Source organism: Rattus norvegicus, chromosome 18 (genome assembly GCF_021556685.1).
Source record: "Rattus norvegicus strain SHRSP/BbbUtx chromosome 18, alternate assembly SHRSP_T2T, whole genome shotgun sequence".
Taxonomy (NCBI): Eukaryota; Metazoa; Chordata; class Mammalia; order Rodentia; family Muridae; genus Rattus; species Rattus norvegicus.
This window is the reverse complement of record NC_141551.1, coordinates 26,413,526-26,522,198: the sequence shown is the minus strand read 5'-3', so window position 1 is coordinate 26,522,198 and position 108,673 is coordinate 26,413,526. Positions and strand designations below refer to the sequence as shown.

The following is a 108,673-nucleotide window of genomic DNA, read 5'->3' as shown; positions in this document are numbered from 1 at the left end:
TCCCTAGTCCCAGTCTTTCTTCAAGTGGTCCTGTGTTGAGTTTAAGCTTGCTCTCCTCAGACATCACCAAAGATTTTTAAGAAGGTGGGGAGAGGATGCAAGGTACCTAGAAGATGGATGTGTTGAGCGAAAACTACTAACCCCAATAAAAGAGTGAACTACCCTAAAACGAGTTACCCACCCTGGATATTTTAGGAAATATCCACCCCATTGTTCCATATGAGACATTATCTTCCTTCTCCTTGGCCCATCAGTAATTCAGTACTGGATAGGTTCCTTTCCCATTGACCAATGCTTAACATCCATTGGATGAGATTATGGTGATTTCCATTGGCTAAAGACCAACAATGTGCTTTTAACATCATCTTAGTGTTTCTGCCTTGAACCTTCTTCCCTTTTCTAATGGGCCATCTTTACTGGGTTTTGAAGATTTATTTTAGCTATTGTGTGGCACATGTTCTTAACCCCAGCAGAGGCAGGAAGATCTCTTCGAGTTTGAAGCCAACCTGATCTAGGAAGATTTAGGCCAACCAGGGGTGACAGAGTGACAGCCTGTCTCAAAAAACAACACACACAAACAAAAACCCCTTTTACTTACATGCTGTCTCTTAAATATTTCCCCTGCCTGGTGTGTGTGTGTGTGTGTGTGTGTGTGTGTGTGTGTGTGTGTGTGTGTGTGTGTGTGTGTGTGTGTGTGTGTGTGTGTGTGTGTGCGCGCGCGCGCGCGCGCGCGCACGCGCCCCCGACTGTGGAGGCCACTAGAGGGTGCTAGATCCCTGGAACTGGAGTTTTAAAACAGTTGTCATGTGGTGCTGAGAGCTAAACCCAGATCCTCTGCAAGAACAATCCAGCAAGTTCGCTTAACATCTGTGCCGCCTCTCTAGCACATCTTTCAATGTTATTAAGCTCAGATGTTACTCAACTTGTAGGGAAATGGGAAGGACACCTGATTTGGTAGCATTTCATTTTGCCATGGAAATTACGGCATTGCAGGCAAAGAAAGCACAGTCCATGGATTAGAATTATTTCAGGTGTGAGATACTCTTCATTCCCATTAGAAAAGGAGGGGATATAGGGGGAAGTTGCTGACTTTTGGCTATGCTAATTCACAGTATGCAGTAGAGACCTTCCAGCATTTAATGTTGGTGATGCTAGCCTACCTTCTATCTAACAGTCTCTTGAATGCACAGACTAAGGCTATACAAGCCAGAGACAAGGTCTAGTAATAAACCAGGACTGTTGCTGTAAAAGGGGCTAGTTCTTCCATGAGCCCAAAGCTTCTGTGACTACCTAGTCATCTCCTTTTCCATAACCTTGTTTGTACCTTTGACCTTCTTTTCAAGTAAACACTGGGATGGGAGACACCAACCACCAACTTTATATCTAGAGAAGTCTTCCTAACACCAGCCTTGTGGAACTCTCCAAGGAAACAAAAGCTCCATCCCTATGCTTTGCAACTGTTAAAAGGGGAGATGGGGGAGTGGGGGGGAGGTGGGAGTGTCTCAGTCTATGCCTCAGACTGGCCTGGAATTCAGTACGTAAACCAGTCTGCTTCTGGGATTAAAAGCATGCCCCAGCCCCTTATTCCTTGTAACTTCTATCTCCCACAGCAAACCTAAATCCTTAGAACTCATGGTCCATAAATTATTCATAGAAGGAAACCGGTGAATCTATGTAGGACCTATCTGCCTTGCATCTTTTCTACCAAAATTAACTACTGAAGGTTTTTCCTCCCATATGGAGCTTTAATCACCCCCCGCCCCCCAGTATCTAAGGCTGGTTTTCCACAGCACCAGTGACAATTATATTTAAACTTAGGATGGGCTGAGCAATGGAGAAATTCATCCAACAAGCAAAATACGCCAGAAAATTTCCAAAGCATTGAGGCCACAACACTGAATAAAACAATCCCTGCCCTCATAAAATTTACTTCTTTCCTATAAGAGACTTGAGCAGTGAGCAATGAAAGTGATTAACACATTTAACCTCACAGAAAATTAACAGAAAACAGAACCATAGAGCTGGGGATATAGCTAAGTGAGAGAATATGTGTATTCCCTTTCTTGTTTTTGTACACACACACACACACACACACACACACACACACACACACACTCCCAAAGAAAAAAATTAAAAAACCAACTATAAAGCTAAAAGTAAAAAAGAACAGGGGCATGTCCATCTCGTTTTGTTCAGATTTTCCCCCTTGCTCAGGCGAAGATGAGATAGAACAGTCGTAAAGAATAAAAAGGCTGTAATCGATGCTTTTTTAACCCTGTAAGTTCATCTCCCAAACCCCTCCTCCTTTGTTTCCAGGGCAAGAGGCAACTCCCACTCTAGGGTATATTTTCATCCAAAGGTTCCTGCACCAGGTCGCAAGGTCAACTGTGCCCTGCACACTTCATTGGTATTGCAAGATGAGTACCGTAAATGTGAAGCAGGAAGGTAAGCTAAGCACCTTGTCTCCTCCTACAGCCTTAGTAAGAAAGGCAGAGGCCCTTGCTTGGCTGAGCTCTATTTCATCCATACACATTAGGAAACTGTTAAAATACGAAGGGTGGACTAGGAAAGGTGAGGCAAGGCTGCAGCAACTCTTTCAGGCAACAATACAAGCATGAAGAAGGGTGTCTTTTTCTAGGACCAAAGAGCTTTGCAAACAGGAGTAAGAGGGAGAAGTCACTCACCCAGGTCTTTGCAATCTGAATTCTATGACTAAATCCCCATTCTCTCCAGCATATAGCATGTGAAGAGACTTTCCCTTTCTCATCCAAAGCCTATGAATCAGCCCAGTCAGGTTTCCCACTGCTCCATGAGGCCTATCTCAGGGAATTGGAATGTATTAGTACTTGACTCTTAACTAGCTGGAAAAGGGAATGATGATGTCCAAAGAGACAATGTATGTGTGAGGAAAATAGGGACCAAGGCTTATTGACAGAATCCCAGGCAACAGGGGCTGATCAGTGACCAGTGGTCTAGTGACCAGACTACTGCCCTTTTGGAAAGGCCTGGCCTTTAAAGGGATTGGGAAGTTAAGTGACCTTCACTGTTTCTTCCTCTCCCTCTTGTGTGTGTGTTTGTATGTGTGTGAGCTTGTGCACGTACGTATGCACACATAAGGGAAAAAGACACTATAGTACACAAGGTTGCTTGGGAAAATGGATTATTCTAATAAAACTTTATTTTTTTCAAACACAGCCACAGAGGCAGAACCTCATGTTTTAACACACACAGACTTATGGATTTTTTAATATAAAACAAAGTTTACGAAAAAATTTTTCCACTTTTTGTTTCTGTAATCCCATGAGCACAGGGACTTTGGCAGCAGGTGGGAATGAAGGGCAGCGGGAGCTGCCACCGGGCACACCGGGCACAGGAGGAGAGCATCAGCCTGGGAGTGGCTTCACTCACACACGCAGTAATACTCACCTGCTGGCCAGCCACGCCACACACGCAGCACAGATGCAGACATCACAGAGCATCAGCCACAAGCCCAGGAGGTGTGCTCCACTCTGGGTGAGCCCACCATGGGAACCCAAATGATGAGACTGGCTAACGTAGAGGGAGGCTGCTTGCTTTACAAAAGAAGCAATCATAGGCTGCTTTTACATGGTCAGCAGTCCAAATGCATTAAAAAATAGCGTTTGGTTTACACAGAACTGTTGGAACAGATCTACTGTGTAAAACAAATGATTCACGTCTTGAAAAGGCTTGTTCCAGGGCCAAAGGCATTTAAACTGGGAAGCAAGATGATAGTTCTGCCGAGTTTAACATTCCAGACTTAAAGTAATGGAATTAAAATATGACAATTGTAGGCCTCCTTCCCTAAGGGTGGTGACCTAAGGGCTTTGGGAGAGCCAGGGTGGAGGCAGAATCACTGCCGTCACTTAAACTTAGGGCCTGCAGAGACCCCACTGGCACTGCCAGTGACCTACTGGAGGCTGACACTGTCATCTGCAGCAGAGAACCCAGGGATGAGGATGCCCCAGGTGGAAAGGAAGCTGGCACCAGGGAAATTATGGACCAAAGAGGGAGAACCAGGGAAAGATGAAACCTACAATAACTCCTGGGCTCAGTTTCCCTGGGTTCTCAGGAGTCTCTCTTAGGCCCTTAGAGACCGGTAGCCCAGTGGTAAGACGTGGTAACTAGCCAGGAGATAGGGAGGAGCCTTGGAAAGGTAGAACCTCTGAGGGCCACAGGTTTAAGAAGACATGGCTACCTCCCCTGAAGTGGAGGCAAAGAGTCTGAAGCCTCAACAGCATTCCTATTAACATGTGGGAGACATTACACATCAGGCTCAATTCCACAAAGAAGAAAGAACATGACCTTGGTTGTCTTCTGTAACATTAGAAACTGGGCCTTAAAACACCATTGAAATTGAACAGAAATATGCCCTTACTACAATAAATGGGAAGGGCAGGTCCAATTTCGTTATACAGGGCATTCTACACAAAGCCTCAAAGACTGCAGGAGTGGCAGCTTCTACATGCATGCCCACAGGTGCCAACCTTATGAATGTATCTGCAATCTTTAAGTCCATCACCCTAGCCACTGGGATCTGCTGCACTGGCTGAAGTTGTGGGTAAGAAACAAAAAAAGAAATTCAATCCAACAACAACAAACTCCCAGCTGCTTCCCATAGCCTTTGCTTTATACATCCCCAGCCAATCCCTCAGTGAGCCCCAGCCTCTCTGTGGTCTCTCAGGGCCAATTAGAGGCAAATAAACATTTCCTGGCAAGAGTGGAAGACAAGCAAACTATTAAATGCTGAACACCCTTCCTCTTTTTCAAGCAGATCAGAAAGAGACTGGGCCTAGATCTTGCAAGAATAAGTTTCCCCACAGCCAGATTCCAAAAGGCAGTGCCGGGGTGGCCTCTCCTGCTGCTGGTCTGCCTCAACATATTCTGGAGATCAACTTTTGTCTCTGACTTGTAAGATCAGAAAAGGAAAGGTCCACTTGGTGAAGGAAAGAGAGCTGGAGCTCCTCAGTCTGCCTCAGTTGTACATCTGTTGGCACCTTCTCAGAGAACAAGAGAGGCAGGCTGCATACAGCTTAGAAAAGCTGATGAAAACAGTAAGTGTGGTGGCTGCCTCACAAGTCCTCAATATGAGATTCATCTAGGGGAGGAGGGCGGGACTTAAGAAAAGACCATTAGCTGAAATCACAGTACTCAAAAGATTCTGCTAGCTAGACCCCAGAGCAGAGTCATGTGCAGAGCAGTGACACTATGAACTTCGAAGCCAGCCTCCAGAGCTATTAAGACCCAAAAGAAAAAAAAAAAAGCTCTCTCTTCATGACACCTTGAACAAGCCCCATGTTATAGTAAGAAAACAAGAAACCAAGATTCTTGGGGCATCCTGATGCTCTGCTGTTAAAGGAGCAACTGCCTTCCTCCCCTAAGGCTACACAAACACACCTTTCCTCAAGTACACAGCCATGCACACACACACACACTCACACAATTTCTCCAAGGAGGCTGACTGAACCCCCCACCCTGGCCAAATTCTAAGACACAAGTGCCCTTTGAAGCAAAGGGGCTAGTGAAATTCCCCGAGCTGGGGTCAGCAGACCCCTTCCTTCCCTGCCCATCGCTCTCAGTGGCAGGGATACTCACACTCAGGGCCGCCATGGGGAGGGTCTGCTCTGGGGCTGTCCCTCCCGCCACCAGCTCCGTTTATCTTGTCCCGGCCAGTCTCTTGGCATGGTCGAGTTTGCTGGAGCAGGAAGACTTGGGCTGCCCTGAGTCGGAGCCCTCCACTCATCCCCTTTCCCAGGCTGGGCCCTCAGCCTTGGGGCCTTCACATGTGTTAGTAGCCATTAGACAGTCTGCTCGGCCCAGGAAGCAGCCTCTCCCTTTTAGTTTTCTTCAATCAGATTCAGGTCCAGGTCCCCAAAGTCCTGCTGGCACACTGTCCGCTTGTCCTGCCGTCCCCACCGCACAGACCCTTCTTCCTCCTCTTCGCTTTCGCTCAGCACCTGGGATGAACCCTCAACGGGACTGCAGGAAGCAGAGAGAGGTGGGGGACTACAGGCCATGAACCACGGTGGAGAGACGCTGCTGCCTTCTCGGGCTGTTTCTTGGAGACAGAGACCTCCTGAGTATGGTTTCTGTCAACAAAGTTAAAACAAAGAGAGTAATTTCCCAAAGTAACTTAAATTTTAAAAAAACAAAAACCAACTTAGATTTTCTACTTCCTGTGTATCTGTGTTCTGCCTACATACGTGTGCTCCACACACTTGCAGCGAGCAGTGGAGGGCATGATCCTCTGGACCTGGACTTAGCCACTATGTAGGTGCTGGGAAGCAAATTCAGGTTCTCTGGAAGCGCAGCCTATGCTCTTACCACTGAGCCACCTCTCCTGGCCTTCCAAAACGTAAAGTCTCTCAGTTACACTTGAAATTCTAGGTTTTAGAGTAAGGTTCCAAATCATAAAATTTGGAACATTTAGTATACATGTACATTCTCTGGGGAAAGAACCCCAGTTCCACCTTTTTGTTTTGTTTTTAAAGATTTATTATATGTAAGTACACTGTAGCTGTCTTCAGACACACCGGAAGAGGGCATCAGATCCCATTACAGATGGTTGTGAGCCACCATGTGGTTGCTGGGATTTGAACTCAGGACCCAGGATTTGAAGAGCAGTCAGCGTTCTTAACCACTGAGCCACCTCTCCAGCCCTTACATTGTTTTTTTTTTTTGGAGCTGGGGACCGAACCCAGGGCCTTGCGCTTGCTAGGCAATCGCTCTACCACTGAGCTAAATCCCCAACCCCCTTACATCGGTTATTAAGGCAGGGTTTCTCTCTGTAGCCTCAGCTGTCCTGGGACTTGCTCTGTACGCCAGGCTGGTCTCAAACTTACAGATATCCGCCTGCCTCTGCCTCCCTGAGCAGAATTTAAAAGGCCTGTATCACCACCTCCTGGCCCAGTTTCCAGCACCTGTGAGGTAGAGGCAGGCAGATCTGCAAGTTTAAGGGCAGTCTGCCTACATAGTGCATTTTGGGTCAGCTAGGACTGTAACTATGAGACCCTGTCTCGAAAAAGCAAACCAAAGCAACAAAGTACAGTTCCAGAAACTTTACGCAGCGGAGCATGCGTAAAGACACAGGCTCACTTACAAGCGCCACAGAAAAAGAAAAGGGCTGAGAGTGACATCTCAACTGAAATATCTGAAATCTCATAGTTTAGGAGGCTGAAGCCAGCCTGGGCTAAATAGAAGGACCTTATCCAACAACACAACAAACAGCAGCAAACCCCTCCTTTATCAGCTCCAGCGTGGCAACACCACCATCGGCCACTCTGTCTGCCAGTGCCCAAGCAGACTCAGGTACATAGACTTTGCCGGGAATGATTCCTGAATGGATACTAACTGAACAAATTCCCAGAGCCCTATGACCAAGGGAGAAGTGGGCAAGTGCGTCCACAGCAACTGCTGTTCTCAGCTTCGGGCTTCAGGAAAGTGCCTGCGAACTCATTTAAGCTCCCAAAGGCTTACCTGAGGCAGGGACGCCAGGAAGGGAGCAAAACCAGCCCTGAGCACACAGGGTAGGCACTGAGGACGGGAATTCTGTGGCTTAGACTTCTTAGAGAGAAGGCAAAGAGCCTCTGGCAGGACAATTAGGGATCCCTGTGTGAAGGTTAATGCCTCAGCCTAGTTTTTTTAGAACACCAAGGACTAACCTGACAGGGCAGAGACATTAAAGGCTAAAATCCAATAGTTCAGGACGGTTTTCTTGTATAACTCTGGACAGAAGGGTTCCCAGGGAGGCCTTGCCAGAAGGTACGGAACTAGGAGATGTTTAAACCGTTTCTGGTCTACCAGTCCCACCTGATTCATCTTGTCAAAATCCAAGGAAGGCCGCAGGCGCCTAGAGTCCTCCTCATGACGCCGCTTGACACCAGTTTTGCGGGCATCCAGATCACAAGGCTGTGAGCGGCTTCGGGGAAGGTTGCGGAGACCTCGGGGTCTCCAGGGCAGCTCTGGGGAGGATGCAGGGGAGCTCCGGGCAGAGGGCAGGAAGCGGCTTGCCTGTGGGCCCAGGCTGGGTGACAGGGAGAAGCGGCGCTGGGGTGGGCAGGGTGACAGGGACTCGCCATCACTCTCCCAAGAACCACTCTGAGGGGAGGTGGCGCAGGGTTGAGAGGAATCTTGGGCCAGGGCCAGGCTGAAGAAAGGAGGGCTGTAGGGTCTGTGGGCGGGGGCACACTGAGAAGAGGCACTGGGAGCTTGTAGGAACCTGAGGCTGGAGACCCGCTTCGGAGGGCTCTGGTGAGGCACCTGCGGCCCACCCCCTCCAGCATTGCCCCGGTGCTTGATGGGAGTCCACAGCTTGGAGGGGGCGGGCCGCCACACTGGCTGCCAGCGAGACAGGTCCACAGGCACCGAGAGTGAGCGGCAGTGCCTCTTGGATGGAGGGGCAGGGGGCACAGGAAGCTTCTCTGGGTCTGGGGGTTCAGGGCTCAGTACTTGGGAGAGGGGCTGCTCCTGTGGGGAGTTTCCCCGACTGGGTGGTCTGAGGTGCAGGCTTAGGCCTGAGGGATGGTAGCTGAAGTTGAGGCTGTCCTGGAACTCAGCACAGGAACAGTGGGGCAGGCCCCTCCAGGAAGCACCTTCTGAAAGGCATTCATAATGAAAAGTGTTACCGGCTAACACGTTATAAGATCTTCTGTGCCACAGAATGTTTCACAAACGTCTCCATGAGGGACGTATTATGATTGTGCTTGTCCAAGGTTAAGAGGCACAGCTATTAAAGGAACAAAACAGGCTCTCAACTATGCTACCCTCATCCCAAGGAACCCAACTGGCACAAAGAACGTTTATACACTGTCTGTCAAAAATGCAATCAAGAAACCTGTATAATCCCAGCACTTGGGAGGCAGAGGCAGTGGAGCTCTTGAATTCTGGGCCAGCCTGGTCTACAGAGTGAGTTCCAGGACAGTTCAGATTATACTGAGAAACACTGACCCAAAACAAACCAACCAACCTGTTTGTCTGTGTCTATTCCCACTTACCCCCCTCCCTGCCCCCAATGTCCTAGTCAACCTACAACCTAACCTTCCCCCTCCCAGCCTGCATTCTGAAAAGCAGGCCCATGTTCTCCTCCTCTGGCCCTTTCCCCTCTCCTGTGTCTCTAGGGTAAGGCGGGCAGCGCTGTCTGGAGAGGTGATCGAGCGAGTAAGAAAGGCAAGGGGCTGTTTGTGGGTCTGATGGCAGAGTGTGTGCTTGAGAAACCCTGAGACTCTGGCTGTGCAGACTCGGGTTCCCATCTCCTTAGGACTTCATTATACATTTTTGAAAATTATTTTTTTGAGACTATATATTACTATATAACCCTTGTTGCCTTAAAACTTACTATTCAAACCAGGCTGGCCCTGAACTTAAGAGATCTACCTTACTTCTGCCTCCCAAGGGCTGGGATTAAAGGTGTGCACCACACTGCCTGGCTTGAGGCCTTCTTTTTTTTTTTTTGGTTCTTTTTTTCGGAGCTGGGGACCGAACCTAGGGCCTTGCGCTTCCTAGGTAAGTGCTCTACCACTGAGCTAAATCCCCAGCCCCTTGAGGCCTTCTTTTAGCCAAACTTGGAGGACAAAGCCAGGCAGGGCTGAGGCCTATGATCCAGGAATCCAGAGATGAAGGTAAAAAAATGAGTTCACAGGACTTGTAAACTACAGACTGAATTAAGGCCAACCTGGGCTACATAAATAACACGAGGCAAACTCCCTGTGCCTGCCAAAGGTAAGGAAAACAAAAGGAAAAGAAAAGGGCCTAAAGGGAGGGTTGGGCTTTACTGCACTCTGACCAGAACTGCAGCTTTTGGAGTATGTGTGAATATTTTTATTCACGTGTGTGTACATGTTCATGTGGGTATGGACAAGAGCCCACGCATGTTGAGCCAGAGGTCAACATCTGATGTCTCTCGCTCAATCACTGTCTACCTCGTTTTATTTTTCACATTACATTTATTTTTTGGTATATGCACACGTTACATGTACTAACGTCACAATAATGTATGTGAAGGTCAGACGGCAACTTGGGGAAATGCCTCCAGGTGGGTCCTATAGATGAAAGTGAGGTCACCAAGCGCTTTAGAACATCCTGCCTGCTCCTTTTTTCTTTTTGAGATAGAGACTCTCACTGGACCTGTTGCTCATCAATCTGGGTAGGCTGACTGGCCAACCTTAAGGTGCTAGAATTACAGACTCTGCCACCATATCTGGCTTTTATGTGGATGTTGGGGACCCACACAAATTCAAGTGCTTACAATACAAGCACTTTACCAACTGAGACACCTTCCCAGTCTCCCCATATGGTGACCTTCTTTGAGACAGGGTCACATACAATCCAAACCAACCTCAAATTTGCTTTATAGCCTCTACTCCCTCTACCTCTCAAGAGTGGCTTCAACCTCTTGCCTCCACATTCCCACACAAGACTGATTTAGGGAAAATAGTGAACTAGTTTCTAGGTTCTTTCAAGAATTCTCTAGAAAAAGCACAAATCAAAGTAATAAGTGAAACTTGATGGCTGAAGTACGTGGTCAACAGCTGCTCACCTTACTAACCTTCCTAAGGCAGGGATCATGGATCCTCATGACATAACACCTGGCTGTCAACAAGTGCTTCGGAGACAGAGCAACCGTGGTGGCATCTGCCCGCTCGCCTCCCTTGCCAGGTGCCCAGGAAAGGGTTGTGCAGAAGCCCCACAACAGAGGCTGAGATATGTCTTAGGTATGCTCACAACCACAGGCCTTGGATTAATTCATAATCAAGGACCTGACATTTCAGATATATTTTCACATATCAAAAATGACCCAGGGAAAGTTATTCTCTGCAGTTCTGAAGAAATGGCGAGGCAGATGACAACCCTCATGTGAAAGCATGAGGTGCAGAGTTTGGATTCACTAAAGGTCTCCGTAAAGAATAGAAAATGTGTCTGTAAGGTGGAGACAGGAGGCTCACAGCCCTGCTGACTGCTAGCCTCCCTCCAGGGTCAATCAAGACTGCCTCATAGGAATAAGGTGAGGGATGGAGCAGACCATCTGGAGTGCTGCTCTGGCTTCTGTGCTTGCTCTGTATCTATACATATACATGCATTAAGAGGGAGGTAAGTAAACAACGCAGAGCCACAGTGCACTAAACTTGAATGAAACACAGACTAGTAAAAAACTTTCTGCCAAAAAATAAATAATGAAGATAGACTCATATTCGCTTCTACTTGTATATAAATACCCAGGGGCTAGCGATGCTAAGTTTGATGACCCAAGTTCATCCCTGAGGCATACACAGTAGAAGGAAAGAACCAACCTGACCCCACAGGCCATGGTACACACATGCCTGGCCCCTCTATAACTTTAAAAACTAGAAAACTCTAAGCTAGGCCTGGTGGCATCGAGTTGTAATCCCACAGGCCAATGCAGGTGGTTACGAATTCAAAACCAGTCTGCAAAATTAAAAACAAAACCAAACCCTATTTCAAAATAAAAAAGTAAGCCAGGCACATGGGCTCACGCCTATAATCCCCGTCCTCAGGAGGCAGAGGCAGAAGATTGGGAATTCAATGCCAGCCTCAAGTACACAGCAAGTTCAAAACGAGGTAAGGCGAGCTGGAGATGCAGTCCTGTCATAGGGCCTTGCTCGGGATGTCTTAGTCCTAGGTTCAATCTCAAGTGCTACCAAAAAAGAAAAGAATTCTCCTTGGATCTGTTTAAGAGACCAGTTAACAGAGCCTAGGCAAGAAGTCTCAACAGGTAGATATCCTTGCTGTGAAGGCCAATCATTTCACTTAGATCCCCAATCCCTAGTAGCTACACAGTATTAAGAGAGAAAACCTGACTCCACAGGCTGTCCTCTCACCTCGGCATGCAGATTCCACATCTGAGCACATACACAGCTTGTCCACCCCACCCCACCAATGTAAAAATAAGAAAGAAATGTATAGGTCAACAAGATGGCCCGAGGGGAGAATTCTTCAGCCAAGTCTAATGACCTGAGTTCAATCATCCCTGGGACCCACATGGTGGGAGAGAACTGACTCCTACAAATTCTCCTCTGACCTCCACACACTGCAGCTCACCTGTGCATACGTTTTGTATAATAAATGTAAAAACAAAAAACTAGTAACAGGTGTTACCTCTCCATGCCACACACAGGTCTTAAGAGCCAAGGAAGGGCCTCATGGTGGCCAGATGTCCTTTCACCAAGCTACTGCTCTCAGAAGGCACTTTTAGGGAAGAGCTAGGAGCTAAGGGGACTGGAAACACAGGAGGGTGACCTTTGTCAACATGGTATTTTTGCTCTTTGTAAACTACATAAATGCATTACCTCCTCGAGCGAGTACATTAGGAAAGCTGAACTGTTCTGGTTCACACTGTAACCTAGCACTCAGTAGCAATACTGTCTAGAGTTCTAGGTTAGCCTGGGCTACAAGATCCTGTCTTAAATACAAAAGAACAAACTAACAAATGATTTTCCTACAGGACAATAGAAATAAATAGAACTCAGAAGTTGGCACTGACAAGAACAAAAGATTAAAAAAAAAAACAACAAAACAAAGCTGGTGGCCAGGCAGCGGTGATGTACCTTTAATCCCGGCACTTGAGAGGCAGAGCCAGCCTGCTCTACCATGCACGTTCTAAGACAGCCAAGGCTACACAGAGAAAATGCCATGAAAAACAAACAAAATAACCCAAGCTGCTGTGAAGGCTGGACACCTTCAATACTAACACACTGGAGGAGAGGCAGGGGATCTGTAGAACTCAAGGCCAACCTAGTCTACATAGTGAGAGCCTGTCTCTAAACGAAACAAAACAAAACAAAACAAAGACCACCAGAGAACTAGAGCTAGGCTCATCAGGTGTGGTCACTGAGAATCAACAGAAGACATGTGTGGACAGAAGCACAAACAAACATATAGTATATAGAAACCGCAGATTCCTTACCAGACACAAGCTGGAAAGGGTCCCCACAGTTGGGTATGTCTGCATGATCAGGCAAAGGCTGAGAGAGAGATCATCCATCATTATTTGGGTTCAAGACAAGGACATTTCTAGAGAGACCTCTTACATTCTTCCTATAAGTCATGGGCTACAAGGATTTAGACTTCTGTGTTGTTCTCTTCCTATAGTCTTCCCCAAGTTAGTGAGAAACAAGCCACACCTCAAACATCACAAAGCCCCTTTCACCCAAGTTTTAGTGTCCCTGCCCCCTTCCTTTTGGGCTGGGTTTTGAGCGGTTAGTAGGCTTTTCCACTACAAGCAGGTTTCATACAACACAGAACATGGGTAAAATTATAGCAACACACAGCCTCCAAAAAAGGGGGTTAGATGATGGAGCAGAAGAAATACTGGTCTTTACCAGACTGAGGCTGAAGCGTGTACATTTCAGCTCATCCAGCGTCTGCTTCTGTAGCTGCTCAGTGATCAGGGTTATCATGTTTCTGCCCAGGACTTGACTCGCACACTTGATGGATGTCTTCCCTGTGGTTCTTCTGGATCTCACTCATGAGCCACCTTCTGCCACTGCAGCACCATTGGGACCTCCCTCTCCAGTCATGCCTGCGGCGTCTGCCAATTACAGAGGGGTCAGCCCCCAAGTAACATTAGATGGAGAAGGCATGGCACACATACCACAGTGTTCCTATGCCAGGCCTCTGGCAGACATCGTTAATCGATCATAGTACTTTCCTGGTGAGCTTAAAGACAGCCTCAGAAACACTCTGAACTTGGCACTCTTGATATCCAGTAAAATAAACTGGAGTTGGCAAGCAAAGTGAAACCTACTTACCATTTCTAACCTGGCTTAAGTTCTGTTGTGTCTACCTAGAATATCAGCACCACCTAGAAAACGGCTCAAATGAGAGAGATGCCCAAATGGTTATTTCCACACTGAGTTAACACAATATTTTCTTTATCTTACAGCCAGAAGCCAAGAAAGAAACCCTTCTAAACCACATGGGTTTAGTACAGAGAGAGGAGCAAGGGCTGGGCTTTCAGTTTCAGATCAGGATAAAGAGGATTTTAAATGAACAGCTGATATATTGCTATTTCCCAGTAGATGCTGCTGGCTATTCTCTTATCCAATGAGAAAGAATGGTCAGGTAGTCAGATAGTTCCAATCACAATCACATTTCAACTCTACAGATATTAAAAACAACTCATGACTTCATCCAACCAAGTTTTTTTCTTTTCATGAACCCACTCGAAGACCATGGATATAATTAACAAAGATTCTTCCTTATGACTGAAGCAAACTGATTTTTTTTTTTTTGTTCTTTTTTTCAGAGCTGGGGACCGAACCCAGGGCCTTGCGCTTCCTAGGCAAACGCTCTACCACTGAGCTAAATCCCCAACCCGCAAACTGATTTTTAATCTGAGCAGCTTCTAAACCCCAATTACCTACCTAAGGGACTTTTGCTTTGTTCAAAGAGGGAAGCAGAGGGGAGGTTAACAATGTCTTTTCTACCTCTTCCCATAAATGACCAACAGGCAAGACCAGAGTATATGGAGCATTAACTGGTATAGAAAACAATCAACTAAGACAGCTAACTCTTGAGCAGACGCCTGTAATCCCAGCACCTGGGCAGTGAAAACAGGAACCTAACAGTTCTTGAAGGCCAGTCCGGAAAGAAAATGCTGCTACCTTCACCGAGTCTTAATCCACTCTGCTCAGGCAATTTTGACTAAGCACATAACGTTCCTGCTTGCCCATACATAAAATGGGTATAACGATCTTACTCTATCACAGGAATGAGGCCACATGAAATATCAAAATAGCTTACCAACTGGCCTATATAAAATAGTTCACACAGACTGTTGTTTCTTATCTCTCCCTTTGCTGTTCTTCAAAGCCTTGGTATGCCTAAAGAGGTGGTATCACTACAATGACGAAAGCTATGTGGCTCTCTCTGGCCAGATGCCAACCTCCTTCACTTGCTCACTGAGTTGGAGCCTAAGGGCTCTTCCTCCTGTGACCTTTTGGAGAAGCCCACCCCTTGCAAAAAAAAAAAAAAAAAGAAAGAAAAAGAAAAAGAAAAAGAAAAAAAAGAAAAAAGAGGGTATCAGAAGAACATGACAGAGAAGAGCTAAGTTCCTTATGATGCATATGGCGTTCTTTGGAAGAAAGGCGCAGACGTCAATCATCACTATAGTTAACTATCGTTTCCACACATAATTATTACTACCACTCCGAACAAAGTTCCAGCTTCCTGAGAACTCCCTTCAGCTGCTTCCCCTGTGCTGTGCTCTGGTGGGAGAAGCAAAGAAGCTTGAATCACTTCTACTCCTATTTTCTAACTCTGCCCTCAAAAAACCAACAAGAAGGGAACTAAGTGGAGAATTTACCCTAGAGAGACCCCAGGCTCTAAGCTGACCAGCCATGAGGAGCAGGGAGAGAAAAAACTTTCAATCTTTTCATGAGGCATTTGGACAAACAGCAAACTCCCAGCCCTCTCCAGGAGCAGCTGAAGAGGGTGATTTTCTATTTTTCTGCATTTTAATTGTTGGGATGTGGCCACACACAGCGGTAATTGGAACAATGCAACTACCACCACGCAACTGATACTCTCAGCCTGGGTTTCCTAAAACAGGCCAGGCTGAGAGGGGCAACAGAACGGAAGCCATAAGGAATCAAACCAGGACACAAAAGAAGGCAAACCAGCTCTGCAAGGGGCCTCCTCTTTCTCAAGCAGACATTTAGAAAAGTGTGAGAAACCCTCTCTGGCGGCCTTCCTTCCCCTTCCATTTTGTGTATCGGAGAGGTAGACAGCTCTCAACATTTCACTAAACAAGTTAAAACTTCTCAGCTGAATGTTACTGGCACAAGGCTCAACCCTTCACTGAGCAAGCAGGCCGCTCGGCCCTCCCAGTAACCCCACCAGGCCTAACTCTCAGCCCAGGATCTCCCTCCACCACAACCCCCTAAGATAACGACTAGACACCCCCCCCCAATCCTATTGGATGGAAGCAACCCCTGACACTTGCGTTTCAGATATTTAGGTTGTGTTGAAACCTGGACAACCTAAGATCCAGTCAGGCCAGGGGAAAAAGAAAGTCACAAATCCCCTGGGGGCATTCCCCCAGGTCTCCAGGTCCCACACCTCTGGGAGAAACTGAAGGAAAACATAAGCGAGGCAGGGAGATGCAAGAAACGGTAAGTGGGTATTAGAATGCTCTTCTTCCATATGGTTCTAGTGAAGATAGGGGTGACAAGTGGGGTGCACCCATCCCCCCACCACGACGAAAAAGCAAACGACTAGGCTCCCTCTAATCTTCAACCTCTCCCTCTGTTGCCCTGCCTGTCCCCGCGGGGTGGGGCATGGGGCATCTACTGGCCCCCGGGGGGGCACTCCAGGGTTTGCTCAGAGAGACTGTCGCTCTCCTGTATCCATTCTGGTTTCCTCATCTGACCGCGGGAAGCGAACTCAGGACGCAGGGGATGGGAAGGGTCTGGGACATGCACTCTGCCACCCCCTCCCCCACCGGGTCCCGTGCTCTCCCGCCGAGGCGGCCTGCAAGGCTCCGCCGCACTAGCGGCTGGACTGGGGGAGGGGAGAGAGGGAGGGACGGTCGCGGTGCCCGCCCCGAGGCCCCAGCACCACCTGCCCTCCGCTACCTACCGCGGCTCTTACAGCTCCCTGGGCCGCGGCCGGAGCAGCTCTGAGCGCTCCGTTCGCCCCACGGTGCCCTTAAAAGGCGCTGGCAAGAACCAACCGGTCTTTGAGGAGAGTCGAGGGGGTCGCGTCTAATCGCAGAATCCCCCGGAACCTCCCGAAGAGGCCCGAGCCCTACGTGGTGTCTCGCGCAACCTTTCTCAGTAGAGTGCTGTCGGAAAGAAGCCTAGAGCTGTGGTTTGGGAACCGGATGGTTTCCTCACTAACTATTCCCCCCCTCCAAAATATCGTAGAAAGTGGACGGGCCCAGTTGGAAGCACATCACGAAGCCCATAGGGGAAGCCATGTCGGATAAAGGTAAACAAAGCCATTGTCCACTTCTTCCATTACACCATCCTCCCAGCTGAACTGTCTGACTCAACTCAGGCCACAAAACAGTATTAGCCACAGTCTTCTCACCTGGGCTCCTGTCCCTTTCGATACAGCCACCTTTCTGTAAGCATCCCCCCACCTTCCCCCGGCAAGGACTGATCCTCGGCGTGAAGGCTGCTGGGAAATGTAGTCCAAGCGCCGGTCAGGGCCTGCTCTGAGTCCCCGAGCCCCTCTTCTAGCTGCCTGATCTGCTGGAGCTTTTATAAACCTGAGATTTATAACGGTTGCGGAGCTGTGTCCCCTTGCTCGATAATTTGTTCTCAAAACACTTTGTAAAGCTGAGGCGGGCCTGAAGCTGTTCACTCCCTCCCTTCCCTATCCTCCTTATGCCCCCCCCCCAAGCAGGATGAGGTAATGGGATTGTGATTATGACATCATAGGTGGTTCAGTTGCGGGGTGTATAGGGGGTGGAGCAGGATGATTATGGCTGGACCACTTAAAGACAGAGGGAGGGAGGAAGCTGACATATGAGGAACCGATGTCAACAGTACTGTATTTCCTCTCCAGGAACTGGAAACCACCTTTTTATTAAGTTTACACCACTATTACCACCTCCCACCTCAGCCAAAGTTTTAAGTCCTTTTTCAATAGCCTGAATGTTGATGTAAGTAGAGAAGAAAGCCCATAGAGGTTCCTGCTCTTCGGTAAATTGGAGGTCTCAGCTGAGAAAAAAAGTTTTCAATAAATGCTTTCATGCGCAGATGGAGTTTTAGATTTCTTTTTTAATCGGTTAAAGTGGTAATTAAAAAAAAAGTAATTCCAGTCATTTCATTATTATACAGTTGTAGCAGCAAATCCCTAAAAATAAAGTGTTCGCTGTGAATGCTTTGAATCCCCCCTTGTCTGGGATAGGTAAACAGCAGCAGACTTAGTGATGGAGAAGTTCATCTTTGAGCTGGGGAGGGCAGGAAGCAGGAACCTTCAAGTATGCAAACTGAAAAAGAAGAGTAAAAAAAAAATCATTAAAAAGTTGAGGTGGGAAGCCAGGGGCAGCGGTACACATCTAAAATTCCAGTACTTAAGAGGCAAAGGCAAGAAGGCTGCGTCTGCTTCCAGGCCAGCCAGTCAGCATTTCAACTGCAGAGGCCAGAAAAGGGTTACACAGTGAAACAAACAACAAACAGACATCTGTGGAGATTAATTTTGCTCTGCATATTTTCCTTTGACAAAGAGTAAAGGAGACATGGTTCCTGCAACTGCAAGGAGCTACATTCTTTGTTTGCTTATCTTTGAGACCGGATCTCATTTAACTCTGGCTGGTCTCAATCCTACTATGTAACTAGAGACGTCCCTAAACTCTGTTCTTCCTGCCTCAGCCTCCTAGGTCCTGGGATTATAGACAAGAATTACCATGTCTACTTGCACTATATGCTTTAAGTAAACATATATATTACCGTTCTCCTTTCAATTACCAGATGGAAACTGTCAATAACAAACCCTCTGAAAGGTTAAATAACTGCCCAAGTGGTAGGTAAAGATATATCAAAACTGAGGACTCTTAACCCCTTGGTTTGGTGGGGTTTTGTTTGTTTGTTTGTTTGTTATGAGACAGGCTCTCATGTGAACCCCGGCTGTCCTGAAACTTACTAACTATATAGATCAGGCTAGCTTTCTGGTCCCTGAGCTCCTGACTCTGTCTCCCCAGTGCTGAGATTATGGGCACAGGTCACATTGTTCCCTTCTTAGTACTAACCATGCTTACTAAAGTTAAATGGCTGTGTGAAAGTTAAGTTGGCATTGGCTTATTTGCCAAACACTGAAAGAAACTGAGTCAGGCTTTTTGGTTCAAAATTCTAATCCCAACACTTGAGACACTGAAGGAGGATTGCCAAGGCTCAAGGCCACCCTGGGTTGCACTGCACTCTAGGCCAGCCTGGACTACGGAGTAAGGTGCACTCTTACCCCCTCACTACCACCACCAAATAAAATAAAATAGAAAATAAATAAGGAAGGAAGGAAGGAAGGGAGGAAGGAAAGGAGGGAGACTAAAACAAGGGCAAGGATTGCTATAGCTCACTACTGCAAAAGAAAACCACTGCAAGTCATGTATGAGGACTCACTTGAAAGGCCCCAACTGTTTCCTGTGTGTACGATCTCAGACGGCCAACTGTACAGTACAACGCTGCCTGCCCATAGTTATGCCTCTCTTTATTTTCAAGGACGTTTTGGATTGCTTTGCTTTTTTTGTTGTTTGTTTGCTGGTCTTGTGTTTGTTTGGCAAACAGTTCTCATGTAGCTGAGGTTGTTGGCTTTAAACTCCTGATCCTGTTAACTTCTGTAATGAACTCTGGTTTTAATGGTTTATTAAAAATCAGCTTTAAATGACATAAATTAAACTCCTGCTCCTCTTGCTTTCACCGTCCGTCCCAGTATGGAACTTACAGGAGTGTACCACCACGCCCAGTTCCTTCATCTGTGGTGAAAAGAGATCAGACCCAGGGAGGCTATATAGCTCTGGCCCCATCTCCTTTGGACTATATCTTACTTGTGCCCTCACAGGCCAGACCCCATCTATTTTCCTGATCCAGTGGTTTTGTCAGAGGTCACTACCTGGGCCTCTTTCTCGCCTCTGTCCCAATTCTCTGAGGATTCTGGGTCCTGGGGCCAGTTATCCAGGAGATCATCTAAAGGAGCAGTATCCACTGGCCTTAGGAAGTTCCCTGCTGCCTTCCTAGAAGGGCAGCAGAAAGAGAATATACACTCATGCAGATACTGCCCCCTCCCTCCACCCAATAGTACAATCTAAATGTTTGCAGGGTGGACCACACCACTCATAGGAGCCGGATTAGTTAACACACCCTTCAGCCTGTCTGTCATGGAGAGGCTGGCTTGGGGGGTCCCAGGTATGCAGGGCTCTTCTCCACTGCCTGATCTGGGCATCCCAGGATCTGCGGCTGTACCTCCTGTTTTTGTTTGGTGTTTGAGGGTGAAAACCCGGCTGTCGCTGTGCCCTGACAAGGACAAATATAGGTCAGATTGAAGTCAAAGGAGAGGGAAGCTGCTCATTGCTTATCAGTGAGTCAGAAACCTAGACAGGATTAGCCAAGGACAGGACAACGCTTCACTCCAGCAAACACAATGAGCCAGGCCTGTTGGCACACAGCAAGGGCCCTGAGATGTTAGTCCTCAGAGAGAGAGTTTGAGGCCAGCTGAGGCTACAGGAGAGTAGGAGACATGAAGGAGAGGGTGGGCGGGGTCTTCTCCATTACACATTATCATTCACATGTAATGCCCACTTCAGCAGCAATTGTAATGACACGGAAGCTTATACTGGCCCTTGAGTAAAGATGATACCCAACTTTTGATACATTTCGTGTGTGTGTGTGTGTGTGTGTGTGTGTGTGTGTGTGTGTGTGTGTGTGTAGGGCATGAAAATAGAACAGGAACTACAGAGGAAGAAGGGGGGAGAGGTCTGAAGGGAGCAGAGGAGAGAATAAGAGATTATTGGAATGCATGGAAAATAGAAGAGGAGGGCTGAGATGCTCGGAGGACCTGGGTTTGATTCCCAGCACCCACACGGGAGTTCACAACTGTCTGTAGTTCCAGTTCCTGGGAATCTGACGTCCTCTTCTGGTCTCCTCAGGCACACACGTGGTGTATAGACGTACATGCCAGGGAAACCATAATGCATAAAAATGGAACATGGAGGCCAGCGAGATGGCTCAGGAGGTAAAAACATTTGCTAGGAAGACCTGACTGATGACCAAGTTTGATCCCCAGAAGAGCCTGTCCGGAAGTAAAGACCCCTTGACTTCCACGAGCATATCTGCACTCACACAACACACACACATTAAATGATTAAAAAGAGGGGCAAAGCAAAACAAAAACTTTAGGGGAAAAAAACATGGACAAGCTTTGAAAGTCTTCTGGGCTAAGACTTTCTACTTGAGAGAAATCTCAAATTTATTGGGGACCAGACTGCAGGAGAATCAGTCCCTCTGCACCCAGTTACCTTTCAGCACTTGACAATGTGCTACAGCCATTTGGTTGGCATCCTTGTTGTGACTGCCTCCAACTGCACTCACCTGGGGACCTGCTGCAGAAAGCTCTGGTACCCAGGTGTGCACTTGCCATAGTCTATCTGCTTCTGCCGCCGCCTCAGGACCACTTCATCTGTCTCAACTTCCCACCTACAGGGAGGTATACAGGGTGCCTCTCAAAGCACATGACTACGGCCGTCAAAGTGCAACGCCTCAGCTCACACTACCTCAGACCCCAGCCTTGCTTCCCAGCTTACCTGGCATGACAAGGCTCTGTGGTGACTCCCACACTTACCATCTCCATCCTAGAGGACAAAGACATTTCACACACCTTCTTTCTGGGGAAGCAGCTTCTGCAGCTAAAAGGGATATTAATAAAGCGACAGGCTGAAGATGCTAAATTTTCCAGTCATCGTAACTGCCAAAATCCTCAGAGTAGAGAAAGGTTATGGGTTTTTTTTTTCTTTATTAACTTGAGTATTTCTTATTTACATTTCGATTGTTTATTCCCTTTCCTGGTTTCCGGGCCAACATCCCCCTAATTACTTCCCCTCCCCTTCTCTATAGCTGTTCCCCTCCCCATCCACCCCCCATTACTGCCCTCCCCCTAACAATCACGTTCACTGGGGGTTCAGTCTTGGCAGGACCCAGGGCTTCCCCTTCCACTGGTGCTCTTACTAGGATATTCATTGCTACCTATGAGGTCAGAGTCCAGGGTCAGTCCATGTATAGTCTTTGGGTAGTGGCTTAGTCCTGGAAGCTCTGGTTGGTTGGCATTGTTATTCATATGGGGTCTCAAGGCCCTTCAAGCTCTTTCAGTCCTTTCTCTGATTCCTTCAATGGGGTCCTGTTCTCAGTTCAATGGTTTGCTGCTGGCATTCGCCTATGTATTTGCTATATTCTGACTGTGTCTCTCAGGAGAGATCTACATCCAGTAACTGTCGGCCTGCACTTTTTTGCTTCATCCATCTTGTCTAATTGGGTGGCTGTATATGTATGGGCCACATGTGGGGCAGGCTCTGAATGGGTGTTCCAAAATTATGGAATGCTTCACGAATTTGTGTGTCATCCTTGTGCAGGGGCCATGCTAATCTTCTCTGTATCATTCCAATTTTAGTATATGTGCTGCCGAAGTGAGCACAGGTTATGGGGTTTTGTTGGCTTTTTTTTTTTTTTTTTTGAGACAGAGTCTTCTCCATAGCCTTGATTGGTGGTTTGAAAGGAACTAGCCTCCAAATTGTAGTGATTTTACATCAGCCCCCCAAGCTCTTGGATTCCAGGAGTGAGCCAAGTCCAGGTTCTTCTCCTTTTCATATGTGTGCTGTGTAAGTCTGTTCACATGTATGGGTGCATGGGTGTGACCATGCATTAGATCAGGTGTCTTAATCTCTACCTTGTATATGGGCATAAGTTCTCTCACTTGATCCCAGAGCACAGTTAGGCTAGCCAACTTATTCCAGGTAGCCATTGTTTCTGCCTCCTGAAGGCTAAGATAACAGGCAGCCCATCATACTATCCAGCATTTATGTAGGTTCTAGGAATCCAAATCTGGTCCTTCTGCTTGCCTTTATCCACTGAGCCATTTCTCTACTCCCGAAGCCCACCTTTAAAGGTTGTATTTCTGGCTGTTTTCAAAAAGTGGTCTGCAAACTATTAGCATGAGCAGCACCTACAGCCTCAATCATTCCTGGGCCTCTATAGATCTATTAGCCGGCATTTTAAACAGTAAAGTTTTAAATTAAAACATTTCCTTTGTTTGTGAGGCAGGGTTTTGCTAGGTGGCCCAGGTGATATAGAATTTGTGATTCTCCTGCCTCAGCTGCACAAGGTTTTAGACTGCAAGCTCTCCCCACCAAGTTCCCACCACTTTCCTTGATACTGGGTCTTGCTATGTAGCTAAGACTGGTAATTATCCTTCCTTAGCCTCTGCAATGCTGAGATTATAAGTAGGCATTACCATACTCAGGTTAAACGTTTTTAGTTATGAAAAATTTCAAGGTTAGTGTGGTAACACATGCCTGCGATCCCAGATTTTAGGTGGTTAGGGCAGGAGAATCATGAGTTTGGGGCTAACCAGGGCTATATTACAAGACCCTGCCTCAACTCACCATGGAAGGAAGGAAGGAAAGAAGGAAGGATGTATGAAAGAGGGAAGGAGACTGGAGAGATGGCTGAATGGTTAAATGCACTGGTTGCTTTTCCCAAGGGCCTGGGATCAATTTCCAGCACTCACATACATAACAGCTCACAACTGCCTGTAGCTCCCACCCCCTCGCACGGACATTCATGCAGGTAAAACATGAATGCGTATGAAATACAAATAAAATATTAAAAAAGGAAAAAATTAAAATGTATTCTGAAGTAGAGTACAGGAAACTGGGTGGGTGTGGCATTACCCCTGTAATCCCAGACTTCAAGAGGCCAAGGGGGTTGGGGATTTAGCTCAGTGGTAGAGCGCTTGCCTAGGAAGCGCAAGGCCCTGGGTTCAGTCCCCAGCTTCGGGGAAGAAAGAAAAAAAAAAAAAAAAAAAAAAAGAAGAGGCCAAGGGATTTCAAGCTGAAGACAAGTTTAGGCTACATATCGAGACCATGTCTCAAAACACACAAGAAGCATATCTTTTTTTGGGGGGGGGTCTTTTTTTCGGAGCTGGGGACTGAACCCCAGGCCTTGCGCTTCCTAGGCAACGACTCTACCACTGAGCTAAATCCCCAACCAAGAAGCATATCATAATGCTTTGCTACTCATAATTACGGTCCTGGGACCAAAGACAGCATCAACGGAGAATTGCTTACAACTGTAGAATTTTAGGTCCAAACCCAGACCTACTGAATCAGAGTTCACATTTTTTTCAAGATCTCCAGCTGATTAGTATGTACATTAATTGAAAATTCGCACCCAACCACAGCCCCACACTCACAGCCAATTACTTCATCTATACTCACACCTACTCTCCAAAGTTTTGAAAAAAAATACCAACACTAAGAATTTCTTGGATTTGGGGGCTGAAAAGATTCAGTGGTTAAGAGCACAGACAGCTCTTGCAGAGAAATTGCCCATGGTGGGCAGCTCACAACTGGCAGTAACTCCAGCTCTAAGGGATTGCCTCTGGCCTTCTAACTGGCACAAATGTTCATACATCTAGACACATAATTAAAAATAAATCTTAAGGGCTGGAGAGATGGCTCAGTGGTTAAGAGATCTGACTGCTCTTCCAGAGTTCCTGAGTTCAAATCCCAGCAACCACATGGTGGCTCACAATCATCTGTAATGAGATCTGATGCCCTCTTCTAGTGTGTCTGAAGACAGCTACAGTGTGTTTATATATAATAAATAAATCTTTAAATAAACAATTCTTAAAATATTCTTGACTGGGAACTAACAGCTAAATGACAGTGCTTGTCTAGTGTGCTCTGGGTTCCATACCAATTACCACCACCACCACTACTAGTATACTCGCCGCCTTCTTCTTCAAGCAGGGTCTTACTCTAGCCCACGGCGATCTGGACTCACTGCGGGATGTCCTCAAACTCACGGCGACTCTTCGATTACAGTCTTCTAAGTGCTGGGATTATAGGCATGAAACCCTCCTGTCATAAAGAATACGTCAAAAAGGTTCCGTTCCTCTACTCTCTAAAAAGGAATTTCTATCCACTCCTCCCTCTTGGGAGGGACCAGTGACAGCTCAACATCAACGCACACCTGTCATGCCCCAACCACTGTCACACCGGTGGCAGGAGCTCCATTTCCAGCCGAAAGGTAACAAAACCCAAGAGAAAGAAGCAAGGAGAAGCGAACACTTGACTCCAAAACAGTTCCTCAAGATTGGCAATATTAAGGGGACTCAATTTAAATCTCCCGGGGTTGCTGGGGCGGAGACAATTGAGTGCAGGAAAAATGTAGTGATTGGCCAGAGGGAGAGCCAATGTGCACCGCAGGCTCTCTCCGTGGCGGAGCCAACTAGGTACAAGCCTAGCGATTGGTCAGGGGGAGGGGTCTGCTTCTGATGCGATGATTGGCTGACGCTGCTAACAGGAGGGCGATGATAGGTTATTGTGAGAGCGGAAGGTTTGAATGGTCAGGCCTATGGCTGTTGGTTTTACCTTCAGGCCATTTCCGGAGAGGAGCAGCAAAGCTGAACCTCAGGCTACGTGGATGCAGTTTTAACCCGAACAGCCGCGTCTGTTCCTCAGATTCCTTGTCATTCGGTGGAGTCTTCGCTTCCATCCAGTCCTGCAGGATTTTTTTTTTCTCACACAAAATTCAAGTCGGCCTTTAAACTTAAGGTAAAGCCGAGAGCTGTGTCAGTCCGGGAATCTCGGATACTGCAGGGTTCATTCGGGACCGGAAGTCCGAATAGCCTTGTTTTGTTAGATCCGTTTCTTCTGGTCAAGAACGTGAAGGTGGGTGGTCCGGATCAAGCCAGTCTTCTCTGCATTCCACCTTTGAAGTCCTGAGCTTGCCGGAAGTCTGTAAGTTTTCGCCCTGAGCAACTGCAATGTAATATAATATTCCAGGAGATTATACTTCATCCTACGGGGATGCTCCTCCACCCATGCTCAGCCGGGCACTGAAAAGGGTGGAGAGAGGAAGTGTTAACTATCTGGAGTGTTCTTCTCCTAGATAGCTCCACCTCGCTCGGTGAAGACGCTGAGGTCATGTCTACAGTACCTTTCCCAGCTGCAAGTGAAGAGGGGAGTTATGTCTCAGCACCCAGTTTTAGGTTCAAACAAAGGAAGATGTTACACCTACTTTTGGAGAGACACGCTTCTTTTACCGTTGGTTCAGATTTCCCCGAATCTCCGGGTGACAAACTCCATGACTCGGCAAACCTAAGCCTTCTGTCCGGGTAAATTAATTTTTAAAGAAGATTTACTGTTAATTTAGGGGTGTGTGTGTGTGTAGTCAGCATATGGGAACATGTTTGTGCTTGTAGGTGCCCTCAGAGGTCAGAGACATATCCCCGAAGTTACAGGTGGTTGTGAGTGGGGGAAGAACATCATGATCTTAATCACTGAACCATCTCTTCAGTGTGTAAATTAATTTCTATTTTTACACCTTATCTTTGATTTTATGAACAAGTTTGTTTGCTGAATTATCCTGTTTCAAGGCTCAGGGTCTGAGTCTCAACTATGATCTGGATGAACTATATGACTCTGAGTCTTGGGTTTCCTTTCTATGTAACAGACAACCAAAAAATTCTCTTTCTAAATGGGGCTTGGTTTGTGATCTCACCATTCTGCAGGCTGAGAAAGGGATAATCAGTAGGTTGGAGGCCAGCCTGGGCTACTAGTAGTGAATTCCAGGACAACTAGTGGGCTGTATATAGCGTGACACCCTATTGCAAACAAACAAATAACAAGAAGAAAAAAAATTAATTATCTTTCTTATCAGGAATAATCTTTCCCTGTAATGTGGGACTCGATGTGCTGTGTAGAAAAATTTTAAAAGCTCTATTAGTGTGTTGTAGGAGTTGTCACTTAAATTGTATCAGTGTTAGTATCATACTTTAAATTCTGGTCATGCTGTCTTTACACCTCATTAGCAAACAAGTATTTGAGTAGAAATTCCAGGGAGGAATTTGAGTTTATGTGTTCAGGGTGAACAGGCTAGACAATCGGGGGTAAGATTCTATTCGGCCAGGTAAGATGGCTGGCTCAGCATAAAGGCACCATCACCAAGCCTGATGGCCTGAGCTAGGGCCCCTGTCTATTGCAAGCAGTCTTCTAACCTTCACACACAAGTCCGTGTACATACAATAAATAAAATGTGGTAAAAATTCTTAAAAGTGATCCTTTTAGATTCTCATTAAATAAATCCTATCTCAGTATATTAGTGAAAAGGAAGCGAGGTTCACACTACTGAAATAGAGAAAAAGTGTGTGTGTGTGTTGGGGGGGGGTTTCTTCTCAATCCAGTCTGAGCTGATCTGTTTGGATACTGTTTAATTTTTTTGTGATAGTAATTGAGAGAGATTCAGATAAAGGCATGGTCTCTCTCTCTCTCTTTTTTTTTAAAGATTTATTTATTTATTTTATATGAATACAACTGCTAGGATTACAGGTATGTGGCACCACACCAGCTAGGAATTGTATTACTTACTGAGCCCGTCTTCAGACACACCAGAAGAGGGCATCAGATCTCATCACATATGAGTTGTGAGCCACCTTGTGGTTGCTGGGATTTGAACTCAGGACCTCTGGAAGAGCAGTCAATGCTCTTAACCACTGAGCCATCTCTCCAGCTGGTTTCTACCTTTTAAGGATAGTATACCCTAATGGGAATCTTGATATATTCTTATGTCTCAACAGAGGAACCCCAAAATGTTGCCTTGACCTTTCGAGTCTTAGCAATGGAGAGGTGTCTGCTTCTCACCTTTCTACTTCTGCTGACATTGAGGAAAACGGTAGGGGTATAGTCTTTAAAAAAAAAAAAAACCTAGCTTTTAACCTAAAAGTTATATTTATTAATTTCTTCTGTGTATGAATGTTTTGCACGCACATGTGTATGTGCCCTACATGTGTGCCTGGTGCTTGCAGAGGCCAGAAGAACTAGGTCTTCTGGAACAGGAGTCACAGACTGTTGTGAGCTCCACAGGATGCCGGGAAATGAGCAGCAGGCACCGTGTGGATGCCGGGCCCTTTAAGAGCAGCAAGTGCATGCACCTAACTGGGCATCTCTTGGGCTGCAGAGATGGCTCAACCTTTAAGGCTAAAGTTACAACTTAAGGAAAAATAACTTTTCAGAGAAAGAATATGGTGCCACGCTAGAAATGGAAGATGGAGAACGTGAACAATACTATATAGTATGTTCGCTTATGTAGATCCAGCCCTTGGCAGGCTGAGGCCAGCCAGGGCCACTGTGTACTAAAACCCTGAGAGAACACTGCCTAAAACTAGGAATTTTGAGGTAAGAATTTTTTTTAGTTAAATGATGACTGGAAGGAGAAAATATCAGTAATAGAAGAAGAAGGAATATGTTTTGTTGACTGAGTAATGTTGGGAATGAAAGTAAAGTTTTTATCGTTTATCATTATCATTATTGTTGTATCCCAATTTAATTAATCTCAGTAGAAGCAAAGAAACTGGCATAAAAATACAAGGCCCTACCTTCAATCCTTAGTACCTTCCACATATAAAAGAAAAAGAAATTACTTGTGTATGTATGCACATGTGTGTGTGTGTTGTCAACACTAACTCTTGTCTTTTTTCCCCTTTGTCTAAAACAAAAGGCTTTGCTAGTAAACCATTCTACCATTTACTCTTAATTTCTGATTTCCTAGGTAACCATTTTCTTTTCTGTTTGTTTTCTTGGGGAGGGGAGAAGTTGGAGGCCTGAGACAGTGTCTTGTGTAGCTTTAAACTCACTGTGTAGCCTTTGAACTTCTGATCTACCTAATTTTACCTTGATGGGCTGGAATTTTGGGCATATTTGTGCCACCATGACTGGCTTTAAAAAAAAAATAAGACTTATTTATTCTTACATGTATAGTGACTGCATGTATGCTTAATGTATACTTGGGGCCTGAAGAAGCTAGAAGGGATCAGATTCCCTGGGACCTAGAGTTAAAAATGGTTGGGCAGCACCAGTGGGTGCTGGAAACCAAATCTGGGTCCTCTGAGTCATCTCTCTGGCTCAGTTAATGTTTTAAAAAAAAATTATTTATTAGCTGGGCGGTGGTGGTGTACGCCTTTAATCCCAGCACTCTAGATGCAGAGATAGGGAGATCTCTATGAACTCAAGGCCATCCTGGTTTACGAAGCAGGATACCCAGAGCTGCACAGAGAAACTGTGTTTTGAAAAATCAAACAAACAACAAAAATATTTATTACTAGTGTGTAGTCAGGTAACAAACTATGGGAAACCGATGTGTGCCTCCGTGTTTTTTTTACAGAGGTAAGGATTGAAGCCAGGGCTTTGTGCATGCTGGGCAAACACTACCAAGTAAGCTATGATTCTTGTATCCCCAGCCTATGAGTCTTCATATCTGATTGCAGGTTCCTTGGACTCCTCAGGACCTCAGGATATTCACTTAACTGGCAAGTAAGTTCTGCTGCTAAATGGTCTGCATGCTGTAGCCTTTCTGTATGGATCACAGGGGTGTTACCCTATGTGGGCTCTGCACACTATAAAGGACTTTGTGGGGCTGGAGAGATGGCTCACTGGTTAAGAGCACTGACTGCTCTTCTAAAGGACCTGAGTTCAATTCCCAGCAACCACATGGTGGCTCACAACCATCTGTAATAGGATCCCATGCCTTCTTTTGGTGTGTCCAAAGACAGTGACAGTGTACTCACATACATGGAATAAATAAAATCTTTAAAAAAAGAAAAAGAAAGTTTGGCGGGGGGGGGGGGGGTTTCCCCAATATTAAAAAAAAGAACTTTGGATAATAGTGAACTTGGAGGGCTCCATTCTCACTTGACAACTTTTAAGTTTTCCAGTTCTAAATAGTATTGTGAAATCCAGGCTATTTTAAACCAGCATTCCTGGAAATACCTTGCTTTTACATGAAGGAAATGGTGCCCTGCACTCACGTTAGGGCTTCTCTTTGCACGTGAGAAGTGCTGTATTTTAGTGGCTAAGGATATGGGTAGGAAATGAGTCTGTCTGGGTTTTGGTGGCTTACTACTTTTTTTTTTTTTTTTTTTTTTTTTTTTTTTTTTTTTGGTTCTTTTTTTTCGGAGCTGGGGACCGAACCCAGGGCCTTGCGCTTCCTAGGTAAGCGCTCTACCACTGAGCTAAATCCCCAGCCCCTGGCTTACTACTTCTTAATGGGACCCACAGGTTTTTGTTGTTGTTGTTGTTTTGTTTTTTAAGATTTATTATTTATTTATTATAAGTACACTGTTGCTGTCTTCAGACACACCAGAAGAGGGCATTGGATCCCATTATAGATGGTTGTGAGCCACCATGTGGTTGCTGGGAATTGAACTGAGGACCTTTGGAAGAGCAGTCAGTGCTCTTAACCACTGAGCCATCTCTCCAGCTCAGACCCCCAGTTTCTTTTTTTTTTTTTTTTCTTTTTCTTTTTTTTCAGAGCTGGGGACCGAACCCAGGGCCTTGCGCTTGCTAGGCAAACGCTCTACCACTGAGCTAAATCCCCAACCCCAGACCCCCAGTTTCTTAATTCATTGGCTTGCACTTTCTTTATTCATATGAGGTGACAAAAGCACTTATTAAGGACAGCTATTGCGGGTTGGGATTTAGCTCAGTGGTAGAGCGCTTGCCTAGTAAGCGCAAGGACCTGGGTTCGGTCCCCAGCTCCGAAAAAAAGAAAAGGAAAAAAAAAAAAGAACAGCTATTGCAAAGACTAAGTAAAAATGAGAGGTGGACTACGTGGGACGTTGTCTCAAACAAAACAAAACACCACCTAAACCAGAAATAAAAACATAGCCAACAAGAACCAGGTAATATGGTTTACATCTGTAATCCCAGGACTCAGGTGGGAGAGGCATGAGAATCAGAAAGTCAAGGCCAGCCTTAGCTACATAAAAAGCCTGAGGCCAGCCTGGGCTGTGTGAGACCCTACCTTAATGCCATCTCCCACCTCCATCCCCACCCCAAAAAAAGAAGGAAATAAAACAAAACATTTATCTTGCACATACTAGACATTTTATGTTTGTTGTTAAAGCTATCGTGAAGTCTCTTCTGGAGATCTTAAAGTAGTTAGCCAGGGGGTATGCATAGAGTAAAAACTGATTTGAATCCAACTCTTTCAAAATGTGAGTAGCCTGTTTTGTACAGACTAAATAAAAATTTGGGAGGGAAGAAGAAATTAAAAAATAAAAAATGTAAGCCAAGAGTGGGAGGCGCCCTTTGGCGAATGTTCACCTAGCTTGTACAAGGCTCTAGGTTCCATCCCTAGCACTTAAACTGGAACAAAAGATGTAAGACAAACTCCCCTTTGGTGCATGTTTATCTTGTAGAGTTAGGCTGGTGAACTGAGAGCCTTTCCCCCAGGACACCACTAAGTCTTAGATATCCCAAATATTGTTGGAAGACACATAGAATCATAAAGACTAGGGCCCCTTAAACAGAAGGAACTGGGGAGCCCCCAGCCACTGAAGAACCAAGGTGTATGTGGTGATTAGCTGACTAGTGCTTGTTTTTGTTCAGGGATTTTCACCAGGACCTTATGAAAGGCATCCCAGTAAGTAGACTTCCTTCCCTCCCTCCCTTTCTTCCTTTTTGCCTTTCTTTTAAGAGAGAGCCTCACTGTGTTTGGCTAGCTGGGCTAGAACGACTGTTGAGCACTGAGACTAGAAGCATGTGTCACCAAGTCTAGATTTTCCTCTTGACTTTGGTTTGTCTCGGGTGGGAGGGAGGCAGAGCCCAGCTGGCCTTGTGGCTGTGGCTGCTGGGTGCTTCCTGTAGACAATGTCTTCTAGGCACAGCTTCTCTGTAGTACTCCAAATGCTTTGGATCATGGCCACAGAAGGAAGGATGCAAAGTGTAGCACATCTGCAAATAAAGAAAATGTGAGTATTGCTTCCTGAAATGCGAACTGTCAGTTATGTTGTTTATCGGCTTAGATCTCACTCACTTTACTGTTGTGTACATAACTGTTGGGAAGTCTTCATCGTGCTGTGCATGAGTGCAGGCTCCTGTGAGGGCTGCTGGGAACCAGTCCTCGCCTTTGCTCCTGGGTCCAGGGGTGGAATCAAGGTCATTAGGTCTCTTTCCCACCAAGCACTGTCTCCCACTGACCATCTTGCTAGCCCTAAATCACTTTGCTTTGTGAGAATATACCTAACATAATATGTTTGCAAATTCTTTGGGGGGTTTTGTGCTTTTATTGCTAAGTATTGAGTATAGTCCTCATTCAAGCAGCCCTCTGACGTCACTAAGCTGTACTCCTGCCTCTGTACTTTTTTGTTTCTTTGTCTTGTATTCCTGAGGATGGAGCACTGTATAGCCCTAGGGCATGCCAGGCAAGCACTCTGTAGCTCACTTTTTGTGCATGTTTTTAAGACAGAGTCCATGGGGCTGGAGAGGTGGCTCAGTGGTTAAGAGCATTAACTGCTCTTCTCAAAAACCTGGGTTCAATTCCCAGCACCCACATGGCAGCTCAAAACTGTCTTTAACTCACAACCTCACATAGACATACATACAGGCAAAACACCAATTTACATTAAATAACAAACAAACAGGGCCCAGTTACCCAGGCTTCCCAAGTGACTGGTGTTATAGGCCTTCACTCGCAGGCAAAGCTAAACTTTGGGATTGCATGGACAGCTTCAGCAAACACTGTCACTGGACTGGCTGTATGTCTGGCCTCCTTTCACTTTTTATTTTGAGACAGAATGTGAATTAAGTTGTGACCTGAACTTGAGGCCCTGCCTCAGCCTCTTAGGTGGGAGTACAGATATGCACTAGCAGGCCCATATTACTTTGTCTGATCTCTCCTTGGTCTAACTCTTTTGACACTAATGGTCCTTTTAATATCAGCTTTACACCATCCCTTACACCATCCCGACCGAGGTGAAAGTGCCCTTTGCTGAGCTGCCCCTCACTACGGTGATTCTTTAATTCGTCACCTAAGCTGCTTGTCTCGCCATCTTCTGTCTTCCCATCCTTCCCCTAGATTGGTGTGCGTGCTGTAGCTGCTTTCTTTTTTTCTTCCAGATTCATGTATTTTTATTTTGTATGTATGAGTGTTTTGCCTGTGTGTGTTTCTGTGCACCACATTAGTTCGGTGCCCACAGAGCTGGAAGGGGTCACTGGATTTTCTGGAACTGTTGTTGCAGGTGCTTGCTGGCCGCCATGTGGGTGCTGGAAATTGAACCTGGATCGTCTCTAAAAATAACATGTGCTCTTAACCACTGAACCATATTTAGCCCCCAATATTATTTATTTATTTATTTATTATATATAAGTACACTGTAGCTGTCTTCAGATACACCAGAAGAGGGCATCGGATCTCTTTACAGATGGTTGTGAGCCACCATGTGGTTGCTGGGAATTGAACTCATGACCTCTGAAAGAGCAGTCGGGTGCTCTTAACTGCTGAGCCATCTCTCCAGCCCCATATTCTTTTCTTATACTAGAGAAGGTATGCCTGTTTTTAGCTGTTTATAATCAACTGCCTCTTAATTTTTTTTTAACTGCATTTATTTATTGTGTGCGTCTGTCTCTGTGTCTCTGTGTATATTTGTGTGCTCATGTGCCCATAGAGGTCAAAGGACAACCGACCTCTTTGAGTCTGTTCGTTCCTTCTGTTCCTTCTACCACTTCAGTTCCAGGGATCGAATACAAACTGTCAGGCTTCGTGTCACGTGCCTTTGTCAGCTCAATCATCTTCCTATCCCTATTATTGCTGTATTAATCTCCCCGTTAGTCACTCTTTAAAATGTCACAATCCCGGGGTTCAGTGGTTAAAAGCACTTATGCTTTTCCAGAGGACTCGCATAAGTCTAGCTCCAGAGGGTCTAGTGTCCTCTGGCCTCTGCAGGGACCAGGGGCACACATGGTACATACGTATATGTGAACAAAACGCTCATATACATAAAGTAAACAAACTTTAAAAACACTCAATATCTACAGATAAGGTTGCAGACCCCTTCCCATGCACACTTTCTTCCATCCCTGTCCATTGCTTATGATGATAGAATTCGTGTCCTCCAAAGCAAATCTGCGTCAGACATCAAATCCACAGCGTTATTGATACAGATACGATTTAATGATTACGTTTATGTGTTTCATGAGAGTTACTCATGGTTTGATCAGATTGATATTTTTGGCAGACAGCATTACTGCTTCTCTTCCTCCAGCTGGTTGATGCAGGTTTTTCTTGTGCAGATAAACACCAGTTTTAAAACATTGGAATGGGAGGCACCTAGGACCCCGAGGCTTCAAAAAAAGCCTGGCGATCCTCTGGCTTCTCCTCTCTGTGAGCTGGTGAGTTACTGACTTCATCAAGTGCTGGCAGAAGTATCTTGGGTTCCTGGTTGTCGACTTTTCCTAAGCTGCCTTAGCTGAGAAGAGGGTGGGGATGGTAAACTCAAGCATAGAGGAGCTGTGTGTCTCTGACCATTTGGGGTGTTTAAACTGCGGGGGTGAGGATTTTTCTTAGCCTTTGGTTCCTTCTTTTCCTTTCCTTTCCTTTTGGGGATTTCAGGTAAGGTCTTACTCTGTAGTCCAGGTTGTCCTCAAGCCCAAGCTTTCTCAGACTAGGTGTTAGGTTAACAAGCATGCGCCAGTGTCTCTTCTCTGGCTTTGAAATGAGCTTTTAGCGTGCTGCTCGGGCCAGCCTTGAACTCCTTTACTCGGGCTCTCCTCCTCTCCCTCCTCCTCTCCCTCCTCCTCTTCTTCTCCCTTCTCTTCTTGTCACTCCTCTCCCTCCTCTTCTTTTTTTTTTTTTTTTTTTTTTTTTTTTTGGTTCTTTTTTTTCGGAGCTGGGGACCGAACCCAGGGCCTTGCGCTTCCTAGGTAAGCGCTCTACCACTGAGCTAAATCCCCAGCCCCTCCTCCTCTTCTTCTTATCTTCTTCCTCCTCATCCTTGCCCTCCTCCTCTCCCTCCTCCTCTCCCTCCTCTCCTTCCTCCTCTTCCCCTCTCCCTTCTCCTCCTCATCCTCTTCTCTTCCTCCTCATCCTCTCCCTTCTCCTCCTCTTCCTCCTCATCCTCTTCTTCCTCTGTCTCCTCCTCCTCCTCTGTCTCCTGAGTCCTGTAGGTTTCTGCCTCTGCACGCAGCTTATTCTAAGGGTTGTACAGTTTAATTCTTACATTTATATTGCTGCTATATTTTGAGTCAGTCTTTGTACATAATGTATGAGTTCTGAATAAGGTAAGGATTTCTTATTTTTTCTAATATTTTAAATTTCATTTCTTTTTTCTCTTATTGAGTCAGAATTTGAGTATGTAGCTCAGGCTTGCCTGAGACTCCAGATTCTTTTATGTCAGCCCCTGGATTAGTGGGATCGTAGACATGCTTTCATACTGGGCTTTAATCTTGTCAGTATACTTGACAGGAAAATGGAATCTTGCTGGAAAGTGAAATGAAGAATCTGGGCAGTCCCATTACTACAGTTCCAAAACTGAGTAAAAATCTCAAGCTAGAAGACCAAGAAGGGATTTCAGAAGACCCAATGGAGTGTTCCCTGGAAGACCAAGATGCCAAGGTTTAGTGTTCTGTTACTTTTCAGTTTTCAACCTTTCTTTTGCATTTACTCATGCATGTGTCTGTTTCTGTGTGTGCATGCACACGCATGGCATATATGTGGTGGTCAGAGGACAGTTAGTGAAAGTTAGTTCTCTCCTACCTTATGGTCCAAGCATCACTCGGTAATCAGGCCTCACAAGCTGAATCATCTCAGTGGCTTTTGGGTTTTTGTTATTGTTTTTGTTTTCTCTTTTCTTAAAAAATTAGGGTCTAATTGTGTAGTCCAGGCAATTGACATTGCTGTTTAGGCTTGAGTGGCTTTGAGTGGCCATCTTCTGTCTTCACCTCCTGAATACTAGGATTATAAGTGTGAAGTTCTGTACTATCATACCAACTTTAACTTTTCATTTTGTTTGTTGGCTTGAGGTTGGGTCTCACGGTGAGGCCCAGGCTGTCCTGGAGCTCACTTGTAGCCAAGGCAGTTCTGGAATTCACTGTAGTAGCCTAGGCTGCCTTGAAACTCTTGGAAACCCTCTTCCCTCCGCCTCCCAGGTGCTAGGGTTACAGGCATGACTTCTACACTTGATCTTAAGTAAACAATATTGTTTGCCTGTTGGACTAGGGCTGTGATGAAACAAAACAAACAAAAGAGCAGAGTCTTCCTGGTGATGTATACCTGTAATTCCTTTGCTTTGTAGGTGGGGGCAGAGGGCTGGGAATTAAAGGCCAACCTTGATTACATAGTACGACCTGGTCTCAGCAAGGACAGTAGGGTTGGAGAGATGACTGCAGTAGCGAGCCCTGCTCTTCCAGATGACCATGGTTTCAGTTCAAAAAAAAAATTTTTTTTTTTACTTAAAAAAAAGAAAAGAAAAATCTTTAGACTCTGAAGAGATACCTGACAGACAGTGTCTTATCACCATGGAGATCATCCTGTTACTGGGTGAGAAGTTTTGGTCAGTAATTTTAGTCACTATCAAAGCAGTTGGCTGGAATAACCTAGCAGGCTCTTGCAAGTATCTTCCGAGGCACAGGGAGACGGTCTGAAGCTGTGTGTGCCTTGTCAGTGTGTGTTGACACCAGAGGTAGTTTCTGAGGTGTTTAACACTTGTGAGTCAGCTTTGCTTGTTTGAAAACAAGGTGCACAAAGATGGCTTTAAATGCATTCATTTAAATGGAGGGAGTTGTGAAGGGCACAGAACTGACTGATGGAGGTGTGAGAATTAGAAATAAGTGATTTGCCAGCCTTGGCAGTTGGTTCATACTTAGAATGCTTGCACTTGGTCCATTAAGGAAGGAGAGTTTCCTCAAGCTTGAAGTTACTCGGGGTGACAGGAATGCCCTGGTTCAACACAAGACAGGTGTGGTCTCGTGGAGTTAGGTACTTGGGCTCCAGTTCTTGCCCACTACTAGTGGCAGACTATTTGCTAGACTACTGTAAACTTCGACTTTCCCTGTTAAATTGGACAGCAGGGCTAGGCAGAAGGCTCAACTCATAGAGTACTGGTTACTTAAGCATAAGGCCCCCACTTCAGGTCTTCAGAATCCACCTAAATGCTGGATGGGCCCACCAGTAATTCAGCTCTAGAAAGGTGAAGCCCGCAGAGGGGAGATTGGAGCACGCTGCCTAGCTAGACTTAACCTTACCAGCAAGTTCAATTGACAGGCTCTGCCTTAGTGACTAGGAAGAGGAGTGACTGACTGAACAAGACTCCTGGTGTTCACCTCGGGCCTCCACACACATTTGCAAACATACACACATGCAGATGGATTACATGAATACACGTGCAAAAAAATGAAATGGAGAACATGATAAACCTTTCATAGAATTGCGGTCCATTTGATAAAGTATTAAAAGCAGTTTGTGTAATTCCAGCACTCAGGAAGCTGAGGCAAGAGCATCCAAATTCAAGGCCAGCCTGGCTACGTAGTAGTGCCCAATTCAGTCTCTGCTTCTCCCTGAAGTAAAACAGGTTCTCCTCTCGCCTCTCTGCTGTCTGTCTGTCTGCCTGTCCATCCGTCTCTCTCTCTGTCTCTCTGTCTCTGTCTCTGTCTCTCTCTCTCTCTCTCTCGTGTGTGTGTGTGTGTGTGTGTGTGTGTGTGTGTGTGTGTGTGTGTGTGTGTGTGTAAACACAGGGAAGCAGTGTCTAATGAAGAATATCGATTTTTATTGTATATCTTGAATGTTTCCAATTTTTTTCTTTGTGAAATATAATAAAATAGTTTTTTGTTTTTGTTTTTTTTGGCTAGGAGTGATAGCACATGCTTTTAATATCAGCATTTGGGTAGTAGAGGCAGAATGAGCTGGAGACTAGCCTGGTCTACATAGTTCCAGCCCAGCCAGGGAGGGATACATAGTAAAACCTTCTCTTCTCCTCCTGACTCCCCCCCCCCCCCCAAAAAAAAAGAGAAAGAAAAAGAAAAACTTAAAAACAGTTTGTAACTTTTATTTATGTGTCTGTGTAACTATCTGTGTAGGCCAGAAGATTGTGTCAGATCTGCTGGAGCTGCAGTTACAGGCTGTGGTAAGCCACCATGTGAGAGCAGCAAGTGCTTTTAGCCACTGAGCCATCTCTGCAGCCCTACTTTATTATTGTCAATAATAACCGATGAGGGACCACATTCAGAGAGCATTCTGTACTACGGTGAGCTGTTAGTACAGCGAAAACAGTCATAACTTAGAGAGGATCTCATGGGCTAGAAAGAGAGTTCCATTTGGCCTGGAGATAAGGCTCTGTGGTTAAGAGCACTGGCTGTTCTTCAGGAGGATACAGGTTTGGTTCCTAGCACCTACACTGGTGGTTCACAACTACCGGTAACTCCAGTTTCAAGGAATCTGATCATCACTTCTGGCCTCTGTGAGCAGCAGGCACAAACATGGTGCACATACTTACATTTAGGCAAAATATACATAAAACAAAAATGAAATAAATCTTTAAAAAAAAAGATAGCTCAACTGGTAAAGCACTTACTGTGTAAGCATGGGGGCCCCACCACCAGCCTCAGTACCCACATGAAAAGCCAGATGTGGTAACCCTTCCAATCCCAGTGCTGGGGATGCAGCCACGAGAGGCTGGCCACCCTTGCCTAGTCAGCAGGTCCCAGACTTCTTTGCAAAACCCAAGGAGGACGACTTCTGAGAAATGACACCAGCGTTGACCTCTGGCCTCCACCCCCAGGAGCATTCACATGTACAAAGAGAAGATCCATCTCATACAGGAGGTCCCCAGTTCAGTCCCTGTCATGGGGTGGGGAGGGAGGAAGGCACATTTCTCTCTGGACTGTCACCTGTACTGCTGTTTTTAAGGCAGAGCCTTATTATGTAACCCTGATTGGCCTTGGCATTCTAATTCTAAATGCTGGGATCACACGTGTGTACCAACATGCGGGATGTGTAAAGAATGTCTTGACACTGGTCAGTTGAACTCAGGTCCTAGCAGACGTTAGGTAACTGCTGAGCCCTTGAGCTTTACCCGGTCTACGTAGCGTTCAGACAGGACAGTTTTATACCTAGATTCGAGGACCTGCCTCGCTGCAGTTCATCATCTTACATTCCCGCCCAGGTTCTCCACATCCTAACAAAGTTATACTTATTTAAAACTTCTTTTAGATTTTTATTTTACTTATATGTATATGCATTTAGGGTGTGTGTGTGTGTGTGTGTGTAGGCATGCATGTGTATATGGAGGTCAGAGAACAGTTTTGGGGATTGGCTTTCCCTTCCACATTTATACATTTATATAGGTTCTGGGAATTGAACTCAGATCGCCAGGACCCAGCAAGTACCTTATTTACTGAGCCATCTTGCCCGTCTAGTTCTTTACATGTTTAACATGAGAACTGGGAGTAAGTGGGAGTTTTGTCTTTTCAGGGCTTAAGTCTGAAGAAGACGGTCCCTCTCTGTGGCATGGATGCCATTGAGTTGGAGGAGGAAGATTCTGACTCAGAGCATCTGACTGGTGATTTCTCAAAGGTGAGTTTGGTTGTATATCTCTGCCTCTTCCTCCCCTTTTCCCTCCTTTCCTTCCCACCTTGTGTGTGTGTGTGTGTGTGTGTGTGTGTGTGTGTATGTTGGTTAATTTAAAAAAATGGTAGAAAATGATAACATTTATCCCAAACCTTATCAACCAGAAAAATTATTTTTTGTATGTATTTTTAGACTTTTCTACACAAATACACACAAACAAGTGAGTTTTGTTTCCTCCACCCTGCAGCAGCAGCAACAAGAAATCCTCTTACCAACTGTGGGTCTGTCAAGGTTTTGTGTTTCTGTGTTCCTTTGTATGTCTCACCAGATAAGACACAGTAGTAGAATGCGTTTATTTTTTAGAGTAAGTGTGTGTGTGCGTGAGAGTGTGTGTGTGTGTGTGTGTGTGTGTGTGTGTGTGTGTGTGTGTGTGTGTGATCATATTATAATACAAAAGGAAAGCTTGTGGGAGTTGGTTTTCTCCATTCACTGTGTAGGTCCTGGGGATTGAACTCAAGTTTTCAGGCTTGGTGGCAAGCACCTCACCAAGGGGTCCTATCTCTGGTCCTGTGGTCCTGTTTTTTAAAGATAGTATTTCGTAACTCAGGATCTTTCTGCATCAACCGCCCAGCTGCCAGGATTGTGGAGGTATTCTGATGTGCTTGCACTTTTACTCTTGGTTTGGGGTATGTGGGGGGCTATGTGTGCTTCAGTGTGTAAATGCTTGTGGACACTGTAGGTCAGCCTCGGATGGAGCTCCTCAGGAGCTGTCACCTTGTACTTTGAGACAGGGTCTCACTGGGACCTAGGGCTTGAGGTAAACTAGACTGGCTGGCCAGCAACCCCAGGGATCCTCGTGCCCATGCTTCTCCAGCTCGGGGTTACTAATGTATGCCATCCTACCTAGGTTTATTTGTGCATGCTAGGATCAAACATAGGTCCTCAAACGTGCATTATATACCAACTGTTTACCCGGTTTACGCCTCACCATGTTATCGTTAACAACAATAGTAAAAAGACTTGTTTTCTCATATACACACACGCACACACAGATATATATGAGTGCACATTGGAAGAGGGAATCAGATCCCATTACAGATGGTTATGAATGAGCCATTTCTCCAGCTCTTCGAGTATATGTATGGGCAAGTGAGCCGTAATGAGGTGCTGAGACGTGAACACTGGTCCTTCAAAAGAGCAGCAAGTGCTCTTAACCACTACAGAGGTCTCTAGCCCCTCATTTCACCATTAAAGAAATAAAAAAGATGTAGCCAGACATGTTTGCCTTTAATACAAACACTTAGGAGGCAGAGGCAGGCAGATCTCGGAGTTCAAGGATAGCCTGGTCTACAGAGCTAGTCAGGAAAGCCAGGGCTACACTGAGAAATCAAATAAAAAAAAAAAAAAAAAACGAACAAGAAAAGAATCGCTTGGAAAAGGCAGTTTGGGAGTGTCTATTGTGATGCTTGGGTGGGAAGTTCCTGCAGTTATTTCAGTTCTTGCTTCTTTGTAGGCGTGTGTACTGCCAACGGTGCCAGGGAAACACCAGGATCTGAAGTATATCAGCCCAGATACAGTAAGCATACTTCTGAAGATGGTACCTGGTTAGATCATGTCATCAGCACTGGCCTGTGTCCCAACACCCACGTCAGTCTTTCACTCCGCCCACTCCGATGGGCTCTTACTCAACTGGAGCTGTATTGAAGGCTCCTTTCTATTCTTTCTTTTGTAGACAGGGTTTCTCGGTGTAGCCCTGACTGTCCTGGAACTCATTCTGTAGACCAAGCTGGCCTTGAACTCAGAGATCAGCCTGCCTTTGCCTCCCAAGTATTGGGGTTAAAGGTATGCACCACCACTGCCCAGTTCCAATTTCTATCTTTTTAAAGTTTTTAGTTAAGGGGATGGAGAGATGGCTCAGCAGTTAAAAGCACCAGATGCTTGTCTAGAGGTCCTTTAGTTCGGTTCCTAGCAACCACGTGGTGGCTCACAACCATCTGTAATGGGATCTGATGCCCTCCTCTGACATGCAGGTGTGCAGATAGAGCACTCATATATATAAAATAAGGCTTAAATTTTTCTTTCGTTAAACAGATAATGTATTATTGTAGATAAAGGAGAGAAGGGAAGGAAAATATAAAAAGAAAAAAATCACTCAGTTGGGTTCTCAGCAGTTACGAATCCTGATTTATATGTTAATTCTCTCCCTCCTTCTCTCTCTCTCTCCTTCTCTCTCTCTCCTTTCCTCCTTCCCTCCCCTCTGTCTCTCTCTCCCTCTGCTTCTGTCTTTTTTTCTCTCTCTCTCTAACACACACACACACACACACACACACACACACACACGATGACTCTCCTCTTGAGACAGAGTGTCTGATTCTCCTTCATCCTGACTGACTGTAAATCACAGTGTATTTGAGATGACTAATGATCTCAGAGTGTGTGCCTTCTGCCTCGACTTCCTGAGTGCTGGGGTTATGAGCAGGTGGCACCGCACCTGATATAAGGAGTGCTGGGATTATGAGCAGGTGGCACCGCACCTGATATAAGGAGTGCTGGGATTATGAGCAGGTGGCATTGCACCTGATATAAGGAGGGCTGGGATTATGAGCAGGTGGCACTGCACCTGATATAAGGAGTGCTGGGATTATGAGCAGGTGGCACCTCACCTGATATAAGGAGGGCTGGGGTTATGAGCAGGTGGCACCTCACCTGATAAAAGGAGGGCTGGGGTTATGAGCAGGTGGCACCTCACCTGATATAAGGAGGGCTGGGATTATGAGCAGGTGGCATCGCACCTGATATAAGGAGGGCTAGAATTATGAGCAGGTGGCACCGCACCTGATATAAGGGCTGGCAGTGTTGCAGGGTAGGGGAATAGGCTTGGTGTGTGTACTGTACCACCTGAGGTACTCCAGCCTCCTACTCTCCTCCTTCAGACAGAATCTGGCCTGGAACTTACAGTGTAGACCAGACTGGTTGTGATTATTGAGATCCGCCCACCCAGCTTATAAAAAATGAAGTAACAATGAACTTGTAGTGTTCCGGTTAATTTGGTGAGATAATCAAAAGCACCCGAGATGAGGCCAGCCAGGGCTACATAGTGAGGTCTAGTGTCAAGGAAAAAGGTCAGGTGGTGGTGGCCCCACATACTTTTAATCCTAGCTCTTGGGAGTCAGAGGATGTCACATTCTGTGAGTTTGAGGCCAGCCTAGTCTACAGAACAGATCCAGGACAGCCAGGGCTACACGAAGAAGTCCTATCTCAAAAACAAAAATCTATGTTGTCTTAATAGCTATGAAATCTGTTATACCAGAATATGTTTAACTAAACCCTCTGAATGAATGCTTGAGTGGTTTGTAACATTTCAGTATCCTGAGACATTGCTAAGATGAGAATCAGTTTGTGTACTTTTACTTAAGGGGTTAGAAACTGGGCACGGTGGTACGTGCTCATAATCCCAGCAGTTAGGAGTTGGGGCCAGGAGGATCAAGAATGCAGAGCCATCCTCTGGTACATAGTGAGTTTGAGGACAGTCAGGCTACTTAAGACTTTATCTCACAAAACAAAGATTTTAAAATAGGAAGTATAATTCCATGTATTTTGTATGTCCTTACAAAGTTCTTTCTTTTTTTTTTTTTTTTTTTGATTTATTTTATTATATATAAGTACACTGTAGCTGTCTTCAGATACACCAGAAGAGGGCATCGGATCTCTTTACAGATGGTTGTGAGCCACCATGTGGTTGCTGGGAATTGAACTCATGACCTCTGGAAGAACAGTCGGGTGTTCTTAACCACTGAGCCATCTCTCCAGCCCACAAAGTTCTTTCTTGAAAGGCTGGACAAGTTTATTCTTCAGGACTTGGTGACTGGGGAACTGTCCCTCACGTCCTCTTACATTGGGTTGTCTAACCACTACTACCTCTGCTACTGCTCTACTCCTTAGCTGTCACCTGAGAGGCTGGTCTTAGTCATGCTTTCTTCTAATAGACACCCTCAGTATCGGCCATTTGGGTCGTCTACACAGGCCATTTCCATGTCATACTCATGTGGGGTTAGGCTTACTCCACTTGCCCTGTTACAGCAAATACAGGCTAAGTTTGGAGGTTGTACATATAGTGCGATTCTGGGTGACTAATGGAAATATTGCTAGAAGGAGCTGTGTGGCTCCTCTCTCGGAGCAAAGGTGAACAGGATATTTAATCATTCTTTGTGTGCAGGTGGCTGCATTGCTGTCTGGGAAGTTCCAGAGTGTGATCGAGAGGTTTTATATCATTGATTGCCGTTATCCGTATGAGTACCTGGGAGGACACATTCTGGTGAGGTTACATCGTGGGCACTGGAAAAGGAGAGGCTGCAGATTCGATTTTATTGAGAAGAATGTGAGGGCAAAGGGTCCGTGAACTCTAGCACTAGGACAGAGATGATTGATACATTCAGACCCCATCAAAGGAAGCCCTTATTCCCATTGTAATCCTGTGTACCTTGAGCAATCCCTTTCCCTTCTTGACAGTCTCCCTCTTTCCTGTGAGACACTATGAAACCTAAAAACCAGGAAGTAGTTTGCAAACATTTAATGTTCATAAACAGTTCTCGTGGTTTATCCTGTACTCTGGGTGGCTCTGTTTTGTGAATATTTATTGAGCAGCTACATAGCAAACTGACAAATCCTGGCGTAGGTACAGAGGGAGGCTTAGGTTCTTTTTTTTTTTTTTTTTTTTTTTTTTTTTTGGTTCTTTTTTTTTTCGGAGCTGGGGACCAAACCCAGGGCCTTGCGCTTCCTAGGCAAGCGCTCTACCTCTGAGCTAAATCCCCAACCCCGAGGCTTAGGTTCTTAACCTGGAACTCCTTGTTGCCTGTTTTTTCTGGCCTCAATGCCCCAGAAAAGTATCCCAGTCATTCCCGAGTACTGACTGTACCCAAGTCCTTGAGGAATACTTGCTAACATTCTTTTCTGCAGGGAGCCTTAAACCTGTACAGTCAGAAGGAACTATACGAGTTCTTTCTGAAGAAGCCTGTTGTCCCTGAGGACACCCAGAAGAGAGTCATCATTGTGTTCCTCTGTGAATTCTCCTCAGAGAGAGGCCCACGAATGTGAGTGTCTGCGATGGTGGGAACAGACCTTGAGTGAGATCTGGCACTTCAGTTCGGACAGAGATGAGCCTGAACGAATGCCTTCCACTGTGATTCGCAGGGTGCCAGGGTGACTGAAGGGAGGCGCTCCTATAATTCAAAAGTTGGAGCGCTAAAGCACTGGGCACTGGAGATGTGACTCAGCTGGCAGAGTGCTTGCCTAGAATAGAAACTCCTCGGGTTTGATGCCCAATGTTGCATAAAAGTGGGCATAACTATACACACCTATAATCCCAACACAGAAAAGTAAGGGAAGGGTTGGGGGTTTAGCTCAGTGGTAGAGTGCTTGCCTAGCAAGCACAAGGCCCTGGGTTTGGTCCCCAGCTCCGGAAAGAAAAAAAAAAAGAAAAGAAAAGTGAGGGAGTTCTGGTGTTTCGGGGATACACAAGTGGGAAGATGAGAAATTAAGGTCATCCTGGGTTCTAAATCAGCCTGGGCTAGAGACCCTGTCTCCAAAAAGATCCAGATGTGGTATATCATGTGTCTCTAATCCCAGCACTCAGGAAGCTGTTCTTCCCCTCCCTCCCTCCCTCCCACTGAAGGACCATAGAGTCCTGACTTTGCCTCCTTCATCCAACCCATCTTGGATTTTCCTTACAGGTGCCGTTCTCTGAGAGAAAAAGACAGGGCTCTGAACCAGTATCCAGCATTATACTACCCTGAGCTGTATATCCTCAGAGGGGGCTACAGAGATTTCTTTCCAGAATATATGGTAAAATGATGTGGGAGACATGGTGGGAGGGGTGCTCCAACTGGGCTTCAGTGTGCAATCCCCAGGGGCTGGAAAGCCGCCTAAGAGAAAATCTGTTCCTCAGCTTCAGTGAGCAGCACCTCTTCTCCTGAGTAGGCAGAGCTCCGGAGTCTGAGAAATCTTTGTCCCCTACCTTTCAGGAGCTGTGTGAACCCCAGGGCTACTGTCCTATGCTTCACCAGGACCACCAGGCCGAGCTGCTGAGCTGGCGCAGCCAGAGCAAAGCCCAGGAAGGGGAGCGGCAGCTGCGAGAACAGATTGCCCTCCTGGTGAAGAATGTGAGCCCTCAATAGTGACTATGACGGTGGCAGTGAAGACACTACAACCCTGAACAGGAGTCATCGTCCATGTTGCTAAGCCTATAATTGTATCTGCAAACACACGCATAGCCGGGCGAGCTGCAAGGGCCTTTAGTCCCAGCGCTACGGAGGCAAAGGCAGGAGAATCTTTTGAGTTTGAGGCCAGTCCGGTCTACATGCAAAACAAAGCAAACAACAAGCCCATTAAACAAAAACCTCTAGATGTCTGTGAGCCACAGCCTGTCATGCTGCTGAAGCACTCCTGAATGGGCTTGGTTCCTGTGGAGCTGCTGTGGATCCTCGATGACGAGCAGAGAGGGCTGCGTGGCTTTAGAGGTTCATAGAGTTCTCCTCCCAGTCTCCCATGTCTCGCTATAGCCAAGCAGTTCCTTTGCACAGGCCTCTGGTTTTTCGAGAACATTGCTGACCCTCTTTGTGTTTTCTTCCCTTTTCAACCTCTTTACTCAAATGGGAGAGTAAAATCAAAGTGGCTGGGAACCCAGTCTCTTCCTGGAGGATGTGCATGAGGAGAACAGTCATGAGAGGAGCCTCCTTTAAGGGCTTGTCTATTCACAAGAGCCCTGACTGAGTCAGAGCTTATACACTATAAACAGTTAGGAAATAGAGTCAGTCTGGGGAGAGGGATCATTGGGTGTGTAAAGGTTGCATGAGGGTTGGGTTCCAAACCTAGGAAGCTAATATAAAGCTGATCACTCTACTGTAATCAGTAATCCTAGTCCTTACCATGAGAAGGGAGCTGGGGACAGAACCATGGGAACTCTTAGGCCAGGTAACCTGACCTACAGAAGAGATCATGTCTTAAGTAAGGGGAAGACGAAGACCAACACCTAAGGTTATCCTGTCCTACACACACACACACACACACACACACACACACACACACACACGGTCCATGTTTCCAACAGCATATATACTAAAAGTGGAACAAAAGCATGACCTCTGCAAGAATCATAATGCAGATTTGTTGTGTGTGCGCGCGTGCATGCCTGAGTGCCTCTGTGTGTGTGTGTGTGTGTGTGTGTGTGTGTGTGTTCGTTCCTGCGTGCATGTTTAATTCATGGCTCCAGATTTTAAGCTAGAACTGAGGTTCTGAGTTTTAAAACTGTCTGCCAAGTGTGGAGCAAGTGCCTATAGTGAGTACTTGGTGAGTCAGACCCTGTGGTTCAAGGTCACACTCAGCTCTCTGCCAGTGCAAAGCCAGCCTCAGCTTTGTGAGGCCCTGAATTACAAAAGAAAACCAGATCCTCCCTTTTCAGGTAATTTGATGCACCTTGGGACATAGTAACAATTGCTCTGGACCTAAGGCTAAGTCTGTGGCTGTACTGGCTGGCTTTGTGTGTCAGTTGACACAAGCTGGAGTTATCACAGAGAAAGGGGCCTCCCTTGAGGAAATGCCTCCATGAGACCCAGCTGTAAGGCATTTTCTCAACTAGTGATCAAGCGGGGAGAGCCCAGCCCATTGTAGGTGGTACTGTGCCTAGGCTGGTGGTCCTGGGTTCTATAAGAAAGCAAGCTGAGCAAGCCAGCAAGTAACATCCCTCCATGGCCTCTGCATCAGTTCCTGCTTCCTCCCCTGTCTGAGTTCCAGTCCTGACTTCCTTTGGTGATGCACAGCGATGTGGAAGTATGAGCTGAATAAACCCTTTCCTCCCCAACTTGCTTCTTGGTTGTGATGTTTGTACAGGAATAGAAACCCTGACTGAGGGGTTGGGGATTTAGCTCAGTGGTAGAGCGCTTGCCTAGCAATCGCAAGGCCCTGGGTTCGGTCCCCAGCTCCGAAAAAAAAAAAAAAAGAAAGAAAGAAAAAAAAGAAACCCTGACTGAGACAGTGGTGAACTTTTTTATTTTATTTTATTTTCGGAGCTGGGGACCGAACCCAGGGCCTTGCGCTTCCTAGGTAAGTGCTCTACCACTGAGCTAAATCCCCAGCCCCGAACTTTTTTATTTTAAATTTAAGATTATGTGTATGTTTCCCCTGTGTATATATGTGGTTGTGTACATACATGCATACATACATACATACATACATACATACATACCACTTCCGTGCCTGGAGAGACCATCATAGGACACTAGATCTGGAACTGGAGTTAAAGATGACTGAACTGGGGGTTGGGGATTTAGCTCAGTGGTAGAGCGCTTGCCTAGGAAGCCCAAGGCCCTGGGTTCGGTCCCCAGCTCCAAAAAAAAAAAAAAAAAAGAACCAAAAAAAAAAGATGACTGAACTGCCATGAGAGTGCTGGGAAGGGCAAGTGCTCTTAACCACTAAGCCATCTAAGCAGCCCATGTTTCTCATTTAAATTTTGAAATGATTTCACTCTAGTTCAGGCCGGTCTGGAATGACTAAGTTGGTGAGTGCTCGCCTGGTTTGTCTCCATGCACCATAAATGGGCATGCTGGTCCATGCTTTTAGTCCCAGTAGTCTGCAGACAGAGGTAGGGAATTAAAGTCAAGATCATTCTTGGGTACATAATGTAAGCTGTATAAGACCATGGCTCTAAAATGGTAAGGGTATGGAGAGGTGGCGTGGCCGTTAAAAGTATTTGCTGTTCTTCCAGAGGACCCAAGTTCATTCTTAGCACAGTCATAGACAAGCCCACAGCCAACTGTAACTCCAGCTCCAAGGATCTAATGCCTTCTTACAGCCTCCATTGGCACTTACACATGGCAGACACTTAGAGTGTTTTTCTTTGACTTATCTTTTTTTAAAATAACTGGGGAGGTGGCTTGTGTTTAAGAACACGATGCTCTTACAGAAGGCCTCCACATGGTGGCTCACAAACCACCTTTAATTCCAGTTCCAAGGTATCTGACAGCCTCTTCTGGCCTGGGGCATCTGGCGCACATTTGATGCAAATACATACCTGTAAGCAAAACACTTAAAATTCTTTTTTTTTTTTTTTTGGTTCTTTTTTTCAGAGCTGGGGACCAAACCCAGGGCCTTGCGCTTCCTAGGTAAGCGCTCTACCACTGAGCTAAATCCCCAGCCCCAACACTTAAAATTCTAAAGTATATAGAATGCATATATGTGCAGTTGCTCGTGTGGAGACCAGAGAATAACTTGTAGGATTCCATCTCACCACCTTACTGGGAGTTGAATCTGGGACATCAGGCTTAGAGGCAATGCCTTGACACACTGAGCCACCTCACCAGCTAATTTCTAATGTTAACTTGACATAAACTAGGGTCACATGGAAAGAAGGAATCTTAAGAAAGTTTTTCCACACAATTGGCCTATAGGTAAGTGTCAGGTATTTTCTTGATTAGTGATTGATATGGGCAGGCCCAGCTCACTCTAGGTTTTGCATGGGTTAATAACAACAGTAGTCTGAGCAAGCCAGTAAGTAGTGTTCCTCCATGGCCTCTGCATCTGTTCCTTCCTCCAGACTCTTGGGTCCTACCCTGACTTCCCTCAGTGATGCAGTGTAACCTGAGAGTTGCACAATGAAATAAACCCTTTCCAACCCAGTTGCTTTTGCTCATGGTGTTCATCACAGCAAAACCCCAGGGTGACAGCAAAACAAAACTGAACACCTAGTCTTCAGCTGGACAGTGATGGTCCACGCCTTTCATCGCAGCACACAGGACAGAGGCAGGTAGATCTCTGAGTTCAAGGCCCACCCGCCTGGTCTACAGAGCAAGTTCCAGGACAGCTACAGGTCTTCAAAAACCAAAAGGAGGGATGGGTTGGGGAGGGGGAAGAAATTAGAAGTGCAAGGAGAGATCAGTCAGTCCTAAGACTGTTCTGAGCTCCAGGGCCCTGTGAGGCTGGCAGGCTTTCATCTGTGTGGGAAGATACACAGCTCTGGTACTAGTGACGAATGACCCAAGATTAGGGAAGGAGAAAGCACTCTGAAGCATAGATAGTCAACTGGGGGAAAACAATCTTCCCAGATCTGGAATGGTCTAACATTCTTGATGTAAGTGCACAGGAAAGAAGGTTGTAGCCATGAAGTAGCCGGTGCCTGTGGCCAGACTGGTTTCTTGTTAAATGCAAGCTTCACAGCAGAGGGCACTGCTGTATTCTCAAAGACAGCTAGCAGCCTCTACTCGGAATTGCCTTCAGAATGAATGCCACCTTGCTTGCCACTAAACCTTGAGCTCGGCTTCAAAAAGTAGAGAGTGAGGGCAGAGTGGACGATGGCACTGCCCCTCAGTTATACCCACACGGGGGCTGAGACCAAGCAGAAGTACCCAGTTGGCTTGAAGAAGAAAAGGAAAATGCTAGGACTTTATCTGTGAGAAATGGTACTTGTCTAAAAGGCAGCGTTTCCCCACAGTGTCTTGTCACTTGGTGGGCAGGGTAAAATTCAGCAAAGTGCTAAGTACTGAACATTACAGGCTAAGCAGGTGTTTGACGGGTGGGCTTCAGCTGTCTCCTAGGACTTACTTTGTGTGTGTGTAAGTATCTGATATAAGTGTGTATGCCATACACGCTCCTGGTGGAAGCCCAAATGAGTTATAGCCACAGTGTGAGTCCCAGGAACTGAACCTGGGTCCTTTGCAAGAGGAATCAGTACTCAACTTCTGAGCCATCTCTCTAGCCCAAGATTTCTTATCTCCCACTGTATTGGGCCTGGATTGTTTAATTCATAGAAATAGTTAACTATGTAGCTGCTTGCTACATATTTTCTAAACTCATTTACACACACACACACACACACACACACACACACACACACAATTTCACCACAACTGCCTAGCATTCACAAGACCGTGGGTTTGAGCACAGCTGTAATTCCAGTATTATGGGTGTGGAGACAGCATTGGAAGTTCAAGATTATCCTTGGCTACTTAGTGAATTCGTAGGTAACCTGGGCTACTTGAGACATCTCAGGAGCATGCACACACACTAAACAAAAAAGATCACCCAAGTACTAAATAGTAGTTACCCTTTGTGTTTTATTTATTTGTTTTCAGGTTTTTATGCAGTATTAGAATCTAAAAATCTTGTTCGCTGACTTTCATACATACTTATTATACATTGTGATTCCTTTCCCCTTACCCACCGCTTGTATCCCTCTCCTACTTCACGGATTTTGCTGTTATGGAATCTTCATCCAACGACAATGTGGCTTTGGGAGTGGGTAATGTATCAGGCATTTTAAGTTTGTATTAGATTTATAGGTGCTTGAGAACTCATAGGGGTTTAGGGCAAGGGCAGACACAAAAGCATAAGGCTGTGTAGGGATATAGCTCTCACTGGTAGGCTTAACTACCTGATATTTGTCAGGTAGTAAAGAATGGAAATCTTTTGGCCTAAAAATGGAGTAGTTATCAGTTTCAGCTCAGTACCTGGCTAATCTTATTAGGAACATAAAGTGGGAGGCATAAGATATTTCTCATTCAGTTCAGGCAAATATTACCCAGAGTACCACGAGGTGGACAAGGTGATACGTGCCTATAATCTCAGCACTTGGGAGGTAGGTGCAAGAGAATCTTTGCAAGTTTTGGCTAGCCTGGTCTGCATAGCCAGTTTCAGGTCAGCCAATGGCTACATTGAAAGTCCCTGTCTGGGAAAAAAGAAAGCAATTGCTTCAAACATGTATATATGGAATTGATGATTATTGGTGCCCCTAGTATTTAAATTTGACAGAATCCCTGCCCTTAAGGAACTGACAAGATCAGGCAGTGGCGTGCACACCTTTAATCCCAGCAGAAGCAGAGGCAGGTTGAGTTCAAGGCCAGCCTGGTCTACAGAGTGAGTTCCAGGATAGCTAGAGTTGCACATAGAAACCTGACTCAAACAAACAAACCCCCAAATTGACAAGGGGGCTGAACAGGATGGCTCAGCAGGTGAGCATTTGCTATGGAAGCCTGACCAGGATCACTAAGGAAGGAGAGAAAGCCTGAGTGTCATTGTGGTTTAAATAAGAATGACCCCCATAGGCCCATTTGTTTGGATATTTGGTCCTCAGTTGGTAGGATTGTATGGGAAGATTAGGAGGTGTGACCTTGTTGGAGGAGGTGTGTCACTGAGGGTAGACTTTGAAGCTTCTTTTCTTTTTTAAAATAATTTTTTATTTATTATATATAAGTACATTATATACTGTCTTCAGACACACCAGAAAAGGGCATCAGATCTCATTACAGATGGTTGTGAGTCAACATGTGGTTACTGGGATTTGAACTCAGGACCTCTGGAAGAGCAGTCAGTGCTTGACCACTGAGCCATCTCTCCAGCCCGACTTTGAGGCTTCAAAAGCCCACCGCATTCCCATTTAGCTCACTGTCTCCTGGTTGTTCTCTCAGTCACTGCTGCAGCACCATGCTTGCCTGCCTGCCCGCCTGCCTTCACGCTCCTCACCATGATGGTTGTGGACTTTAGCCCTTGAAACTGTGAGCCCCACCACCTCATTTTAAGCCCTTACAGAAGAGATACCTTGGTCATGGTGTCTCCATAGCAATAAAAAGGTAACAAAGTCAGTTGTCCCTCTTCCTCCACACATGTAATATGGTACCCTCTCACCCATGTCCACACACACAATAATAATAGGTAATAGAATTTAAAAGGAAAAGGTAAAGTCAGGTATAACCTGAGCACTTGGGAGGTGGAGATAGGAGAGAACTTAGAATTCAAGATCATCCTCAATCACAAATGGAGATGAAAGCCAGCCTGAGCTACTTGGGATCCTGTCTCAAAACCAAACCTAACTTAAAAAAAAAAAATCAGCAGGTCAGGTGGTGTGAGCTATCAAAGTTCATAGGATGACTACCTTCTGGTCTCGAGAGAATACAATTTGTTCAGTGCTCACTCTGACAAGGACATTTGCTGAATTGCAGGCCTAATGTGTACTTAACTCTCAAACATTTTATAATATATTGTCTGCGATTTTACACGTGAAGAAATGGACCACGGAAAATTGACATTGTCACCCTGCAAATGCTGGCGAGACCATTGAACACGGGCGATGCTATAATGTGTGCCCCTGACCATTCTCTACACTCTCATCCCGACTTAGAATTTAAAGTTCAACAGGGAGGGTAGATGACAGAAGACACTTTGTGGGGACAGAAGAGGAGAAAATCAACACTGTAAATGGAAAGCAGTAAGACGTAGGGACTTTGGACCTCTGGGCGCCATCAGTAGATTATAAGGCCTCCCAAGGCCTTTGTGTCTTAATCACTTTGTACTAGCCAGAGCTGTGCATGTGGTCCGATATTGCATTGAATGCTGGCTGAGTAACATCTTAGAAATGACTGGCTCATTTATCCTTATGTACAAGTTTCCCAAAGGCTAGGCCATACTCAGCAGGTGTTGGCAGTCTGAGTTGTGGGGAGAGAGTGTGCCGGAGGGCTGTCAATATTGGCCTTAAAGTCGTGTTTAATTGCTTCTTCTAGCCTTGGTTACCGATCCTCATTAAAGCCCAGTGATGGTGAGCTCAGACAGAAATAATGCCTCAGTGCCTTCTTCGTTACCATCGAAGGCTGGGCACTAACATAGACAAGGCTGGCACTAAACTCATAGAGCTTTACCTGTCCCAGCCTGCTGACTGCTTGGATTAAATGTGTGTACCACCATCACAGACGGCCCCCAGATTCTTAGTTCGGTCTATGGGAACAGTATTGGAAAGATACTTTTGGTACTCTTCTGCAATGAACTGGACATAGCTTGGTTACTGGGGAACAGGTTACCCTTGGACTATCCACATCTTGGTGAGTTCCTGGCACACTTCTAGCATCCCAACCACCTGAAAATTGTTTCCTTTTGCTTTGTAAATTCTTTTTGAAGTTCCTTCAAGATTAAGTGAAATGTTGAGCCCTCAGCTGCCCAGCTGCACGTTTCTTGATGTCAGTGGAGGGAAGAAGGAGGCTTGGGTACTTAGGGATGGGGGTGGAGCAAACCGGCCCTGTACAATAGCTGGATAGCCAGATGTTCACTTTCACAGCTCTCCTGTAAACTGGCAGGGCAGATATAGATTAAAACGCAGCACAAACTCCATTTAAAGTGCATTACAGATCAGGAGCCAGCTCCCCGCTGGGCAGGAGAAGGGAGGGAAGGGCACAGAGGCCACTTCAATCCTCTCCTTATCTAGGGCCACATGTCTCTCTTCTAGCTTTGTGAAGGGTGATTTACACCCCTGGCTGGAATGACTCTTCTTTCTGGGCTGATTACATCTGCAAATGCCCCCCAGAGGCCACAGCAGGATGGCCATATTCAGACTAAGCAGTCAATAAATCTCGGGTTTAGATTCTACTTCACCATACCCTCCCTGCTGGCCCTCTGCCAGGCTGTGGAAGGTGGGGGTGCTGGCGGTGGAGGGTTAGGGGATGGACCCTCCTCTTGCACCATCCTTTGCTCTTGTCTTTCTTTCTCCACTCTGCTAATTTTTCCAAGTCAGTTTTTACTCTGGAAGCTGGTGGGAATCAGGCCCAGGCCGGATGATTTTCCATGTCCTCACAGGTGACAGGCTGCCACCTGGACATGGCAGTTTCTAACTAGTTTAATCCTGGTACAGTAACTTGCTCACAAACTCTCCTCATCTGACAGTGGTCAGGAAAAGTGGTGTCTTAAGGCACTCTCTTCAGTGACTAGAGGTGGGAGGAGGTAGGATTCGATGGGGCGGGGTGTGTTGGGGGCAGGGTCTCTAGTCCGGACTGCTTTAGCTTTGAACTTTCAGCAGCCCTAGCTCCTCCTCTGAGTATTGTGCTGGGCACTCACTCTACAAACTGCCACATCTTAGTTTTGGTCAGTACTTACTCTGTTTAGCTGGGATTGGGGGAAGAAGTTGCTAGAGTATTCGGAATACCTTTGGACTGCTCTCATAGGTCAAAGGGGCTTAATTCCAGAGTAGCGGAGTAGCATAATTTAGCAAAACTCCCAAGATCTGCCCTGGTTATGCTCCCTCAGTCATTTCACCAGTGTGGGGACCAGTTTTCAGAATCTTGATTTTAATAATCATAAAATCTTACCCTTAGAAATACTTAAGGACAAATGAGATAATAGATGTGCAAATTCACACACATACACACACAACCACACACAGACACAACCACACACATACAACTACACACACACACACAACCAAATGACACAATCACACACATACAACCACACACACATATAAGCATACACACATAAGAGCACACACCACACACACACACACACACACACACACACACACACACACATAACCACACATACACACTAGAAAACAAGATACTCTGGTGATAGTTCAAGGTTTTTTGGCTTGGTTTGGCTTTGGTTTGTTCACAGGTCTAGAACTCATTACGTAAGTCAGGCTAGGATCAGCTCACAGCAGTCTTCCTGATTTCACCTCCAGAGTACTGAGATTTCAGAAGTGAGCCACTACACCTGGTTGGTTCAAGTGTTGTTACAATATTTCATTTGTAGAGCTTATTGTTCCTGGATGGGCAGACGGGGTCAGAAAGAGGAGCTTTGTTTCTGACAGACACTTAGCAGCAGTACTGCCAGGGTTAATTGGCAGCTGACAGTAGGTAGGCAGACTCTAGTGTGCACACTGTTGACCCCAAGCGGCCCTAAAGTCTCATCCCACTCTGGGTCCCGGAGTAATAGCCGCCCGATGCTGCCGCGAGCGCTTCAGAGTTGGAGGGCGGTGCCCAGGACCCTAGTAGGAGACTAGTGGCGCCGCGAGGAGGGCGGGAGGCAGCGGTGGGAGGTGTCGGCCGAGGGAGCCCAGCTCGCCCGAGTCCGGTGTACCAAGGCAGGGGGCCGCGACGCCCAGCACAGGCAGAGCGCTGCCGGGTCCGCGGCGTCCAGACCCGCCATGGGGCTCTCCCGGAGCCCGCGACCGCCGCCGCTAGTGATCCTGCTACTGGTGCTGTCGCTGTGGCTACCCCTTGGAACAGGTAAGTGTCTCCCGTGCACTCGCTCGGCCAGAAACCCCTCGGGCTGTAGGGCAGGCAGGTGGTGAACACAGGCTGCTGCTGCTGAGAAAGCTACAGCTTTTGGTCGCGTTCCTCTGTCCCTGAGTCTCGGGAACTGAAGTAGGAAGCCCAGAGTGTTAGAAAGGGTCTGTTTTCCAAGACTATACAAGAGTGTGGACTCATGTAGGTAGAAAATTCTGGCCACCCAAGCGTCTCCTCGTCCCTGCTTCTACTTCTTCCCTCTTTTGAGGTGCATCTAAAGCAGTCATGGGACAACCTGCAACCAGGACACGACCGAGTCAGTACTCCGGGGAGGTGAGGAGAATCTGATCAGAGGCAGCCTCTGGCTCTTAAGTGGCCTTCAACTCTTCTATCCCGCTTAAGGGAAGCAGAAACTAGGTAGAGGTAAAGAAAGAATTTGCCACAGAATAGGCTTGGAAATTTCCTAACTTTGCTAATCTCACCACCTGGTTTTATTGTTGAGAAGTTTACTGCCAACCTGCTCTCTTCCTACACTGGGATGTGCTTTTTTAATTAATTTATTTGGAGACGGAGTTTCATTCAGTGGACCTATCCTGGAACTAGCTGTGTCTAAGAAGATGACCTTGGACGCCTGCTTTCTGCCTCCCAAGTGCTAGAATTACTGATGTGTGACGCCACACCCTCCTGGTTTATGCTGTGTGGGAATGGAACCAAAGGTGCTGTCGGGTTAACACACAACTGAGCTACAGCCCCAGTCTCACTGAGTACAGGGGTGGTTGTTGCTTGTTTACTTGTGGGGACTTCTCTCTTCTTTTCTTTCTTCCTTTGTTTCTTTCTTTATTCTTGTTGAAATCCATTTGTTTGATAATACTTTTTTAGAATTGAAAACAGATTCTTCTGTCACAATATACAAGCTGACCACAGTTTCCTCCCCTCTCAACTTCCCCCACCTTTTCTCTCCCCTGAATACACTCCCCCTCCATTTCCTTTCAGAAGAGAGCAGGCCTCCAAGAGAAAACAACCAAACATGACAAAGTATGATGCAATAAGGCCAGGCAAAAGCCTCATATTGAGGCCGAACAAGGCAACCCAACAGAGGAAAAGAGTCCCAAGAGCAGGCAAGAGTCAGAGACAGCCACTCCCACTGTCAGGGGTCCCACAGATTCAGTGTAAGGAGCTCCCATCAGGTCATATGGCTCCCCCAGCAAGGTGCCCAGTACAGTGCCTTCCCCAGAGCGTAAGTGATATACAGTACCAGTTTTTTTTTTGGCATTAAATAGTTCAGGACCTGATGTAGAACCATGTCTACCCCAAGGAAGAGAAGCCTAAAGACCATAATAATCCATGGAAAGACTCTCAAGACTTTAGGAATGAGGAAGGGCACTCAGAGCTGCATTGTGGGTCTCCTGCCAGAGGCCTAGTGGGAAAACAAAGCAAAAACAAACACCCTAGCCTGTATGGAAGGAATCCCAAGTGAGAGAGTGAGGAGCACATGAGCCGTAACTCCAGCCCTCTCCAGGCTAGCCTGGGCTACATTCACAGCAACACCCTGTCGACAAAAAAAAAGTTCAGGGGGTAGGGAAGGGTAGCATATGTATGTGTCTGGGGAGATGGCTTCAATAGGCAGTTTTTCCTGTGCAAGCATGAAGCCCTGAGTTCTCAGCATCCAGCACCTACGTTAGAGCTTGGAGCAGCAGCTCACATGTAACACCAGCAGTGTGTGTGTGTGTGTGTGTGTGTGTGTGTGTGTGTGTGTGTGTAGGTGGAGACAGGGGCTTGCTGGACAGCCAGGCTAGCCAAAGGGGTGAGCTACAGGTATGGTCAGAGAACCTGTCTCAAAAACTAAAACTGGGGGGCTGGGGATTTAGCTCAGTGGTAGAGCGCTTGCCTACCAAGCTCAAGGCCCTGGATTCGGTCCTCAGCTCCGGAAAAAAAACCCCAAAAAAACAAAAAAAACCTTGAAACTGGGGAATCATAAGAGAAAGGCACCTAACATTGATTGTGGCCTCCACAGGCACTTCATGCACAAAAACATCCATGGGCACCCAGTCACACATTCATACATGCACATGTAACATGTACATACAACATTCACACGAGAACTAGATGAGAAAGGATAAAAGGGAAAGACTGGTCTGTACAGCCTGCCTCCATCAGTGAATGTGGGCAGCAAGGACTCATTAATCGGACCTGGCTGCCACCAGGAGACTCCACTACTCATAACATGTGGCTGCGTGTTGGGGTCAGAGACAAACGTTAAGTATCTTCCTCATTGACTGCTGAAGTAGACTGACTGGCAGGTTCACCCCACAGTCATGTGTAATAAGTCTTGCTCACGTGGTCTTCCCAGGGCCTGAGGATGGAGCTGAGGTGGAATTGTAATCACTTTATATCATTTATGAGGCCCTAGAGCTTAATCCCCAGCATCTCTCTCTCTCTCTCTCTCTCTCTCTCTCTCTTTCTCTCTCTCTCTCTCTCTCTCTCACACACACACACACACACACACACACACACACACACACACACACGGATACAAATACACATGCCGGGCTGGAGAGATGGCTCAGTGGTTAAGAGCACTGACTGCTCTTCCAGAGGTCCTGAGTTCAATTCCCAGCAACCACATGGTGACTCACAACCATCTGTAATGGGATCTGATGCTCTCTACCTGTGTGTCTGAAGACAGCTACAGTGTACTCATATATATATAAAGTAAATTAAAACAAACAAACCAATTCACATGCCGCACGCCACACACCACTACCATCCAGTAGCTGCCAGGTGCTGTTTATGAGCGAAGACCAATAGGGAATGCAAAGTTCACCCTAAGCCAGACATAAAGGTTCTGACACTGAGCTAGGCTTGACTGGCTACATCCCTCCATGTTTGCTCCTCTTCTTGACTCATTCATCCATAAATGGGTATCCATGCAAGGAACCACACTGGAGAGGAACCAATGAGGCTCTTGTTCAAAGCAGAGGCTGACAATTAATCCCTCTTCAATGAATCCAGTTAGGACCAGTTAGAAAAGGCACAGCATGCTTAAATGGGGCTGCCATTGCTTAATTCTGGATGTGAGATTATAGGCATGGAGCCTGAGTGTACTCACTCTTTCAGGAGAAACTGGGACACTGTAGTATAGAACTATGAAGTCATCTGGCTTCTTAAAGTTTTCTTCTTGGAATAGCGTCTCACTATGTAACCATAGCTGGCCTAGAACTCTCAGAGAACACGTGCCTCTGGAGCCTGAGTCCTGAGAAAGGGTATGTACCACCATGCTATGCAGCATCATACAGTGTTGTTGTTGGAGACAGGGTTTCCATACCCAGCCCTGCTGTCCAGGAACTCACTGTGTAGACTAGGTGGCTGGCCTCGAACACAAAACTCCACCTGTCCTTGCCTCCCGAGTGCTGGGATTAAAGGCATGCACCACCATGCCTGCCCTATCTGACTTTTAAATTGCCACTAATTACATCTCTAAATGACTTTTTTTTTTTAGGTGAAAGTAGGTAAAGAGTGAGGAAATGGTGTGGTTGCACACATTGGTGATCTCAGTACTCATCAGTCTGGCTTGGCTGCCTCCGGGAGACTCCATTACTCCTAACATGAGGCTACATGTTAGGGTCAGAGATAAACATTAAACAGTACAGTGAATGACAGGTCTATTTGACAAGATCAGCCTGGTTGACAGTGAGTTCTAGAGCAGCTGGGCTATACAGTAAGTTCCAACCAGTCTTGACTACCTAAGAAGACCCTGTCTCAAAAATAAATGAATAGGTTGGGCAGTGGTGGCACACACCTTTAATCCCCACACTTGGGAGGTAGAGGCAGGCAGATCTCTGTGAGTTCAAGGCCAACCTGGTCTACAAAGTGAGTTCCAGGACAGCCAAGGCTCTACAGAGAAACCCTGTCTTGAAAAACCACAAATAAATAATATTAAAAGTAATATTTAAAAGGAAAGGAAAGAATCTGTGGTAGCACTTGCCTGGCATAGGTGAGACCCTGGGTTCAATTTCTAATCGTCAGCATAGAACAGATAAATAAGAAAGAAAAAAAGAACAAGGTTTACGGCTCAGTATTGGAGCCTGTCCTAACCTGAGAAGGCCCTAGATCCAGTTTCCCAGCACCAGCCAAGAAGAGAGAACATATGTGTCAACTAAGACAAACATCTGTGCCTTGTATACATTTATGACCTTGCCAGGAATTAAAGCCCAGGTTTCACAATCCAGGAAGCAACCTCTGCTTTTCCCCCTCGAAATGTAAAATGTCTTCCAAGTTCTTTGGGACCTGAAGCTGGTAAATCCAGGGCTCAGGAAGCGTCCTGAGGGAGCTTTTTGTTGTTGTCATTGTTCGTTTTTTGTTTTTTGGAATGGGTTAGGACTCCACATTTGGTTCTGTTAAGTGTTTATTTAGTTCCGTGATTGAAATGAGACTAAAACCTAGATTTCTTTCAATCAGTCACTAACCCATATTTATTTGTAATAAGTATCTCTTTAAACTTTCTAAAATTCTCAGCTTGCATCCCCCTTTTGGTAAAGATTTCTTTTCTTCCCTCCTCCTCCTCCTCCTCCTCCTCTTCTTTCTCCTCCTCTTCCTCCTCCTCTTCCTCTTCCTCTTCTTCTTCCTCCTCCCCCTCCTCCTCTATATCCCTGGCTGTCCTGGAACTCACTGTGTAGACCAAGCTAACCTCAAACTCACTGAGATCTCCTGTCTCTACCTCCCAAGTGCTGGGGTTAAAGGTGAACACTAATGTGTCTAGCAAGCTTTTTCATTCTTGTTCAACATCCTTGGTCATTAGGAAAGTGCACCACACATCTTTACACACACACACACACACACACACACACACACACACACACACTGCACATATATACATAAAGACAAACATATGCACAAAATAAATAGGAAGGTAAAAGGTAAATCTGGGGGCTGGCAGGGTAGCTAAGTGGGTAAAGGCCCTTATCATCCAGCTTGAGGACTGAGATTAGTTCCTGGGACCTACATGGTAGAAAGAAAGACCCAAACCCTGTAAATTGCCCTCTGACCTTCACACATGTGCTATGGCACACATGCCCTTCATAAATATAATTAAAAAAGTCTTAAAGGAAGGTACATTTTATGTTGTATGAAATGCAGATATCTGATATGCAATAAAAGGTTTTTAATAAAAAGTTTTCTAAGGGGTTGGGGATTTGGCTCAGTGGTAGAGTGCTTGCCTAGCAAGTGCAAGGCCCTGGGTTCGATCCCCAGCTCCGAAAAAAAGGAAAAGAAAAAAAAAGTTTTCTAGTTTACCAAAGGGGTTCACTCAAAAAGATATACAGAAGGTATGAGGGAGTGGATTTGGAAGATACAGCTGGGGAAGCCTATGTGGAGACCTGGTCAAGGAAAATGACAGGGAGGTTTCAGATAGCTTGTTGAACTTATGATTCAACACTGGGTGGGAAGAAGTAACAAAGACTGCTAAAATTTTCACTTAAGTTTTCAAAAGTGTCCTGGAGTCAGGACATGTAACTTTTACATTAGTTTATGTATAGGACAGATTTGCCGCATGTGTGTCTGTGCCCCACATGCCTGTCTGGTGCTGGAGGGGGCTAGAAAGGAGTGTTGGATCCCTTAGGACTGGAGTTACACATGGCCGTAAGCCACCTTGTGGGTGCTGGGAATTGAACCCAGGTCCTCTGAAAGAGCACCCAGCACTCTAAACTACTAAGCCGTCTCTCTAGCCACAAATTGTGACTTTAAACCAGTGGTTCTCAATCTTCCTAATAAATCAACCCTTTAATGCAGTTCCTCATATTGGGGTGACCCCCAACCATAAAATTATTTCATTGCTAAGTCATGACTGTGATTTTGCTACTGTTATGAATTGTGATGTAAATATTTGATATGCAGGATCTCTGATACGCAACCCCTGTAAAAGGGTCTTTTGACTCCAAAGAGGTTTCCACCCACAGGTTGAGAACCAATGCTTTAAACAGCCATCAGGAAATGATGTGCCCTGATGCATAGTGGGTACACTAAGTCCTAGAAGCAAGAGCTTCTTCCAGGACTGGACTGCAATTGATCTTGGTATTTCTGAGCAAATCTCCCCCCACGCACATTGTTTGATCTAATCGTGGGTGTGAGGACGCAGGTTACAGCACAACCGTTGAGGGTTGGTTTTCTCTCTCCTCCATGTAGGTCCTAGGGATTGAATTTAGCTCATCAGGCTTAGTGGCTAACACCTTTACTCACTCAGCTATCTCGCCTGCCTACCTTAAGGTGTTCCAAACAGAAGACTCAAAGCCGTTGCTAACTTTCGTTCAGAACTCCCATAACACTCTCAACCCTGGCTACAACGGAAGCCCTGCCGGTGGTATGGCTCACCCCGGGACCTTCTCCCAAGCCAGGAAGGATCATTAAGTTTACTTCCAAATACCTGGCCTCCTCTGTCCTTAGAGACTGAGCAACCTCTTCCCTTCCTCATCTCTTCTTGGGCCTTGTCTGCTTCATGTATATCATGATGTCTGCAGATTGTTCAGTACACATACACACACACACACACACACACACACACACACACACACATGCATATATATATATACACACACATATATATATATATATGTATATATATGTGTGTGTATATATATAGCAACTCAGGATGTATATATATATATCATTTTTATGTATATAAATGTTTTGGTTGCATGTACATCTGTCCACTACATGTGCCCAGTACCCTTGGTAGTCAGAAGAGGGTGATGGATCCCCAGAAACTGAAGTTACGAGCCCATCGTTTAGGTGCTGGGGGTTGAACCTGGGTCTTCCGGAAGAAGCAGCCGGTGCTCTTAGCTTCAGCACCCTCCCCCTTATTCGTAAAGGGCTTTTGTGGTACCCTAAGGTTTCATCGGAAATCTCCCCTGCCCAACTTCGTGACTTAGGATTCTCAGGCAGACTTTGTGGACTCACTTGATTTCTGCCCTTGCAGGAAACTCCCTTCCCACAGAGAACAGGCTTGTGAACAGCTGTACCCAGGCCAGAAAAAAATGCGAGGCTAATCCCGCTTGCAAGGCTGCCTACCAGCACCTGGACTCCTGCACCCCCAGTCTCAGCAGTCCACTGCCCTCAGGGGAGTCTGCCACATCTGCAGCGTGCCTTGAAGCAGCACAGCAACTCAGGAACAGCTCTCTCATAGACTGCAGGTGCCACCGGCGCATGAAGCACCAAGCTACCTGTCTGGACATTTATTGGACCGTTCACCCTGTCCGAAGCCTTGGTAAGGCCACTGTTCCACAGTGAGCTAAGCAGGGAGGGTGGGTTTGGGGAAGTCATTTCTGGATGGTGTATGTAGAACAGGCCATGTGGTTAATATTTCGTGGGGATAAATGAGTTCTGCATGTGGCATCAGTGAGAGATGGAGGGAAAATTTGGCATTGTCCTCTTGCTCCTGAACACTTTGCCCTCTACTATACCTATTTCTACCCTTCTTTTACAAATATTTTCAGCTGGGCACAGTGGTACATGCCTTCAATCCTGTCAGTCGGGATGCAGAGGCAGACAAGTCTCTGAGTTCAAGGCCAGCCTGGTCCACAGTCAGGGCTATGTGGGGAAACCCTGTCTCAGAAATTTATCTATTTATTCATGTGTGCAGATGTGTTTTTATGTGCATGCCAGGGTGAGCATGTGGAGGTTGGAAGACAGTTTTGTGGAATTGGTTCTCTTCCTCTACCTTGTGGGTTCTGTGAATCAGACGCAGGCTGTCCGGCTTGCTGGTGAGTGCTCTCACCTGCTGAGCCATGATGCTGGCTCCGCTTTTCTTACCTGTGTCGTGTCTTTGTCTTCTAAACCAGGGAGAGGCCTGGCCTGAGGAGTTCCTGAATAGGATACTGAGAGAAAACGAGGAAAGAGGTTAACTCATAATAGGTTCAGAAAACCAGAATCGACTGGTTCAGAGAGAGCAGGAAGTAGTCATTACAGTCTAACAGAAAGACTATCACTAACCAGTCAGGAGACAGGCAGAGGGGAGGGAGGCACATGGAGCAAACCGAAGATTCACGTCTGTCTCCTTTCATAGGCCCCTGTCTCTACTGGTCAGCTTTGTAATTTTTTTTTTTTCCGGAGCTGGGGACCGAACCCAGGGCCTTGCGCTTCCTAGGCAAGCGCTCTACCACTGAGCTAAATCCCCAACCCCCAGCTTTGTAATTAAAAACTAATTAATTAATCAACTTTTGGTTTTTCAGGACAGGGTTCCTTTGGATAGTCCTGGCTGTCTTAGAACTCACTCTGTAGACCAGGCTGGCCTCGAACTTAGAGATCCACCTGCCTCTGCCTCCCTAGTGCTAGGATTAAAGGCAGTGCCACCACTGCTTGGTTTACTAGTCAGCTTTTAATGGACTATGTTGTGATAACAAAAAAGATTGCCATTGTCACGATTTGACTAAACACACCCCACTGATGAGCACGGATAGGCTTGTAATCCCAGCGTCAGAGACTGGGGAAGGCGGATTCCCCACACATTTGAGGATAGCCTATGCCAGTGAGACCCTGTCTCAAACAACAAAATAAAAACTCCAATCAAAAGAACTGAAAAGGGCTCAGGAAACCACAGGAACATGAAGACCTAAGTTTGGTCTCAGAGCCCACATTTAAAAAAAACAAACAAACAGGCAAATGATATTTGTAATTCAATAGACAGGCCCCTGGGGTGTGTTGGCCAGATGGCTGAAAGTGCTTGATGGGCCCCAGGCGGCTTGATGTCTTGTCTCCAAAAAAAGGGTGGGGATGCGGAGTTGGCTCAGCAGTTAAGAGCAGTGACTGCTTTTTTGGAGGACCTGGGTTCAATTCCTAGTACTCGGGAGGAAACTCAGGACTGTAACTCCAGCTCTGGGGATCCGACACCATGTCTGGCACCTGGACAATTATGTTTTTGCCCAAGGGTCAAGCTCAGACTGGTCTCAGACCTGTGGTCCTCCTGCCCTCAACCTTTGAGTGCTGAGAGCTCATGGAAATTTCTTGGCTGGGTCTGCATCGGGCTTCTCTTGATCTAGAAACCCACAAATCGAAAAGGCAAGTCACCTGCCTTCCATGCCCATGGTAAGGAACAGAATTGAGACACAAGTAACTTTTGAAGAAAGGGATAGAAGGCACCAGCACACGCGACTCACAGCCTCTTTCCTGGATGAGGAGTTGCTCCCTTCGCTCGCAGTGGAGTTGCCCGCTCCATTGTTCTCTAGGGCTCTTGGCCCAGCCCTCTGCCAGGTTCTTGCTTTTCTATTATTCTCTTTGGCCATGGTTAAAATGGACACTAGAGACTGCAGCCTCCTTGGGGACTGAGCAGTATTCTCGGCCTGCTTCCTCCCTGAAGGATGTTGGGGATTTTGTCTCACAGTCTCTTTTAATATGGGTTGGTAGCTCTTGGCTGAACAACACATAATTGCTTTTTATATTTTTGATTTCTGCCATCTCATGAGCCCAGTAGCCTTTCCCACAATTTAAAATATGTATCTCCTTCTGGACCTAAGTAAAAGTTCCTTGCCTTAGCCGTGTGGTGGTGTGATGGCATATGCCTTTAATCCTAGCGCTATGGAGACAACTGCAACTCCGTGAGTTCAAGGCCAACCTGGTCTACAGTATGAGTTCCAGGACAGCCAATGCTACACAGAGAAATACTCTCTCTCAAAAACAAGAAACAAAACAAAAACAAAAAACAAAAATGTCTCCTGCCCTTGTCAGACCTCCATGGGAGAATCATTGCTCTAAGCTCTTTATTTATTTATTTTTTGGTTATATTTGTCCAACTGGCAGGATTTACTGCTTCCCCTTCCACTTGAGATCCCAGTGAGTGGCAGGGTACCCATAAGGTTTGACTTGTTCTTCCCTGTTGGGTTATCACCAACCTTATAACTCTGAACCCTTCCCAGCCTTATATTCATCCTATGGCTGAATCGGAGAGAAACTGGCATCTCTTAATCCTGTAGGTGTGTATGTGTATGTTTGGAGGCCAGTGATCATGTGTGTGTGAGTGTGTGTGTGTATGTGTGTGTATATGGTATATGGTGTATGATGTGTATGTATGTATATGTGATGTTTATGAGTGTGTATATGCATGTGTGTATATATATATATGGTGTGTGTATGTGTATATTTGGAGGCCAGCAATCATGTGTCTGTATGTGTGATATGTATATATGATGGTATGAGTGTATGTATGAGTGTGTTTATGAATGTGTGTACATATATGGTGGGGCGCATGTTTGGAGGCCAACAGTTGTGTGCATGTGTGACTGTATGTATGTGAGTGTGAGTGTAGGTGAGTATGTGTGAGTGTATGTGTTGGTATGTGTATGTGTATGTGTGTGTGACTGTATGTATGTGAGTGTGTGTATGTATGTGTGTGTATATATGGTGTGAGTGTTTGGAGGCTAGCATTTGTGCATGTGTGTGTGAGTATATGTATGTGAGTGTGTGTGCACTGTGTGTTTGGAGGCCATTGGGCCAGTGGTGATGTCAGATTATCTTCCCCTATCTCTCTCTACTTTATGTTTTGAGAGAAGGGTCTCTTCCTAAATCTGAATGATGTGGCTAGACACACCCCACTGATCTGCCTATCTCTATACTGCAGCCCTGCCACGGCTCCCATGCCCAGCTTTTAATGTGCTGCTGGTAATCGGAGCTCAGATTCTCACGCCTGCACTGTGAGCACTTTTAATTGACCAAGGTTCGATTATTATTGTTCTTGTTATTGGAGATGAGATTGCACTATGTTGCCCAGGCCTGGGCTTAAGCAATTCTTTTGCTTTAGCCAAGTGGCTCGTTCTCTACCTTTAGACCAAACTGGACAATTCTTTTCTGAGCCTCTATTAGTCTTGTAAGACTTGCCAGTCACAGCCAATAACAACCAATACACAACAATAAACTTCTTTGTCTCAGCTTCTTCCCCAAAAGTACAAGCGCATACATAGTCTTCCTCCTGTATCATTTTCCCAGTCACTGCAGGTAACAATGTTACCAAGAGCTTTGCCTTTGTATGGGGACTGTTGTCCTTCAGCCTAAGTAACAGCCTCTTTACCTCCCACTGCCCAATCACAAAGCAAAGCCATACCCTTTTTAAATGTTACTACCTAGAAATCTCTTTCTAGATACTAAGTACATTCAATTTCATTTTCTCCCCCTAGTTGAAATTTTTCCCCCTTTTCTGGATCTAGGGATTTAACCCAGGGCCTTGCCCTTGTTATGGGAGCATTGAGACCTCAGTCCTCCCACAGCACTCCCCAGACTACCAGCTTTTGAAAAGGAAAATGTATTTCTTGCTCACCTGTCACATCTGATGCCAGCTTTCCAACCACTGACTTTGTTCTACCTTTGGTCCTCATGGAGGATCTAGACTGGTAGAGAGAAAAGAGGAGCACCAGAGACATGAAATGGTTCTTAAAACTTATGCTCCTGGGGCTGGAGAGATGGCTCAGAGGTTAAGAGCACTGTCTGCTCTTCCAGAGGTCCTGAGTTCAATTCCCAGCAACCACATGGTGGCTCACAACCATCTATAATCAGGTCTGGTGCCCTCTTCTGGCCTGCAGGCATACATGCAGGGCAGAAAGCCGTATGATGTATACATAATAAATAAATAAATAAATAAAGTTAAAAAAAAAAAACTTATGCTCCTGTGTGATTGACATCATTCTTGCCTAAACTCCATTGGCCAAAGTAAGAGACATGGCCAAGTCTGACACCAGTGGACTGAGTATATCGTCTCACAGGTGACTTGGAAGTTGTGGTGTTTGAATGTGCTTGGCCCATGGGAAGGGCTACTATTAGGAGGTGTGGCCTCCTTGGAGGAAGTGAATCACCATGGGGGTGGGCTTTAGGGCCTACAACTTAAGCTCCGTCCAGGGTGGGAAAAGTCAGTCTTTTCAGAGCTGTAGTTGGATCAAGATGCAGAACTCTCAGCTCCGTCTCCAGCACCATGCCCGTCTGGACACTGCCATGCTCCTGCCATGATGATAATGGACTGAACTTCTGAAGCTGTAAGCCAGCCCCAACTAAATGTTGTCCCAGTATAAGAGTTGCCTTGGTCGGGGTTGGGGATTTAGCTCAGTGGTAGAGCGCTTGCCTAGCAAGCGCAAGGCCCTGGGTTCGGTCCCCAGCTCCGAAAAAAAAAAAAAAAAAAAAAAAAAAAAGAGTTGCCTTGGTCATGGTGTCTGTTCACAGCAGTAAAACTCTAAGACAGTAGTACCATGGCAACAGGTGGGAGGTGTAATACTCCCATAGGCTTGGGTGAGAGGGCAGTCACTGGAAGTGACATCACCATCATTCCTACTTCCTGCTTTCCATTCCTCACCCCAATCACTTCTCTTTTTGATCTTTTGTTGAGACGTTTCTGGGTTCTTCAACCTCCTGCTTGCCTTTTAGGAGCTCCCAGGTCTTCCTGTCTTAAAGCCCATCCTCTTCAGTTTATGTGACATCACCCATGTTCCTCCAGTCCTCAAGATGCGCATTTACAAAGGCCTCGTGGGTGACACCCAGCAAGCCCACATCTTTTTTCCAGTCTGATTGATTTAGATTTATTATTATTTATTTGACTTATTAATTAGAATTAATGTATTAATTAGCATTTATTGAGCACTGGCCATGCTTATAACCTAATTATATCCCCGGTAGGAGCCTAGAGTCCCAAGGGGTGACTGGGAGAAATGTGTTAGCCATAAGGTCACTGTGGCTTTTCTTCCTCTGGTTTTTCTACTTTTGGTCCAACTCAGTCCCTGGCCTCACTCACTTCCATTTTTGTGCTATATCACGTGTCTCCATGGCAGTTGTTAGGTCTAGAACATAATCCGTTCTGCCTCCTCTCTAATGGTAAGAGAGAGCATCTCCTTGCCTGATTGTGTGCCCACAGGCAACGTGTATACTTAGGAGCACTCATTCTGAATGGGTGTAGATTTTTTATAGCCCACCTATAGTCCCACCCCTTTTCTTTGAGACAGAGTCTTGCTCTTAAGCTCTTGTGGGCATGCAATGTAGTATATAAACCAGGCTGGCCTCTCATTCATAGATGTGCTGATCTTGTCCCAGAGCACTATGGTGAAAGGCATGCAGTACCAAGCCTAGCCCAGTTCTCCTTGTTAAGCTGTGAATCAAAGCAAGTCACTTAACCCCCCATCCTGTTTCTTCTTACCAACTCAAAGTCTTATAGGAGAGATGAAATGACGTGCGTGTGTGCCTGTGTGCATGTGTGTGTGCATATGTGTGCAGATGTGCCTGTGTGCATGTGTGTGTGTGCCTGTGTGCATATATGTGTGTGTCTGTGTGCATGTGTGTGTGCCTGTGTGTATATATGTGTGTGTCTGTGTGCATGTGTGTGTGCCTGTGTGTGTGTGTGCCTGTGTGTATGTGTATGTATGTGCATATGTGTGTGTGCATGTGCGTGTGGACTTTAGATTCCCATCTCTACATGGTGTGCAGCTGTAGGTAAGGAGAACCTGTATCTTTTCTTTTGCTGTACAATGTGTTAAAGTCTGACTCAGCAGGTTCAGGTCCCCTGCTCCCCTTCCAAGGTCCTTGTCCTTGGCATTCACACACCCCCCTATCCTCTCTAGGTGACTACGAGTTGGACGTCTCACCCTATGAAGACACAGTGACCAGCAAACCCTGGAAAATGAATCTCAGCAAGCTGAGCATGCTCAAACCAGGTGCGGAGGACTAGCCGAGGCTGGGGGAAGGGAGGCTGGGCTGGGCTCTGAAGGAAGGGCTCTGAGGGAAGGGCGCGGGGTGGGAGCACTGCCAAGGACTAGCCTTGGCTTAGAGAAGGGGCTTCTGAGAAAGGGGGGATTTGGGAGCAGTGAAAACAAAGGACTCACAGTTGAATTGTGGGTCCAAGCTGGCAGACTAGGTTCTGCCTGAGACAGCTTTCCAGCCTGCTTTCTCTCTGTGTTCTGCTCTCTCTGGAGATCTCCAGACAGCTCTCTCACTCTATTTTCTGCTCAGGACAGTTCTGAGCAGTTCTCTCTTGCTATTCTAAACATTTCTCTGGACAGCTCATCTCTTGCAGATCATAAGCCCAGTCCTTTATTTTACATATCGATCCAGACACTGACTCCAGGTTCCCTTTGGATTATCCTGTGGATCAGCAACTCAAGGCCCAGCCCTTTGATTCTCAGTAGACAGCAAGCACATTTAAACACTGCACAGAAATTACTGTCTCTACCAAGCCTAGGTCTAACCTTGCTCTGTCCCAGGCTAACCCTGCACTCAGGAATCTGCCTGCCCTTGTAAGCAAAAGCAAAAACCTTAGCTGGGGTCTCCTGCGTGTGATCACTGGTCTCTAAATCGCCGTTGCCTTCCTTCACTTCTTTCTGACGTGTGGGCTCACAGTGCAGATTCGTGAAGCTCCTCATAGTTCACATTGTACCCTTATTTTTGCATAGTTGAGAAATTCTATACTCTTGAGCTTGTGTTTTTAGAGTTTAAGGGCTGTCTAGATGGTACCAGTGGTTACCATTTTGCTGAGACATTAGCCGCATCTTCGCCTCCCAGACTCCTGCTGTTTCTGACCATCATGGAGTTATTAACAAGGAGGACATTCCTAGGGGCTGGGGATTTAGCTCAGTGGTAGAGCGCTTGCCTAGAAAGCACAAGGCCCTGGGTTCGGTCCTCAGCTCAAAAAAAAAAAAAAAAAAAAAAAGAGGACATTCCTTAAAGAAGAAATGTAAAAATATGTATATTATTATACAAACAAGCCTTCTTCCTACAGAAACCATCATGGAGGCCCACGCCTGCTGGCCCTGTCCCAGGGGCAGAAACCCTGTCATTCTACCCCCACCAAGGCCATGTCAGACCCAACATCTCCCCCTCTTTGGAGGTGAACCCAATCTAGAGCTATTAATACCCATGATCCTGTGATGTAGGGAATCCATATCAAAGCTCAATTAGAATTGTTCCAAAGCCCCTTTAAGTGAGACTGAACTAAACCAGGCATCTCAGAGGTGTTATACTCCAAGGGGGTTACATAGACCCAGTGAGCAGAACAGTGAATGGCACTGCACTGAGAGCCTGACCTTAATGTTTTGAATTTGACTTCCCACAAATAGGACTGCTTCCTGTACAGCATTAAGCCTACCCTGGAGTCAGTCCCCTGTCAGTCGTCTCCTGGATCATGGATGCTATTGACTCAGTTTTACATAACTGATCTAAATGATGTGCAATGTGACTCTCTAACCGATGATGTAGTGAATAAAGTAAACCTATTAAGGCTGTGGTCCCCAATATCAAGGCTGCAACAAATCTTTTAGATCTCTTGAGAGCCAAGGGATCCCTATGCAAAGCCTCTATAAACAAATCTAGCTGAGAAGAGCAATCTCCCCTGAGAAAATATAGCATCATGGGTGAGACCCAGCCCAGAGTATACCAAGCTCTGGCTGTCTCTTTATGCATGCAGTGTGGGTCTCTCCTGGCCAGCGAGCTGCAGGCGATTGAGACTTTCCATCAGGACAGTTGGAGATCTCCGTCCGTCCGTCTGTCCGTATTGCTCTTGATGACTGATCGTAGCCTCCTTTCCTCAGAGCGAGAGACCTGTGGCATAGTCACTGCGTGGTGGAGAGGGGGGTGCCAATGTGCATGTGAAGCCTGTAACAGCGCGATTGGCAGTGTATCCGTGGTCTGTCATTATAGGTCTAGAAAAGAGGCTAGGGTGTTAAGGGAATCTTGGCCCTGGAAGGAATCCTTTAAGGGGAAAGTCACCTGCATTAAGGAAAGCAGAGGGAAGCTGGGATATTTATCTCACCTGCTGAAGGAAGAGGACCTAGCTGAGGAAGAAGCGACCATGTTAATTATGTATCTGGGATAAGCAGAAACAACTTGTCTGTGAAAAAGAAACTGGCTTAAGTAGATACTGTTATTTTATTAGTAACGGATTAAGTAATGGTTATTAATGTAGTCAATTTGGCCTGTGGGAGGGAGGTAGATTTGAGTGGAGTCCTTGAAGTTTATTTAAAAAAAAATTTAAGTCTAAAAAAGATAAATCCCTTTCCGTTACCATGTTTTTTTTTTCCCCTCCATGTCCAATATGATTTTCTGAAGCTCAAAAGAAATTTTAAACCAATTGAAAAAATTTTAAGCAGTTTTGGGTTAAAAGGCACAAACATTGTTTCAGGTGTTTCTGTTACCAGGGAAAAACAAGCATTTCAACAAATTTTAGACAAAAAAAAAAGTGCCACTTTTTTTTTTTTTTTTTTTTTTGGTTCTTTTTTTCGGAGCTGGGGATCGAACCCAGGGCCTTGCGCTTCCTAGGTAAGCGCTCTACCACTGAGCTAAATCCCCAGCCCCAAAAGTGCCACTTTTTAAGTTTTGGATGAGAGGTGTTGTTCCAAGTTGACATTGCTCCCCCTCTGTTCTCTGCCTTGCCTGTCCTTGCCACACAGATGTCACCTGTGTCCTCAGGGTGGGGAAGGGGCCGGCTCTGCCCTGGCTTGCTCTGGCTACTTCTCCAGCTGCTGGCACGGCTGTGCTGAGCAGGTCCTGTTTTCCCCGTGTGTCCTTTGGCTGCATGTCTCACAGCTCAGGGAGTGGCAGGTTGTGCCACCCTCTGCAAGCCCTGGGAAGTAGAGCAGGGAGGGAAGAGTCAGACTCACCCGGTGGCTCTCCTCTCCGAGGAGGGGTCGGGGACACTTAGCTCCTTCCCTAGATTTTCTTTGTTGTGGCTCAATGGGCATGAGTGTGCTGTTGCCTTTTGCCAGGGCCTCTGTGAGGATCAAAGCCCATCTTAGCATCTGCTACACTACAGGATCTGAAGGACTCAGCAGGATAGCTCGGGTTTGACTGACCCCACAGTGTGAAGGGCAGGGAGGGTAGGTAGCACATAGGGCTGGATAGTTCCTCTATTTTCTTGCTCCTCCCAAAGCAAAATGGGCTTTGGGCAGCACTGGAGGTTTGTCCACACCATTGAGTGTGGAGGGAGAAGATGTAATGGGGCCAAACTGCAGGCCAGTCTTTGCCAACTACGCAAGAGACATTGCTCTGGTATCCAAAAGGGCCTGGACAACTTGTCCATTTATTGTTGTCACCTTAAAAGGTCTGGTTTTCTTTACCTCTCCCACCGAAAACACTAGATTCCTTGAACCTGAGTTTGTGTGACTGACCCCTCTCACATACTGGCAACAACATTTGAACATCCCTCCATCCTGCATGAATCTGTAGTATTTTTTGCGGGCAACTGGAACATGATTTTTATTTCTCTTGTGTACTCAGAATCAACGACTCTTGGAATTACATGTATCCCTTGTAGGGAGATTGTGCTTCTGCCTAAAATTAGCTTTACTGTGCCTGTGGGCGATGGACCAAGTGCCCCATGTTGGCATGGTCACTGGTGGAGAATCGTGAGTTAATATGACTGAGGCCGTAGAACTGAGGTCGAATCCTGCGCTCACTGGGGTAGCCCGACATAGGGAGTCAACTGACATCCTTGGTCGACTGGAGCAAAAGGATTCATGCTGGACCCATTATTTGGGGCCTGAGACTGGACCCTCTGAAAGTTTCCCCTCTGAGGACAATTCCCTTTAATGGGAAGTGGCATGTTATTTTTGTGAAATTTAGATGTACATTCTCTCTGCCAATGGTAACGTTTCTGGCCATAACTGTAGGGGCAGCACCTGCTCGGCCCATAGCGCTCTGCACTGGTTCTTTTCTGCTTTGCCTGTGAGGTTATTAGTGGCTGATGCGCCCAGGCTGTCCACGGTTGAAACAAAGGCCAGAGCTTGGGGCTTTACTTTTAGGTCCCCTTTGAAATGGGACGCCCCTGGAAAGCTGTCACCATTGCAAGACTTCACACCAGCAAGGGTATAAAGTCAGCACAGAAGCGGACGAAACCTGTAATATTTCCAGAACACCCTGTAGGCCCAAGCAGGTCTCTGCAGGTTTCACTGGAGTTCCTGCAAGCTAATTGTCTCAACAGTACACTTGCTACCTCCTCATTAGGAGACGAGCCACAAAATCAGCATAAGACTCTTCTCTGCCAAGGTTTGTGACCCAGAAGAGGGTACCTTCCTCCAGGCAGTAATAGCAAGGGTTGAGATAACCAAATTTTCTTTTACTATTCTTAATTGTGCCTTAGGGTCCAAAAATGCCCCGGTTCCAGTCAGTACCTGATATGTCATGTCCCCATTTTCTTCTCCTGAAGAACAATTCTTTTCTGACCTCCTCCTCATACTTCATTTTCCACAACAAAAATTGTCCTGAGAGGCAAGCCACTGCTGCCTGCCGCCAGTCCTGTGGTGTCCGGTAGCGCTTATCAAGAGAGGAGGCCACTTCTTGTTATGATGGAGACCAAATCCTCTGAACCTAAAGCACTGTCGGGAAGGGGGGTGGTGGGGAGGGCTCTTCCCATTCGGTTCCACTTTCAGAAATAGGAAGATAAGCTTGTGAAGCCTCCAGCATCAAGGGGGCTGGTGGCGATCAATCGGAGCAAGCCGATTCCACCGAGGCAGGGCTGGGGTGAGGCAGATCACCAACCACCTCCGTCCCTGAGGCTCGCTCACCTGAGCTGCCCTAGGAGAGAGCATGTGGGCATTTCTTCAGGCTGTGGGTTTGTATCCACTTGTGAAGGTCTTTACCAACCTTTCACTATGTGTCAGGGATCCTTGGCTCTTCTGCAGGGAACAATGGATTAACCTTCTGTATAAACTCAGAGAAATCTTGCAAAAGCCTTGAGTGCAGCTTGACATTTTTCTTAGTAACTGCTTGTTTTAAAACCTTAACATCTATTTCTCTGCTTTTTTAATTTTGTGTTTATTTACCAAGTCTTCGTTCCTTTGCCCAACTCTATGTTACATGGCAGAGGGGTGTTACAGCACCCTAAGTGAAATCCATTCCAAACTAAACTTGCCCGATATAGTTACCTACCCTCTCCCTGTCACTGTTTGAGCCTCAGCTTGGAGAGGGGCTTCTGAGACAAGGGGGATCTGGGAGCAGTGAAAACAAAGGGCCCTAAGTCAAATGGTGGGTCCAAGCTGATGGACTATGCTCTGATGGAGACAGCTTTCTAGATTACTCTCTCTGTGTTCTGCCTTTTCTGGAGATCTCCCCTGTGGACCAACTTGTCAGAAAGATACTAAGGAGAAAAAGAGATTTCGGGATCTCAGGAGATCCCATCCAGCTAAGGTTTTTGTTTTTGCTTACAAGGGCAGGCAGATTCCTGAGTGCAGGGTTAGTCGGAGACAGAGCAAGGTTAGGCCAAGGCTTGGTTGAGATGGTAATTTCTGTGCAGTGTTTAAATGTGCTTGCTGTCTACTGAGAATCAAAGGGCTGGGCCATGGTTTGCTGATCCACAGGATAATCCAAAGGGAACCTGGAGTCAGTGTCTGGATCGATATGTAAAATAAAGGACTGGGTTATGATCTGCAAGAGATGAGCTGTCCAGAGAAATGTTTAGAATAGCAAGAGAGAACTGCTCAGAACTGTCCTGAGCAGGAGAGGGGTGGGGTTGGGGGGTCAGAGAGAGAGAGAGAGAGAGAGAGAGAGAGAGAGAGAGAAAGAGAGAGCTGTCTAGAGATATCCAGAGAAAGCAGATCAGAGAGAAAGCACGTTGGAAAGCTGTCTCAGGCAGAACCTAGTCTGCCAGCTTGGACTCACAATTCCATTTTGAGTCCTTTGTTCTCAATGTTCCCAGACATCCTTCTCTCAGAAGCCTCTCTCCAAGCCAAGGCTGGTCCTTGGCAGAACACAGACTGAGGGGGCTTTAAGGGAAGTTTCTGGTCTGCTGCATTAGGATGGACGTCTGAGCTCTGGTGTGTGGTCCACTTTCACAGGAGTCATCAAAAAGCAACCATCGCTAGGAGAAACCTCCAGAGCCTCTTAGGCCCTGGTCTTCAGAAAGGGTGTGTGGGAGCAGTAATGGTGAAAACACACTGAAATGGAATATTTACCACATTGGAGGTGGCCAGTAAAGTTGTTTTTCAAAAGTCCCTAAGGACTATGAAATTGCTTCTTATCAACCATTCTAATGGGGTGGGTGAAGTGTTGGGCAGAATAAAAGAAGCAAGTGCTTCATTCCCCACAGGGGTCACTCAGGGTGGGAGCCATCAGTCCAGCAAGGGGGGAGATGCATTTTCCCTAGGACAATAAGGCTGTGAACCAATTGAGAGAGAATGCATAGTGCCCAGCTGGGTGTGGTGGTCCACGTTCTTGAGAACATGAGAGTCCGAGTTCTTGAGAAGTAGAGGCAAGCTGGTCAGGAGTTTAGGGTCATCCTCAGCTACAGTGTGAATCCTGGACCAGCCTGAGCTGCCGATCTAAAAACAAAATACATACAGGCACTAGATTTTAAGATTTTTTCTGACTTTTTGTGACAGGGTCTGGATATATAGTCCAGATTGACCTGGAAGTCTTGTTCCATAGTCTTCTTCATCCAAAGGCTGGAATTATCTGAGTACATTCCTGTGCCTGGGTGAAAATGACATACCAGCATCACCAGACGCCGCTTAAGAGTATTGTCAATTATGTATATTAGAATTGGTATTTTGAAGGAAACCCCATATATTTATACATGGTGAACTGTTAGGAAGAATCGGTAAATAGCCTGTTAAAACCACAGCTACTGGAATATTCTGGGTTGGTTGATTGTTGGAATAGTCTGTTAATTGAACTATCATCAGAAGCATGGGGCTGTAGCTCAGGGGTGTGTGCACAGCATGTACAAAACATGTTTAAAACACGTAAAGACGGGGGTTGGGGATTTAGCTCAGGGGTAGAGCGCTTGCCTAGCAAGCGCAAGGCCCTGGGTTCGGTCCTCAGCTCCGAAAAAAAGAAAAGGAAAAAATAGGGGCTGGGGATTTAGCTCAGTAGTAGACCCTGGGTTCAGTCCCCAGCTCCGAAAAAAAGAACCAAAAAAAAAAAAAAAAAAAAAAAAAAAAAAAGAAAGAAAAAAAAAAAGAAAAGGAAAAAATTAAAAAAAGAAGTTCAAGGCCGGTCTGGGTTACATGAGTCCCTGTCTGCACAAATGGCAGACAAATGAGATGGCTCGGAGGGTGAGGCTCTTGCTGCCAAGCCTGACCTCCTGGGACCCAGATGCTAGAGGAAGAGAGCCAACTCGCTCAAGATATACTCCAGCCTCCACACCACTTCATAGCAAGCATCACGTGCATACACTCACACACGCCCAACACACACTCACACTTACACATACACTCACACGTTTAACACACAAACACAATTTAAAAAAAATACTCCCCTCCAAAACAAATAAACGAAACAATCAAATAAAACCCTGAACAGATTAGAAGGTAGAATTTGGTCATGTGCGTGTTTAGTAGTTGGGAAGTTCCCTGGAATATTGCAGAACTTCTGAGTTGTGATTCCCACCATCAGGTCTCACTGCATAGGCTCCCGGAACCCGTTTTGGTTTTCTGAGCTGCCAGCTGCCTGCATGCCAGATGTGTTAGATGTATGTGGATGGTGATGATGGTGGTGGTGGTGGTGATTTTACCAGACAAGATGAAGTCAGGGAAGCAGATAGAATTTCTGAGAGACGTGTTAGGTAGGAATGGCTTAATCCAGGACAATCCTTCCTCTCTGCCACCTCAACAACTTGTCACATCAGGGGCTTGCTCGGTTTCCTAGTGAGACTCTGCTTGGTGACTGGTGCTATTCTCCCCACAGACTCCGACCTCTGCCTCAAATTTGCTATGCTGTGTACTCTTAACGACAAGTGCGACCGCCTCCGAAAGGCCTACGGGGAGGCGTGCTCAGGGATCCGCTGCCAGCGCCACCTCTGCCTAGCTCAGCTGCGCTCCTTCTTCGAGAAGGCGGCAGAGTCCCACGCTCAGGGCCTGCTGCTGTGTCCCTGTGCACCCGAAGATGCGGGCTGTGGGGAGCGCCGGCGCAACACCATCGCCCCCAGTTGCGCCCTCCCGTCTGTGGCCCCCAACTGCCTAGATCTTCGGAGCTTCTGCCGTGCGGACCCTCTGTGCAGGTGCCCCGTGAGGGTGGGCGAGATGGGCAGGGATGCGGCAAACCTCTGCATCTGGGTCTGGCTGTCCTTCTGCAAAGGCTGGATCTGATTCCCCACGGAACCCTGAGCCCATTAGCTGTTTCTCCTAAGATACTTTGTGAAACTCACCCTCCTGCCCCCTCCTTCCTTCCTGCAGCACAGGGTGTCCACTATATTATGTGGCCTAAGCTTTCCCCTCAGTTTCCTGAGTGTGTATGTGTGTGTGTGTGGGGGGGGGGTATTAAGATGCCCCACCCCTTTTGGCCACGATACTATTTTATTTCACTATATTTTCTGTTTTTAGACGAGGTCTCACATAGTCCTGAACTCTTCTGATCCTCTTCCCCTACCTTCTAAATGCTTGGTCAACCTCGTGAGTTCCACACCATCCAGGACCACAACATGAGACCCTGGCAAAAACAAAGCCCTCTGCACTTATTCATTCATTTAGTGGGGTGAAGGAGGTGGGGTAGGCCCGGGCCCCCGAGAGTAAGAGTGCACCTGTGGAGGTCAAAGGTCAACTCACTTCTTCCACTGAGAAGGCTGTGGACAGAGAGGGAGAGAACTAGGTCTTCAGGGTTCTTGGTGATAGTGACCTTATCTCGATGGCTCCAGAAACTCTGTGTTCTTTCTTCCTTTCTTTTTCTTTTTGTTGTTTTTCTTTTTGTGAGACAACATAGCCCAGGCTAGCCTCACACTCAGACCTCTGCCTGTGTCTGCCTTTTGCTAGGAGACGCTGGTTTGCTTCTGTAACCCCAGTAGTCCTAGGGCTGGAGGCAAAGACAGGAGAATCCTCAAAACCTTTGGGGACAGCCAGAAGTAGGCAGCTACAGAAACAAGACTCTGTCTCAACAAGGGGGAATGTGAGACAAACTCCAGAAATCTGTGTACTCATCCCCACTGTTGTGTTTTATAAAAAAAGAAAGAAAGAAAAAGAAAAAGAGCCAAGGATATGCTTGATAGAGCCAGGTATGGTGTGGGGGACTGGGTGCCTCTGCGGGCCCACGCTGAGGCATTCCTTACCCCTGAGAGACCAGCCACAGGACAGTATAGTATAGAATAGAGTTTATTTAGGGTGTGGGGAGGGGAGTTGGAAAGGAAGTAGAGATAGAGAGAGGGAGAGAGAAAGAAGAGGAGAGAAGAAGAGAGGCTGGGGGTAAGGAGAAAGGGAGAGAGGGAGAAAAGGGGTCAGGGAGAGCGGGGCAGAGAGTAAGAGTGCAAGGGCCAAACAGCCCCTTTCAAGGTAAGCCAGGGGCTGGAGAGATGGCTCAGCGTTTAAGAGCACTGACTGGGGTTGGGGATTTAGCTCAGTGGTAGAGCGCTTGCCTAGGAAGCGCAAGGCCCTGGGTTCGGTCCCCAGCTCCAAAAAAAAAGAACCAAAAAAAAAAAAAAAAAAAAAAAAAAAAAAAAGAGCACTGACTGCTCTTCCAGAGGTCATGAGTTCAATTCCCAGCAACCACATAGTGGCTCACAACCATCTGTAATGGGATCTGGTGCCCTCTTCTGGCCTGCAGTCACATATGCAGGCAGAATGCTATATATAAAATAAATAAATAAATCTTTAAGGTAAGCCAGACATACCTGTTGCCAGGTAACTGTGAGGTAGAGCCTAGAAGGAATGCTAACATACACATACACATACACATGGTGACGCCCCAAACGCCCCCATTTGTGTAAATAAGGCAAAAAATTAACTAAAAATTAAAACTGAAGGCTGGGCACAGTGGCACACGCCTTTAATCCCAGCACTTGGGAGGCAGAAGCAGGCAGATCTCTGAGTTCCAGGCCAGTCAGGGCTACACAGAGAAACCCTGTCTCAAACACCAAAACAAGTAACAATGCTAAAAATTTAAAAAGAAATAAAACTCCCAGCCTGGATATCGGTGTGCATCTCAACTCTCACCGTTTGAAAGTCAAGGGGAAAAGATCGGGAATTTAAAAAGTCCTCATATATATTCTGAACTTGAGGCCAATGGGAGCTCAAAAAAAATGAAAATAAATCAGAATAAAGTTCTTTTATTTTTTTTAAAGATTTATTTATTTATTTTATATTTGTGAGTACAGAAGAGGGCACTGGATCCCATTAACAGATGGTTATGAGCCATGTGGTTGCTGGGAACCACTCTTGACCGCTAAAATCAAATTCTTAACAAGCACGGCATTCACTGAGCTCATGGTCCGTCCTCCTCACTTGGCCCTCTGAGCAATGTAACTCTGACCAGAATCCCACGGGGTCGGTTTGTCATCCTAGTTTTTGAAGAAAACTGGATAGAACTTTAGAAGCCCGAGGCAGGAGGAAATTTAGGACCGTCTTGAAAACATAGCAAGATTGCCTGAAGACAAAATTAGAGGTGTAATGGGAATGTCATTGCGAGCCCGCCTCAATGCACGATTGATATATGTAATAAAAATGCAGAAATACATATGCTAACACATCACTCAGCATTCTGTCACTGAGATCTGTGCATCACTTCCCGCTAGACAGGGTGAGATGTCTCAAAGTCAGACAGCCCTCACTTAAGTCCCAGGTTAGGTGCTGGGGAGATGTCTAGATGTAGAGAGACCTGAGGCTCTAGAGGCTGAATTCACTTCCCGTATGATGGCTCCCAATCGTCTGTAACTCCAGGTCCAGGGCATCCAACTCCAGATTCTGACCTCCACAGGCCCAGGGCACACAAGCGGTGCACATACATACAGGCAGGCAAACACCCATACACGAAGTCAGTACATCTTTGTTTTAAAGCCTGTACTGGGAGCTCTCAATAACAACACTAACATTTCCAGCCATTCCTTAAGGACTTGATGCTGTTTTAAATACCTAGCATTCACTTGTCTGTGCCTCACAGGAAACCTGTAAGACAGTTGCTTTTACTATTTTGTATCCTCTTCAGTTTACAAATGAGCAAAACAGAAGAAAGAAGTGAAACAGTGAATTCCAGGTTTTTAGGTAGAAGATCTGCTTTCTTTTTCCTATTCTTTTCTTTAATTTTTTTTTTTTTTTTGAGATGGGACCTTTCTATGCAGGCTTGCTGACCTGGAACTTCTATGTAGACCAGTCTAGCCTCAAACTCATAGATGTGTCTGCTTCTGTGTGTCTGGCTGGAGTCAGATTTCTAAGTTGGCTTTAGGGGACAGGATCGTGGCTTAGTGGTTACCCATTCTGCCCTCCCAGTTCTAGCAGCCATTACTATCTTACACATTTTAAAACGAGTAAAACGCCAGCCCTGCCTTTAAGGTGCTCCCAGTTGAACGTGAGCAATAGAGAAGTAAACAATTAATTTAGCCCAAGACAAAATGTAATTTAAACTGGAGAAATATATACAGAAGGGCATACTCATAATTTTAGCACCTAAAGATAACTGATATGATAAGGTGGCTGTGTTTGCTTGCTTGCTTGCTTTAAGGATTTACTTATTTTGATTTTATATGTATTTCATCTGACTGCATGTATGTATGTGTACCGTGTATATGTTTGGAGCCAGAAAGGGCATTTTACCCTCTGGGACTGGGGTTACACATGGTTGTGAGCCACCATGTGGTGTTAAGAATCCCTGTCCTCTAGCAAAGCAGCTAATGCTCTTAGCTGCTGAGGCTTCTCTCCAGCCCTGGGGATTATATTTAATTACAGTAATGGGAGGACCCCCCCCCCATTGTGAGTCTTCCCTAGGCTTGGGGTCCTGGGCTGTATAAAATGAGAGTGATCCAAGTCCAAGCAAGCTTGAGTTCACCTCTCCCTCCTGTGCATGGTGAATACAGCTAACCTCTGTGAGTCACAGTTTCTGCTGCCATGGGTTAGGCTGGATTAGAACCTGGAATTGTGAGCTAAAGTAAACCCCTTCTTCCCTCAATTGCTTTGTTGGGTTATTTTCTCACAGCGACCGGAAGAGAAACCAGTTTACCTAATATAATGATGATTTATATTATCTACCTAATATAGGATGAATGTTAATGATCACAGGATCTTGCATTCACTAAACACTGAATGTGGGCCAGGTGCTGTGCTGAACGCCATATGTGCAATCTTGATGCTCTTCTTCCTGAAAGTCAGCCTGGTCCTGCTGTTCTCTGTTTCATGGTCAGGGAGACTCGGAAAAGGCTGTTTGAGATCATGTAACTAGAGATGAGGAACTCACAAACATAGGGGTGGTCTGTAGAGCGGCGGCAGCGCTAACAGAACTGTGCGGGGGTAGCTGAAGGAAGAGGAGGAGCTGGCACGAAGACAGGCGTGGCCAGCTGAAGGACTGGTGAAGTCCAGATCCTCGGTGGGGACCCTGGAAACCTCCTTTCTTCCAGATCACGCCTGATGGACTTCCAGACCCACTGCCACCCTATGGACATCCTCGGGACTTGTGCAACTGAGCAGTCCAGATGTCTGCGGGCATACCTGGGGCTAATTGGTGAGGCTGGGGAATGTGTAGAGAGTCAATAGACCAGTCAGCTGAGACAGAACCCAGGATGGTACAGTCCTGAGGTGGCGGCTGGAGTTGGACTTTGTCTAGCCCTTGACAGCCCCTCCCTTCCCCCAACAGGGACTGCCATGACCCCAAACTTCATCAGCAAGGTCAACACTACTGTTGCCTTAGGCTGTACCTGCCGAGGCAGTGGCAACCTGCAGGACGAGTGTGAACAGCTGGAAAAGTCCTTCTCCCAGAACCCCTGCCTCAGTGCGTATGCTCCCCTACACCCATTCCCTGTACCAGGTCATCTACTGTCAGAGAGAGGAGTAGCCAGCTAAGCCGTCCCCATGGGCCCCTCCATCTCCTCAGTTGTGCATCCCTCTTCTGGGCCTAGCCCTCCATCCCTGCAGCCTGAACCTTTCTCCCTTCTGCCACTTCTCCGCCTCCCAGAGTAACCTCATGCTACTTGCTCAACTTCTCTAAGCCCCAAGAACTTGAAGTAGCAGGCAGATTGAGTCAGTATCCACTCTCACTGTATCCCAGGGATCCTTGGTGTTCCCCTCCTTGCCTTGGGAGTCTGAGAAGCGCCCTGACACCTTGTTCCAATCTTCTTTTTCTCCTCTACTTAGTGGAGGCCATTGCGGCTAAAATGCGTTTCCACAGACAACTCTTCTCCCAGGACTGGGCGGACTCTACTTTTTCTGTGATGCAGCAGCAGGTAGGGCTTCCTCTGTCACCTCAAGCTTTTGCTGTTCTGCTTGGAGAATTCAAACCAAGCAAAGGGAGAGACAAGGTAGGAGGGTTGTCATATCGTGGGATCTGGAAATCTCACGTCACGGCGTGAGAAGGGGACATGCTGACCGGATGTCCTCCGAGCTGACACTATTCCACTTCTTCCACAGAACAGCAGCCCTGCTCTGAGGCCCCAGCTCAGGCTACCCGTTCTGTCTTTCTTCATCCTTACCTTGATTCTGCTGCAGACCCTCTGGTAACTGGGCTCCCTCAGGGTCCTTTGTCCTCTCCACCACACCCAGACCGACTTGCAGCCTGTGATGGGAGAGAAAATGCTGGCCTCTGGAAGAAGATGCAACCAGGCTCACTGCACATCCTGTCTGCTCCAGATGAGGTCTTGGAAGAAGCGAGGGCTGTGACCGTTCAGAATCCTGAGCGGCCAGCTTTCAAACCTCTCCTACTTACTCCTGCTTGGGCTGCTCCTCCCTAGGACCTTGTACTCCAGTTTGGCTGTATATTGTGGTGGTGATTAGCTTCCCACCTCCAGCCCTTCTTCCTGTTTCCCAGGACCACCCAGGGCTAATGACTCACTCATTCCTGGTTGCCTTCTCCAGGAAGGCAGGCTGAGGGTTCTGAGGCAGCTGAGAAAGATGGTCCCTTTGTGAGGAAGGCTGGTGGTCCAACCCCACGTCCTTCTGAATGGAAGGTGAAGACCTCCTGTCATGTCTGCCAGGCCATCCTGAACACTTGGGCAAGAAGAGCTAAAAGCCTTTGAGTCTTGCTTAACTCCTAGCACTGTCTCCATGTCCCCCAGTCCCTCAGGTCATGATTAAACATTTTGACTTAAGACTTTGGTCTTTACCCATTTCCTTAAATGGTAAGTTTTTACAGAAGTAGTGGTATGTTACAGATACAAGGGGACTAACCGGGTGAGGAAGAGACCCAGTAACCCTACTGCTAAGTGCTGTGTGACTTCAGGCAAATCTCTCGCCTCTCTTGTCAGAGCTGGAAGAATAGTAAAAATAAAAGATGGTGTTTGTCCCAGTTCTAAGTGATTCTGGGATCCCGCCTTGACTCTGTCGCTGTAGCTGGAGGAGGGAATGTGTGTTAACCCACCACAACAGTTATTGGACCCGCACGTTACTGGTCTGTTCCAGATTGTAATATGTCCAGAAGGAAGCAGAGGCTGTTCCTTGCTCTCAGGGAATTTAATCCTACTGGAGGAAAGGAATATCTACCCATGCAGAGTAGTTGAAGATATATTTATAGAGCTGTGAGTTTGCTCTTTCCTCCATTCACTCTTTCACAGGGCATCAAGTCAGCCCTGTCTCTGTAAGACACTGCGCGGGATAGAAGAGGTTCTGAGCTAGCAGGTCTCGAACTTCTCATACACAAGAGTAGAGACACAGAGAAGACAAGGAAAAACCAACAGGGTGTGGTATGATAAATACAGCAAAAAGAAATTATAACCCGCATTTATTGAGCTTATACTGATTCATTTAAACCCTCTGTTGTAGTTTAAAGTTTATGTTTGTGTATATATACCAATCCCAGGTCCTCTGCAAGAGCAACAAGTCCCCTTAACTGATGGGCCAACCTTTCAGCCCCACTGGGTTGTGGTTTAAGTATGAAGGGCTCCCCCCAAAAACACAAAAGCCATACTAGTTTGTATGTACTTAATCTCTGAAATGCCCCCCATAAATTTATATAATTTTTGTTCTGTTTTGCTGTTGTTTTTGACAGTGTTTCTCTGCATTGTCAACTGTCATAGAGCTCAATCTCTAGACCAAGTTGGCCTTGAACTCAGAGGTCCCCCTGCCTCTGCCTCCTGAGTGCTAGGACCAAAAAAGCATGTACTACCATGCCTTTGGTTTGCTTTTGAGCTGGGATCTGTGGTGGTTTAAATGAGAATGGTCCTGTAGGCTCATACATTTGAATGCTCAGTCCCCATTGGTGGAGCTGTTCAAGAAGGATTAGGATGTGTGACACTGCGGGCTGGGTTTTGAGCTTTCAGTAGCTCACACCATTCCCTTCAGTTATCTCTGCCTCCTACTTGAGATCAGATGTAAGCTCTCAGCTAGTGCTCCAGCGCCCCTGCCTGCTGCTGCCCTGCTCCGTGCCAAGATGGTTGCAGACTCACTCTCTGAAATGGTAAGCAAGCCTCCAATAAACCCTTTCTTCTGAAAGTTGCCTTAGCCCTGGAGTCTCGTCTCAGCAGTAGAAAAACATCTAAGACAGGGTCTCACATAGCCCAGGAGGCCTTAAGTTCAGAATATACCTGAGGATGACCTGGAACTCCTGATCCTCCTGCCTCCGCCTCCCAAGTGCTGGGGTTATTGTTGTGCAGAACTATGTATGTTTGTGTCTTATTTTATTTGAGACAGAACCTCACACTGTGACACAGGCTGGTTTGAAGCTCACTATGTAACCCAGACTGGCAACGAAGTCCTAACAATCCTCCTGCTTCAGCCTCCTGTGTGCTAGGATTGCAGGTGTTTTGTTGATCACTAGTGCCCTCTCTCTCTCTCTCTCTCTCTCTCTCTCTCTCTCACACACACACACACACACACACACACACACACACACACACACACACCTTCCCCCTGTCACCAATATTCAATCATTCATCTAATCACCTTTCAAAGGCCCCACCTCTAAATACCAAAGTTGGATTGTTTCCACTTTCTTTTGGGGGGACAGGGGGCGACACAGAGTCTCAGTATGCAGACCTAGCTGTCCTGGAATCCATTATATGGACCAGGTTGATTTTGACTTTGAACTTCCAGAGATCCTCCTGCCTCTGCCTTCTGAATCCTGGGACAGGTGTGCATCACCATGCCTGGCCTCCACTTTCTGAAAACCTCACAATGAGGATTAAACTCCTATAAAACTTCCTGTGGAAATGAATCAGATTCAAGCGGGAGGAGCACTTCCCATTTATCTCTGATATAGGAGTGTGAGTGTGTGTGTGTACGTGCGCGCGCACGTGTGTGTGTGTGAGTGTGAGTGTGCGTGTGTGTGTATGCGTGAGTGTGAGTGTGTGAGTGTGTGTGTGCATGTGTGTGGACGCGTGTTTATATGAGTGTGAGTGTGTGTGTGTGAGTGTGTGTGTGTGCAATGCTGAAGATTGAGCCTAGAGACTCTTCTGTGCTGGGTAAGTAAGTACTCTAGCACTGAGGCAAATCCCAGCCGTTGTTTTTGTTGCTGTTTGTCTCTACTTAGAAGTATTTTGGGGGTTGGGGATTTAGCTCAGTGGTAGAGCGCTTGCCTAGGAAGCGCAAGGCCCTGGATTCGGTCCCCAGCTCGGAAAAAAACAAAACAAAAAAAAAAAAAGTATTTTATTTCATATGTCTGAGTGCATAGTCTACATGTGCACCACATGCCTGCCTGGTACTACTGAGGTTGAAGAGGCCAGATTCCTGGAATTAGAGTTGTAAGCAGATGTGAGCCACTATTTGGGAAACCAAACCCCAGCTCTCTGAAGAGCAGATAGCTCAAAGAGTAAAGGACTCACGCCAAACCCGATGACCTGAGATTGATTCCTGGGTAGTAGAATTTGAGAACTAACTCTGGTAAGTTATCTTCTAATCTGAGTGGTTGTAAATGTTCCTGTACACACAAGCGCTCGTGTGTGAACGAGAACACACACGCGCACACACACACACACACACACACACACACATCAATGCCTGAGTGGTGGGGGAATAGACAAAGTCTCTCTCTGCATATTCTTGTATCCTCATAGCTCGCCCAGCCCAGGAAATGCTCAGCCAAGCTGCCTCCCTGCAAACTCCAGTGGGGGCTCAGGGTCTATCCGCCTTCCTTCTTTCTCTCCTCCCAGGGAGATTTCTGAGCAGTCAAGGCCTCTCCATTTGCCTTGGCTCCATTAGCCTGGGCCTGAGGGTGTGAATGGTACAGTCATTCCTTGCTAAGTGCTTGAATTAGACTAATAGGTCATCTGTGTTTTTCTCTGAAGAAGGTCCAAATTCCTGGTAAACAACCAGACACTCTCCCAGCCCACAGCCCAGAGTCCAGATCAGGTGGAGGCACAGTGGCTGGGCCAAGGCTCTTAATGGTATCATGGCTAGCTGGGATGGTTAATGCCATTAGACTAGTTTCTGTGTGGCACAATGTGATGGGTTCCTGGTAGCAGGTCTGAGTGCTGAGTGCCAAGTGATAGTCATGGGGCAGCAGACTTCTGTGTTTGTTTGTTGTCTGGTTTTGTTTTGTTTTGAGACAGGGTTGTCCTATGTAGCTCTGGCTGGCCTTGAACTTACAGAGATCCATCTGCTTCTGCCTCAAGAGTGCCATGGTAAAAGGTATGTATTACTATGCCTGGCTTCTGTCTTACTTCTGAGATAGGGTTTCTTATTGACTGTAGAGAGATCAGTGATTCATCAAACTGGCCAGTAAACTTCAGGAACCCTCCTGCTCCACCCATGGCTAGATGCTGCCAAGCCTACCTCTATTTTTTTTTTAAATGTGGATGCTGGGAATCTGAATCCCTATGCTTGGGCGTGGAGCACTTCAATCATTGATCTAGCTCCCCAGTAGCTTTGAAGGGTGGAAATTATTACAACGTAGTGCCTCATACAGGGTGGGCACTGAATAAATGACAGCCATTGTTATCATTGCCTCTGGGAAAGACATCTGTAGGCCACCATGAATTCTGTCCTATGCCCTGGAACAGTAGTAAGGCAATGTGGGTGACTCTTCTATTAATGTGCCCAGATTCTAGCTGAAGCTGCCTTAGAACATCTTTTCAAGATCTGGACAGAAAATGGATCACTGAACCTGTAGCTTAGATCCCAAGGGACCCTGGACAAGTCATGAAATCAAAAAAAGTCGGTATCTTTTTCAATAGTCTTTCGACTGTAAGCAGAATTACTAAAATTACTTTGTACAAGGCGTCTAGTCAATATACAGCCCCAGGAAGTTCAAACAGGCTTTAGGGAAGCAGTGCTGGTGAGTCAGGAGCCAGGGACTCTGAGGTCTGAACTGAACCTCTTCCAGGACCTCTTAAATGAGACTCACAGAGGCAGGGATTAATACAAAAGCAAGAGGAGTTTAATTCTGACATGTCAAGTCCTCCCCCTTCAAGGAAAAACGACCCTGAGCAGACTCTGATAGGGAGTTATATACCTTGCAAACAATTGGAACAGAATTCAAACGCAGAGTATTATTGATGGGGCAAAGTGATCTTTAAACTGACTTGTGGTCAGTGGACTGTTCTGGACTTTCCAAGGGGGAGGACGGTTGGGAGTTACAGGTGGCTTTGTTTGACAGTTTGGTTTGCAGTTGCTCCAGGAACTAACTACTCCCTGGAAGGGAGGGGTCTTTGTGCTTGGAGGTTTGCAGTGGAACTTTCCCGCTGCCCTTAGATTGACCCCCAACTCTGGTTCTTTCAACTGCTTACCACCTTCTTCATGCTGACTTTCTATCCCTGAGAGAAGTGGGGTTCACTCAGGACTGGTTTTCCTGGACAGGGGTACTGCCAGGTATAGGAGACAGAAGTCACTGCAGGCTTGTGGGTTTCTGGTATTGAAGAGTAGGGCAGAGTGAATGTGCTACCTGCCAGTAAGGTTATTTTTGCACTGAGCTGAAGGCAACTGAGAACAGAAATGGGAAGATTTCTCTTTCATCTCCTGAGAGCAAGGCATAAACTTCCACTCAGAGAAGGTGCTTCTGTGTGTCAGAGAGAAAAGTACCCTTGAAGTTTTTGAAACAAGGTCTCAGGTCGGCCCTACAGCTCAGTCCCTATTCCTCCCCTGGGATCTCTGGTTCTTTGCAATGTTCACAACTTGGCTGCTTCTCTCTGGAAGAAGGTTTCTCACATCTGGAATCTAAGAGATTAGTACCCATAAAATTCTCCCTTCAAAACAGAATCTGTTTTCAGATATTGAATGGGTCAAGGCCTTATCTGAATACTGTGGATGGGGATGGGAGAAAACAGAAACAACGATTAGTGGCTAATGTTTATTGTGAGTTTAATGTGCACAAGTCACCATGCTAATGGCACAATGAGCATTATCTCATTTAATTTTCATAATTATCCTACTTTATTTTCTCAATTTTACCAGGAGGCTCAGAGCAGCCAAGCAACTTACCCAAGGTTACAAGGTTGATCTAGCCTCAAAGCTCAATCTCCCTGACTCCCTGATGCCCAGTGTTGGGCTGAGACCCCATACAAGAAGAGATAGGATCTGGACCCCGGCTCAGTTAGAGGGAATTCTTTCCAGGGTGCAGGGAAGGTTTCTAGAAGGGCCAGGCTCAAACAACGAACAGGATTTGTTTTCGGACATGAGAAAGGGCAGCCCAAGGGTCAGAGGCACACATGCAGCGGCCAGAAAGGTTCAGACGTGCTGGCGGGGAGAGTGACAAGTGGTTGGCTGTGACTGGGGTTCTGTGAGCAGCTCTTCCTGTCCCTTCTGTCCCTGAGGAAGGGCACAGAGTGTGGAAGGGCTGCTAGACACAAGCTAGGCCTTGTGGAAGGGCCGGGGGAGGGGTGGCAGGAGAGCTGGTATGCAGAAGTCTGGTCTGACATGCTTGGTATTCCTGGCCATGGGGAGCTCTGTAACCTTTCACCTTTCACATGCTAGAGCAGAGGTCATTGGCCTGTGGGGGTGAAAGGATGAAATGAGCCTGTGTCTGGGCTAGAACAGTGCCAGCAATGAGGGAGACCCCCCTCCCCAAAGAGGGGTGTCTGCAGACAGGCCACAGGCTGGCTGGATCTCTGTTCAGTTGAAGTCATGGACACTTTTTCCCAGACCCTGGGCTACCCATGCTTTGTTGACTTTGGAGCGTTTCCTGCTAAGCACCTACTGTGTGCTGGTTAAGGCAGGCAGTGGGACAGCCCTAGGAACTTTGCCTTCGTAGGCCTTCAAAGTGGAGCTGCCTTGTAGTTAGTCCCTTCTGAGTCTTCCTCAGAAACCCACCAATTTTGAAAGAAAATTTCAATATCAATTTTACATTCTTTGAAAAATAATGGTAGCAAAACTTAAAATCTGGAGTTAGAGAGATGTCTCAGGGGTTGAGTACTTGGTGCTCTTGCAGAGGACCTGGGTCGGTTTCTAGAAATCACATGGTGGCTCATAACCACCTATAACTCTCGTTACAGGGGATCCAATGCCTTGTAACTCCATGTAACATCTAATCTTGTGGCCCATACACACCATTCATACTTGTGGTGTACATACATACATTCATGTATGTATACATGCAGGCAAACACACACACACACACACACATACAATAAATGAATATTTATTTAGGATTGGCACTATTATCCAATTTTATTTTCCTTTTCTTTTGTTCAAGACAGGGTTTCTCTGTGTAGCCCTGGCCGTCCTAGAACTGGCTTTGTAGACCAGACAGCCCTTTAATCTGGAGATCCCCCTGCCTCTGTCTGGTATTAAAGTTGTGCACCCCCATGCCTGGCTCGTTATTTCATTTTAAATCATCACCATCTCGTATAGGTTTTTGTTTGTTTTTCTGTTTTATTTTGTTTTATTTTGCTTGAAGAGGCCAGAGTGCGTATCAGTTGTTTTGCCAGTATCCACCTTCTTCCTTTGAGATAGGAGCTCTTGCAGCCTGGAGCTAGGCAAGTAGGCAGCAAACCGAATCAACCCTACGTTCTCCGCCATCACAGTGCTGGGTTACAGAAGCAAACACCTACACTGGGCTTTAACAAATTATTATATTACATGTCTTTATTTACATGAATTTGGGTGTTTATGTTTGTGTGAAGGAGGCCAGAGGACAATGTTCAGGAGTTGTTACTCCTGATCCTTCTTGTGGGTCCTGGGGATTGGACTCTAGTCTTCAGACTCAGTGGGGAGCGCTGGGCAGGTTCAGGAGCCTGTCACTGATTTTATTTGTGGTGGCATTTATTTGTTAACCCTGGTACTGGGCTCAAACTTGGTCATTGTGTTTACAATCCTTCCTGCTGAGCCCTTTCTCCAACCCCTGCCATCCTTACAGAAAGGAGGAGCAGGTACCTGAGGTCAGCCCAAGCTCTGAGTCGCAACGCTAATCACTGTAGCGGGTACTGGATGCATGCTCTTTGCTTACTGGGAAAGCACCTGCGCTCTGAAGACTCTCAGAGGTGTGAGGACATCATGAAGGGCATCAGCAGGCAAGCCGAGGGCTGAGGCCTTAGCGTCGAGCATGTCAGGATATGAAGGGAGTAATTTCACCACTACATCACCCCCTGGTCCTAAGAGACTTGTCTGTTTCCCAACTTTGCCCTAGGCAGATTCTGTCTCTGCCCTCTTAACACAAAGACCCCTTGTAACCCTTGAAAGAAACCATCTCACTCGAGCTGGCTCCCACTGTGGGGTAGAGGGGGAGGTCTGTTGTGAGGAAATCTAGAAATAATTCCAAAATCAAACACTCAGTTCCTCAGAAATGACATGCTGGCCTCGAGGGGCCTGCGATCCCCGACACTGGACAATAGAGCCGGCTTGATCTAGATTTGAGACTCAGTAGCACTACTCACAGGTGAGGGAACTGGGGCTAACGGTTTACCCTGTGGCTCCTCCATCCCCATCTAAGTAAGGATGGGCCCTTTCGTGTAGTAGATCTGTCAGAAGAGGAAACACTCCCTGTCGATATGGCGAGTCTAGTGTTCACTTCAGTGCTGGATGTTAAAGATGTCAAATCCAGGCTTCTCCTTCAGGAGAGGTTCCTAGAAAAGAAAGAGGGGGTAGATGAGCAGAGAGGGTTCCAGTCCTGCTGTCTCCTCATTGCTAGAGCAATACCTCAAACCACTTTAAGCCAGTTTCTCCACCTTCACATGCCTCTTCCACTCGGGAAATGTACTAGGAAGCTAGTTCTTCTTTTTATTTGATTGTTTTTTTGAGACAGGGTTTCTCTGTATAGCCCAGGCTGTCCTGAAACTCACTCTGTAGACCAGGCTGGCCTTGAACTCACAGAGATCTGCCTGCCTCTGCCTCTGAGTGCTGGGATTAAAGGAGTGCACCACCACTGCCCAGCAGTATTTCACCTTTTATTTTATTTTTTTCTTTTTCCTTTTTCTTTTTTTCGGAGCTGGGGACCAAACCCAGGGCCTTACACTCGCTAGGCAAGCGCTCTGCCACTGAGCTAAATCCCCAACCCCTCACCTTTTATTTTTAAGACAGATTCTTTTATATTTATTTATTTCAAATCATGTGGATGAGTGTTTTGCCTGTGTGTGTGTGTGTGTGTGTGTGTGTGTGTGTGTGTGTGTGTACCACATGCATGTATAGTGCCTGGTGGCTGAGGAGGTCAGAAGCAGCATCAGATTCTCTGGAACTAGAGTAAAGGATGAACGTAAGCTACTACATGGGTGCTGAGAACCAAACCTAGGTCTTCCGCAAGAGCAACTGGTGCCCTGAACTGTTGAGCCATCTCTCCCGTCCCAGTAGAAATTTTTAGAACATTACATTTTAGGACTGAAATTGCAAAACGTGGGAGGTTGATGCAGGGAGATCAGAAGTTCAAGGCCAGTTCAGGCTCCTTGAGAGTCTCTCAGAAAATAATGACACACACACACACACACCACATATACGCAGAACACAGACACACAACACACACACACACCACATATACGCAGAACACAGACACACACCACACACACACCACATATACGCAGAACACAGACACACACCACACACACAACATACACACACATACACACACCACATATACACACCACACACACACACCACACACACACATACACACACCACACATACACACACCACACATACACACACCACACACACACACACCACATATACACACAACACACACACACAAAACACACACACACACACACACACACACACACACACACACCGGGAAAGTCAGAGACAGAGACAGACAGAAAGGCAAAGGCAAAGTGAGACAGAGAGACAGAGACAGACAGAGATAAACAGAGAGATAGCAATTGCAGAGTATATAAAATCTGGAACTCTGTTTTTATGTTTGGCAAGACAACTTTCTCTGTTTTCTCTGCCACCTAAGGAATTCCAAAACATAACCACTTTCTGGATTCGTTGGCATATGTCTATAATCCCAGCCCTCCAGTGGCTGAGGCAGGAGGATCACAAGTTGCAGGCCTCCTGGACAGGGGGATCTTGATTCAAAATCAAAACCAGGGCCAACCTGAGGGTGCCCCAGGCAAAGGCACCTGCTCCTAAGCCTCATGACCCTGTTCTGGGAAAGCCACGTGGGGAAGAAGAGAACTGGCTCCCCCAAGTTATCCTCCACTCTCCACACAGTCATATAAAACGAATAAAAGATAAAAATGTGGGGCTGGGGATTTAGCTCAGTGGTAGAGCGCTTGCCTAGCAATCGCAAGGCCCTGGGTTCGGTCCCCAGCTCCGGGGCAAAAAAAAAAAAAAAGATAAAAATGTAAAGCAAAGGCCAGCGAGATGGCTCAGCACATAAAGGCACTTGCTGCTAAACTGAGAGCCCGAGTTCAATTCTGGGGACCTGCATGGTGGGAGGAGAGAACCAACTCCGGCAAGTTGTCTTCTGGCCTCCACACATGCTGTGACACACGGGCGACCCCCTCTGAACACAAAAGAAATAAAATGTAATTAAATAATTAAGAACAAAGCGAAAGCTTGGCCAGGTCTGTGAAATGGACGTCCTGGAAAGGTAAAGCAAGAGAGAATAAACACGAATTGGAGTTTCAGCATTCCTGTTACTGAGCGCTCAGCTATCTGCCTGCTACTCTCCCAAGCACCCTAGCGTTACAACACTGACTCGGAAGTCTAAGGTGAACAGGGCTAGAAGCCCCGCCTTCCCAGTGGCTTACTCCACATCTGTGGTTCCTGTGTTTTCCCTCCTCCTACCAGCCCCAATTTCCACTATGTGTCTCTTGAGTCATTATAAGGAATCAGAGGCGAAAGTATGTTAAGTGCTCTGTGCGGTGTTGGAACACAACAACAACAACAACAACAACAACAACAACAACAACAACACGAATAACGGTGATTGAGCTGTTGGAAAGTTGGCCCAATCCTCCTGCCTCTGTCCCTTCTGGGCGCCGACCTGCCTCCAGTTAGTGCAGCAACTGCTCTGGGTCCCTCAGCCTGTAGCGCAGCTCGGGCGCGCGGGAGAGGTGGGGGAGTGAGGGTGGGGAGAGTAAGGAAGAGGGGGGAGGGGGCGGCGGGCTGCGAGCTGCTGGCCGCTAATGCAGTCGTCAGTTAATTAGAGGAAAAGGTTATGTCATTAACGGCGGGATCGATGCAAAGGGAATTAGGAAGCTCTGGCAGCAGCACCGCTGCACACTCGGCGCGGGCCAACTCAACGAAAATTCGATACGCATTAGTGCGCGCAGGATCAGCAGCGGCCCAGGGCGGGGAACCTGGGCCTGGGACCTGCGATATGGACCTGCCCTGCAGGGCCCTGGTGCGAAGACCCGGTCTTTCAGAGAGCTTGTGAGGCGTAGTCCCTGCCAGCCTTAGCTTTTCTGGTTCCAGCAATTCCTGAGCTGCTCGCCCCGCTGGCTCTGCTAGGATCCTCTGCAAGTTACAAGGCCCTGACTTCCCTAGACTAGATCAGACCACCTCATCCTCCCTCACAGCACTTGGTTCTTTGCAGCATTTACCTATGCCACTATATGGTCACCTGAGTTTAATTGCATGCCTTTCTACGCACCTCCCCCCTCCACCCAGACTGTTAACCACAGCAGAGTGAGAATTGTGTGTCTGTCTGTCTTGTTTATCTGCAAAGGGCCCGGAATGCAACGGGTGCTCAGTAAATATTTGCAGAAAGAGTGAATTTCCTTAGCAATCCAAAGACTAGGAAGGAGAATTAAGGCTGAAAGAAAGGAATTGACTTTCTCAAGATTGCCCTGATCTTCCAGATGCCCAGCCTCGTTGCTGGAACAGATCTGTTAATCTATTTGAATCTTGGAATCTTGGTTTTCCCAGCTAGAAATAGATGAACTATAGCCACCTTCATGTTAGCTACCAGGAATTGTGCTAACACTTTCTGTGCATCTGCCCATTGAATTAAAGACATTTATGGAGCTGGAACCCGACACTAGTTTTCCCTCACATCTGCAGCTCTCTTCAGGTTACTTTGTTACAGGAGTCCACCCTATCCCCTAATCCTGTCTCACCCCACATTTCCCAAGCTCCCTCCCATTCTGGCTGAGCTTGGGGTCCGGGTGGAGGGAATTGAGGGTGGGAGGGTGGTTAGTATAAGGCGATAAGTTTATGGTTTGGATTTGTCTCTCACAGGTCCACATTTCCCTTCCTTCCTTTCTTGATAACTTATTTTATGTTTATGAGTATGACTTATCGTCTGCATGTGTGTATGTGCACTGTGTGCATGACTGTTGGATCTCCTGGAACTAGAGTTTGGATGGTTTCGAGCCACCATGTAGGGCTAGGAATAAAACCAAGTCCTCTCCAGGAGCAACACAAGCTCTTAACCACCGAGACATCTCTCTGGCCCCCAGGCTAATGTTTTGAATGCTAGTTCCCCAGCTGGTGGCCTATTTCAGGAGGCTCAGGACCCTGTAGGAGGAGGAACCTAGCAGGTGAAAGTGGGCCACTGGGAATGGGACCTCCGTCCTGCTGGACTGCGTCCTCATCCTCCCTCTGCTTTGCTTCCTGAACCTCAGTGATGCTACTGCTGTTGCTAACTGAACTACTCTACCATGCCCTCCCCTCAGGAGAGACCGAAACCCTCTAAGCAGAAATAAATCTTTCCTCCCTTTATGTTGTTTCTGTCAGATGCTGTGGTCACAGTGAAATACTGTGGTCACAGTGAAATTAAATAGGCTGACACAGAGAACAAAGGGGACAGAAGAGGACAGATTGACCCTAGCCCTGCTATTCTCTGACCCTGCTTATAAAATCTGCCAGTATATGCCAGCTTCTCCATTCCCAAAGCACCCACAGTGTTAATTTCCCTGTATTAAGCTATCTCTGTTTGAAATATTAAAGTGAGGTCATTTTCATGATTGCTATAAGAGCCATGATTTGAATCCAGATCTTTCTAATCACAAACCTCACTTAGATAAAATGTCTCATCAAAGATGACTATGATAGGGCTGGAGAGATGGCTCATCGGTTAAGAGCACTGACTGCTCTTCCAGAGGTCCTGAGTTCAAATCCCAGCAACCACATGGTAGCTCACAACCATCTGTAATGGGATCTGATGCCCTCTTCTGGTGTGTCTGAAGACAGCTACAGTGTACTTATATATAATAAATAAATAAATCTTTAAAAAAAAAGATGACTATGATATAACAATACTGATAACCACTCACCAATCCTACACACAGAGAGTTTGTCCCAGTAATCTCTGAAAGAAGCCAGTTGTTGAGACAAGCAAGGTTTTGATATATAGACCTGACTAGCCTGGAACTAACTAGGTAGACCAGGCTGACCCGAGATCCATCTGCCCCTGCCTCCTCAGTGCTGTGATTACAGATGTGCGACCATGCCCAGCATAGGAGAGACATTAGTTTTGAAGACAATGATATACCCATGGCCCCTGATCATCAAACTGGCTGGTAGGCAAGTCTGTGGGGTCATCTTCTTGACTAATGATTGGTGTGGGAGGGTCCTGCCCACTGTGGGGCGTCAGGAGGAGGTCCTGTTTTATCTAAGAAAGGAGTCTGAGCCTGAGAGCAGCCAGTAAGCAGCTTTCCTCTGGTTTCCTGATTGTTTTGCTTCAGTTCTGACTTCCTTCAACGATGGAGAAGGGCTGTGAGAGAGAGGTAGATGCCAGATAAATCCATCCCTTCCCCAAAGTGGCTTTGTCTGGTGTTTTATCCCAGTAACAGAAAGCAAACTGGAACGCTGGTGAAGTTGTTACAATGTACTGAACTGGTCTATGCTAAGCACCCACACTTGCCAGGTGTTTGCCTTTGTTCTCTCTCCATCTCTTAAATCCCGAGGGAATTTTTTGGGCATTTGGTCTCCTCAGCCAGGTCATCCTGCAACGGGAGGACATCAGCTGTGTCTTTTGTTCCTGAGTCTTTTATCCCCTAGTATTCTATTTATCGCATGGAGGATTCATCTTGCCCATTGGAACAGGCAGGGACTTTGAACTTGGAATCAGACAGCCGGCCTGGCAGCTACAATACACAGAAGATGTGTGCAATGAGCATTAGGTCTGACTGAATGCTCCCAAATCAATTGGGCTGCCCCCTGAGACTTGGCTGGCAAGGAACGAGAGTGTGAGGTCCTTTTGACACATGTATTCAGTGCCTGATTTGAGCTAAGATGTCTGTTCAACGGTCCTGAGGGCAATTTTCTCCTGATTGAATTGCAACTTTCGATCTTAATGGAAAAGAAGCCAAGTGTAAAAGGCAGTTTCCCCATAAGCAGGAATTCTTGCTCTGCTCTTCTTTTTGCACTTGAGGGGTACCAACTCCCATCATCTGCAAAGGGCCTGCAGAGGTGGTAGCTCCTGGGGAGCCATTACACAGGTTGGAGTGAAAATTAGTGAGAAAAATTTTTCTCCCCTCTCTCCCTCCCTCTCCTCTCCTCCCCACCCCCTCCTTGTTTTTAGAGATAGGGTCTTTCTATGTAGCCTTGGTTAGCCTGGAACTCACTATGTAGACCACACTGGCATTGAAACTAACAGAGATCCACCTGCCTTGGTCTTTCGAGTGCTGGGATTAAAGGTGTGTGCCCTCATGGCCAACACTCCTGTAAAAAATTTCGTTGTATTAGATACAGGGTTTCACTATGTCATCTTGGCTGGCCTGGAATTCATAGACCTTGATTTGCCTCTGCCTCCCCAGCACTAAAGTCTCACATCACGTGCCCAGAGAAAGAAGCTTTCTAGCCACCAGGTCTGCAAAGCTTCCAGAAACCAGGGTCAAGAACCTGTGTGGCATGGTGGGACGACCACAGATTGGATCCGGCCTTAAGCCCTCACTCCCTAGAGCTCAAGCTGGGAGTCCTGGAGCAGCTGAGGAACAGGCACTTTATTTGAGCCAGCCCCTTACTGCCTCCCAGGTTGTTGTGGGTTCCTACAAGCCACTGACATAAATCCATCCCAGGAAGGATGCAGACCTTACAGATGTATCTGAGGTAATGGTTTAAAGCTAATTTCGCAGCTGAAAGCTGCTTTTTACCACAATAGCATAAGCCTCCCTTCCTGGAGTTCAAGAGCACAGCTTTGCAGCAAGCGGTCCAAGCTCCTGTGACTTTAGTTCTCACTTAGCCTTAGTTCCTCATTTGCAAGACAAGGATAATAGTGAAAGGGCTAGAAAGATGGCTCCCCCGGCTAAGAGACTGGCTGTTCTTCCAGAGGACCTGAATTGGGTTCCCTGCAACCACAACTTCCTACAGCGGATTTAACACCATCTCTGACCTCCTTGGGCTCACATAGGACACACACACTGATACACACTAAAAGTAATAGTAAAATATTTAAGGTAGACATAGTCACATATACCTTTAGTCCCAGAAATCAGGAGGCAGATGCAGGTGAATCTTGGAGAGTTCAAGGCCAGCCAGGGCTACACAGTGAGACCCTGTCTCAAAGAAGGAGGAGAAAAGATTGTAGTGTGTGGCTGGGAGGTTCCATGGAGGCTGTGAGGTACCAGGTAAGAGCTCATGAAATGGTTTGCTATTATTAAAATGGTTCCAAGTAGTTTGTCCCTGTATGGGTGGTATGTGTCTGTTCCCTTTGGGTTGGATGTGAACGTAGTAGCCTTGAAGCAGGGCAATGGTGGTCACCCACAGAAGACCCTCACTAGATCAAACCTATTAACATTTCCTTGTAAGATCGGCACCAGCGTTTGGGAGACAACGATAGAACAGAAACTCAAGTCTGTTTTTATTTGGTTTTGTTTTGTTTCTTTTTCTGAGACAGTGGTTCTCTGTGTAGCCCTGGCTGTCCTAGAACTAGCTCTGTAGAACGGGCTGGGCTCCAACTTAGAGATCCACCTGCCTCTGCCTCCAAAGTACTGGGGCTAAAGGCGTGTGCCCCCACCGATCATTTCAAGCTTGTCTATATATAGCAAGTTTGAATCCAGCTCGAGCTACAATAAGACCCTGTCTTGTGGATGGAGGGGAAGCTCGTGGAACTTGGAGAGAGCTCCCAAGCTTCAGTCCGTCCCAGTTATGGAAGCATTAAACAACTGACAGGGCTGGGTCTCTTTGGTGGCTTGGCTGTTTGCAGATTTCCTGGGCAATCTTCAGTGTTGTAGCTTTTTGTGGGTCTTCTCCGCTGAGGTGGTTTTCTTCAGCTGCCTAGCATGTTGCCCAGCAGGACTTCCTTGTTGTGTATCTGTGTGGTGTATCTGCCCGTGAGCTGTTCTCACTCTTGTAAGTAATTCCACCATGCTAGACTTTAATAGACTCATGTCTGTAGTCTGTGAGAACTCTCCCAATTTGGAGTGAATAGATGTCTCCCCAGAAAAAAAAGTCATTCAGCAGTGAGGTGAGAAGAGGGCTTTAAACCTCAGCAGCCTGTGATGTGCACCTTCGATCCCAGAGGCAGAGGCAAATGGATCACAGGGAGTTTGAAGTCAACCTGGGCTAAGCAGGCTGGGGCTTTTGAGTGAGACCTCAACAAACAAACAAACAAACAAACAAACAACAACAACAACAACAACAACAATAATAATAATAATAATAATAATAAACCCAGTTGAATGGGTATCATTAAGAAACAGGGAGAGACCAAAGTTTAAATCTGTTAAATGTTTGAGGGGGTGTAGCTCAGTTGGCTGCGTATTTACTTGCATAGAAGCCCTGAGTTTGGTTCCCAGGACTGCATGACTCAGGCTTGGTGGTTTACGCCTCTAACCCCAGCACAGGAGGTGGAGGCAGGAAGATCAGAAGTTCAAAACCTTCCTTAGCTACATGGTGAAGAGGAGACCACTTGCGTCACATGTGGTCCTGTTTCTCCAATTGTTGACATCCACTTCCCTGTACACTATACAAGGTGTCCCCTCCCATCTTCTGTTGGGTTTCAGACCCAGGATGAGTGGCTAAGGTGCATATTTAACAGACTAAAGCAGATCTGGCCTCCATGTTCTCCCAGCATCCCTCAGTCCCTACCTGCTACAGGCCATGGCTGACATAGTCCACACTCTGTGCTGAACTTTCCAGACACAGGGATGTACTTCTTTTTTTTTTTTTTTTTTTTTTGGTTCTTTTTTTTTTCGGAGCTGGGGTCCGAACCCAGGGCCTTGCGCTTCCTAGGTAAGCGCTCTACCACTGAGCTAAATCCCCAGCCCCAGGGATGTACTTCTTACCTAGTGACTCTTCACTGTATAGCTCAGACATTTTGGTTCTCTCCTCTCTCTCTCTCTCTCTCTCTCTCTCTCTCTCTCTCTCTCTCTCTCTCTCTCACACACACACACACACACATCTTTCTCTCATTCTCCCCCCCTTTCCCTCTGTCTCCCTCTGCACAGTGACTCCTCCCCTGGTCTCATCCCTTGGGACCAGTGAACCCACCCAAGAGCTGTCCCCGGTAAACCTGCCGTTAAATTTAAATTGGCCTGAGTTGGCTCATTTCCTCGGTGGAGATAACCCATCACCTTCTGGCCTCTTTTCCTTTTTTTCTTGTAACTCAGTGTCTTCAGGAATGCTGACTGATTTTGCTGGCTCAACCTTCTGCAGGTCTTGCAAGTAACCCCAGCTCCGGTGAGTTCATAAGTACAGCGGTCATGTTCAGAGGACAGCATTTCTCCTCATTCCTCACCACCCTCTGGGTCTTGCAGTCTTCTGGCCCCTCTTCCATCAGCCCTCACTCTGGTTCTACAGATGCCTTATTTAGGGTAGAACACTCAACAGTCATGTTTCCTCACACTTTGACCAGTATAGGTCTCTGCATAAGTGCTGCCCATTGAGGAAAGACGTTTATGTGGCCAAGGTTAAATCTATATACACTTAATCTATACACACTGATATCTAAAAGGCAGTCTGACAAGATGAGCGTTTAGTGAACCAGCAGTAGTAGGACACGTCACCCCTAGGACCATTGACGTCCCAAGCCTCAGGCTTTTGACTAGGTTTACAATCGGGAATAAATTTCCCTCCTGTGGAGCAGACCCCAAATCCAACCATAGAGTGGTTGATCAACAACACCTTCATACCTTGCCTGGCAGGTCAGTATTGTGGTAGTCAGGGCTCGCCACTAGATAGTTAATACTATTGATGACCTTTCTCCCTCTGTGGCCTGTATAGCATTTTCCAGTCCTGTGACAGCGACCAGCCTAGAGATAGTTGTTGAGTCGGTTCCAGCCTGATTTCTCCGTGTCCTGCAGCTGAACTGTGTTGTATCTGCAGCAAGCAAGGCAGCCAAGAGCAATGACAACAGCCCGAGAACTGAATATTTGCTTTTCTGTAAATGAAGCCAATATTCAGAGAATTAGTTTATCTGTCAGTGCATGGCCTCCGGCTTCTCCGTGTGAACCTGGAGTCTGTAGTCTCTGTTACCATGCGTCTTGCCTCCTGTTTGAGCCTAACACAGAGTTCCTGAAGAACCAGCTCCCTCCCGTTGTCTAACTTTGCCTCCTGTGATAGACAGAAAAGCTTTTGCTCACTCTGCCTGCATTTTCCTGCTCAAGACGAAGGAAGCGTGACCTGCTCAGTAAGTGGTAGCTATTATTAATATTGAATTGTACAGGTTCTCTCTGGCAGCCAGGGAGGTGATTCCCCAGGCCATTGCTAACAATGAGTACTCAGAAGTTCTTGAATGAAGGAGACCAGTGGGTTGGGAGTCTGGAAAGTAAAGCTGATCTAGGAAAAGCTAAAAAGACAGAGTAGGGGGGCTGAGGAGGGAGCTGTGGGGGACAGAAACACTTGGCAGGATGCCAGACTGCACTTTGCCTTTGGTGGAGCCCATCCCCCTGGGGTTGGGAGGTGGGGGCGGCTGGGTAGCCCCCCTGCTCCTGATTGGTCAGATCAACTTGCTTCAGGCTTCTTTTCTTCCCCTTGGGGCAACAGAGAGGCTGAAGCTTGTAGTCACAGAAAGCCTGGAAGTCTTCCAGGAAGAAGAGCATGAAAACCAAGATTCCGGTCCAAAGTGAGGCTGTGGCTGGGCACTGCCAGTCATCCTTCACTTCCGTTGGAGAGCATCAGTCAGACACATCTGAGCTTCCCAACTCTAGCAACTGTGTGATTTGGGGCAGGTAACGTATGTGTCCTCTCCTGAATTTCTGTTCAATAATCAAGGTAAGTGGCATCTACTGTCCAGATGGTTTTTTTGCAAGGGCTTTATGGGCTAGTTCACTTGAAGGCTTAGCACGGTGCCTAATAAACAACCTATTACTGTTGTTATCATCACCATCATCACCACCACCACCACCATCATCACCATCATCACCACCACCACCACCACCACCACCACCACCACCATCATCACCATCATCATCACCATCACCACCACCATCATCACCACCATCACCACCATCACCACCACCATCATCACCACCACCACCATCACCACCATCATCATCACCATCACCACCATCATCATTATCATCACCATTATCACCACTACCACCATCATCATTATCATCACCATCACCATCATCCCCATCATCATCACCATCATCATCATCGTCGTCGTGTTGTTAGAATTTGCTGTCATGTCTGCTTGAACTGATGGATTCTCCAGCCTCTCCTTTCCCTCCTGTTTCTCCACTCCTGGAGAATATGGGTCACATGCACCTCAACACCTCTCCGTACCTTCTCTTCCCACTGGGCCTTTCAGTGGGCCAAGCTTCGCGGCACCTCTGAGCATCCCGCCCTGATTCTAGAATGACCCTTTTGTCCCACATCCCAGGAAAGGCTGATAAAGCTTTATCTGAGTCACATTCCATTACGGGATTGAGTCAGACTCGCTCTGGGGCCTTCTGTGAGCTACCTCAGGCTGCATTCCCAGTAACAGTTATTACTGCCTTTGGCCCAATCTGAGGTCATCATACTTCTCTATACCCAGGGGACACCCCCAACCCCACCCCTCAACCCTGCCTCAGGCAGTGGTGGGAGAGAAGCAGTCATAGGGATATCAAAGAGCAGGCACTACCTGAATGAGAATACATACTAGACAGGCACGTGTTGGGCACACTAGTAAACTAGTGGGGCTCTCTCCAGCTCTGGTCTATTGTATGGGGTCAGTAATAAGGGGTGATCAACAAACAGGTAACGGGGCAAAGGAATAAATATGACCGATTACTGCATAGTTGTTAAATTTCTCTGAGATTCAATTTCTTAGACCATCATTACTGTTTACTACAAAGGGTTCATTTAAATGGAATCATCCTGATGTAAAAGGGTGTTTTTCTTTGTTTGTTTGCTTTCTTGAGACAGGATCTTAGGACCCAGGCTTGCTCCAAGCTTGGTACAAAGGTCTTACGTTGTAGACTTTCTGACCTGTGGTTACATACATGTTTCTGACCTGTGGTTACATACATGTTTCTGGCCTGTGGTTACATACATGTTCATGCAGTGCTGGGAACCGGCTCATCAACAGAGCTGCATGCCCTGCCTGGGGTTTTGGAAATAAGCGTGGGTGGTTGGTTGGGTTTTGATCTTGGTTTGGCCACCTACTGACTCTTTTTTTTTTTTTTTTCAAAACAGAGTCTAATTATGTAACCCAGGTTGGAAGCCGCCATCCTCTGCTTCTATCTCCTGATTGCTGGGATTACAGATGTGCAAAGCCAAACTAGACTTGCCCACTGGCTTAGTGCCTTGATTCTTAACTTTTTCCAAGCCTCGGTTTCCTGTGCATTAAAGGGGGAAAACAACATCTCCCTCCCAGCTTGACAGACACACAGATGGTGCTTGCCTGCACATGCTCACAACCCCTGAGTGAGGCACAATGATAACTCATTGTTCTTTTCCTTGGGGCGGTGAGAAATTGTCATCTACTACTTACTGACTGACTTCCTTAGGGAAGTCTGAAAGCCACTCCAATGTGGCATAACCACTGTAGAGATGTGTTTATATCACATACTCAAAAACTGCTTTGCTGGGCCAGCAGGATGGCTCAGGGGGAAAGGGGAGGGACTAAGACCTGGACGGATCCTTGACAGGCAGTCACATCGGGAAGGGACACAGATAGGATAGGTAACATAGATGGTAAACTCTCAGATTCCTCTTTTCCGTCTTTGTCAGGTTTAAAGGAGACTCCATTTCCCTCAAACTCCAAAAGGCAGTCCAACCAGCTCAACCTGGACTATCAGAGATTTTGATTGGTTAGATAAAAGCCTGCGTTCCTCAGGAACTTATTCCCATCTATCAAAAAGAGCCTTTTCCCTTCCCTCTGGCTCAAGGGCATATTGCTACCTGTGGTGCTTGTTACCTACCAGGGCTCAAGCTGCCTCCGGGCTCCCTCAGTGTCACGAGCACCTGTCACACATTTCAGAGTCCAGGCTGGCATCCTGCCCTTCTCACCTCCCTACCCTAAAAACTCCCTTCAGCTCACAGCCTCCCCTCCCCCAGCTGCTCATCCTCATAATTCTGCTGTTCTCAGTATACCGCACCCCCCCCCCGTCTGCCTCTCTCTCCCCCACCTGTCTACCCTGCTTCTCTCACTATGCCCTCTCTCTTCTCTCCCCTGCTATTCCCCTCTCTCTTGCAGATAGGCCTGGCCATACCCAGTCTGCTGGCCATGTTCAGTCCTCTCTTTATACTCCGGACCTTTTCTAGAAGCCTCTGGCTCTTCTCCATCTCATGTCTGCAATAAAAACCTTCCCCTTAATCATATTATGGAACAGTTTTGTTGTTCGTTTATAGTCTTGCTTGATTCAAAGACGTGGTGGGCTTTTTCTCCTGCCAGTAGGACACACCCACAGATCCGGGCTAGTCAAATGTGTTCAAGACTGGTCCTGAACAAGTTTACATAAAGATGTGGGTCTATCAGCTCCCCTTTCTTTGTTTATGCTGATAAACCTCAATTAGGAGAAGAGGATCCATGGGCTGGAGAGATAGCTCATGGTTAAGAGTACTGACTGCTCTTCCAGAGGTCCTGAGTTCAAATCCCAGCAACTATATGGTGGCTCACAACTATCTGTAATGAGATCTGATACCCGCTTCTGGTGTGTCTGAAGACAGCGGCAGTGTACTTATTAGAAAGAAAGAAAGAAAGAAAGAAAGAAAGAAAGAAAGAAAGAAGAGGACCCATCCAAGGCCACCAAAACAACTTAAGAGCCCCCCCCCCCCCCAGTACTCCAGTCCTTTCTTTCCTTTCTTTGCTTTGCTTTATGGGGAGTCTTTTTTCCTGTGTGCTTTATTCATTCTCTCTCTCTCTCTCTCTCTCTCTCTCTCTCTCTCTCTGTTTCTTTGATTGTAATAAAGTTTGTTACAAAGCTGCCTTCAGTGTCTGAGATCTTTTCTAACTTTTGTTGGTTTTTGAGACAGGGTCTCTCTGTGTAGCCCTGACTGCCCTGGAACTGGCTCTGTAGACCAGGCTGGCCTTGAACTCACAGAAATCCACCTGCCACTGCCTCCAAAGTGCTGGGATTAAAGTTGTGCACCACCACCATCTGGCTTGACTTTTAATTCTTTAATTGGCAATTAGCAGAGAAAAAAACTGGATCGAGACCCCTGGATGTAACAAAAGCCTTTGCCTTCAAGCCACTTGAGTTCAATCCCTGAAATCCACACAGTTGAGAAAGAGAACTGACTCCTGCAAACTGTCCTCTGACCCCCACACAGGTGCTGCTTGGAAACTGCGTATTTGTGTAAAAGTATAATAAAACAACTTTCTTGCAGCTGGAAAGATGGCTCATGGGTTAAAGGGACTCAATGCTCTTTCAGAGGACCTGGGTTTGATCATCAGCACCTACAAGGTGGATAACACCTGCCTGTAACTCCAGTTCCAGAGGATACACCTCCCTCTTCTGGCCTGTGAGGGAACTGCACACACATGATGCACATACATGTAAGCAAAACACCCATACATCAAAAATAAAAGTTAAAAAAAAAAAACAAAAAACTAGACCAACTAGAAAACCTTCTTTGCTGAGAGCATTTTACTCCTCACTTGGGGCCACACTAACTACAAAGGCCTCCCGTCTCTCCAGTTGTTGTGCCTTTCTCCTCTACCTTGGACCCTCCTCCCTGCTCATTGTACACAGGAGTGTTAACCACGGGGGAAGTGTCTGTCTCCCTAACCTAGCTTTCCCGTTTTCAATGTTCAAGTGCAGAGACAAGTCGTCGCCTCACACCTGTCCTCACTTAGATTCTGGGAAGTAAAGCCGGGTGCCTCCAGGAGCCAAACAAGAGCCTTAAGGGTAATTAATCCTCCATGATAAGGATTCTGTACCACAGAGCAGAAATAATTACTCCCCAAGAACCAGTTTGTCTCTCCCCGCAGTATGGCTTCTCCTGAACGCTTGTTCTCCTAAGGTAGCACGAAGATCAAGGAGAGTGTACCCTGGCTGGGATGGTGGAATTCTGAGACCTCTCAGCCAGCCCCTGCCTGTTTTATTTAAACCTAAATCTCCTGATGTATGCTGGAGCCAATTTGGGGTCACTCGGTCTAGGTCTCTGTTCTCTGTGCGTCCCTTCATCTGTTGTTAATGTGGGGATGCTGGTTGGGTTCTACTTTTCTATTTTTGAATTTTATTCATTTCTTAAATATTAGCACTTGGGGACAGGTAGCCACATTGGGTCCTTTGAGGCTGCTGGAGTTGAGGCTTTCCCCCTAAATCTCTGGTTGCATTTGTGAGACCTGGGTCAGCCTCAAACCAGCCATATCTTAGAAGGCAGAGCAGGATGGGGAGGAAGGAGTATTTCATTAGCCTCTAACATGCAGTGGGCCTTGGAGGCTAGTGAAATGCACTGTGCTCTCCTGACCTGAACTCAGCCAGGAATCTGGCAATTGTCTAAGGAGCCTAAATCCTTTGCATATCTGTGTACTCACTGTGCCCATGGCATGATGTCCCCTTAGCCCTCAAGCCTACTGGGTAAGCTTCCGTTAGTAGCCTCCTAGTCCAGATAGATGTTTGTGGCTGAAGGAGAATCAAACCGAAGGTGTCCAGACTTGAATGGCTTCTCTCTCTGACTCCAGAGAGAGAGTTTGGGCCTGAACTGCCCTGCCCAGTCTTTCGGACTTTCAGATGTGTGAGAGCTTTGCCAGCTTCTCAGGGAGGCTCCCCGTGCCCACTGTGGCCACATGGCTTTCCACAAATGCTTGGAGAGTCCTCTGCTGTCTTCCTCGGTGAGCAGGAATAACTCAGTGGGAAGATGAAGTTCCCAGAAAAACAGCTTTTCCTGTGTTACACATCTGCAGGGCTGACTGAGTGATTAGAACTTCTGATTGTGGAGACCTGGGACATTACAGGTCCTAGTGCTGAATTATCTTGGCTACCTTGAGCTTCCTAAGTAGCCATTTACTGTCTACTTGTGTGTGTGATCTTACATCATTGTGACTAAGAGGTAGAACCTTCTGGAACGCACTAACAGATCAGTAGCATCCACTAACCAAAGGCTAACAAGGTCATCAGAGAATCCTGAGGGATTACGAGAGCTGTTTCTTCTTTGCTGCTGCCTGAACCCTTGATATTTCCCCAGTGTATTTTAAAGTACTCTGACTTATGAGTCCCTTCATTCTTCTACTACAAAAAAGCCCCCACACTGGCTGAGCCAGTAGCGGATGCCTTTGATAACAGCACTCATGGGTGGCAGAGGCAGGCAGAGCTCTCTGAGTTTGTGCCCGCCCATCTTGACTCACACAGAATTCCAGGCCAGCCAAGGCTACATGGTGAGACCCTGTGTCTTAGAGTTTTATTGCTGTGAAGAGACACATGACCACGGCAACTCTTAGAAAGGAAAACATATAATTAGGACTGGCTTACGGTTCCAAAGGGGCGAAGATGGATATAGAACTTACAGTCAGAATACAGGGTTGTAGTGAGGCGCATGGGGAGCTGTGGGGAGGGAAGCCTGTGAGCTGGAGTTCAGGGTGGGGAGGAGGTGACACAGGCTAGGATGCCAGCAAGGACTCTGAAATGTGTAACAGGTACCTGTGACACTGAGGGAGCCCGGAGGCCAGCATGTGCTCTGATATGCCGGTAGGTGCCACAGGTAGCCATTTGTCCCTCCTGCCTTTTAGAATTTTGGGATGTTTCCTTCATACCTGACACCATCCAATTTTTTAAAGCATAAATATTCTTGAGAATTACAGCAAAATAAAACAAAATGGTGGCAGACTACTCTGAGCAGGTGCAATGGGTACCTTGGCACGGACTGGGGGTAAGGGCCTTGAAGTGTGGCAGATCTGGGTTCAGGAGACATTTAGGCTACAGAGTGAGACCTCTTCTGGGGAAAGCAAAGCATGGTGAGACCTACCTTGTTGTAAAGTGCATATCCAAGTACCTGAGTTAGACTCTTGTCTCAACAAAAATTAATTTTTTTCAAAGATTTATTTATTTATTATATATAAGTACACACTGTAGCTGTCTTCAGATACACCAGAAGAGGGCATCGGATCTCTTTGCAGATGGTTGTGAGCCACCATGTGGTTGCTGGGAATTGAACTCATAACCTCTGGAAGAGCAGTCGGGTGCTCTTAACCGCTGAGCCATCTCTCCAGCCCCAACAAAAATTAATTTTTAAAAGCAGAGTAAAACACAGATGCAATGCACTATTAAGGTCTACCAGGAGATTAATAAAAAATGTTATGAGAACTAAAATTATTTTTCAGTTCTGTGCATCGAACTTAGGGACTTGTACATGGTAGCCAGGTGTTTTATCTCTGTACTATATTCCCAGCTTGTGATATTTGACAGTCTTTTGACAAGTCAGAGTTTATTTTTTTTCTTTCTGAGATAGTTTCATATAGTTTACTTGTACTGGCTGGTTTTGTGAGTCAACTTGACACAAGCTGGAGTTATTACAGAGAAAGGAGCCTCCTTTGAGAAAATGCCTCCATGAGACCCAGCTACATGGAATTTTCTCAATTAGTGATCAAGGGGGGAGGACCCAGCCCTTTGTGGATGGGGCCATCCCTAGGCTGGTGGTCTTGGGTTCTATAAGAGAGCAAGCTGAGCAAGCCAGGGGAAGCAAGCCAGTAAGAAACATCCCTCCATGGCCTCTGCTTCAGCTCCTGCTTCCTGACCTGCTTGAGTTCCAGTCCTGACTTCCTTTGGTGATGAACAGCAATGTGGAAAGTGTAAGCTGAATAAATCCTTTCCTCACCAACTTGCTTCTTGGTCCTGATGTTTGTGCAGCAATAGAAACCCTGACTAAGACAGTACTCTTATCATGAGGTACTCAAAAATGACCTTAAACTTTTGATCCTCTTGCCTTCAAATTATAATTTCCTATGGGTTATTTAAACTTTTAGTAGACCTGGCTGTCCTAGAACTTGCTGTTTAGACTAGGCTGGCCTTCTCTAATTCACAGAGATCTGCCTGCCTCTGCCCCTCAGAGTGCTGGCATCAAAGGTGTGTGCCAATACACCTGGGCACTTGTTTTATTACTGCAAGTGGATGTTCTCGTTTGTACATAATGAATGTCCCCTCCTGTGCTGGGACAGTGA

The 108,673-nt window shown here is 46.6% G+C and overlaps 4 protein-coding genes, 1 long non-coding RNA gene and 1 other non-coding gene across 16 annotated transcripts; 3 read left to right on the top strand and 3 right to left on the bottom strand.

Moving 5' to 3' along the window:
• Positions 1–3,143: 3,143 nt before the first annotated feature.
• On the bottom strand, positions 3,144–17,134 carry Fam53c (family with sequence similarity 53, member C). Of its 4 annotated transcripts, none has more exons than XM_087593513.1 (5): positions 17,065–17,134; positions 13,353–13,561; positions 12,938–12,995; positions 7,828–8,612; positions 3,144–6,107 (listed from the first exon to the last, which is right to left on the bottom strand). In XM_087593513.1, exons 2-5 carry the CDS (start codon positions 13,428–13,430, stop codon positions 5,856–5,858), a joined length of 1,173 nt encoding a protein of 390 aa, XP_087449639.1. In that variant the 5' UTR covers positions 13,431–13,561; positions 17,065–17,134; the 3' UTR covers positions 3,144–5,855. The 4 variants fall into 4 exon arrangements, with proteins under 4 accessions (XP_087449639.1, NP_001414345.1, XP_087449641.1 ...); NM_001427416.1 differs by lacking the exon at positions 17,065–17,134 and adding an exon at positions 16,612–16,653; XM_087593515.1 differs by lacking the exon at positions 12,938–12,995.
• On the top strand, positions 16,016–17,743 carry LOC108348765 (uncharacterized). The gene is made up of 3 exons (XR_015642853.1): positions 16,016–16,145; positions 16,899–16,962; positions 17,545–17,743. It is a non-coding gene; the product is annotated as an uncharacterized LOC108348765 (long non-coding RNA).
• On the bottom strand, positions 17,740–25,372 carry Slbpl (stem-loop binding protein like). Of its 3 annotated transcripts, NM_001270416.3 has the most exons (7): positions 24,717–24,918; positions 24,502–24,604; positions 21,275–21,376; positions 21,063–21,167; positions 19,836–19,988; positions 19,588–19,708; positions 17,740–17,971 (listed from the first exon to the last, which is right to left on the bottom strand). In NM_001270416.3, exons 3-7 carry the CDS (start codon positions 21,337–21,339, stop codon positions 17,906–17,908), a joined length of 510 nt encoding a protein of 169 aa, NP_001257345.2. In that variant the 5' UTR covers positions 21,340–21,376; positions 24,502–24,604; positions 24,717–24,918; the 3' UTR covers positions 17,740–17,905. The 3 variants fall into 3 exon arrangements, with proteins under 3 accessions (NP_001257345.2, NP_001424274.1, XP_087448122.1); NM_001437345.1 differs by lacking the exon at positions 19,588–19,708; XM_087591996.1 differs by lacking the exons at positions 19,588–19,708; positions 24,717–24,918 and adding an exon at positions 25,118–25,372 and having other exon boundaries at positions 17,742–17,971.
• LOC120098428 (U6 spliceosomal RNA) lies at positions 22,052–22,158 on the bottom strand. Its single transcript, XR_015643211.1, has one exon. It is a non-coding gene; the product is annotated as a U6 spliceosomal RNA (small nuclear RNA).
• Positions 25,122–46,938, top strand: Cdc25c (cell division cycle 25C). Of its 5 annotated transcripts, NM_001401323.1 has the most exons (15): positions 25,144–25,300; positions 25,389–25,486; positions 25,638–25,863; positions 27,325–27,419; positions 29,011–29,056; positions 31,133–31,166; positions 31,405–31,494; positions 33,815–33,913; positions 34,986–35,135; positions 38,988–39,089; positions 40,597–40,659; positions 43,300–43,398; positions 44,040–44,173; positions 44,813–44,924; positions 45,104–45,482. In NM_001401323.1, exons 3-15 carry the CDS (start codon positions 25,673–25,675, stop codon positions 45,254–45,256), a joined length of 1,368 nt encoding a protein of 455 aa, NP_001388252.1. In that variant the 5' UTR covers positions 25,144–25,300; positions 25,389–25,486; positions 25,638–25,672; the 3' UTR covers positions 45,257–45,482. The 5 variants fall into 5 exon arrangements, with proteins under 5 accessions (XP_087449012.1, XP_087449013.1, NP_001388252.1 ...); XM_087592886.1 differs by lacking the exon at positions 27,325–27,419 and having other exon boundaries at positions 25,122–25,300; positions 45,104–46,938; XM_087592885.1 differs by lacking the exon at positions 25,144–25,300 and having other exon boundaries at positions 25,379–25,486; positions 45,104–46,938.
• Positions 46,939–54,656: 7,718 nt separating this feature from the next.
• On the top strand, positions 54,657–83,253 carry Gfra3 (GDNF family receptor alpha 3). 2 transcript variants are annotated; one of them, NM_053398.1, is made up of 8 exons: positions 54,977–55,114; positions 62,085–62,372; positions 68,689–68,781; positions 76,739–77,051; positions 81,363–81,466; positions 81,599–81,733; positions 82,096–82,184; positions 82,369–83,253. In NM_053398.1, the coding sequence occupies exons 1-8, from the start codon at positions 55,033–55,035 to the stop codon at positions 82,456–82,458; spliced, it is 1,194 nt and encodes a 397-aa protein (NP_445850.1). In that variant the 5' UTR covers positions 54,977–55,032; the 3' UTR covers positions 82,459–83,253. The 2 variants fall into 2 exon arrangements, 1 of the variants encoding a protein (NP_445850.1); XR_015642466.1 differs by lacking the exons at positions 81,363–81,466; positions 81,599–81,733; positions 82,096–82,184; positions 82,369–83,253 and adding an exon at positions 79,171–80,917 and having other exon boundaries at positions 54,657–55,114; positions 76,739–78,502.
• The last annotated feature ends 25,420 nt before the right edge of the window (positions 83,254–108,673 follow it).

Bases quoted from the DNA above. Each gene is read 5' to 3' on its own strand.
- Fam53c (XM_087593513.1), bottom strand. From the start codon at position 13,430: ATGATAACCCTGATCACTGAGCAGCTACAGAAGCAGACGCTGGATGAG. The intron at 8,613-12,937 runs GTAAGGAATCTG...AATGCCTTTCAG, and splicing joins CCCTTTCCAGCTTGTGTCTG to AAGGTGCTTCCTGGAGGGGC. The intron at 6,108-7,827 runs GTGGGACTGGTA...CTTTGTTGACAG, and splicing joins ATTTTGACAAGATGAATCAG to AAACCATACTCAGGAGGTCT.
- Slbpl (NM_001270416.3), bottom strand. From the start codon at position 21,339: ATGTCTTTGTCCTCTAGGATGGAGATGGTAAGTGTGGGAGTCACCACA. The intron at 19,989-21,062 runs GTGAGTGCAGTT...TGTCCTTGTCAG, and splicing joins TTTCTGCAGCAGGTCCCCAG to GGCACAGCGACAGCCGGGTT. The intron at 19,709-19,835 runs GTGTGTTAACTA...CTGCCCTTCTAG, and splicing joins CATGACAGACAGGCTGAAGG to GAAGGCAGCAGGGAACTTCC.
- Cdc25c (XM_087592885.1), top strand. From the start codon at position 25,673: ATGTCTACAGTACCTTTCCCAGCTGCAAGTGAAGAGGGGAGTTATGTC. The intron at 31,167-31,404 runs GTAAGTAGACTT...AATGTCTTCTAG, and splicing joins ACCTTATGAAAGGCATCCCA to GCACAGCTTCTCTGTAGTAC. The intron at 33,914-34,985 runs GTGAGTTACTGA...TATACTTGACAG, and splicing joins CTTCTCCTCTCTGTGAGCTG to GAAAATGGAATCTTGCTGGA.
- Gfra3 (NM_053398.1), top strand. From the start codon at position 55,033: ATGGGGCTCTCCCGGAGCCCGCGACCGCCGCCGCTAGTGATCCTGCTA. The intron at 68,782-76,738 runs GTGCGGAGGACT...TTCTCCCCACAG, and splicing joins GCTGAGCATGCTCAAACCAG to ACTCCGACCTCTGCCTCAAA. The intron at 81,467-81,598 runs GTGAGGCTGGGG...TTCCCCCAACAG, and splicing joins GGCATACCTGGGGCTAATTG to GGACTGCCATGACCCCAAAC.